Source organism: Strix aluco, unplaced genomic scaffold, assembly GCF_031877795.1.
Source record: "Strix aluco isolate bStrAlu1 unplaced genomic scaffold, bStrAlu1.hap1 HAP1_SCAFFOLD_51, whole genome shotgun sequence".
In the NCBI taxonomy this organism is placed as follows: domain Eukaryota; kingdom Metazoa; phylum Chordata; class Aves; order Strigiformes; family Strigidae; genus Strix; species Strix aluco.
In genome coordinates, this window is record NW_027436653.1 from 1929880 (window position 1) to 2069861 (window position 139982).

Sequence of the window (139982 nt, forward strand, 5' to 3'; positions counted from 1 at the left end):
GAGCTTGCAGAGCACTGGGGAAAGGCAGGCAGAGAATTCCTTGCTAGCACCTTCTCTGTGCCTGGGAAGCAGAAGTGTTCACATTGCTTCGCAGAATCGCTTTTGTGCAGAAAACAGTAACACTTCTTCAGAACGAAAGAAAGCACAGAGCCCCAGATTCTATGTTGTCCTGGAGAGCTTGCAGAGCACTGGGGAAAGGCAGGCAGAGAATTCCCTGCTAGCACCTTCTCTGTGCCTGGGAAGCAGAAGTGTTCACATTACTTCGCAGAATCGCTTTTGTGCAGAAAACACTAACACTTGTTCAGAACAAAAGAAAGCACAGAGCCCCAGATTTGCTGTTGTTCTGGAGAGCTTGCAGAGCACTGGGGAAAGGCAGGCAGAGAATTCCCTGCTAGCACCTTCTCTGTGCCTGGGAAGCAGAAGTGTTCACATTGCTTCGCAGAATCGCCTTTGTGCAGAAAACACTAACACTTGTTCAGAACAAAAGAAAGCACAGAGCCCCAGATTTGCTGTTGTTCTGGAGAGCTTGCAGAGCACTGGGGAAAGGCAGGCAGAGAATTCCCTGCTAGCACCTTCTCTGTGCCTGGGAAGCAGAAGTGTTCACATTACTTCGCAGAATCGCTTTTGTGCAGAAAACACTAACACTTGTTCAGAACAAAAGAAAGCACAGAGCCCCAGATTTGCTGTTGTTCTGGAGAGCTTGCAGAGCACTGGGGAAAGGCAGGCAGAGAATTCCCTGCTAGCACCTTCTCTGTGCCTGGGAAGCAGAAGTGTTCACATTGCTTCGCAGAATCGCCTTTGTGCAGAAAACACTAACACTTGTTCAGAACGAAAGAATGCACAGAGCCCCAGATTTGCTGTTGTTCTGGAGAGCTTGCAGAGCACTGGGGAAAGGCAGGCAGAGAATTCCCTGCTAGCACCTTCTCTGTGCCTGGGAAGCAGAAGTGTTCACATTGCTTCGCAGAATCGCCTTTCTGCAGAAAACACTAACACTTGTTCAGAACAAAAGAAAGCACAGAGCCCCAGATTTGCTGTTGTGCTGGAGAGCTTGCAGAGCACTGGGGAAAGGCAGGCAGAGAATTCCCTGCTAGCACCTTCTCTGTGCCTGGGAAGCAGAAGTGTTCACATTGCTTCGCAGAATCGCCTTTGTGCAGAAAGCACTAACACTTGTTCAGAACAAAAGAAAGCACAGAGCCCCAGATTTGCTGTTGTTCTGGAGAGCTTGCAGAGCACTGGGGAAAGGCAGGCAGAGAATTCCCTGCTAGCACCTTCTCTGTGCCTGGGAAGCAGAAGTGTTCACATTACTTCGCAGAATCGCTTTTGTGCAGAAAACACTAACACTTGTTCAGAACGAAAGAAAGCACAGAGCCCCAGATTTGCTGTTGTCCTGGAGAGCTTGCAGAGCACTGGGGAAAGGCAGGCAGAGAATTCCCTGTTAGCACCTTCTCTGTGCCTGGGAAGCAGAAGTGTTCACATTGCTTCGCAGAATCGCCTTTGTGCAGAAAACACTAACACTTGTTCAGAACAAAAGAAAGCACAGAGCCCCAGATTCTATGTTGTCCTGGAGAGCTTGCAGAGCACTGGGGAAAGGCAGGCAGAGAATTCCCTGCTAGCACCTTCTCTGTGCCTGGGAAGCAGAAGTGTTCACATTGCTTCGCAGAATCGCCTTTGTGCAGAAAACACTAACACTTGTTCAGAACAAAAGAAAGCACAGAGCCCCAGATTTGCTGTTGTTCTGGAGAGCTTGCAGAGCACTGGGGAAAGGCAGGCAGAGAATTCCCTGCTAGCACCTTCTCTGTGCCTGGGAAGCAGAAGTGTTCACATTGCTTCGCAGAATCGCCTTTGTGCAGAAAACACTAACACTTGTTCAGAACAAAAGAAAGCACAGAGCCCCAGATTTGATGTTGTTCTGGAGAGCTTGCAGAGCAGTGGGGAAAGGCAGGCAGAGAATTCCCTGCTAGCACCTTCTCTGTGCCTGGGAAGCAGAAGTGTTCACATTGCTTCGCAGAATCGCATTTGTGCAGAAAACACTAACACTTGTTCAGAACAAAAGAAAGCACAGAGCCCCAGATTTGCTGTTGTTCTGGAGAGCGTGCAGAGCACTGGGGAAAGGCAGGCAGAGAATTCCCTGCTAGCACCTTCTCTGTGCCTGGGAAGCAGGAGTGTTCACATTGCTTCGCAGAATCGCCTTTGTGCAGAAAACAGTAACACTTGTTCAGAACAAAAGAAAGCACAGAGCCCCAGATTTGCTGTTGTTCTGGAGAGCTTGCAGAGCACTGGGGAAAGGCAGGCAGAGAATTCCCTGCTAGCACCTTCTCTGTGCCTGGGAAGCAGAAGTGTTCACATTACTTCGCAGAATCGCTTTTGTGCAGAAAACAGTAACACTTGTACAGAACGAAAGGAAGCACAGAGCCCCAGATTTTATGTTGTCCTGGAGAGCTTGCAGAGCACTGGGGAAAGGCAGGCAGAGAATTTCCTGCTAGCGCCTTCTCTGTGCCTGTTCACATTGCTTCGCAGAATCGCTTTTGTGCAGAAAACAGTAACACTTGTTCAGAACGAAAGAAAGCACAGAGCCCCAGATTCTATGTTGTCCTGGAGAGCTTGCAGAGCACTGGGGAAAGGCAGGCAGAGAATTCCTTGCTAGCGCCTTCTCTGTGCCTGGGAAGCAGAAGTGTTCACATTGCTTCGCAGAATCGCTTTTGTGCTGAAAGCACTAACACTTGTTCAGAACAAAAGAAAGCACAGAGCCCCAGATTCTATGTTGTCCTGGAGAGCTTGCAGAGCACTGGGGAAAGGCAGGCAGAGAATTCCTTGCTAGCGCCTTCTCTGTGCCTGGGAAGCAGAAGTGTTCACATTGCTTCGCAGAATCGCTTTTGTACAGAAAACACTAACACTTGTTCAGAACGAAAGGAAGCACAGAGCCCCAGATTTTATGTTGTCCTGGAGAGCTTGCAGAGCACTGGGGAAAGGCAGGCAGAGAATTTCCTGCTAGCACCTTCTCTGTGCCTGTTCACATTGCTTCGCAGAATCGCTTTTGTGCAGAAAACAGTTGCACTTGTTCAGAACGAAAGAAAGCACAGAGCCCCAGATTCTATGCTGTCCTGGAGAGCTTGCAGAGCACTGGGGAAAGGCAGGCAGAGAATTCCCTGCTAGCACCTTCTCTGTGCCTGGGAAGCAGAAGTGTTCACATTGCTTCGCAGAATCGCCTTTGTGCAGAAAACACTAACACTTGTTCAGAACAAAAGAAAGCACAGAGCCCCAGATTTGCTGTTGTTCTGGAGAGCTTGCAGAGCACTGGGGAAAGGCAGGCAGAGAATTCCCTGCTAGCACCTTCTCTGTGCCTGGGAAGCAGAAGTGTTCACATTGCTTCGCAGAATCGCCTTTGTGCAGAAAACACTAACACTTGTTCAGAACAAAAGAAAGCACAGAGCCCCAGATTTGATGTTGTTCTGGAGAGCTTGCAGAGCAGTGGGGAAAGGCAGGCAGAGAATTCCCTGCTAGCACCTTCTCTGTGCCTGGGAAGCAGAAGTGTTCACATTGCTTCGCAGAATCGCTTTTCTGCAGAAAACACTAACACTTGTTCAGAACGAAAGGAAGCACAGAGCCCCAGATTTTATGTTGTCCTGGAGAGCTTGCAGAGCACTGGGGAAAGGCAGGCAGAGAATTTCCTGCTAGCGCCTTCTCTGTGCCTGTTCACATTGCTTCGCTGAATCGCTTTTGTGCAGAGAACAGTAACACTTGTTCAGAACGAAAGAAAGCACAGAGCCCCAGATTCTATGTTGTCCTGGAGAGCTTGCAGAGCACTGGGGAAAGGTAGGCAGAGAATTCCTTGCTAGCGCCTTCTCTGTGCCTGGGAAGCAGAAGTGTTCACATTGCTTCGCAGAATCGCTTTTGTGCAGAAAGCACTAACACTTGTTCAGAACAAAAGAAAGCACAGAGCCCCAGATTCTATGTTGTCCTGGAGAGCTTGCAGAGCACTGGGGAAAGGCAGGCAGAGAATTCCCTGATAGCACCTTCTCTGTGCCTGTTCACATTGCTTCGCAGAATCGCTTTTGTGCAGAAAACAGTAACACTTGTTCAGAACGAAAGAAAGCACAGAGCCCCAGATTCTATGTTGTCCTGGAGAGCTTGCAGAGCACTGGGGAAAGGCAGGCAGAGAATTCCTTGCTAGCACCTTCTCTGTGCCTGGGAAGCAGAAGTGTTCACATTGCTTGGCAGAATCGCTTTTGTGCAGAAAACAGTAACACTTGTTCAGAAGGAAAGAAAGCACAGAGCCCCAGATTTTATGTTGTCCTGGAGAGCTTGCAGAGCACTGGGGAAAGGCAGGCAGAGAATTCCCTGCTAGCACCTTCTCTGTGCCTGGGAAGCAGAAGTGTTCACATTGCTTCGCAGAATCGCCTTTGTGCAGAAAACACTAACACTTGTTCAGAACAAAAGAAAGCACAGAGCCCCAGATTTGCTGTTGTTCTGGAGAGCTTGCAGAGCACTGGGGAAAGGCAGGCAGAGAATTCCCTGCTAGCACCTTCTCTGTGCCTGGGAAGCAGAAGTGTTCACATTGCTTCGCAGAATTGCCTTTGTGCAGAAAACACTAACACTTGTTCAGAACAAAAGAAAGCACAGAGCCTCAGATTTTATGTTGTCCTGGAGAGCTTGCAGAGCACTGGGGAAAGGCAGGCAGAGAATTCCCTGCTAGCACCTTCTCTGTGCCTGGGAAGCAGAAGTGTTCACATTGCTTCGCAGAATCGCTTTTCTGCAGAAAACACTAACACTTGTTCAGAACAAAAGAAAGCACAGAGCCCCAGATTTGCTGTTGTTCTGGAGAGCTTGCAGAGCACTGGGGAAAGGCAGGCAGAGAATTCCCTGCTAGCACCTTCTCTGTGCCTGGGAAGCAGAAGTGTTCACATTGCTTCGCAGAATCGCTTTTCTGCAGAAAACACTAACACTTGTTCAGAACAAAAGAAAGCACAGAGCCCCAGATTTGCTGTTGTTCTGGAGAGCTTGCAGAGCACTGGGGAAAGGCAGGCAGAGAATTCCCTGCTAGCACCTTCTCTGTGCCTGGGAAGCAGAAGTGTTCACATTGCTTCGCAGAATTGCCTTTGTGCAGAAAACACTAACACTTGTTCAGAACAAAAGAAAGCACAGAGCCTCAGATTTTATGTTGTCCTGGAGAGCTTGCAGAGCACTGGGGAAAGGCAGGCAGAGAATTCCCTGCTAGCACCTTCTCTGTGCCTGGGAAGCAGAAGTGTTCACATTGCTTCGCAGAATCGCTTTTGTGCAGAAAACACTAACACTTGTTCAGAACAAAAGAAAGCACAGAGCCCCAGATTTGCTGTTGTTCTGGAGAGCTTGCAGAGCACTGGGGAAAGGCAGGCAGAGAATTCCCTGCTAGCACCTTCTCTGTGCCTGGGAAGCAGAAGTGTTCACATTGCTTCGCAGAATCGCCTTTGTGCAGAAAACACTAACACTTGTTCAGAACAAAAGAAAGCACAGAGCCCCAGATTCTATGTTGTCCTGGAGAGCTTGCAGAGCACTGGGGAAAGGCAGGCAGAGAATTCCCTGCTAGCACCTTCTCTGTGCCTGGGAAGCAGAAGTGTTCACATTGCTTCGCAGAATCGCTATTGTGCAGAAAACAGTAACACTTGTTCAGAAGGAAAGAAAGCACAGAGCCCCAGATTCTATGTTGTCCTGGAGAGCTTGCAGAGCACTGGGGAAAGGCAGGCAGAGAATTCCTTGCTAGCACCTTCTCTGTGCCTGGGAAGCAGAAGTGTTCACATTGCTTCGCAGAATCGCCTTTGTGCAGAAAACACTAACACTTGTTCAGAACAAAAGAAAGCACAGAGCCCCAGATTTGCTGTTGTTCTGGAGAGCTTGCAGAGCACTGGGGAAAGGCAGGCAGAGAATTCCCTGCTAGCACCTTCTCTGTGCCTGGGAAGCAGAAGTGTTCACATTACTTCGCAGAATCGCTTTTGTGCAGAAAACACTAACACTTGTTCAGAACAAAAGAAAGCACAGAGCCCCAGATTTGCTGTTGTTCTGGAGAGCTTGCAGAGCACTGGGGAAAGGCAGGCAGAGAATTCCCTGCTAGCACCTTCTCTGTGCCTGGGAAGCAGAAGTGTTCACATTGCTTCGCAGAATCGCCTTTGTGCAGAAAACACTAACACTTGTTCAGAACAAAAGAAAGCACAGAGCCCCAGATTTGCTGTTGTTCTGGAGAGCTTGCAGAGCACTGGGGAAAGGCAGGCAGAGAATTCCCTGCTAGCACCTTCTCTGTGCCTGGGAAGCAGAAGTGTTCACATTGCTTCGCAGAATTGCCTTTGTGCAGAAAACACTAACACTTGTTCAGAACAAAAGAAAGCACAGAGCCTCAGATTTTATGTTGTCCTGGAGAGCTTGCAGAGCACTGGGGAAAGGCAGGCAGAGAATTCCCTGCTAGCACCTTCTCTGTGCCTGGGAAGCAGAAGTGTTCACATTGCTTCGCAGAATCGCTTTTCTGCAGAAAACACTAACACTTGTTCAGAACAAAAGAAAGCACAGAGCCCCAGATTTGCTGTTGTTCTGGAGAGCTTGCAGAGCACTGGGGAAAGGCAGGCAGAGAATTCCCTGCTAGCACCTTCTCTGTGCCTGGGAAGCAGAAGTGTTCACATTAGTTCGCAGAATCGCCTTTGTGCAGAAAACACTAACACTTGTTCAGAACAAAAGAAAGCACAGAGCCCCAGATTCTATGTTGTCCTGGAGAGCTTGCAGAGCACTGGGGAAAGGCAGGCAGAGAATTCCCTGCTAGCACCTTCTCTGTGCCTGGGAAGCAGAAGTGTTCACATTACTTCGCAGAATCGCCTTTGTGCAGAAAACACTAACACTTGTTCAGAACGAAAGAAAGCACAGAGCCCCAGATTTGCTGTTGTTCTGGAGAGCTTGCAGAGCACTGGGGAAAGGCAGGCAGAGAATTCCCTGCTAGCACCTTCTCTGTGCCTGGGAAGCAGAAGTGTTCACATTGCTTCGCAGAATCGCCTTTGTGCAGAAAACACTAACACTTGTTCAGAACAAAAGAAAGCACAGAGCCCCAGATTTGCTGTTGTTCTGGAGAGCTTGCAGAGCACTGGGGAAAGGCAGGCAGAGAATTCCCTGCTAGCACCTTCTCTGTGCCTGGGAAGCAGAAGTGTTCACATTGCTTCGCAGAATTGCCTTTGTGCAGAAAACACTAACACTTGTTCAGAACAAAAGAAAGCACAGAGCCTCAGATTTTATGTTGTCCTGGAGAGCTTGCAGAGCACTGGGGAAAGGCAGGCAGAGAATTCCCTGCTAGCACCTTCTCTGTGCCTGGGAAGCAGAAGTGTTCACATTGCTTCGCAGAATCGCTTTTCTGCAGAAAACACTAACACTTGTTCAGAACAAAAGAAAGCACAGAGCCCCAGATTTGCTGTTGTTCTGGAGAGCTTGCAGAGCACTGGGGAAAGGCAGGCAGAGAATTCCCTGCTAGCACCTTCTCTGTGCCTGGGAAGCAGAAGTGTTCACATTGCTTCGCAGAATCGCTTTTCTGCAGAAAACACTAACACTTGTTCAGAACAAAAGAAAGCACAGAGCCCCAGATTTGCTGTTGTTCTGGAGAGCTTGCAGAGCACTGGGGAAAGGCAGGCAGAGAATTCCCTGCTAGCACCTTCTCTGTGCCTGGGAAGCAGAAGTGTTCACATTGCTTCGCAGAATTGCCTTTGTGCAGAAAACACTAACACTTGTTCAGAACAAAAGAAAGCACAGAGCCTCAGATTTTATGTTGTCCTGGAGAGCTTGCAGAGCACTGGGGAAAGGCAGGCAGAGAATTCCCTGCTAGCACCTTCTCTGTGCCTGGGAAGCAGAAGTGTTCACATTGCTTCGCAGAATCGCTTTTGTGCAGAAAACACTAACACTTGTTCAGAACAAAAGAAAGCACAGAGCCCCAGATTTGCTGTTGTTCTGGAGAGCTTGCAGAGCACTGGGGAAAGGCAGGCAGAGAATTCCCTGCTAGCACCTTCTCTGTGCCTGGGAAGCAGAAGTGTTCACATTGCTTCGCAGAATCGCCTTTGTGCAGAAAACACTAACACTTGTTCAGAACAAAAGAAAGCACAGAGCCCCAGATTCTATGTTGTCCTGGAGAGCTTGCAGAGCACTGGGGAAAGGCAGGCAGAGAATTCCCTGCTAGCACCTTCTCTGTGCCTGGGAAGCAGAAGTGTTCACATTGCTTCGCAGAATCGCTATTGTGCAGAAAACAGTAACACTTGTTCAGAAGGAAAGAAAGCACAGAGCCCCAGATTCTATGTTGTCCTGGAGAGCTTGCAGAGCACTGGGGAAAGGCAGGCAGAGAATTCCTTGCTAGCACCTTCTCTGTGCCTGGGAAGCAGAAGTGTTCACATTGCTTCGCAGAATCGCCTTTGTGCAGAAAACACTAACACTTGTTCAGAACAAAAGAAAGCACAGAGCCCCAGATTTGCTGTTGTTCTGGAGAGCTTGCAGAGCACTGGGGAAAGGCAGGCAGAGAATTCCCTGCTAGCACCTTCTCTGTGCCTGGGAAGCAGAAGTGTTCACATTACTTCGCAGAATCGCTTTTGTGCAGAAAACACTAACACTTGTTCAGAACAAAAGAAAGCACAGAGCCCCAGATTTGCTGTTGTTCTGGAGAGCTTGCAGAGCACTGGGGAAAGGCAGGCAGAGAATTCCCTGCTAGCACCTTCTCTGTGCCTGGGAAGCAGAAGTGTTCACATTGCTTCGCAGAATCGCCTTTGTGCAGAAAACACTAACACTTGTTCAGAACAAAAGAAAGCACAGAGCCCCAGATTTGCTGTTGTTCTGGAGAGCTTGCAGAGCACTGGGGAAAGGCAGGCAGAGAATTCCCTGCTAGCACCTTCTCTGTGCCTGGGAAGCAGAAGTGTTCACATTGCTTCGCAGAATTGCCTTTGTGCAGAAAACACTAACACTTGTTCAGAACAAAAGAAAGCACAGAGCCTCAGATTTTATGTTGTCCTGGAGAGCTTGCAGAGCACTGGGGAAAGGCAGGCAGAGAATTCCCTGCTAGCACCTTCTCTGTGCCTGGGAAGCAGAAGTGTTCACATTGCTTCGCAGAATCGCTTTTCTGCAGAAAACACTAACACTTGTTCAGAACAAAAGAAAGCACAGAGCCCCAGATTTGCTGTTGTTCTGGAGAGCTTGCAGAGCACTGGGGAAAGGCAGGCAGAGAATTCCCTGCTAGCACCTTCTCTGTGCCTGGGAAGCAGAAGTGTTCACATTAGTTCGCAGAATCGCCTTTGTGCAGAAAACACTAACACTTGTTCAGAACAAAAGAAAGCACAGAGCCCCAGATTCTATGTTGTCCTGGAGAGCTTGCAGAGCACTGGGGAAAGGCAGGCAGAGAATTCCCTGCTAGCACCTTCTCTGTGCCTGGGAAGCAGAAGTGTTCACATTACTTCGCAGAATCGCCTTTGTGCAGAAAACACTAACACTTGTTCAGAACGAAAGAAAGCACAGAGCCCCAGATTTGCTGTTGTTCTGGAGAGCTTGCAGAGCACTGGGGAAAGGCAGGCAGAGAATTCCCTGCTAGCACCTTCTCTGTGCCTGGGAAGCAGAAGTGTTCACATTGCTTCGCAGAATCGCCTTTGTGCAGAAAACACTAACACTTGTTCAGAACAAAAGAAAGCACAGAGCCCCAGATTTGCTGTTGTTCTGGAGAGCTTGCAGAGCACTGGGGAAAGGCAGGCAGAGAATTCCCTGCTAGCACTTTCTCTGTGCCTGGGAAGCAGAAGTGTTCACATTGCTTCGCAGAATCGCCTTTGTGCAGAAAACACTAACACTTGTTCAGAACAAAAGAAAGCACAGAGCCCCAGATTTTATGTTGTTCTGGAGAGCTTGCAGAGCACTGGGGAAAGGCAGGCAGAGAATTCCCTGCTAGCACCTTCTCTGTGCCTGGGAAGCAGAAGTGTTCACATTACTTCGCAGAATCGCTTTTGTGCAGAAAACACTAACACTTGTTCAGAACAAAAGAAAGCACAGAGCCCCAGATTTGCTGTTGTCCTGGAGAGCTTGCAGAGCACTGGGGAAAGGCAGGCAGAGAATTCCCTGCTAGCACCTTCTCTGTGCCTGGGAAGCAGAAGTGTTTACGTTGCTTCACAGAATTGCTTTTGTGCAGAAAACACTAACACTTGTTCAGAACGAAAGAAAGCACAGAGCCCCAGATTTGCTGTTGTCCTGGAGAGCTTGCAGAGCACTGGGGAAAGGCAGGCAGAGAATTCCCTGCTAGCACCTTCTCTGTGCCTGGGAAGCAGAAGTGTTCACATTGCTTCGCAGAATCGCCTTTGTGCAGAAAACACTAACACTTGTTCAGAACAAAAGAAAGCACAGAGCCCCAGATTCTATGTTGTCCTGGAGAGCTTGCAGAGCACTGGGGAAAGGCAGGCAGGGAATTCCCTGCTAGCACCTTCTCTGTGCCTGGAAGCAGAAGTGTTCACATTGCTTCGCAGAAGCGCTTTTCTGCAGAAAACACTAACACTTGTTCAGAACGAAAGGAAGCACAGAGCCCCAGATTTGCTGTTGTTCTGGAGAGCTTGCAGAGCACTGGGGAAAGGCAGGCAGAGAATTCCCTGCTAGCACCTTCTCTGTGCCTGTTCACATTGCTTCGCAGAATCGCTTTTGTGCAGAAAACAGTAACACTTGTTCAGAAGGAAAGAAAGCACAGAGCCCCAGATTCTATGTTGTCCTGGAGAGCTTGCAGAGCACTGGGGAAAGGCAGGCAGAGAATTCCTTGCTAGCGCCTTCTCTGTGCCTGGGAAGCAGAAGTGTTCACATTGCTTCGCAGAATCGCTTTTGTGCAGAAAACAGTAACACTTGTTCAGAACGAAAGAAAGCACAGAGCCCCAGATTCTATGTTGTCCTGGAGAGCTTGCAGAGCACTGGGGAAAGGCAGGCAGAGAATTCCTTGCTAGCACCTTCTCTGTGCCTGGGAAGCAGAAGTGTTCACATTGCTTCGCAGAATCGCTTTTGTGCAGAAAACAGTAACACTTGTTCAGAAGGAAAGAAAGCACAGAGCCCCAGATTTGATGTTGTCCTGGAGAGCTTGCAGAGCACTGGGGAAAGGCAGGCAGAGAATTCCCTGCTAGCACCTTCTCTGTGCCTGTTCACATTGCTTCGCTGTATCGCTTTTGTGCAGAAAACAGTAACACTTGTTCAGAACGAAAGAAAGCACAGAGCCCCAGATTCTATGTTGTCCTGGAGAGCTTGCAGAGCACTGGGGAAAGGCAGGCAGAGAATTCCCTGCTAGCACCTTCTCTGTGCCTGGGAAGCAGAAGTGTTCACATTGCTTCGCAGAATCGCTTTTGTGCAGAAAACAGTAACACTTCTTCAGAACGAAAGAAAGCACAGAGCCCCAGATTCTATGTTGTCCTGGAGAGCTTGCAGAGCACTGGGGAAAGGCAGGCAGAGAATTCCTTGCTAGCACCTTCTCTGTGCCTGGGAAGCAGAAGTGTTCATATTGCTTCGCAGAATCGCTTTTGTGCAGAAAACACTAACACTTGTTCAGAACAAAAGAAAGCACAGAGCCCCAGATTTGCTGTTGTTCTGGAGAGCTTGCAGAGCACTGGGGAAAGGCAGGCAGAGAATTCCCTGCTAGCACCTTCTCTGTGCCTGGGAAGCAGAAGTGTTCACATTGCTTCGCAGAATCGCCTTTGTGCAGAAAACACTAACACTTGTTCAGAACAAAAGAAAGCACAGAGCCCCAGATTTGCTGTTGTTCTGGAGAGCTTGCAGAGCACTGGGGAAAGGCAGGCAGAGAATTCCCTGCTAGCACCTTCTCTGTGCCTGGGAAGCAGAAGTGTTCACATTACTTCGCAGAATCGCTTTTGTGCAGAAAACACTAACACTTGTTCAGAACAAAAGAAAGCACAGAGCCCCAGATTTGCTGTTGTTCTGGAGAGCTTGCAGAGCACTGGGGAAAGGCAGGCAGAGAATTCCCTGCTAGCACCTTCTCTGTGCCTGGGAAGCAGAAGTGTTCACATTGCTTCGCAGAATCGCCTTTGTGCAGAAAACACTAACACTTGTTCAGAACGAAAGAATGCACAGAGCCCCAGATTTGCTGTTGTTCTGGAGAGCTTGCAGAGCACTGGGGAAAGGCAGGCAGAGAATTCCCTGCTAGCACCTTCTCTGTGCCTGGGAAGCAGAAGTGTTCACATTGCTTCGCAGAATCGCCTTTCTGCAGAAAACACTAACACTTGTTCAGAACAAAAGAAAGCACAGAGCCCCAGATTTGCTGTTGTGCTGGAGAGCTTGCAGAGCACTGGGGAAAGGCAGGCAGAGAATTCCCTGCTAGCACCTTCTCTGTGCCTGGGAAGCAGAAGTGTTCACATTGCTTCGCAGAATCGCCTTTGTGCAGAAAGCACTAACACTTGTTCAGAACAAAAGAAAGCACAGAGCCCCAGATTTGCTGTTGTTCTGGAGAGCTTGCAGAGCACTGGGGAAAGGCAGGCAGAGAATTCCCTGCTAGCACCTTCTCTGTGCCTGGGAAGCAGAAGTGTTCACATTACTTCGCAGAATCGCTTTTGTGCAGAAAACACTAACACTTGTTCAGAACGAAAGAAAGCACAGAGCCCCAGATTTGCTGTTGTCCTGGAGAGCTTGCAGAGCACTGGGGAAAGGCAGGCAGAGAATTCCCTGTTAGCACCTTCTCTGTGCCTGGGAAGCAGAAGTGTTCACATTGCTTCGCAGAATCGCCTTTGTGCAGAAAACACTAACACTTGTTCAGAACAAAAGAAAGCACAGAGCCCCAGATTCTATGTTGTCCTGGAGAGCTTGCAGAGCACTGGGGAAAGGCAGGCAGAGAATTCCCTGCTAGCACCTTCTCTGTGCCTGGGAAGCAGAAGTGTTCACATTGCTTCGCAGAATCGCCTTTGTGCAGAAAACACTAACACTTGTTCAGAACAAAAGAAAGCACAGAGCCCCAGATTTGCTGTTGTTCTGGAGAGCTTGCAGAGCACTGGGGAAAGGCAGGCAGAGAATTCCCTGCTAGCACCTTCTCTGTGCCTGGGAAGCAGAAGTGTTCACATTGCTTCGCAGAATCGCCTTTGTGCAGAAAACACTAACACTTGTTCAGAACAAAAGAAAGCACAGAGCCCCAGATTTGATGTTGTTCTGGAGAGCTTGCAGAGCAGTGGGGAAAGGCAGGCAGAGAATTCCCTGCTAGCACCTTCTCTGTGCCTGGGAAGCAGAAGTGTTCACATTGCTTCGCAGAATCGCATTTGTGCAGAAAACACTAACACTTGTTCAGAACAAAAGAAAGCACAGAGCCCCAGATTTGCTGTTGTTCTGGAGAGCGTGCAGAGCACTGGGGAAAGGCAGGCAGAGAATTCCCTGCTAGCACCTTCTCTGTGCCTGGGAAGCAGGAGTGTTCACATTGCTTCGCAGAATCGCCTTTGTGCAGAAAACAGTAACACTTGTTCAGAACAAAAGAAAGCACAGAGCCCCAGATTTGCTGTTGTTCTGGAGAGCTTGCAGAGCACTGGGGAAAGGCAGGCAGAGAATTCCCTGCTAGCACCTTCTCTGTGCCTGGGAAGCAGAAGTGTTCACATTACTTCGCAGAATCGCTTTTGTGCTGAAAGCACTAACACTTGTTCAGAACGAAAGGAAGCACAGAGCCCCAGATTTTATGTTGTCCTGGAGAGCTTGCAGAGCACTGGGGAAAGGCAGGCAGAGAATTTCCTGCTAGCACCTTCTCTGTGCCTGTTCACATTGCTTCGCAGAATCGCTTTTGTGCAGAAAACAGTAGCACTTGTTCAGAACGAAAGAAAGCACAGAGCCCCAGATTCTATGCTGTCCTGGAGAGCTTGCAGAGCACTGGGGAAAGGCAGGCAGAGAATTCCCTGCTAGCACCTTCTCTGTGCCTGGGAAGCAGAAGTGTTCACATTGCTTCGCAGAATCGCCTTTGTGCAGAAAACACTAACACTTGTTCAGAACAAAAGAAAGCACAGAGCCCCAGATTTGCTGTTGTTCTGGAGAGCTTGCAGAGCACTGGGGAAAGGCAGGCAGAGAATTCCCTGCTAGCACCTTCTCTGTGCCTGGGAAGCAGAAGTGTTCACATTGCTTCGCAGAATCGCCTTTGTGCAGAAAACACTAACACTTGTTCAGAACAAAAGAAAGCACAGAGCCCCAGATTTGATGTTGTTCTGGAGAGCTTGCAGAGCAGTGGGGAAAGGCAGGCAGAGAATTCCCTGCTAGCACCTTCTCTGTGCCTGGGAAGCAGAAGTGTTCACATTGCTTCGCAGAATCGCTTTTCTGCAGAAAACACTAACACTTGTTCAGAACGAAAGGAAGCACAGAGCCCCAGATTTGCTGTTGTCCTGGAGAGCTTGCAGAGCACTGGGGAAAGGCAGGCAGAGAATTTCCTGCTAGCGCCTTCTCTGTGCCTGTTCACATTGCTTCGCAGAATCGCTTTTGTGCAGAGAACAGTAACACTTGTTCAGAACGAAAGAAAGCACAGAGCCCCAGATTCTATGTTGTCCTGGAGAGCTTGCAGAGCACTGGGGAAAGGTAGGCAGAGAATTCCTTGCTAGCGCCTTCTCTGTGCCTGGGAAGCAGAAGTGTTCACATTGCTTCGCAGAATCGCTTTTGTGCAGAAAGCACTAACACTTGTTCAGAACAAAAGAAAGCACAGAGCCCCAGATTCTATGTTGTCCTGGAGAGCTTGCAGAGCACTGGGGAAAGGCAGGCAGAGAATTCCCTGATAGCACCTTCTCTGTGCCTGTTCACATTGCTTCGCAGAATCGCTTTTGTGCAGAAAACAGTAACACTTGTTCAGAACGAAAGAAAGCACAGAGCCCCAGATTCTATGTTGTCCTGGAGAGCTTGCAGAGCACTGGGGAAAGGCAGGCAGAGAATTCCTTGCTAGCACCTTCTCTGTGCCTGGGAAGCAGAAGTGTTCACATTGCTTGGCAGAATCGCTTTTGTGCAGAAAACAGTAACACTTGTTCAGAAGGAAAGAAAGCACAGAGCCCCAGATTTTATGTTGTCCTGGAGAGCTTGCAGAGCACTGGGGAAAGGCAGGCAGAGAATTCCCTGCTAGCACCTTCTCTGTGCCTGTTCACATTGCTTCGCTGTATCACTTTTGTGCAGAAAACAGTAACGCTTGTTCAGAACGAAAGAAAGCACAGAGCCCCAGATTCTATGTTGTCCTGGAGAGCTTGCAGAGCACTGGGGAAAGGCAGGCAGAGAATTCCCTGCTAGCACCTTCTCTGTGCCTGGGAAGCAGAAGTGTTCACATTGCTTCGCAGAATTGCCTTTGTGCAGAAAACACTAACACTTGTTCAGAACAAAAGAAAGCACAGAGCCTCAGATTTTATGTTGTCCTGGAGAGCTTGCAGAGCACTGGGGAAAGGCAGGCAGAGAATTCCCTGCTAGCACCTTCTCTGTGCCTGGGAAGCAGAAGTGTTCACATTGCTTCGCAGAATCGCTTTTCTGCAGAAAACACTAACACTTGTTCAGAACAAAAGAAAGCACAGAGCCCCAGATTCTATGTTGTCCTGGAGAGCTTGCAGAGCACTGGGGAAAGGCAGGCAGAGAATTCCCTGCTAGCACCTTCTCTGTGCCTGGGAAGCAGAAGTGTTCACATTGCTTCGCAGAATCGCTATTGTGCAGAAAACAGTAACACTTGTTCAGAAGGAAAGAAAGCACAGAGCCCCAGATTCTATGTTGTCCTGGAGAGCTTGCAGAGCACTGGGGAAAGGCAGGCAGAGAATTCCTTGCTAGCAGCTTCTCTGTGCCTGGGAAGCAGAAGTGTTCACATTGCTTCGCAGAATCGCCTTTGTGCAGAAAACACTAACACTTGTTCAGAACAAAAGAAAGCACAGAGCCCCAGATTTGCTGTTGTTCTGGAGAGCTTGCAGAGCACTGGGGAAAGGCAGGCAGAGAATTCCCTGCTAGCACCTTCTCTGTGCCTGGGAAGCAGAAGTGTTCACATTGCTTCGCAGAATCGCCTTTGTGCAGAAAACACTAACACTTGTTCAGAACAAAAGAAAGCACAGAGCCCCAGATTTGCTGTTGTTCTGGAGAGCTTGCAGAGCACTGGGGAAAGGCAGGCAGAGAATTCCCTGCTAGCACCTTCTCTGTGCCTGGGAAGCAGAAGTGTTCACATTACTTCGCAGAATCGCCTTTGTGCAGAAAACACTAACACTTGTTCAGAACAAAAGAAAGCACAGAGCCCCAGATTTGCTGTTGTTCTGGAGAGCTTGCAGAGCACTGGGGAAAGGCAGGCAGAGAATTCCCTGTTAGCACCTTCTCTGTGCCTGGGAAGCAGAAGTGTTCACATTGCTTCGCAGAATTGCCTTTGTGCAGAAAACACTAACACTTGTTCAGAACAAAAGAAAGCACAGAGCCCCAGATTTGCTGTTGTTCTGGAGAGCTTGCAGAGCACTGGGGAAAGGCAGGCAGAGAATTCCCTGCTAGCACTTTCTCTGTGCCTGGGAAGCAGAAGTGTTCACATTGCTTCGCAGAATCGCCTTTGTGCAGAAAACACTAACACTTGTTCAGAACAAAAGAAAGCACAGAGCCCCAGATTCTATGTTGTCCTGGAGAGCTTGCAGAGCACTGGGGAAAGGCAGGCAGAGAATTCCCTGCTAGCACCTTCTCTGTGCCTGGGAAGCAGAAGTGTTCACATTGCTTCGCAGAATCGCCTTTGTGCAGAAAACACTAACACTTGTTCAGAACAAAAGAAAGCACAGAGCCCCAGATTTGCTGTTGTTCTGGAGAGCTTGCAGAGCACTGGGGAAAGGCAGGCAGAGAATTCCCTGCTAGCACTTTCTCTGTGCCTGGGAAGCAGAAGTGTTCACATTGCTTCGCAGAATCGCCTTTGTTCAGAAAACACTAACACTTGTTCAGAACAAAAGAAAGCACAGAGCCCCAGATTTGCTGTTGTTCTGGAGAGCTTGCAGAGCACTGGGGAAAGGCAGGCAGAGAATTCCCTGCTAGCACCTTCTCTGTGCCTGGGAAGCAGAAGTGTTCACATTGCTTCGCAGAATCGCCTTTGTGCAGAAAACACTAACACTTGTTCAGAACAAAAGAAAGCACAGAGCCCCAGATTTTATGTTGTTCTGGAGAGCTTGCAGAGCACTGGGGAAAGGCAGGCAGAGAATTCCCTGCTAGCACCTTCTCTGTGCCTGGGAAGCAGAAGTGTTCACATTACTTCGCAGAATCGCTTTTGTGCAGAAAACACTAACACTTGTTCAGAACAAAAGGAAGCACAGAGCCCCAGATTTGCTGTTGTCCTGGAGAGCTTGCAGAGCACTGGGGAAAGGCAGGCAGAGAATTCCCTGCTAGCACCTTCTCTGTGCCTGGGAAGCAGAAGTGTTTACGTTGCTTCGCAGAATCGCTTTTGTGCAGAAAACACTAACACTTGTTCAGAACGAAAGAAAGCACAGAGCCCCAGATTTGCTGTTGTCCTGGAGAGCTTGCAGAGCACTGGGGAAAGGCAGGCAGAGAATTCCCTGCTAGCACCTTCTCTGTGCCTGGGAAGCAGAAGTGTTCACATTGCTTCGCAGAATCGCCTTTGTGCAGAAAACACTAACACTTGTTCAGAACAAAAGAAAGCACAGAGCCCCAGATTCTATGTTGTCCTGGAGAGCTTGCAGAGCACTGGGGAAAGGCAGGCAGGGAATTCCCTGCTAGCACCTTCTCTGTGCCTGGAAGCAGAAGTGTTCACATTGCTTCGCAGAATCGCTTTTCTGCAGAAAACACTAACACTTGTTCAGAACGAAAGGAAGCACAGAGCCCCAGATTTGCTGTTGTTCTGGAGAGCTTGCAGAGCACTGGGGAAAGGCAGGCAGAGAATTCCCTGCTAGCACCTTCTCTGTGCCTGTTCACATTGCTTCGCAGAATCGCTTTTGTGCAGAAAACAGTAACACTTGTTCAGAAGGAAAGAAAGCACAGAGCCCCAGATTCTATGTTGTCCTGGAGAGCTTGCAGAGCACTGGGGAAAGGCAGGCAGAGAATTCCTTGCTAGCGCCTTCTCTGTGCCTGGGAAGCAGAAGTGTTCACATTGCTTCGCAGAATCGCTTTTGTGCAGAAAACAGTAACACTTGTTCAGAAGGAAAGAAAGCACAGAGCCCCAGATTCTATGTTGTCCTGGAGAGCTTGCAGAGCACTGGGGAAAGGCAGGCAGAGAATTCCTTGCTAGCACCTTCTCTGTGCCTGGGAAGCAGAAGTGTTCATATTGCTTCGCAGAATCGCTTTTGTGCAGAAAACACTAACACTTGTTCAGAACGAAAGAAAGCACAGAGCCCCAGATTTGCTGTTGTTCTGGAGAGCTTGCAGAGCACTGGGGAAAGGCAGGCAGAGAATTCCCTGCTAGCACCTTCTCTGTGCCTGGGAAGCAGAAGTGTTCACATTGCTTCGCAGAATCGCCTTTGTGCAGAAAACACTAACACTTGTTCAGAACAAAAGAAAGCACAGAGCCCCAGATTTGCTGTTGTTCTGGAGAGCTTGCAGAGCACTGGGGAAAGGCAGGCAGAGAATTCCCTGCTAGCACCTTCTCTGTGCCTGGGAAGCAGAAGTGTTCACATTACTTCGCAGAATCGCTTTTGTGCATAAAACTCTAACACTTGTTCAGAACAAAAGAAAGCACAGAGCCCCAGATTTGCTGTTGTTCTGGAGAGCTTGCAGAGCACTGGGGAAAGGCAGGCAGAGAATTCCCTGCTAGCACCTTCTCTGTGCCTGGGAAGCAGAAGTGTTCACATTGCTTCGCAGAATCGCCTTTCTGCAGAAAACACTAACACTTGTTCAGAACAAAAGAAAGCACAGAGCCTCAGATTTGCTGTTGTTCTGGAGAGCTTGCAGAGCACTGGGGAAAGGCAGGCAGAGAATTCCCTGCTAGCACCTTCTCTGTGCCTGGGAAGCAGAAGTGTTCACATTGCTTCGCAGAATCGCCTTTGTGCAGAAAACACTAACACTTGTTCAGAACAAAAGAAAGCACAGAGCCCCAGATTTGCTGTTGTTCTGGAGAGCTTGCAGAGCACTGGGGAAAGGCAGGCGGAGAATTCCCTGCTAGCACCTTCTCTGTGCCTGGGAAGCAGAAGTGTTCACATTACTTCGCAGAATCGCTTTTGTGCAGAAAACACTAACACTTGTTCAGAACGAAAGAAAGCACAGAGCCCCAGATTTGCTGTTGTCCTGGAGAGCTTGCAGAGCACTGGGGAAAGGCAGGCAGAGAATTCCCTGTTAGCACCTTCTCTGTGCCTGGGAAGCAGAAGTGTTCACATTGCTTCGCAGAATCGCCTTTGTGCAGAAAACACTAACACTTGTTCAGAACAAAAGAAAGCACAGAGCCCCAGATTCTATGTTGTCCTGGAGAGCTTGCAGAGCACTGGGGAAAGGCAGGCAGAGAATTCCCTGCTAGCACCTTCTCTGTGCCTGGGAAGCAGAAGTGTTCACATTGCTTCGCAGAATCGCCTTTGTGCAGAAAACACTAACACTTGTTCAGAACAAAAGAAAGCACAGAGCCCCAGATTTGCTGTTGTTCTGGAGAGCTTGCAGAGCACTGGGGAAAGGCAGGCAGAGAATTCCCTGCTAGCACCTTCTCTGTGCCTGGGAAGCAGAAGTGTTCACATTACTTCGCAGAATCGCTTTTGTGCAGAAAACAGTAACACTTGTTCAGAACGAAAGGAAGCACAGAGCCCCAGATTTTATGTTGTCCTGGAGAGCTTGCAGAGCACTGGGGAAAGGCAGGCAGAGAATTTCCTGCTAGCGCCTTCTCTGTGCCTGTTCACATTGCTTCGCAGAATCGCCTTTGTGCAGAAAACACTAACACTTGTTCAGAACAAAAGAAAGCACAGAGCCCCAGATTTGCTGTTGTTCTGGAGAGCTTGCAGAGCACTGGGGAAAGGCAGGCAGAGAATTCCCTGCTAGCACCTTCTCTGTGCCTGGGAAGCAGAAGTGTTCACATTACTTCGCAGAATCGCTTTTGTGCAGAAAACAGTAACACTTGTTCAGAACGAAAGGAAGCACAGAGCCCCAGATTTTATGTTGTCCTGGAGAGCTTGCAGAGCACTGGGGAAAGGCAGGCAGAGAATTTCCTGCTAGCGCCTTCTCTGTGCCTGTTCACATTGCTTCGCAGAATCGCCTTTGTGCAGAAAACACTAACACTTGTTCAGAACAAAAGAAAGCACAGAGCCCCAGATTCTATGTTGTCCTGGAGAGCTTGCAGAGCACTGGGGAAAGGCAGGCAGAGAATTCCCTGCTAGCACCTTCTCTGTGCCTGGGAAGCAGAAGTGTTCACATTGCTTCGCAGAATCGCCTTTGTGCAGAAAACACTAACACTTGTTCAGAACAAAAGAAAGCACAGAGCCCCAGATTTTATGTTGTTCTGGAGAGCTTGCAGAGCACTGGGGAAAGGCAGGCAGAGAATTCCCTGCTAGCACCTTCTCTGTGCCTGGGAAGCAGAAGTGTTCACATTACTTCGCAGAATCGCTTTTGTGCAGAAAACACTAACACTTGTTCAGAACAAAAGGAAGCACAGAGCCCCAGATTTGCTGTTGTCCTGGAGAGCTTGCAGAGCACTGGGGAAAGGCAGGCAGAGAATTCCCTGCTAGCACCTTCTCTGTGCCTGGGAAGCAGAAGTGTTTACGTTGCTTCGCAGAATCGCTTTTGTGCAGAAAACACTAACACTTGTTCAGAACGAAAGAAAGCACAGAGCCCCAGATTTGCTGTTGTCCTGGAGAGCTTGCAGAGCACTGGGGAAAGGCAGGCAGAGAATTCCCTGCTAGCACCTTCTCTGTGCCTGTTCACATTGCTTCGCAGAATCGCTTTTGTGCAGAAAACAGTAACACTTGTTCAGAAGGAAAGAAAGCACAGAGCCCCAGATTCTATGTTGTCCTGGAGAGCTTGCAGAGCACTGGGGAAAGGCAGGCAGAGAATTCCTTGCTAGCACCTTCTCTGTGCCTGGGAAGCAGAAGTGTTCACATTGCTTCGCAGAATCGCTTTTGTGCAGAAAACAGTAACACTTGTTCAGAAGGAAAGAAAGCACAGAGCCCCAGATTCTATGTTGTCCTGGAGAGCTTGCAGAGCACTGGGGAAAGGCAGGCAGAGAATTCCTTGCTAGCACCTTCTCTGTGCCTGGGAAGCAGAAGTGTTCATATTGCTTCGCAGAATCGCTTTTGTGCAGAAAACACTAACACTTGTTCAGAACGAAAGAAAGCACAGAGCCCCAGATTTGCTGTTGTTCTGGAGAGCTTGCAGAGCACTGGGGAAAGGCAGGCAGAGAATTCCCTGCTAGCACCTTCTCTGTGCCTGGGAAGCAGAAGTGTTCACATTGCTTCGCAGAATCGCCTTTGTGCAGAAAACACTAACACTTGTTCAGAACAAAAGAAAGCACAGAGCCCCAGATTTGCTGTTGTTCTGGAGAGCTTGCAGAGCACTGGGGAAAGGCAGGCAGAGAATTCCCTGCTAGCACCTTCTCTGTGCCTGGGAAGCAGAAGTGTTCACATTGCTTCGCAGAATCGCCTTTGTGCAGAAAACACTAACACTTGTTCAGAACAAAAGAAAGCACAGAGCCCCAGATTTGCTGTTGTTCTGGAGAGCTTGCAGAGCACTGGGGAAAGGCAGGCGGAGAATTCCCTGCTAGCACCTTCTCTGTGCCTGGGAAGCAGAAGTGTTCACATTACTTCGCAGAATCGCTTTTGTGCAGAAAACACTAACACTTGTTCAGAACGAAAGAAAGCACAGAGCCCCAGATTTGCTGTTGTCCTGGAGAGCTTGCAGAGCACTGGGGAAAGGCAGGCAGAGAATTCCCTGTTAGCACCTTCTCTGTGCCTGGGAAGCAGAAGTGTTCACATTGCTTCGCAGAATCGCCTTTGTGCAGAAAACACTAACACTTGTTCAGAACAAAAGAAAGCACAGAGCCCCAGATTCTATGTTGTCCTGGAGAGCTTGCAGAGCACTGGGGAAAGGCAGGCAGAGAATTCCCTGCTAGCACCTTCTCTGTGCCTGGGAAGCAGAAGTGTTCACATTGCTTCGCAGAATCGCCTTTGTGCAGAAAACACTAACACTTGTTCAGAACAAAAGAAAGCACAGAGCCCCAGATTTGCTGTTGTTCTGGAGAGCTTGCAGAGCACTGGGGAAAGGCAGGCAGAGAATTCCCTGCTAGCACCTTCTCTGTGCCTGGGAAGCAGAAGTGTTCACATTACTTCGCAGAATCGCTTTTGTGCAGAAAACAGTAACACTTGTTCAGAACGAAAGGAAGCACAGAGCCCCAGATTTTATGTTGTCCTGGAGAGCTTGCAGAGCACTGGGGAAAGGCAGGCAGAGAATTTCCTGCTAGCGCCTTCTCTGTGCCTGTTCACATTGCTTCGCAGAATCGCCTTTGTGCAGAAAACACTAACACTTGTTCAGAACAAAAGAAAGCACAGAGCCCCAGATTCTATGTTGTCCTGGAGAGCTTGCAGAGCACTGGGGAAAGGCAGGCAGAGAATTCCCTGCTAGCACCTTCTCTGTGCCTGGGAAGCAGAAGTGTTCACATTGCTTCGCAGAATCGCCTTTGTGCAGAAAACACTAACACTTGTTCAGAACAAAAGAAAGCACAGAGCCCCAGATTTGCTGTTGTTCTGGAGAGCTTGCAGAGCACTGGGGAAAGGCAGGCAGAGAATTCCCTGCTAGCACCTTCTCTGTGCCTGGGAAGCAGAAGTGTTCACATTACTTCGCAGAATCGCTTTTGTGCAGAAAACAGTAACACTTGTTCAGAACGAAAGGAAGCACAGAGCCCCAGATTTTATGTTGTCCTGGAGAGCTTGCAGAGCACTGGGGAAAGGCAGGCAGAGAATTTCCTGCTAGCGCCTTCTCTGTGCCTGTTCACATTGCTTCGCAGAATCGCCTTTGTGCAGAAAACACTAACACTTGTTCAGAACAAAAGAAAGCACAGAGCCCCAGATTCTATGTTGTCCTGGAGAGCTTGCAGAGCACTGGGGAAAGGCAGGCAGAGAATTCCCTGCTAGCACCTTCTCTGTGCCTGGGAAGCAGAAGTGTTCACATTGCTTCGCAGAATCGCTTTTGTGCAGAAAACACTAACACTTGTTCAGAACAAAAGAAAGCACAGAGCCCCAGATTTGCTGTTGTTCTGGAGAGCTTGCAGAGCACTGGGGAAAGGCAGGCAGAGAATTCCCTGCTAGCACTTTCTCTGTGCCTGGGAAGCAGAAGTGTTCACATTGCTTCGCAGAATCGCCTTTGTGCAGAAAACACTAACACTTGTTCAGAACAAAAGAAAGCACAGAGCCCCAGATTTGCTGTTGTTCTGGAGAGCTTGCAGAGCACTGGGGAAAGGCAGGCAGAGAATTCCCTGCTAGCACCTTCTCTGTGCCTGGGAAGCAGAAGTGTTCACATTGCTTCGCAGAATCGCCTTTGTGCAGAAAACACTAACACTTGTTCAGAACAAAAGAAAGCACAGAGCCCCAGATTTTATGTTGTTCTGGAGAGCTTGCAGAGCACTGGGGAAAGGCAGGCAGAGAATTCCCTGCTAGCACCTTCTCTGTGCCTGGGAAGCAGAAGTGTTCACATTACTTCGCAGAATCGCTTTTGTGCAGAAAACACTAACACTTGTTCAGAACAAAAGGAAGCACAGAGCCCCAGATTTGCTGTTGTCCTGGAGAGCTTGCAGAGCACTGGGGAAAGGCAGGCAGAGAATTCCCTGCTAGCACCTTCTCTGTGCCTGGGAAGCAGAAGTGTTTACGTTGCTTCGCAGAATCGCTTTTGTGCAGAAAACACTAACACTTGTTCAGAACGAAAGAAAGCACAGAGCCCCAGATTTGCTGTTGTCCTGGAGAGCTTGCAGAGCACTGGGGAAAGGCAGGCAGAGAATTCCCTGCTAGCACCTTCTCTGTGCCTGTTCACATTGCTTCGCAGAATCGCTTTTGTGCAGAAAACAGTAACACTTGTTCAGAAGGAAAGAAAGCACAGAGCCCCAGATTCTATGTTGTCCTGGAGAGCTTGCAGAGCACTGGGGAAAGGCAGGCAGAGAATTCCTTGCTAGCGCCTTCTCTGTGCCTGGGAAGCAGAAGTGTTCACATTGCTTCGCAGAATCGCTTTTGTGCAGAAAACAGTAACACTTGTTCAGAAGGAAAGAAAGCACAGAGCCCCAGATTCTATGTTGTCCTGGAGAGCTTGCAGAGCACTGGGGAAAGGCAGGCAGAGAATTCCTTGCTAGCACCTTCTCTGTGCCTGGGAAGCAGAAGTGTTCATATTGCTTCGCAGAATCGCTTTTGTGCAGAAAACACTAACACTTGTTCAGAACGAAAGAAAGCACAGAGCCCCAGATTTGCTGTTGTTCTGGAGAGCTTGCAGAGCACTGGGGAAAGGCAGGCAGAGAATTCCCTGCTAGCACCTTCTCTGTGCCTGGGAAGCAGAAGTGTTCACATTGCTTCGCAGAATCGCCTTTGTGCAGAAAACACTAACACTTGTTCAGAACAAAAGAAAGCACAGAGCCCCAGATTTGCTGTTGTTCTGGAGAGCTTGCAGAGCACTGGGGAAAGGCAGGCAGAGAATTCCCTGCTAGCACCTTCTCTGTGCCTGGGAAGCAGAAGTGTTCACATTACTTCGCAGAATCGCTTTTGTGCAGAAAACACTAACACTTGTTCAGAACAAAAGAAAGCACAGAGCCCCAGATTTGCTGTTGTTCTGGAGAGCTTGCAGAGCACTGGGGAAAGGCAGGCAGAGAATTCCCTGCTAGCACCTTCTCTGTGCCTGGGAAGCAGAAGTGTTCACATTGCTTCGCAGAATCGCCTTTCTGCAGAAAACACTAACACTTGTTCAGAACAAAAGAAAGCACAGAGCCTCAGATTTGCTGTTGTTCTGGAGAGCTTGCAGAGCACTGGGGAAAGGCAGGCAGAGAATTCCCTGCTAGCACCTTCTCTGTGCCTGGGAAGCAGAAGTGTTCACATTGCTTCGCAGAATCGCCTTTGTGCAGAAAACACTAACACTTGTTCAGAACAAAAGAAAGCACAGAGCCCCAGATTTGCTGTTGTTCTGGAGAGCTTGCAGAGCACTGGGGAAAGGCAGGCAGAGAATTCCCTGCTAGCACCTTCTCTGTGCCTGGGAAGCAGAAGTGTTCACATTACTTCGCAGAATCGCTTTTGTGCAGAAAACACTAACACTTGTTCAGAACGAAAGAAAGCACAGAGCCCCAGATTTGCTGTTGTCCTGGAGAGCTTGCAGAGCACTGGGGAAAGGCAGGCAGAGAATTCCCTGTTAGCACCTTCTCTGTGCCTGGGAAGCAGAAGTGTTCACATTGCTTCGCAGAATCGCCTTTGTGCAGAAAACACTAACACTTGTTCAGAACAAAAGAAAGCACAGAGCCCCAGATTCTATGTTGTCCTGGAGAGCTTGCAGAGCACTGGGGAAAGGCAGGCAGAGAATTCCCTGCTAGCACCTTCTCTGTGCCTGGGAAGCAGAAGTGTTCACATTGCTTCGCAGAATCGCCTTTGTGCAGAAAACACTAACACTTGTTCAGAACAAAAGAAAGCACAGAGCCCCAGATTTGCTGTTGTTCTGGAGAGCTTGCAGAGCACTGGGGAAAGGCAGGCAGAGAATTCCCTGCTAGCACCTTCTCTGTGCCTGGGAAGCAGAAGTGTTCACATTACTTCGCAGAATCGCTTTTGTGCAGAAAACAGTAACACTTGTTCAGAACGAAAGGAAGCACAGAGCCCCAGATTTTATGTTGTCCTGGAGAGCTTGCAGAGCACTGGGGAAAGGCAGGCAGAGAATTTCCTGCTAGCGCCTTCTCTGTGCCTTTTCACATTGCTTCGCAGAATCGCTTTTGTGCAGAAAACATTAACACTTGTTCAGAACAAAAGAAAGCACAGAGCCCCAGATTCTATGTTGTCCTGGAGAGCTTGCAGAGCACTGGGGAAAGGCAGGCAGAGAATTCCTTGCTAGCGCCTTCTCTGTGCCTGGGAAGCAGAAGTGTTCACATTGCTTCGCAGAATCGCTTTTGTGCAGAAAGCACTAACACTTGTTCAGAACAAAAGAAAGCACAGAGCCCCAGATTCTATGTTGTCCTGGAGAGCTTGCAGAGCACTGGGGAAAGGCAGGCAGAGAATTCCTTGCTAGCGCCTTCTCTGTGCCTGGGAAGCAGAAGTGTTCACATTGCTTCGCAGAATCGCTTTTGTACAGAAAACACTAACACTTGTTCAGAACGAAAGGAAGCACAGAGCCCCAGATTTTATGTTGTCCTGGAGAGCTTGCAGAGCACTGGGGAAAGGCAGGCAGAGAATTTCCTGCTAGCACCTTCTCTGTGCCTGTTCACATTGCTTCGCAGAATCGCTTTTGTGCAGAAAACAGTAACACTTGTTCAGAACGAAAGAAAGCACAGAGCCCCAGATTCTATGTTGTTCTGGAGAGCTTGCAGAGCACTGGGGAAAGGCAGGCAGAGAATTCCTTGCTAGCACCTTCTCTGTGCCTGGGAAGCAGAAGTGTTCACATTGCTTCGCAGAATCGCCTTTGTGCAGAAAACACTAACACTTGTTCAGAACAAAAGAAAGCACAGAGCCCCAGATTCTATGTTGTCCTGGAGAGCTTGCAGAGCACTGGGGAAAGGCAGGCAGAGAATTCCCTGCTAGCACCTTCTCTGTGCCTGGGAAGCAGAAGTGTTCACATTGCTTCGCAGAATCGCCTTTGTGCAGAAAACACTAACACTTGTTCAGAACAAAAGAAAGCACAGAGCCCCAGATTCTATGTTGTCCTGGAGAGCTTGCAGAGCACTGGGGAAAGGCAGGCAGAGAATTCCCTGCTAGCACCTTCTCTGTGCCTGGGAAGCAGAAGTGTTCACATTGCTTCGCAGAATCGCCTTTGTGCAGAAAACACTAACACTTGTTCAGAACAAAAGAAAGCACAGAGCCCCAGATTTGCTGTTGTTCTGGAGAGCTTGCAGAGCACTGGGGAAAGGCAGGCAGAGAATTCCCTGCTAGCACCTTCTCTGTGCCTGGGAAGCAGAAGTGTTCACATTGCTTCGCAGAATCGCCTTTGTGCAGAAAACACTAACACTTGTTCAGAACAAAAGAAAGCACAGAGCCCCAGATTTGATGTTGTTCTGGAGAGCTTGCAGAGCACTGGGGAAAGGCAGGCAGAGAATTCCCTGCTAGCACCTTCTCTGTGCCTGGGAAGCAGAAGTGTTCACATTGCTTCGCAGAATCGCCTTTGTGCAGAAAACACTAACACTTGTTCAGAACGAAAGAAAGCACAGAGCCCCAGATTCTATGTTGTCCTGGAGAGCTTGCAGAGCACTGGGGAAAGGCAGGCAGAGAATTCCTTGCTAGCACCTTCTCTGTGCCTGGGAAGCAGAAGTGTTCACATTGCTTGGCAGAATCGCTTTTGTGCAGAAAACAGTAACACTTGTTCAGAAGGAAAGAAAGCACAGAGCCCCAGATTTGATGTTGTCCTGGAGAGCTTGCAGAGCACTGGGGAAAGGCAGGCAGAGAATTCCCTGCTAGCACCTTCTCTGTGCCTGTTCACATTGCTTCGCTGTATCGCTTTTGTGCAGAAAACAGTAACACTTGTTCAGAACGAAAGAAAGCACAGAGCCCCAGATTCTATGTTGTCCTGGAGAGCTTGCAGAGCACTGGGGAAAGGCAGGCAGAGAATTCCCTGCTAGCACCTTCTCTGTGCCTGGGAAGCAGAAGTGTTCACATTGCTTCGCAGAATCGCTATTGTGCAGAAAACAGTAACACTTGTTCAGAAGGAAAGAAAGCACAGAGCCCCAGATTCTATGTTGTCCTGGAGAGCTTGCAGAGCACTGGGGAAAGGCAGGCAGAGAATTCCCTGCTAGCACCTTCTCTGTGCCTGGGAAGCAGAAGTGTTCACATTGCTTCGCAGAATCGCCTTTGTGCAGAAAACACTAACACTTGTTCAGAACAAAAGAAAGCACAGAGCCCCAGATTTGCTGTTGTTCTGGAGAGCTTGCAGAGCACTGGGGAAAGGCAGGCAGAGAATTCCCTGCTAGCACCTTCTCTGTGCCTGGGAAGCAGAAGTGTTCACATTGCTTCGCAGAATCGCCTTTGTGCAGAAAACACTAACACTTGTTCAGAACAAAAGAAAGCACAGAGCCCCAGATTTGCTGTTGTTCTGGAGAGCTTGCAGAGCACTGGGGAAAGGCAGGCAGAGAATTCCCTGCTAGCACCTTCTCTGTGCCTGGGAAGCAGAAGTGTTCACATTGCTTCGCAGAATTGCCTTTGTGCAGAAAACACTAACACTTGTTCAGAACAAAAGAAAGCACAGAGCCTCAGATTTTATGTTGTCCTGGAGAGCTTGCAGAGCACTGGGGAAAGGCAGGCAGAGAATTCCCTGCTAGCACCTTCTCTGTGCCTGGGAAGCAGAAGTGTTCACATTGCTTCGCAGAATCGCTTTTCTGCAGAAAACACTAACACTTGTTCAGAACAAAAGAAAGCACAGAGCCCCAGATTTGCTGTTGTTCTGGAGAGCTTGCAGAGCACTGGGGAAAGGCAGGCAGAGAATTCCCTGCTAGCACCTTCTCTGTGCCTGGGAAGCAGAAGTGTTCACATTGCTTTGCAGAATCGCATTTGTGCAGAAAACACTAACACTTGTTCAGAACAAAAGAAAGCACAGAGCCCCAGATTTGCTGTTGTTCTGGAGAGCTTGCAGAGCACTGGGGAAAGGCAGGCAGAGAATTCCCTGCTAGCACCTTCTCTGTGCCTGGGAAGCAGAAGTGTTCACATTGCTTCGCAGAATCGCATTTGTGCAGAAAACACTAACACTTGTTCAGAACAAAAGAAAGCACAGAGCCCCAGATTTGCTGTTGTTCTGGAGAGCTTGCAGAGCACTGGGGAAAGGCAGGCAGAGAATTCCCTGCTAGCACCTTCTCTGTGCCTGGGAAGCAGGAGTGTTCACATTGCTTCGCAGAATCGCCTTTGTGCAGAAAACACTAACACTTGTTCAGAACAAAAGAAAGCACAGAGCCCCAGATTTGCTGTTGTTCTGGAGAGCTTGCAGAGCACTGGGGAAAGGCAGGCAGAGAATTCCCTGCTAGCACCTTCTCTGTGCCTGGGAAGCAGAAGTGTTCACATTACTTCGCAGAATCGCTTTTGTGCAGAAAACACTAACACTTGTTCAGAACGAAAGGAAGCACAGAGCCCCAGATTTTATGTTGTCCTGGAGAGCTTGCAGAGCACTGGGGAAAGGCAGGCAGAGAATTTCCTGCTAGCACCTTCTCTGTGCCTGTTCACATTGCTTCGCAGAATCGCTTTTGTGCAGAAAACAGTAACACTTGTTCAGAACGAAAGAAAGCACAGAGCCCCAGATTCTATGTTGTCCTGGAGAGCTTGCAGTGCACTGGGGAAAGGCAGGCAGAGAATTCCTTGCTAGCGCCTTCTCTGTGCCTGGGAAGCAGAAGTGTTCACATTGCTTGGCAGAATCGCTTTTGTCCAGAAAACAGTAACACTTGTTCAGAACGAAAGAAAGCACAGAGCCCCAGATTCTATGTTGTCCTGGAGAGCTTGCAGAGCACTGGGGAAAGGCAGGCAGAGAATTCCCTGCTAGCACCTTCTCTGTGCCTGTTCACATTGCTTCGCTGTATCGCTTTTGTGCAGAAAACAGTAACACTTGTTCAGAACGAAAGAAAGCACAGAGCCCCAGATTCTATGTTGTCCTGGAGAGCTTGCAGAGCACTGGGGAAAGGCAGGCAGAGAATTCCCTGCTAGCACCTTCTCTGTGCCTGGGAAGCAGAAGTGTTCACATTGCTTCGCAGAATCGCTATTGTGCAGAAAACAGTAACACTTGTTCAGAAGGAAAGAAAGCACAGAGCCCCAGATTTGCTGTTGTTCTGGAGAGCTTGCAGAGCACTGGGGAAAGGCAGGCAGAGAATTCCTTGCTAGCACCTTCTCTGTGCCTGGGAAGCAGAAGTGTTCATATTGCTTCGCAGAATCGCTTTTGTGCAGAAAACACTAACACTTGTTCAGAACGAAAGAAAGCACAGAGCCCCAGATTTGCTGTTGTTCTGGAGAGCTTGCAGAGCACTGGGGAAAGGCAGGCAGAGAATTCCCTGCTAGCACCTTCTCTGTGCCTGGGAAGCAGAAGTGTTCACATTGCTTCGCAGAATCGCCTTTGTGCAGAAAACACTAACACTTGTTCAGAACAAAAGAAAGCACAGAGCCCCAGATTTGCTGTTGTTCTGGAGAGCTTGCAGAGCACTGGGGAAAGGCAGGCAGAGAATTCCCTGCTAGCACCTTCTCTGTGCCTGGGAAGCAGAAGTGTTCACATTACTTCGCAGAATCGCTTTTGTGCAGAAAACACTAACACTTGTTCAGAACAAAAGAAAGCACAGAGCCCCAGATTTGCTGTTGTTCTGGAGAGCTTGCAGAGCACTGGGGAAAGGCAGGCAGAGAATTCCCTGCTAGCACCTTCTCTGTGCCTGGGAAGCAGAAGTGTTCACATTGCTTCGCAGAATCGCCTTTGTGCAGAAAACACTAACACTTGTTCAGAACAAAAGAAAGCACAGAGCCCCAGATTTGCTGTTGTTCTGGAGAGCTTGCAGAGCACTGGGGAAAGGCAGGCAGAGAATTCCCTGCTAGCACCTTCTCTGTGCCTGGGAAGCAGAAGTGTTCACATTACTTCGCAGAATCGCTTTTGTGCAGAAAACACTAACACTTGTTCAGAACGAAAGGAAGCACAGAGCCCCAGATTTTATGTTGTCCTGGAGAGCTTGCAGAGCACTGGGGAAAGGCAGGCAGAGAATTTCCTGCTAGCACCTTCTCTGTGCCTGGGAAGCAGAAGTGTTCACATTGCTTCGCAGAATCGCCTTTGTGCAGAAAACACTAACACTTGTTCAGAACAAAAGAAAGCACAGAGCCCCAGATTCTATGTTGTCCTGGAGAGCTTGCAGAGCACTGGGGAAAGGCAGGCAGAGAATTCCCTGCTAGCACCTTCTCTGTGCCTGGGAAGCAGAAGTGTTCACATTGCTTCGCAGAATCGCTTTTCTGCAGAAAACACTAACACTTGTTCAGAACAAAAGAAAGCACAGAGCCCCAGATTTGCTGTTGTTCTGGAGAGCTTGCAGAGCACTGGGGAAAGGCAGGCAGAGAATTCCCTGCTAGCACCTTCTCTGTGCCTGGGAAGCAGAAGTGTTCACATTGCTTCGCAGAATCGCCTTTGTGCAGAAAACACTAACACTTGTTCAGAACAAAAGAAAGCACAGAGCCCCAGATTCTATGTTGTCCTGGAGAGCTTGCAGAGCACTGGGGAAAGGCAGGCAGAGAATTCCCTGCTAGCACCTTCTCTGTGCCTGGGAAGCAGAAGTGTTCACATTACTTCGCAGAATCGCTTTTGTGCAGAAAACACTAACACTTGTTCAGAACGAAAGAAAGCACAGAGCCCCAGATTCTATGTTGTCCTGGAGAGCTTGCAGAGCACTGGGGAAAGGCAGGCAGAGAATTCCCTGCTAGCACCTTCTCTGTGCCTGTTCACATTGCTTCGCAGAATCGCTTTTGTGCAGAAAACAGTAACACTTGTTCAGAACGAAAGAAAGCACAGAGCCCCAGATTCTATGTTGTCCTGGAGAGCTTGCAGAGCACTGGGGAAAGGCAGGCAGAGAATTCCCTGCTAGCACCTTCTCTGTGCCTGGGAAGCAGAAGTGTTCACATTGCTTCGCAGAATCGCTATTGTGCAGAAAACAGTAAGACTTGTTCAGAAGGAAAGAAAGCACAGAGCCCCAGATTCTATGTTGTCCTGGAGAGCTTGCAGAGCACTGGGGAAAGGCAGGCAGAGAATTCCTTGCTAGCACCTTCTCTGTGCCTGGGAAGCAGAAGTGTTCATATTGCTTCGCAGAATCGCTTTTGTGCAGAAAACACTAACACTTGTTCAGAACGAAAGAAAGCACAGAGCCCCAGATTTGCTGTTGTTCTGGAGAGCTTGCAGAGCACTGGGGAAAGGCAGGCAGAGAATTCCCTGCTAGCACCTTCTCTGTGCCTGGGAAGCAGAAGTGTTCACATTGCTTCGCAGAATCGCCTTTGTGCAGAAAACACTAACACTTGTTCAGAACAAAAGAAAGCACAGAGCCCCAGATTTGCTGTTGTTCTGGAGAGCTTGCAGAGCACTGGGGAAAGGCAGGCAGAGAATTCCCTGCTAGCACCTTCTCTGTGCCTGGGAAGCAGAAGTGTTCACATTGCTTCGCAGAATCGCTATTGTGCAGAAAACACTAACACTTGTTCAGAACAAAAGAAAGCACAGAGCCCCAGATTCTATGTTGTCCTGGAGAGCTTGCAGAGCACTGGGGAAAGGCAGGCAGAGAATTCCTTGCTAGCACCTTCTCTGTGCCTGGGAAGCAGAAGTGTTCACATTGCTTCGCAGAATCGCCTTTGTGCAGAAAACACTAACACTTGTTCAGAACAAAAGAAAGCACAGAGCCCCAGATTTGCTGTTGTTCTGGAGAGCTTGCAGAGCAGTGGGGAAAGGCAGGCAGAGAATTCCCTGCTAGCACCTTCTCTGTGCCTGGGAAGCAGAAGTGTTCACATTGCTTCGCAGAATTGCCTTTGTGCAGAAAACACTAACACTTGTTCAGAACAAAAGAAAGCACAGAGCCTCAGATTTTATGTTGTCCTGGAGAGCTTGCACAGCACTGGGGAAAGGCAGGCAGAGAATTCCCTGCTAGCACCTTCTCTGTGCCTGGGAAGCAGAAGTGTTCACATTGCTTCGCAGAATCGCTTTTCTGCAGAAAACACTAACACTTGTTCAGAACAAAAGAAAGCACAGAGCCCCAGATTTGCTGTTGTTCTGGAGAGCTTGCAGAGCACTGGGGAAAGGCAGGCAGAGAATTCCCTGCTAGCACCTTCTCTGTGCCTGGGAAGCAGAAGTGTTCACATTGCTTCGCAGAATCGCTATTGTGAAGAAAACAGTAACACTTGTTCAGAAGGAAAGAAAGCACAGAGCCCCAGATTCTATGTTGTCCTGGAGAGCTTGCAGAGCACTGGGGAAAGGCAGGCAGAGAATTCCTTGCTAGCACCTTCTCTGTGCCTGGGAAGCAGAAGTGTTCACATTGCTTCGCAGAATCGCCTTTGTGCAGAAAACACTAACACTTGTTCAGAACAAAAGAAAGCACAGAGCCCCAGATTTGCTGTTGTTCTGGAGAGCTTGCAGAGCACTGGGGAAAGGCAGGCAGAGAATTCCCTGCTAGCACCTTCTCTGTGCCTGGGAAGCAGAAGTGTTCACATTGCTTCGCAGAATTGCCTTTGTGCAGAAAACACTAACACTTGTTCAGAACAAAAGAAAGCACAGAGCCTCAGATTTTATGTTGTCCTGGAGAGCTTGCACAGCACTGGGGAAAGGCAGGCAGAGAATTCCCTGCTAGCACCTTCTCTGTGCCTGGGAAGCAGAAGTGTTCACATTGCTTCGCAGAATCGCTTTTCTGCAGAAAACACTAACACTTGTTCAGAACAAAAGAAAGCACAGAGCCCCAGATTTGCTGTTGTTCTGGAGAGCTTGCAGAGCACTGGGGAAAGGCAGGCAGAGAATTCCCTGCTAGCACCTTCTCTGTGCCTGGGAAGCAGAAGTGTTCACATTGCTTCGCAGAATCGCCTTTGTGCAGAAAACACTAACACTTGTTCAGAACGAAAGGAAGCACAGAGCCCCAGATTTTATGTTGTCCTGGAGAGCTTGCAGAGCACTGGGGAAAGGCAGGCAGAGAATTTCCTGCTAGCACCTTCTCTGTGCCTGTTCACATTGCTTCGCAGAATCGCTTTTGTGCAGAAAACAGTAACACTTGTTCAGAACGAAAGAAAGCACAGAGCCCCAGATTCTATGTTGTCCTGGAGAGCTTGCAGAGCACTGGGGAAAGGCAGGCAGAGAATTCCTTGCTAGCACCTTCTCTGTGCCTGGGAAGCAGAAGTGTTCACATTGCTTCGCAGAATCGCCTTTGTGCAGAAAACACTAACACTTGTTCAGAACAAAAGAAAGCACAGAGCCCCAGATTCTATGTTGTCCTGGAGAGCTTGCAGAGCACTGGGGAAAGGCAGGCAGAGAATTCCCTGCTAGCACCTTCTCTGTGCCTGGGAAGCAGAAGTGTTCACATTGCTTCGCAGAATCGCCTTTGTGCAGAAAACACTAACACTTGTTCAGAACAAAAGAAAGCACAGAGCCCCAGATTCTATGTTGTCCTGGAGAGCTTGCAGAGCACTGGGGAAAGGCAGGCAGAGAATTCCCTGCTAGCACCTTCTCTGTGCCTGGGAAGCAGAAGTGTTCACATTGCTTCGCAGAATCGCCTTTGTGCAGAAAACACTAACACTTGTTCAGAACAAAAGAAAGCACAGAGCCCCAGATTTGCTGTTGTTCTGGAGAGCTTGCAGAGCACTGGGGAAAGGCAGGCAGAGAATTCCCTGCTAGCACCTTCTCTGTGCCTGGGAAGCAGAAGTGTTCACATTGCTTCGCAGAATCGCCTTTGTGCAGAAAACACTAACACTTGTTCAGAACAAAAGAAAGCACAGAGCCCCAGATTTGATGTTGTTCTGGAGAGCTTGCAGAGCAGTGGGGAAAGGCAGGCAGAGAATTCCCTGCTAGCACCTTCTCTGTGCCTGGGAAGCAGAAGTGTTCACATTGCTTCGCAGAATCGCCTTTGTGCAGAAAACACTAACACTTGTTCAGAACAAAAGAAAGCACAGAGCCCCAGATTTGCTGTTGTTCTGGAGAGCTTGCAGAGCACTGGGGAAAGGCAGGCAGAGAATTCCCTGCTAGCACCTTCTCTGTGCCTGGGAAGCAGGAGTGTTCACATTGCTTCGCAGAATCGCCTTTGTGCAGAAAACACTAACACTTGTTCAGAACAAAAGAAAGCACAGAGCCCCAGATTTGCTGTTGTTCTGGAGAGCTTGCAGAGCACTGGGGAAAGGCAGGCAGAGAATTCCCTGCTAGCACCTTCTCTGTGCCTGGGAAGCAGAAGTGTTCACATTACTTCGCAGAATCGCTTTTGTGCAGAAAACAGTAACACTTGTTCAGAACGAAAGGAAGCACAGAGCCCCAGATTTTATGTTGTCCTGGAGAGCTTGCAGAGCACTGGGGAAAGGCAGGCAGAGATTTTCCTGCTAGCGCCTTCTCTGTGCCTGTTCACATTGCTTCGCAGAATCGCTTTTGTGCAGAGAACAGTAACACTTGTTCAGAACGAAAGAAAGCACAGAGCCCCAGATTCTATGTTGTCCTGGAGAGCTTGCAGAGCACTGGGGAAAGGCAGGCAGAGAATTCCTTGCTAGCGCCTTCTCTGTGCCTGGGAAGCAGAAGTGTTCACATTGCTTCGCAGAATCGCTTTTGTGCAGAAAGCACTAACACTTGTTCAGAACAAAAGAAAGCACAGAGCCCCAGATTCTATGTTGTCCTGGAGAGCTTGCAGAGCACTGGGGAAAGGCAGGCAGAGAATTTCCTGCTAGCACCTTCTCTGTGCCTGTTCACATTGCTTCGCAGAATCGCTTTTGTGCAGAAAACAGTAACACTTGTTCAGAACGAAAGAAAGCACAGAGCCCCAGATTCTATGTTGTCCTGGAGAGCTTGCAGAGCACTGGGGAAAGGCAGGCAGAGAATTCCTTGCTAGCACCTTCTCTGTGCCTGGGAAGCAGAAGTGTTCACATTGCTTGGCAGAATCGCTTTTGTGCAGAAAACAGTAACACTTGTTCAGAAGGAAAGAAAGCACAGAGCCCCAGATTTGATGTTGTCCTGGAGAGCTTGCAGAGCACTGGGGAAAGGCAGGCAGAGAATTCCCTGCTAGCACCTTCTCTGTGCCTGTTCACATTGCTTCGCTGTATCGCTTTTGTGCAGAAAACAGTAACACTTGTTCAGAACGAAAGAAAGCACAGAGCCCCAGATTCTATGTTGTCCTGGAGAGCTTGCAGAGCACTGGGGAAAGGCAGGCAGAGAATTCCCTGCTAGCACCTTCTCTGTGCCTGGGAAGCAGAAGTGTTCACATTGCTTCGCAGAATCGCTATTGTGCAGAAAACAGTAAGACTTGTTCAGAAGGAAAGAAAGCACAGAGCCCCAGATTCTATGTTGTCCTGGAGAGCTTGCAGAGCACTGGGGAAAGGCAGGCAGAGAATTCCTTGCTAGCACCTTCTCTGTGCCTGGGAAGCAGAAGTGTTCATATTGCTTCGCAGAACCGCTTTTGTGCAGAAAACACTAACACTTGTTCAGAACGAAAGAAAGCACAGAGCCCCAGATTTGCTGTTGTTCTGGAGAGCTTGCAGAGCACTGGGGAAATGCAGGCAGAGAATTCCCTGCTAGCACCTTCTCTGTGCCTGGGAAGCAGAAGTGTTCACATTGCTTCGCAGAATCGCCTTTGTGCAGAAAACACTAACACTTGTTCAGAACAAAAGAAAGCACAGAGCCCCAGATTTGCTGTTGTTCTGGAGAGCTTGCAGAGCACTGGGGAAAGGCAGGCAGAGAATTCCCTGCTAGCACCTTCTCTGTGCCTGGGAAGCAGAAGTGTTCACATTGCTTCGCAGAATCGCTATTGTGAAGAAAACAGTAACACTTGTTCAGAAGGAAAGAAAGCACAGAGCCCCAGATTCTATGTTGTCCTGGAGAGCTTGCAGAGCACTGGGGAAAGGCAGGCAGAGAATTCCTTGCTAGCACCTTCTCTGTGCCTGGGAAGCAGAAGTGTTCACATTGCTTCGCAGAATCGCCTTTGTGCAGAAAACACTAACACTTGTTCAGAACAAAAGAAAGCACAGAGCCCCAGATTTGCTGTTGTTCTGGAGAGCTTGCAGAGCACTGGGGAAAGGCAGGCAGAGAATTCCCTGCTAGCACCTTCTCTGTGCCTGGGAAGCAGAAGTGTTCACATTGCTTCGCAGAATTGCCTTTGTGCAGAAAACACTAACACTTGTTCAGAACAAAAGAAAGCACAGAGCCTCAGATTTTATGTTGTCCTGGAGAGCTTGCACAGCACTGGGGAAAGGCAGGCAGAGAATTCCCTGCTAGCACCTTCTCTGTGCCTGGGAAGCAGAAGTGTTCACATTGCTTCGCAGAATCGCTTTTCTGCAGAAAACACTAACACTTGTTCAGAACAAAAGAAAGCACAGAGCCCCAGATTTGCTGTTGTTCTGGAGAGCTTGCAGAGCACTGGGGAAAGGCAGGCAGAGAATTCCCTGCTAGCACCTTCTCTGTGCCTGGGAAGCAGAAGTGTTCACATTGCTTCGCAGAATCGCCTTTGTGCAGAAAACACTAACACTTGTTCAGAACGAAAGGAAGCACAGAGCCCCAGATTTTATGTTGTCCTGGAGAGCTTGCAGAGCACTGGGGAAAGGCAGGCAGAGAATTTCCTGCTAGCACCTTCTCTGTGCCTGTTCACATTGCTTCGCAGAATCGCTTTTGTGCAGAAAACAGTAACACTTGTTCAGAACGAAAGAAAGCACAGAGCCCCAGATTCTATGTTGTCCTGGAGAGCTTGCAGAGCACTGGGGAAAGGCAGGCAGAGAATTCCTTGCTAGCACCTTCTCTGTGCCTGGGAAGCAGAAGTGTTCACATTGCTTCGCAGAATCGCCTTTGTGCAGAAAACACTAACACTTGTTCAGAACAAAAGAAAGCACAGAGCCCCAGATTCTATGTTGTCCTGGAGAGCTTGCAGAGCACTGGGGAAAGGCAGGCAGAGAATTCCCTGCTAGCACCTTCTCTGTGCCTGGGAAGCAGAAGTGTTCACATTGCTTCGCAGAATCGCCTTTGTGCAGAAAACACTAACACTTGTTCAGAACAAAAGAAAGCACAGAGCCCCAGATTCTATGTTGTCCTGGAGAGCTTGCAGAGCACTGGGGAAAGGCAGGCAGAGAATTCCCTGCTAGCACCTTCTCTGTGCCTGGGAAGCAGAAGTGTTCACATTGCTTCGCAGAATCGCCTTTGTGCAGAAAACACTAACACTTGTTCAGAACAAAAGAAAGCACAGAGCCCCAGATTTGCTGTTGTTCTGGAGAGCTTGCAGAGCACTGGGGAAAGGCAGGCAGAGAATTCCCTGCTAGCACCTTCTCTGTGCCTGGGAAGCAGAAGTGTTCACATTGCTTCGCAGAATCGCCTTTGTGCAGAAAACACTAACACTTGTTCAGAACAAAAGAAAGCACAGAGCCCCAGATTTGATGTTGTTCTGGAGAGCTTGCAGAGCAGTGGGGAAAGGCAGGCAGAGAATTCCCTGCTAGCACCTTCTCTGTGCCTGGGAAGCAGAAGTGTTCACATTGCTTCGCAGAATCGCCTTTGTGCAGAAAACACTAACACTTGTTCAGAACAAAAGAAAGCACAGAGCCCCAGATTTGCTGTTGTTCTGGAGAGCTTGCAGAGCACTGGGGAAAGGCAGGCAGAGAATTCCCTGCTAGCACCTTCTCTGTGCCTGGGAAGCAGGAGTGTTCACATTGCTTCGCAGAATCGCCTTTGTGCAGAAAACACTAACACTTGTTCAGAACAAAAGAAAGCACAGAGCCCCAGATTTGCTGTTGTTCTGGAGAGCTTGCAGAGCACTGGGGAAAGGCAGGCAGAGAATTCCCTGCTAGCACCTTCTCTGTGCCTGGGAAGCAGAAGTGTTCACATTACTTCGCAGAATCGCTTTTGTGCAGAAAACAGTAACACTTGTTCAGAACGAAAGGAAGCACAGAGCCCCAGATTTTATGTTGTCCTGGAGAGCTTGCAGAGCACTGGGGAAAGGCAGGCAGAGAATTTCCTGCTAGCGCCTTCTCTGTGCCTGTTCACATTGCTTCGCAGAATCGCTTTTGTGCAGAGAACAGTAACACTTGTTCAGAACGAAAGAAAGCACAGAGCCCCAGATTCTATGTTGTCCTGGAGAGCTTGCAGAGCACTGGGGAAAGGCAGGCAGAGAATTCCTTGCTAGCGCCTTCTCTGTGCCTGGGAAGCAGAAGTGTTCACATTGCTTCGCAGAATCGCTTTTGTGCAGAAAGCACTAACACTTGTTCAGAACAAAAGAAAGCACAGAGCCCCAGATTCTATGTTGTCCTGGAGAGCTTGCAGAGCACTGGGGAAAGGCAGGCAGAGAATTTCCTGCTAGCACCTTCTCTGTGCCTGTTCACATTGCTTCGCAGAATCGCTTTTGTGCAGAAAACAGTAACACTTGTTCAGAACGAAAGAAAGCACAGAGCCCCAGATTCTATGTTGTCCTGGAGAGCTTGCAGAGCACTGGGGAAAGGCAGGCAGAGAATTCCTTGCTAGCACCTTCTCTGTGCCTGGGAAGCAGAAGTGTTCACATTGCTTGGCAGAATCGCTTTTGTGCAGAAAACAGTAACACTTGTTCAGAAGGAAAGAAAGCACAGAGCCCCAGATTTGATGTTGTCCTGGAGAGCTTGCAGAGCACTGGGGAAAGGCAGGCAGAGAATTCCCTGCTAGCACCTTCTCTGTGCCTGTTCACATTGCTTCGCTGTATCGCTTTTGTGCAGAAAACAGTAACACTTGTTCAGAACGAAAGAAAGCACAGAGCCCCAGATTCTATGTTGTCCTGGAGAGCTTGCAGAGCACTGGGGAAAGGCAGGCAGAGAATTCCCTGCTAGCACCTTCTCTGTGCCTGGGAAGCAGAAGTGTTCACATTGCTTCGCAGAATCGCTATTGTGCAGAAAACAGTAAGACTTGTTCAGAAGGAAAGAAAGCACAGAGCCCCAGATTCTATGTTGTCCTGGAGAGCTTGCAGAGCACTGGGGAAAGGCAGGCAGAGAATTCCTTGCTAGCACCTTCTCTGTGCCTGGGAAGCAGAAGTGTTCATATTGCTTCGCAGAACCGCTTTTGTGCAGAAAACACTAACACTTGTTCAGAACGAAAGAAAGCACAGAGCCCCAGATTTGCTGTTGTTCTGGAGAGCTTGCAGAGCACTGGGGAAAGGCAGGCAGAGAATTCCCTGCTAGCACCTTCTCTGTGCCTGGGAAGCAGAAGTGTTCACATTGCTTCGCAGAATCGCCTTTGTGCAGAAAACACTAACACTTGTTCAGAACAAAAGAAAGCACAGAGCCCCAGATTTGCTGTTGTTCTGGAGAGCTTGCAGAGCACTGGGGAAAGGCAGGCAGAGAATTCCCTGCTAGCACCTTCTCTGTGCCTGGGAAGCAGAAGTGTTCACATTGCTTCGCAGAATCGCCTTTGTGCAGAAAACACTAACACTTGTTCAGAACAAAAGAAAGCACAGAGCCCCAGATTTGCTGTTGTTCTGGAGAGCTTGCAGAGCACTGGGGAAAGGCAGGCAGAGAATTCCCTGCTAGCACCTTCTCTGTGCCTGGGAAGCAGAAGTGTTCACATTGCTTCGCAGAATTGCCTTTGTGCAGAAAACACTAACACTTGTTCAGAACAAAAGAAAGCACAGAGCCTCAGATTTTATGTTGTCCTGGAGAGCTTGCAGAGCACTGGGGAAAGGCAGGCAGAGAATTCCCTGCTAGCACCTTCTCTGTGCCTGGGAAGCAGAAGTGTTCACATTGCTTCGCAGAATCGCTTTTCTGCAGAAAACACTAACACTTGTTCAGAACAAAAGAAAGCACAGAGCCCCAGATTTGCTGTTGTTCTGGAGAGCTTGCAGAGCACTGGGGAAAGGCAGGCAGAGAATTCCCTGCTAGCACCTTCTCTGTGCCTGGGAAGCAGAAGTGTTCACATTGCTTCGCAGAATCGCATTTGTGCAGAAAACACTAACACTTGTTCAGAACAAAAGAAAGCACAGAGCCCCAGATTTGCTGTTGTTCTGGAGAGCTTGCAGAGCACTGGGGAAAGGCAGGCAGAGAATTCCCTGCTAGCACCTTCTCTGTGCCTGGGAAGCAGAAGTGTTCACATTGCTTCGCAGAATCGCATTTGTGCAGAAAACACTAACACTTGTTCAGAACAAAAGAAAGCACAGAGCCCCAGATTTGCTGTTGTTCTGGAGAGCTTGCAGAGCACTGGGGAGAGGCAGGCAGAGAATTCCCTGCTAGCACCTTCTCTGTGCCTGGGAAGCAGGAGTGTTCACATTGCTTCGCAGAATCGCCTTTGTGCAGAAAACACTAACACTTGTTCAGAACAAAAGAAAGCACAGAGCCCCAGATTTGCTGTTGTTCTGGAGAGCTTGCAGAGCACTGGGGAAAGGCAGGCAGAGAATTCCCTGCTAGCACCTTCTCTGTGCCTGGGAAGCAGAAGTGTTCACATTACTTCGCAGAATCGCTTTTGTGCAGAAAACACTAACACTTGTTCAGAACGAAAGGAAGCACAGAGCCCCAGATTTTATGTTGTCCTGGAGAGCTTGCAGAGCACTGGGGAAAGGCAGGCAGAGAATTTCCTGCTAGCACCTTCTCTGTGCCTGTTCACATTGCTTCGCAGAATCGCTTTTGTGCAGAAAACAGTAACACTTGTTCAGAACGAAAGAAAGCACAGAGCCCCAGATTCTATGTTGTCCTGGAGAGCTTGCAGAGCACTGGGGAAAGGCAGGCAGAGAATTCCTTGCTAGCGCCTTCTCTGTGCCTGGGAAGCAGAAGTGTTCACATTGCTTGGCAGAATCGCTTTTGTCCAGAAAACAGTAACACTTGTTCAGAACGAAAGAAAGCACAGAGCCCCAGATTCTATGTTGTCCTCGAGAGCTTGCAGAGCACTGGGGAAAGGCAGGCAGAGAATTCCCTGCTAGCACCTTCTCTGTGCCTGTTCACATTGCTTCGCTGTATCGCTTTTGTGCAGAAAACAGTAACACTTGTTCAGAACGAAAGAAAGCACAGAGCCCCAGATTCTATGTTGTCCTGGAGAGCTTGCAGAGCACTGGGGAAAGGCAGGCAGAGAATTCCCTGCTAGCACCTTCTCTGTGCCTGGGAAGCAGAAGTGTTCACATTGCTTCGCAGAATCGCTATTGTGCAGAAAACAGTAACACTTGTTCAGAAGGAAAGAAAGCACAGAGCCCCAGATTTGCTGTTGTTCTGGAGAGCTTGCAGAGCACTGGGGAAAGGCAGGCAGAGAATTCCTTGCTAGCACCTTCTCTGTGCCTGGGAAGCAGAAGTGTTCATATTGCTTCGCAGAATCGCTTTTGTGCAGAAAACACTAACACTTGTTCAGAACGAAAGAAAGCACAGAGCCCCAGATTTGCTGTTGTTCTGGAGAGCTTGCAGAGCACTGGGGAAAGGCAGGCAGAGAATTCCCTGCTAGCACCTTCTCTGTGCCTGGGAAGCAGAAGTGTTCACATTGCTTCGCAGAATCGCCTTTGTGCAGAAAACACTAACACTTGTTCAGAACAAAAGAAAGCACAGAGCCCCAGATTTGCTGTTGTTCTGGAGAGCTTGCAGAGCACTGGGGAAAGGCAGGCAGAGAATTCCCTGCTAGCACCTTCTCTGTGCCTGGGAAGCAGAAGTGTTCACATTACTTCGCAGAATCGCTTTTGTGCAGAAAACACTAACACTTGTTCAGAACAAAAGAAAGCACAGAGCCCCAGATTTGCTGTTGTTCTGGAGAGCTTGCAGAGCACTGGGGAAAGGCAGGCAGAGAATTCCCTGCTAGCACCTTCTCTGTGCCTGGGAAGCAGAAGTGTTCACATTGCTTCGCAGAATCGCCTTTGTGCAGAAAACACTAACACTTGTTCAGAACAAAAGAAAGCACAGAGCCCCAGATTTGCTGTTGTTCTGGAGAGCTTGCAGAGCACTGGGGAAAGGCAGGCAGAGAATTCCCTGCTAGCACCTTCTCTGTGCCTGGGAAGCAGAAGTGTTCACATTACTTCGCAGAATCGCTTTTGTGCAGAAAACACTAACACTTGTTCAGAACAAAAGAAAGCACAGAGCCCCAGATTTGCTGTTGTTCTGGAGAGCTTGCAGAGCACTGGGGAAAGGCAGGCAGAGAATTCCCTGCTAGCACCTTCTCTGTGCCTGGGAAGCAGAAGTGTTCACATTGCTTCGCAGAATCGCCTTTGTGCAGTAAACACTAACACTTGTTCAGAACAAAAGAAAGCACAGAGCCTCAGATTTTATGTTGTCCTGGAGAGCTTGCAGAGCACTGGGGAAAGGCAGGCAGAGAATTCCCTGCTAGCACCTTCTCTGTGCCTGGGAAGCAGAAGTGTTCACATTGCTTCGCAGAATCGCTTTTCTGCAGAAAACACTAACACTTGTTCAGAACAAAAGAAAGCACAGAGCCCCAGATTTGCTGTTGTTCTGGAGAGCTTGCAGAGCACTGGGGAAAGGCAGGCAGAGAATTCCCTGCTAGCACCTTCTCTGTGCCTGGGAAGCAGAAGTGTTCACATTGCTTCGCAGAATCGCCTTTGTGCAGAAAACACTAACACTTGTTCAGAACAAAAGAAAGCACAGAGCCCCAGATTCTATGTTGTCCTGGAGAGCTTGCAGAGCACTGGGGAAAGGCAGGCAGGGAATTCCCTGCTAGCACCTTCTCTGTGCCTGGGAAGCAGAAGTGTTCACATTGCTTCGCAGAATCGCTATTGTGCAGAAAACAGTAAGACTTGTTCAGAAGGAAAGAAAGCACAGAGCCCCAGATTCTATGTTGTCCTGGAGAGCTTGCAGAGCACTGGGGAAAGGCAGGCAGAGAATTCCTTGCTAGCACCTTCTCTGTGCCTGGGAAGCAGAAGTGTTCATATTGCTTCGCAGAATCGCTTTTGTGCAGAAAACACTAACACTTGTTCAGAACGAAAGAAAGCACAGAGCCCCAGATTTGCTGTTGTTCTGGAGAGCTTGCAGAGCACTGGGGAAAGGCAGGCAGAGAATTCCCTGCTAGCACCTTCTCTGTGCCTGGGAAGCAGAAGTGTTCACATTACTTCGCAGAATCGCTTTTGTGCAGAAAACAGTAACACTTGTTCAGAACGAAAGGAAGCACAGAGCCCCAGATTTTATGTTGTCCTGGAGAGCTTGCAGAGCACTGGGGAAAGGCAGGCAGAGAATTTCCTGCTAGCGCCTTCTCTGTGCCTGTTCACATTGCTTCGCAGAATCGCTTTTGTGCAGAGAACAGTAACACTTGTTCAGAACGAAAGAAAGCACAGAGCCCCAGATTCTATGTTGTCCTGGAGAGCTTGCAGAGCACTGGGGAAAGGTAGGCAGAGAATTCCTTGCTAGCGCCTTCTCTGTGCCTGGGAAGCAGAAGTGTTCACATTGCTTCGCAGAATCGCTTTTGTGCAGAAAGCACTAACACTTGTTCAGAACAAAAGAAAGCACAGAGCCCCAGATTCTATGTTGTCCTGGAGAGCTTGCAGAGCACTGGGGAAAGGCAGGCAGAGAATTTCCTGCTAGCACCTTCTCTGTGCCTGTTCACATTGCTTCGCAGAATCGCTTTTGTGCAGAAAACAGTAACACTTGTTCAGAACGAAAGAAAGCACAGAGCCCCAGATTCTATGTTGTCCTGGAGAGCTTGCAGAGCACTGGGGAAAGGCAGGCAGAGAATTCCTTGCTAGCACCTTCTCTGTGCCTGGGAAGCAGAAGTGTTCACATTGCTTGGCAGAATCGCTTTTGTGCAGAAAACAGTAACACTTGTTCAGAAGGAAAGAAAGCACAGAGCCCCAGATTTGATGTTGTCCTGGAGAGCTTGCAGAGCACTGGGGAAAGGCAGGCAGAGAATTCCCTGCTAGCACCTTCTCTGTGCCTGTTCACATTGCTTCGCTGTATCGCTTTTGTGCAGAAAACAGTAACACTTGTTCAGAACGAAAGAAAGCACAGAGCCCCAGATTCTATGTTGTCCTGGAGAGCTTGCAGAGCACTGGGGAAAGGCAGGCAGAGAATTCCCTGCTAGCACCTTCTCTGTGCCTGGGAAGCAGAAGTGTTCACATTGCTTCGCAGAATCGCTATTGTGCAGAAAACAGTAAGACTTGTTCAGAAGGAAAGAAAGCACAGAGCCCCAGATTCTATGTTGTCCTGGAGAGCTTGCAGAGCACTGGGGAAAGGCAGGCAGAGAATTCCCTGCTAGCACCTTCTCTGTGCCTGGGAAGCAGAAGTGTTCACATTGCTTCGCAGAATCGCCTTTGTGCAGAAAACACTAACACTTGTTCAGAACAAAAGAAAGCACAGAGCCCCAGATTTGCTGTTGTTCTGGAGAGCTTGCAGAGCACTGGGGAAAGGCAGGCAGAGAATTCCCTGCTAGCACCTTCTCTGTGCCTGGGAAGCAGAAGTGTTCACATTACTTCGCAGAATCGCTTTTGTGCAGAAAACACTAACACTTGTTCAGAACAAAAGAAAGCACAGAGCCCCAGATTTGCTGTTGTTCTGGAGAGCTTGCAGAGCACTGGGGAAAGGCAGGCAGAGAATTCCCTGCTAGCACCTTCTCTGTGCCTGGGAAGCAGAAGTGTTCACATTGCTTCGCAGAATCGCCTTTGTGCAGAAAACACTAACACTTGTTCAGAACAAAAGAAAGCACAGAGCCCCAGATTTGCTGTTGTCCTGGAGAGCTTGCAGAGCACTGGGGAAAGGCAGGCAGAGAATTCCCTGCTAGCACCTTCTCTGTGCCTGGGAAGCAGAAGTGTTCACATTGCTTCGCAGAATCGCCTTTGTGCAGAAAACACTAACACTTGTTCAGAACAAAAGAAAGCACAGAGCCCCAGATTTGCTGTTGTTCTGGAGAGCTTGCAGAGCACTGGGGAAAGGCAGGCAGAGAATTCCCTGCTAGCACCTTCTCTGTGCCTGGGAAGCAGAAGTGTTCACATTACTTCGCAGAATCGCTTTTGTGCAGAAAACACTAACACTTGTTCAGAACAAAAGAAAGCACAGAGCCCCAGATTTGCTGTTGTTCTGGAGAGCTTGCAGAGCACTGGGGAAAGGCAGGCAGAGAATTCCCTGCTAGCACCTTCTCTGTGCCTGGGAAGCAGAAGTGTTCACATTGCTTCGCAGAATCGCCTTTGTGCAGAAAACACTAACACTTGTTCAGAACAAAAGAAAGCACAGAGCCCCAGATTTGCTGTTGTTCTGGAGAGCTTGCAGAGCACTGGGGAAAGGCAGGCAGAGAATTCCCTGCTAGCACCTTCTCTGTGCCTGGGAAGCAGAAGTGTTCACATTACTTCGCAGAATCGCTTTTGTGCAGAAAACACTAACACTTGTTCAGAACAAAAGAAAGCACAGAGCCCCAGATTTGCTGTTGTTCTGGAGAGCTTGCAGAGCACTGGGGAAAGGCAGGCAGAGAATTCCCTGCTAGCACCTTCTCTGTGCCTGGGAAGCAGAAGTGTTCACATTGCTTCGCAGAATCGCCTTTGTGCAGTAAACACTAACACTTGTTCAGAACAAAAGAAAGCACAGAGCCTCAGATTTTATGTTGTCCTGGAGAGCTTGCAGAGCACTGGGGAAAGGCAGGCAGAGAATTCCCTGCTAGCACCTTCTCTGTGCCTGGGAAGCAGAAGTGTTCACATTGCTTCGCAGAATCGCTTTTCTGCAGAAAACACTAACACTTGTTCAGAACGAAAGAAAGCACAGAGCCCCAGATTCTATGTTGTCCTGGAGAGCTTGCAGAGCACTGGGGAAAGGCAGGCAGAGAATTCCCTGCTAGCACCTTCTCTGTGCCTGTTCACATTGCTTCGCTGTATCGCTTTTGTGCAGAAAACAGTAACACTTGTTCAGAACGAAAGAAAGCACAGAGCCCCAGATTCTATGTTGTCCTGGAGAGCTTGCAGAGCACTGGGGAAAGGCAGGCAGAGAATTCCCTGCTAGCACCTTCTCTGTGCCTGGGAAGCAGAAGTGTTCACATTGCTTCGCAGAATCGCTATTGTGCAGAAAACAGTAAGACTTGTTCAGAAGGAAAGAAAGCACAGAGCCCCAGATTCTATGTTGTCCTGGAGAGCTTGCAGAGCACTGGGGAAAGGCAGGCAGAGAATTCCTTGCTAGCACCTTCTCTGTGCCTGGGAAGCAGAAGTGTTCATATTGCTTCGCAGAATCGCTTTTGTGCAGAAAACACTAACACTTGTTCAGAACGAAAGAAAGCACAGAGCCCCAGATTTGCTGTTGTTCTGGAGAGCTTGCAGAGCACTGGGGAAAGGCAGGCAGAGAATTCCCTGCTAGCACCTTCTCTGTGCCTGGGAAGCAGAAGTGTTCACATTACTTCGCAGAATCGCTTTTGTGCAGAAAACAGTAACACTTGTTCAGAACGAAAGGAAGCACAGAGCCCCAGATTTTATGTTGTCCTGGAGAGCTTGCAGAGCACTGGGGAAAGGCAGGCAGAGAATTTCCTGCTAGCGCCTTCTCTGTGCCTGTTCACATTGCTTCGCAGAATCGCTTTTGTGCAGAGAACAGTAACACTTGTTCAGAACGAAAGAAAGCACAGAGCCCCAGATTCTATGTTGTCCTGGAGAGCTTGCAGAGCACTGGGGAAAGGTAGGCAGAGAATTCCTTGCTAGCGCCTTCTCTGTGCCTGGGAAGCAGAAGTGTTCACATTGCTTCGCAGAATCGCTTTTGTGCAGAAAGCACTAACACTTGTTCAGAACAAAAGAAAGCACAGAGCCCCAGATTCTATGTTGTCCTGGAGAGCTTGCAGAGCACTGGGGAAAGGCAGGCAGAGAATTTCCTGCTAGCACCTTCTCTGTGCCTGTTCACATTGCTTCGCAGAATCGCTTTTGTGCAGAAAACAGTAACACTTGTTCAGAACGAAAGAAAGCACAGAGCCCCAGATTCTATGTTGTCCTGGAGAGCTTGCAGAGCACTGGGGAAAGGCAGGCAGAGAATTCCTTGCTAGCACCTTCTCTGTGCCTGGGAAGCAGAAGTGTTCACATTGCTTGGCAGAATCGCTTTTGTGCAGAAAACAGTAACACTTGTTCAGAAGGAAAGAAAGCACAGAGCCCCAGATTTGATGTTGTCCTGGAGAGCTTGCAGAGCACTGGGGAAAGGCAGGCAGAGAATTCCCTGCTAGCACCTTCTCTGTGCCTGTTCACATTGCTTCGCTGTATCGCTTTTGTGCAGAAAACAGTAACACTTGTTCAGAACGAAAGAAAGCACAGAGCCCCAGATTCTATGTTGTCCTGGAGAGCTTGCAGAGCACTGGGGAAAGGCAGGCAGAGAATTCCCTGCTAGCACCTTCTCTGTGCCTGGGAAGCAGAAGTGTTCACATTGCTTCGCAGAATCGCTATTGTGCAGAAAACAGTAAGACTTGTTCAGAAGGAAAGAAAGCACAGAGCCCCAGATTCTATGTTGTCCTGGAGAGCTTGCAGAGCACTGGGGAAAGGCAGGCAGAGAATTCCTTGCTAGCACCTTCTCTGTGCCTGGGAAGCAGAAGTGTTCATATTGCTTCGCAGAACCGCTTTTGTGCAGAAAACACTAACACTTGTTCAGAACGAAAGAAAGCACAGAGCCCCAGATTTGCTGTTGTTCTGGAGAGCTTGCAGAGCACTGGGGAAAGGCAGGCAGAGAATTCCCTGCTATCACCTTCTCTGTGCCTGGGAAGCAGAAGTGTTCACATTGCTTCGCAGAATCGCCTTTGTGCAGAAAACACTAACACTTGTTCAGAACAAAAGAAAGCACAGAGCCCCAGATTTGCTGTTGTTCTGGAGAGCTTGCAGAGCACTGGGGAAAGGCAGGCAGAGAATTCCCTGCTAGCACCTTCTCTGTGCCTGGGAAGCAGAAGTGTTCACATTGCTTCGCAGAATCGCATTTGTGCAGAAAACACTAACACTTGTTCAGAACAAAAGAAAGCACAGAGCCCCAGATTTGCTGTTGTTCTGGAGAGCTTGCAGAGCACTGGGGAAAGGCAGGCAGAGAATTCCCTGCTAGCACCTTCTCTGTGCCTGGGAAGCAGAAGTGTTCACATTGCTTCGCAGAATCGCATTTGTGCAGAAAACACTAACACTTGTTCAGAACAAAAGAAAGCACAGAGCCCCAGATTTGCTGTTGTTCTGGAGAGCTTGCAGAGCACTGGGGAAAGGCAGGCAGAGAATTCCCTGCTAGCACCTTCTCTGTGCCTGGGAAGCAGGAGTGTTCACATTGCTTCGCAGAATCGCCTTTGTGCAGAAAACACTAACACTTGTTCAGAACAAAAGAAAGCACAGAGCCCCAGATTTGCTGTTGTTCTGGAGAGCTTGCAGAGCACTGGGGAAAGGCAGGCAGAGAATTCCCTGCTAGCACCTTCTCTGTGCCTGGGAAGCAGAAGTGTTCACATTACTTCGCAGAATCGCTTTTGTGCAGAAAACACTAACACTTGTTCAGAACGAAAGGAAGCACAGAGCCCCAGATTTTATGTTGTCCTGGAGAGCTTGCAGAGCACTGGGGAAAGGCAGGCAGAGAATTTCCTGCTAGCACCTTCTCTGTGCCTGTTCACATTGCTTCGCAGAATCGCTTTTGTGCAGAAAACAGTAACACTTGTTCAGAACGAAAGAAAGCACAGAGCCCCAGATTCTATGTTGTCCTGGAGAGCTTGCAGAGCACTGGGGAAAGGCAGGCAGAGAATTCCTTGCTAGCGCCTTCTCTGTGCCTGGGAAGCAGAAGTGTTCACATTGCTTGGCAGAATCGCATTTGTGCAGAAAACACTAACACTTGTTCAGAACAAAAGAAAGCACAGAGCCCCAGATTTGCTGTTGTTCTGGAGAGCTTGCAGAGCACTGGGGAAAGGCAGGCAGAGAATTCCCTGCTAGCACCTTCTCTGTGCCTGGGAAGCAGAAGTGTTCACATTGCTTCGCAGAATCGCATTTGTGCAGAAAACACTAACACTTGTTCAGAACAAAAGAAAGCACAGAGCCCCAGATTTGCTGTTGTTCTGGAGAGCTTGCAGAGCACTGGGGAAAGGCAGGCAGAGAATTCCCTGCTAGCACCTTCTCTGTGCCTGGGAAGCAGGAGTGTTCACATTGCTTCGCAGAATCGCCTTTGTGCAGAAAACACTAACACTTGTTCAGAAGGAAAGAAAGCACAGAGCCCCAGATTTGCTGTTGTTCTGGAGAGCTTGCAGAGCACTGGGGAAAGGCAGGCAGAGAATTCCCTGCTAGCACCTTCTCTGTGCCTGGGAAGCAGAAGTGTTCACATTACTTCGCAGAATCGCTTTTGTGCAGAAAACACTAACACTTGTTCAGAACGAAAGGAAGCACAGAGCCCCAGATTTTATGTTGTCCTGGAGAGCTTGCAGAGCACTGGGGAAAGGCAGGCAGAGAATTTCCTGCTAGCACCTTCTCTGTGCCTGTTCACATTGCTTCGCAGAATCGCTTTTGTGCAGAAAACAGTAACACTTGTTCAGAACGAAAGAAAGCACAGAGGCCCAGATTCTATGTTGTCCTGGAGAGCTTGCAGAGCACTGGGGAAAGGCAGGCAGAGAATTCCTTGCTAGCGCCTTCTCTGTGCCTGGGAAGCAGAAGTGTTCACATTGCTTGGCAGAATCGCTTTTGTCCAGAAAACAGTAACACTTGTTCAGAACGAAAGAAAGCACAGAGCCCCAGATTCTATGTTGTCCTGGAGAGCTTGCAGAGCACTGGGGAAAGGCAGGCAGAGAATTCCCTGCTAGCACCTTCTCTGTGCCTGTTCACATTGCTTCGCTGTATCGCTTTTGTGCAGAAAACAGTAACACTTGTTCAGAACGAAAGAAAGCACAGAGCCCCAGATTCTATGTTGTCCTGGAGAGCTTGCAGAGCACTGGGGAAAGGCAGGCAGAGAATTCCCTGCTAGCACCTTCTCTGTGCCTGGGAAGCAGAAGTGTTCACATTGCTTCGCAGAATCGCTATTGTGCAGAAAACAGTAACACTTGTTCAGAAGGAAAGAAAGCACAGAGCCCCAGATTTGCTGTTGTTCTGGAGAGCTTGCAGAGCACTGGGGAAAGGCAGGCAGAGAATTCCTTGCTAGCACCTTCTCTGTGCCTGGGAAGCAGAAGTGTTCATATTGCTTCGCAGAATCGCTTTTGTGCAGAAAACACTAACACTTGTTCAGAACGAAAGAAAGCACAGAGCCCCAGATTTGCTGTTGTTCTGGAGAGCTTGCAGAGCACTGGGGAAAGGCAGGCAGAGAATTCCCTGCTAGCACCTTCTCTGTGCCTGGGAAGCAGAAGTGTTCACATTGCTTCGCAGAATCGCCTTTGTGCAGAAAACACTAACACTTGTTCAGAACAAAAGAAAGCACAGAGCCCCAGATTTGCTGTTGTTCTGGAGAGCTTGCAGAGCACTGGGGAAAGGCAGGCAGAGAATTCCCTGCTAGCACCTTCTCTGTGCCTGGGAAGCAGAAGTGTTCACATTACTTCGCAGAATCGCTTTTGTGCAGAAAACACTAACACTTGTTCAGAACAAAAGAAAGCACAGAGCCCCAGATTTGCTGTTGTTCTGGAGAGCTTGCAGAGCACTGGGGAAAGGCAGGCAGAGAATTCCCTGCTAGCACCTTCTCTGTGCCTGGGAAGCAGAAGTGTTCACATTGCTTCGCAGAATCGCCTTTGTGCAGAAAACACTAACACTTGTTCAGAACAAAAGAAAGCACAGAGCCCCAGATTTGCTGTTGTTCTGGAGAGCTTGCAGAGCACTGGGGAAAGGCAGGCAGAGAATTCCCTGCTAGCACCTTCTCTGTGCCTGGGAAGCAGAAGTGTTCACATTAGTTCGCAGAATCGCCTTTGTGCAGAAAACACTAACACTTGTTCAGAACAAAAGAAAGCACAGAGCCCCAGATTTGCTGTTGTTCTGGAGAGCTTGCAGAGCACTGGGGAAAGGCAGGCAGAGAATTCCCTGCTAGCACCTTCTCTGTGCCTGGGAAGCAGAAGTGTTCACATTGCTTCGCAGAATCGCCTTTGTGCAGAAAACACTAACACTTGTTCAGAACAAAAGAAAGCACAGAGCCTCAGATTTTATGTTGTCCTGGAGAGCTTGCAGAGCACTGGGGAAAGGCAGGCAGAGAATTCCCTGCTAGCACCTTCTCTGTGCCTGGGAAGCAGAAGTGTTCACATTGCTTCGCAGAATCGCTTTTCTGCAGAAAACACTAACACTTGTTCAGAACAAAAGAAAGCACAGAGCCCCAGATTTGCTGTTGTTCTGGAGAGCTTGCAGAGCACTGGGGAAAGGCAGGCAGAGAATTCCCTGCTAGCACCTTCTCTGTGCCTGGGAAGCAGAAGTGTTCACATTGCTTCGCAGAATCGCCTTTGTGCAGAAAACACTAACACTTGTTCAGAACAAAAGAAAGCACAGAGCCCCAGATTCTATGTTGTCCTGGAGAGCTTGCAGAGCACTGGGGAAAGGCAGGCAGAGAATTCCCTGCTAGCACCTTCTCTGTGCCTGGGAAGCGGAAGTGTTCACATTACTTCGCAGAATCGCTTTTGTGCAGAAAACAGTAACACTTGTTCAGAACGAAAGAAAGCACAGAGCCCCAGATTCTATGTTGTCCTGGAGAGCTTGCAGAGCACTGGGGAAAGGCAGGCAGAGAATTCCCTGCTAGCACCTTCTCTGTGCCTGTTCACATTGCTTCGCTGTATCGCTTTTGTGCAGAAAACAGTAACACTTGTTCAGAACGAAAGAAAGCACAGAGCCCCAGATTCTATGTTGTCCTGGAGAGCTTGCAGAGCACTGGGGAAAGGCAGGCAGAGAATTCCCTGCTAGCACCTTCTCTGTGCCTGGGAAGCAGAAGTGTTCACATTGCTTCGCAGAATCGCTATTGTGCAGAAAACAGTAAGACTTGTTCAGAAGGAAAGAAAGCACAGAGCCCCAGATTCTATGTTGTCCTGGAGAGCTTGCAGAGCACTGGGGAAAGGCAGGCAGAGAATTCCTTGCTAGCACCTTCTCTGTGCCTGGGAAGCAGAAGTGTTCATATTGCTTCGCAGAATCGCTTTTGTGCAGAAAACACTAACACTTCTTCAGAACGAAAGAAAGCACAGAGCCCCAGATTTGCTGTTGTTCTGGAGAGCTTGCAGAGCACTGGGGAAAGGCAGGCAGAGAATTCCCTGCTATCACCTTCTCTGTGCCTGGGAAGCAGAAGTGTTCACATTGCTTCGCAGAATCGCCTTTGTGCAGAAAACACTAACACTTGTTCAGAACAAAAGAAAGCACAGAGCCCCAGATTTGCTGTTGTTCTGGAGAGCTTGCAGAGCACTGGGGAAAGGCAGGCAGAGAATTCCCTGCTAGCACCTTCTCTGTGCCTGGGAAGCAGAAGTGTTCACATTGCTTCGCAGAATCGCTATTGTGCAGAAAACACTAACACTTGTTCAGAAGGAAAGAAAGCACACAGCCCCAGATTCTATGTTGTCCTGGAGAGCTTGCAGAGCACTGGGGAAAGGCAGGCAGAGAATTCCTTGCTAGCACCTTCTCTGTGCCTGGGAAGCAGAAGTGTTCACATTGCTTCGCAGAATCGCCTTTGTGCAGAAAACACTAACACTTGTTCAGAACAAAAGAAAGCACAGAGCCCCAGATTTGCTGTTGTTCTGGAGAGCTTGCAGAGCACTGGGGAAAGGCAGGCAGAGAATTCCCTGCTAGCACCTTCTCTGTGCCTGGGAAGCAGAAGTGTTCACATTGCTTCGCAGAATTGCCTTTGTGCAGAAAACACTAACACTTGTTCAGAACAAAAGAAAGCACAGAGCCTCAGATTTTATGTTGTCCTGGAGAGCTTGCACAGCACTGGGGAAAGGCAGGCAGAGAATTCCCTGCTAGCACCTTCTCTGTGCCTGGGAAGCAGAAGTGTTCACATTGCTTCGCAGAATCGCTTTTCTGCAGAAAACACTAACACTTGTTCAGAACAAAAGAAAGCACAGAGCCCCAGATTTGCTGTTGTTCTGGAGAGCTTGCAGAGCACTGGGGAAAGGCAGGCAGAGAATTCCCTGCTAGCACCTTCTCTGTGCCTGGGAAGCAGAAGTGTTCACATTGCTTCGCAGAATCGCTATTGTGAATAAAACAGTAACACTTGTTCAGAAGGAAAGAAAGCACAGAGCCCCAGATTCTATGTTGTCCTGGAGAGCTTGCAGAGCACTGGGGAAAGGCAGGCAGAGAATTCCTTGCTAGCACCTTCTCTGTGCCTGGGAAGCAGAAGTGTTCACATTGCTTCGCAGAATCGCCTTTGTGCAGAAAACACTAACACTTGTTCAGAACAAAAGAAAGCACAGAGCCCCAGATTTGCTGTTGTTCTGGAGAGCTTGCAGAGCACTGGGGAAAGGCAGGCAGAGAATTCCCTGCTAGCACCTTCTCTGTGCCTGGGAAGCAGAAGTGTTCACATTGCTTCGCAGAATTGCCTTTGTGCAGAAAACACTAACACTTGTTCAGAACAAAAGAAAGCACAGAGCCTCAGATTTTATGTTGTCCTGGAGAGCTTGCACAGCACTGGGGAAAGGCAGGCAGAGAATTCCCTGCTAGCACCTTCTCTGTGCCTGGGAAGCAGAAGTGTTCACATTGCTTCGCAGAATCGCTTTTCTGCAGAAAACACTAACACTTGTTCAGAACAAAAGAAAGCACAGAGCCCCAGATTTGCTGTTGTTCTGGAGAGCTTGCAGAGCACTGGGGAAAGGCAGGCAGAGAATTCCCTGCTAGCACCTTCTCTGTGCCTGGGAAGCAGAAGTGTTCACATTGCTTCGCAGAATCGCCTTTGTGCAGAAAACACTAACACTTGTTCAGAACGAAAGAAAGCACAGAGCCCCAGATTTGCTGTTGTCCTGGAGAGCTTGCAGAGCACTGGGGAAAGGCAGGCAGAGAATTCCCTGCTAGCACCTTCTCTGTGCCTGGGAAGCAGAAGTGTTCACATTACTTCGCAGAATCGCTTTTGTGCAGAAAACAGTAACACTTGTTCAGAACGAAAGGAAGCACAGAGCCCCAGATTTTATGTTGTCCTGGAGAGCTTGCAGAGCACTGGGGAAAGGCAGGCAGAGAATTTCCTGCTAGCGCCTTCTCTGTGCCTGTTCACATTGCTTCGCAGAATCGCTTTTGTGCAGAGAACAGTAACACTTGTTCAGAACGAAAGAAAGCACAGAGCCCCAGATTCTATGTTGTCCTGGAGAGCTTGCAGAGCACTGGGGAAAGGTAGGCAGAGAATTCCTTGCTAGCGCCTTCTCTGTGCCTGGGAAGCAGAAGTGTTCACATTGCTTCGCAGAATCGCTTTTGTGCAGAAAGCACTAACACTTGTTCAGAACAAAAGAAAGCACAGAGCCCCAGATTCTATGTTGTCCTGGAGAGCTTGCAGAGCACTGGGGAAAGGCAGGCAGAGAATTTCCTGCTAGCACCTTCTCTGTGCCTGTTCACATTGCTTCGCAGAATCGCTTTTGTGCAGAAAACAGTAACACTTGTTCAGAACGAAAGAAAGCACAGAGCCCCAGATTCTATGTTGTCCTGGAGAGCTTGCAGAGCACTGGGGAAAGGCAGGCAGAGAATTCCTTGCTAGCACCTTCTCTGTGCCTGGGAAGCAGAAGTGTTCACATTGCTTGGCAGAATCGCTTTTGTGCAGAAAACAGTAACACTTGTTCAGAAGGAAAGAAAGCACAGAGCCCCAGATTTGATGTTGTCCTGGAGAGCTTGCAGAGCACTGGGGAAAGGCAGGCAGAGAATTCCCTGCTAGCACCTTCTCTGTGCCTGTTCACATTGCTTCGCTGTATCGCTTTTGTGCAGAAAACAGTAACACTTGTTCAGAACGAAAGAAAGCACAGAGCCCCAGATTCTATGTTGTCCTGGAGAGCTTGCAGAGCACTGGGGAAAGGCAGGCAGAGAATTCCCTGCTAGCACCTTCTCTGTGCCTGGGAAGCAGAAGTGTTCACATTGCTTCGCAGAATCGCTATTGTGCAGAAAACAGTAACACTTGTTCAGAAGGAAAGAAAGCACAGAGCCCCAGATTCTATGTTGTCCTGGAGAGCTTGCAGAGCACTGGGGAAAGGCAGGCAGAGAATTCCTTGCTAGCACCTTCTCTGTGCCTGGGAAGCAGAAGTGTTCATATTGCTTCGCAGAACCGCTTTTGTGCAGAAAACACTAACACTTGTTCAGAACGAAAGAAAGCACAGAGCCCCAGATTTGCTGTTGTTCTGGAGAGCTTGCAGAGCACTGGGGAAAGGCAGGCAGAGAATTCCCTGCTAGCACCTTCTCTGTGCCTGGGAAGCAGAAGTGTTCACATTGCTTCGCAGAATCGCCTTTGTGCAGAAAACACTAACACTTGTTCAGAACAAAAGAAAGCACAGAGCCCCAGATTTGCTGTTGTTCTGGAGAGCTTGCAGAGCACTGGGGAAAGGCAGGCAGAGAATTCCCTGCTAGCACCTTCTCTGTGCCTGGGAAGCAGAAGTGTTCACATTGCTTCGCAGAATCGCCTTTGTGCAGAAAACACTAACACTTGTTCAGAACAAAAGAAAGCACAGAGCCCCAGATTTGCTGTTGTTCTGGAGAGCTTGCAGAGCACTGGGGAAAGGCAGGCAGAGAATTCCCTGCTAGCACCTTCTCTGTGCCTGGGAAGCAGAAGTGTTCACATTGCTTCGCAGAATTGCCTTTGTGCAGAAAACACTAACACTTGTTCAGAACAAAAGAAAGCACAGAGCCTCAGATTTTATGTTGTCCTGGAGAGCTTGCAGAGCACTGGGGAAAGGCAGGCAGAGAATTCCCTGCTAGCACCTTCTCTGTGCCTGGGAAGCAGAAGTGTTCACATTGCTTCGCAGAATCGCTTTTCTGCAGAAAACACTAACACTTGTTCAGAACAAAAGAAAGCACAGAGCCCCAGATTTGCTGTTGTTCTGGAGAGCTTGCAGAGCACTGGGGAAAGGCAGGCAGAGAATTCCCTGCTAGCACCTTCTCTGTGCCTGGGAAGCAGAAGTGTTCACATTGCTTCGCAGAATCGCATTTGTGCAGAAAACACTAACACTTGTTCAGAACAAAAGAAAGCACAGAGCCCCAGATTTGCTGTTGTTCTGGAGAGCTTGCAGAGCACTGGGGAAAGGCAGGCAGAGAATTCCCTGCTAGCACCTTCTCTGTGCCTGGGAAGCAGAAGTGTTCACATTGCTTCGCAGAATCGCCTTTGTGCAGAAAACACTAACACTTGTTCAGAACAAAAGAAAGCACAGAGCCCCAGATTTGCTGTTGTTCTGGAGAGCTTGCAGAGCACTGGGGAAAGGCAGGCAGAGAATTCCCTGCTAGCACCTTCTCTGTGCCTGGGAAGCAGGAGTGTTCACATTACTTCGCAGAATCGCCTTTGTGCAGAAAACACTAACACTTGTTCAGAACAAAAGAAAGCACAGAGCCCCAGATTTGCTGTTGTTCTGGAGAGCTTGCAGAGCACTGGGGAAAGGCAGGCAGAGAATTCCCTGCTAGCACCTTCTCTGTGCCTGGGAAGCAGAAGTGTTCACATTGCTTCGCAGAATCGCCTTTGTGCAGAAAACACTAACACTTGTTCAGAACAAAAGAAAGCACAGAGCCCCAGATTTGCTGTTGTTCTGGAGAGCTTGCAGAGCACTGGGGAAAGGCAGGCAGAGAATTCCCTGCTAGCACCTTCTCTGTGCCTGGGAAGCAGAAGTGTTCACATTACTTCGCAGAATCGCTTTTGTGCAGAAAACACTAACACTTGTTCAGAACAAAAGAAAGCACAGAGCCCCAGATTTGCTGTTGTTCTGGAGAGCTTGCAGAGCACTGGGGAAAGGCAGGCAGAGAATTCCCTGCTAGCACCTTCTCTGTGCCTGGGAAGCAGAAGTGTTCACATTGCTTCGCAGAATCGCCTTTGTGCAGAAAACACTAACACTTGTTCAGAACAAAAGAAAGCACAGAGCCTCAGATTTTATGTTGTCCTGGAGAGCTTGCAGAGCACTGGGGAAAGGCAGGCAGAGAATTCCCTGCTAGCACCTTCTCTGTGCCTGGGAAGCAGAAGTGTTCACATTGCTTCGCAGAATCGCTTTTCTGCAGAAAACACTAACACTTGTTCAGAACAAAAGAAAGCACAGAGCCCCAGATTTGCTGTTGTTCTGGAGAGCTTGCAGAGCACTGGGGAAAGGCAGGCAGAGAATTCCCTGCTAGCACCTTCTCTGTGCCTGGGAAGCAGAAGTGTTCACATTGCTTCGCAGAATCGCCTTTGTGCAGAAAACACTAACACTTGTTCAGAACAAAAGAAAGCACAGAGCCCCAGATTCTATGTTGTCCTGGAGAGCTTGCAGAGCACTGGGGAAAGGCAGGCAGAGAATTCCCTGCTAGCACCTTCTCTGTGCCTGGGAAGCAGAAGTGTTCACATTACTTCGCAGAATCGCTTTTGTGCAGAAAACAGTAACACTTGTTCAGAACGAAAGAAAGCACAGAGACCCAGATTCTATGTTGTCCTGGAGAGCTTGCAGAGCACTGGGGAAAGGCAGGCAGAGAATTCCCTGCTAGCACCTTCTCTGTGCCTGTTCACATTGCTTCGCAGAATCGCTTTTGTGCAGAAAACAGTAACACTTGTTCAGAACGAAAGAAAGCACAGAGCCCCAGATTCTATGTTGTCCTGGAGAGCTTGCAGAGCACTGGGGAAAGGCAGGCAGAGAATTCCCTGCTAGCACCTTCTCTGTGCCTGGGAAGCAGAAGTGTTCACATTGCTTCGCAGAATCGCTATTGTGCAGAAAACAGTAAGACTTGTTCAGAAGGAAAGAAAGCACAGAGCCCCAGATTCTATGTTGTCCTGGAGAGCTTGCAGAGCACTGGGGAAAGGCAGGCAGAGAATTCCTTGCTAGCACCTTCTCTGTGCCTGGGAAGCAGAAGTGTTCATATTGCTTCGCAGAATCGCTTTTGTGCAGAAAACACTAACACTTGTTCAGAACGAAAGAAAGCACAGAGCCCCAGATTTGCTGTTGTTCTGGAGAGCTTGCAGAGCACTGGGGAAAGGCAGGCAGAGAATTCCCTGCTAGCACCTTCTCTGTGCCTGGGAAGCAGAAGTGTTCACATTGCTTCGCAGAATCGCCTTTGTGCAGAAAACACTAACACTTGTTCAGAACAAAAGAAAGCACAGAGCCCCAGATTTGCTGTTGTTCTGGAGAGCTTGCAGAGCACTGGGGAAAGGCAGGCAGAGAATTCCCTGCTAGCACCTTCTCTGTGCCTGGGAAGCAGAAGTGTTCACATTGCTTCGCAGAATCGCTATTGTGCAGAAAACACTAACACTTGTTCAGAAGGAAAGAAAGCACAGAGCCCCAGATTCTATGTTGTTCTGGAGAGCTTGCAGAGCACTGGGGAAAGGCAGGCAGAGAATTCCCTGCTAGCACCTTCTCTGTGCCTGGGAAGCAGAAGTGTTCACATTGCTTCGCAGAATTGCCTTTGTGCAGAAAACACTAACACTTGTTCAGAACAAAAGAAAGCACAGAGCCTCAGATTTTATGTTGTCCTGGAGAGCTTGCACAGCACTGGGGAAAGGCAGGCAGAGAATTCCCTGCTAGCACCTTCTCTGTGCCTGGGAAGCAGAAGTGTTCACATTGCTTCGCAGAATCGCTTTTCTGCAGAAAACACTAACACTTGTTCAGAACAAAAGAAAGCACAGAGCCCCAGATTTGCTGTTGTTCTGGAGAGCTTGCAGAGCACTGGGGAAAGGCAGGCAGAGAATTCCCTGCTAGCACCTTCTCTGTGCCTGGGAAGCAGAAGTGTTCACATTGCTTCGCAGAATCGCTATTGTGCAGAAAACAGTAACACTTGTTCAGAAGGAAAGAAAGCACAGAGCCCCAGATTCTATGTTGTCCTGGAGAGCTTGCAGAGCACTGGGGAAAGGCAGGCAGAGAATTCCTTGCTAGCACCTTCTCTGTGCCTGGGAAGCAGAAGTGTTCACATTGCTTCGCAGAATCGCCTTTGTGCAGAAAACACTAACACTTGTTCAGAACAAAAGAAAGCACAGAGCCCCAGATTTGCTGTTGTTCTGGAGAGCTTGCAGAGCACTGGGGAAAGGCAGGCAGAGAATTCCCTGCTAGCACCTTCTCTGTGCCTGGGAAGCAGAAGTGTTCACATTGCTTCGCAGAATTGCCTTTGTGCAGAAAACACTAACACTTGTTCAGAACAAAAGAAAGCACAGAGCCTCAGATTTTATGTTGTCCTGGAGAGCTTGCACAGCACTGGGGAAAGGCAGGCAGAGAATTCCCTGCTAGCACCTTCTCTGTGCCTGGGAAGCAGAAGTGTTCACATTGCTTCGCAGAATCGCCTTTGTGCAGAAAACACTAACACTTGTTCAGAACAAAAGAAAGCACAGAGCCCCAGATTCTATGTTGTCCTGGAGAGCTTGCAGAGCACTGGGGAAAGGCAGGCAGAGAATTCCCTGCTAGCACCTTCTCTGTGCCTGGGAAGCAGAAGTGTTCACATTGCTTCGCAGAATCGCTTTTGTGCAGAAAGCACTAACACTTGTTCAGAACAAAAGAAAGCACAGAGCCCCAGATTCTATGTTGTCCTGGAGAGCTTGCAGAGCACTGGGGAAAGGCAGGCAGAGAATTCCCTGCTAGCACCTTCTCTGTGCCTGGGAAGCAGAAGTGTTCACATTGCTTCGCAGAATCGCTTTTGTGCAGAAAACACTAACACTTGTTCAGAACAAAAGAAAGCACAGAGCCCCAGATTTGCTGTTGTTCTGGAGAGCTTGCAGAGCACTGGGGAAAGGCAGGCAGAGAATTCCCTGCTAGCACCTTCTCTGTGCCTGGGAAGCAGAAGTGTTCACATTGCTTCGCAGAATCGCTTTTGTGCAGAAAACAGTAACACTTGTTCAGAAGGAAAGAAAGCACAGAGCCCCAGATTTTATGTTGTCCTGGAGAGCTTGCAGAGCACTGGGGAAAGGCAGGCAGAGAATTTCCTGCTAGCACCTTCTCTGTGCCTGTTCACATTGCTTCGCAGAATCGCTTTTGTGCAGAAAACAGTAACACTTGTTCAGAACGAAAGAAAGCACAGAGCCCCAGATTCTATGTTGTCCTGGAAAGCTTGCAGAGCACTGGGGAAAGGCAGGCAGAGAATTCCTTGCTAGCACCTTCTCTGTTCCTGGGAAGCAGAAGTGTTCACATTGCTTGGCAGAATCGCTTTTGTGCAGAAAACAGTAACACTTGTTCAGAACGAATGAAAGCACAGAGCCCCAGATTCTATGTTGTCCTGGAGAGCTTGCAGAGCACTGGGGAAAGGCAGGCAGAGAATTCCCTGCTAGCACCTTCTCTGTGCCTGTTCACATTGCTTCGCTGTATCGCTTTTGTGCAGAAAACAGTAACAGTTGTTCAGAACGAAAGAAAGCACAGAGCCCCAGATTCTATGTTGTCCTGGATAGCTTGCAGAGCACTGGGGAAAGGCAGGCAGAGAATTCCCTGCTAGCACCTTCTCTGTGCCTGGGAAGCAGAAGTGTTCACATTGCTTCGCAGAATCGCTATTGTGCAGAAAACAGTAAGACTTGTTCAGAAGGAAAGAAAGCACAGAGCCCCAGATTCTATGTTGTCCTGGAGAGCTTGCAGAGCACTGGGGAAAGGCAGGCAGAGAATTCCTTGCTAGCACCTTCTCTGTGCCTGGGAAGCAGAAGTGTTCACATTGCTTCGCAGAATCGCTTTTGTGCAGAAAACACTAACACTTGTTCAGAACGAAAGAAAGCACAGAGCCCCAGATTTGCTGTTGTTCTGGAGAGCTTGCAGAGCACTGGGGAAAGGCAGGCAGAGAATTCCCTGCTAGCACCTTCTCTGTGCCTGGGAAGCAGGAGTGTTCACATTGCTTCGCAGAATCGCCTTTGTGCAGAAAACACTAACACTTGTTCAGAACAAAAGAAAGCACAGTGCCCCAGATTCTATGTTGTCCTGGAGAGCTTGCAGAGCACTGGGGAAAGGCAGGCAGAGAATTCCCTGCTAGCACCTTCTCTGTGCCTGGGAAGCAGAAGTGTTCACATTGCTTCGCAGAATCGCTTTTGTGCAGAAAGGACTAACACTTGTTCAGAACAAAAGAAAGCACAGAGCCCCAGATTCTATGTTGTCATGGAGAGCTTGCAGAGCACTGGGGAAAGGCAGGCAGAGAATTCCCTGCTAGCACCTTCTCTGTGCCTGGGAAGCAGAAGTGTTCACATTGCTTCGCAGAATCGCTTTTGTGCAGAAAACACTAACACTTGTTCAGAACAAAAGAAAGCACAGAGCCCCAGATTTGCTGTTGTCCTGGAGAGCTTGCAGAGCACTGGGGAAAGGCAGGCAGAGAATTCCCTGCTAGCACCTTCTCTGTGCCTGGGAAGCAGAAGTGTTCACATTGCTTCGCAGAATCGCCTTTGTGCAGAAAACACTAACACTTGTTCAGAACAAAAGAAAGCACAGAGCCCCAGATTTGATGTTGTTCTGGAGAGCTTGCAGAGCAGTGGGGAAAGGCAGGCAGAGAATTCCCTGCTAGCACCTTCTCTGTGCCTGGGAAGCAGAAGTGTTCACATTGCTTCGCAGAATCGCATTTGTGCAGAAAACACTAACACTTGTTCAGAACAAAAGAAAGCACAGAGCCCCAGATTTGCTGTTGTTCTGGAGAGCTTGCAGAGCACTGGGGAAAGGCAGGCAGAGAATTTCCTGCTAGCACCTTCTCTGTGCCTGTTCACATTGCTTCGCAGAATCGCTTTTGTGCAGAAAACAGTAACACTTGTTCAGAACGAAAGAAAGCACAGAGCCCCAGATTCTATGTTGTCCTGGAGAGCTTGCAGAGCACTGGGGAAAGGCAGGCAGAGAATTCCTTGCTAGCACCTTCTCTGTTCCTGGGAAGCAGAAGTGTTCACATTGCTTGGCAGAATCGCTTTTGTGCAGAAAACAGTAACACTTGTTCAGAACGAATGAAAGCACAGAGCCCCAGATTCTATGTTGTCCTGGAGAGCTTGCAGAGCACTGGGGAAAGGCAGGCAGAGAATTCCCTGCTAGCACCTTCTCTGTGCCTGTTCACATTGCTTCGCTGTATCGCTTTTGTGCAGAAAACACTAACACTTGTTCAGAACAAAAGAAAGCACAGAGCCCCAGATTCTATGTTGTCCTGGAGAGCTTGCAGAGCACTGGGGAAAGGCAGGCAGAGAATTCCCTGCTAGCACCTTCTCTGTGCCTGGGAAGCAGAAGTGTTCACATTGCTTCGCAGAATCGCTATTGTGCAGAAAACAGTAAGACTTGTTCAGAAGGAAAGAAAGCACAGAGCCCCAGATTCTATGTTGTCCTGGAGAGCTTGCAGAGCACTGGGGAAAGGCAGGCAGAGAATTCCTTGCTAGCACCTTCTCTGTGCCTGGGAAGCAGAAGTGTTCATATTGCTTCGCAGAATCGCTTTTGTGCAGAAAACACTAACACTTGTTCAGAACGAAAGAAAGCACAGAGCCCCAGATTTGCTGTTGTTCTGGAGAGCTTGCAGAGCACTGGGGAAAGGCAGGCAGAGAATTCCCTGCTAGCACCTTCTCTGTGCCTGGGAAGCAGGAGTGTTCACATTGCTTCGCAGAATCGCCTTTGTGCAGAAAACACTAACACTTGTTCAGAACAAAAGAAAGCACAGTGCCCCAGATTCTATGTTGTCCTGGAGAGCTTGCAGAGCACTGGGGAAAGGCAGGCAGAGAATTCCCTGCTAGCACCTTCTCTGTGCCTGGGAAGCAGAAGTGTTCACATTGCTTGGCAGAATCGCTTTTGTGCAGAAAGGACTAACACTTGTTCAGAACAAAAGAAAGCACAGAGCCCCAGATTCTATGTTGTCATGGAGAGCTTGCAGAGCACTGGGGAAAGGCAGGCAGAGAATTCCCTGCTAGCACCTTCTCTGTGCCTGGGAAGCAGAAGTGTTCACATTGCTTCGCAGAATCGCTTTTGTGCAGAAAACACTAACACTTGTTCAGAACAAAAGAAAGCACAGAGCCCCAGATTTGCTGTTGTCCTGGAGAGCTTGCAGAGCACTGGGGAAAGGCAGGCAGAGAATTCCCTGCTAGCACCTTCTCTGTGCCTGGGAAGCAGGAGTGTTCACATTGCTTCGCAGAATCGCCTTTGTGCAGAAAACACTAACACTTGTTCAGAACAAAAGAAAGCACAGAGCCCCAGATTTGCTGTTGTTCTGGAGAGCTTGCAGAGCACTGGGGAAAGGCAGGCAGAGAATTCCCTGCTAGCACCTTCTCTGTGCCTGGGAAGCAGAAGTGTTCACATTGCTTTGCAGAATCGCATTTGTGCAGAAAACACTAACACTTGTTCAGAACAAAAGAAAGCACAGAGCCCCAGATTTGCTGTTGTTCTGGAGAGCTTGCAGAGCACTGGGGAAAGGCAGGCAGAGAATTCCCTGCTAGCACCTTCTCTGTGCCTGGGAAGCAGGAGTGTTCACATTGCTTCGCAGAATCGCCTTTGTGCAGAAAACACTAACACTTGTTCAGAACGAAAGGAAGCACAGAGCCCCAGATTTTATGTTGTCCTGGAGAGCTTGCAGAGCACTGGGGAAAGGCAGGCAGAGAATTTCCTGCTAGCACCTTCTCTGTGCCTGTTCACATTGCTTCGCAGAATCGCTTTTGTGCAGAAAACAGTAACACTTGTTCAGAACGAAAGAAAGCACAGAGCCCCAGATTCTATGTTGTCCTGGAGAGCTTGCAGAGCACTGGGGAAAGGCAGGCAGAGAATTCCTTGCTAGCACCTTCTCTGTGCCTGGGAAGCAGAAGTGTTCACATTGCTTGGCAGAATCGCTTTTGTGCAGAAAACAGTAACACTTGTTCAGAACGAAAGAAAGCACAGAGCCCCAGATTCTATGTTGTCCTGGAGAGCTTGCAGAGCACTGGGGAAAGGCAGGCAGAGAATTCCCTGCTAGCACCTTCTCTGTGCCTGTTCACATTGCTTCGCTGTATCGCTTTTGTGCAGAAAACAGTAACACTTGTTCAGAACGAAAGAAAGCACAGAGCCCCAGATTCTATGTTGTCCTGGAGAGCTTGCAGAGCACTGGGGAAAGGCAGGCAGAGAATTCCCTGCTAGCACCTTCTCTGTGCCTGGGAAGCAGAAGTGTTCACATTGCTTCGCAGAATCGCTATTGTGCAGAAAACAGTAAGACTTGTTCAGAAGGAAAGAAAGCACAGAGCCCCAGATTCTATGTTGTCCTGGAGAGCTTGCAGAGCACTGGGGAAAGGCAGGCAGAGAATTCCTTGCTAGCACCTTCTCTGTGCCTGGGAAGCAGACGTGTTCATATTGCTTCGCAGAATCGCTTTTGTGCAGAAAACACTAACACTTGTTCAGAACGAAAGAAAGCACAGAGCCCCAGATTTGCTGTTGTTCTGGAGAGCTTGCAGAGCACTGGGGAAAGGCAGGCAGAGAATTCCCTGCTAGCACCTTCTCTGTGCCTGGGAAGCAGAAGTGTTCACATTGCTTCGCAGAATCGCCTTTGTGCAGAAAACACTAACACTTGTTCAGAACAAAAGAAAGCACAGAGCCCCAGATTTGCTGTTGTTCTGGAGAGCTTGCAGAGCACTGGGGAAAGGCAGGCAGAGAATTCCCTGCTAGCACCTTCTCTGTGCCTGGGAAGCAGAAGTGTTCACATTACTTCGCAGAATCGCTTTTGTGCAGAAAACACTAACACTTGTTCAGAACAAAAGAAAGCACAGAGCCCCAGATTTGCTGTTGTTCTGGAGAGCTTGCAGAGCACTGGGGAAAGGCAGGCAGAGAATTCCCTGCTAGCACCTTCTCTGTGCCTGGGAAGCAGAAGTGTTCACATTGCTTCGCAGAATCGCCTTTGTGCAGAAAACACTAACACTTGTTCAGAACAAAAGAAAGCACAGAGCCCCAGATTTGCTGTTGTTCTGGAGAGCTTGCAGAGCACTGGGGAAAGGCAGGCAGAGAATTCCCTGCTAGCACCTTCTCTGTGCCTGGGAAGCAGAAGTGTTCACATTGCTTCGCAGAATTGCCTTTGTGCAGAAAACACTAACACTTGTTCAGAACAAAAGAAAGCACAGAGCCTCAGATTTTATGTTGTCCTGGAGAGCTTGCAGAGCACTGGGGAAAGGCAGGCAGAGAATTCCCTGCTAGCACCTTCTCTGTGCCTGGGAAGCAGAAGTGTTTACGTTGCTTCGCAGAATCGCTTTTCTGCAGAAAACACTAACACTTGTTCAGAACAAAAGAAAGCACAGAGCCCCAGATTTGCTGTTGTTCTGGAGAGCTTGCAGAGCACTGGGGAAAGGCAGGCGGAGAATTCCCTGCTAGCACCTTCTCTGTGCCTGGGAAGCAGAAGTGTTCACATTACTTCGCAGAATCGCTTTTGTGCAGAAAACAGTAACACTTGTTCAGAACGAAAGAAAGCACAGAGCCCCAGATTCTATGTTGTCCTGGAGAGCTTGCAGAGCACTGGGGAAAGGCAGGCAGAGAATTCCCTGCTAGCACCTTCTCTGTGCCTGTTCACATTGCTTCGCTGTATCGCTTTTGTGCAGAAAACAGTAACACTTGTTCAGAACGAAAGAAAGCACAGAGCCCCAGATTCTATGTTGTCCTGGAGAGCTTGCAGAGCACTGGGGAAAGGCAGGCAGAGAATTCCCTGCTAGCACCTTCTCTGTGCCTGGGAAGCAGAAGTGTTCACATTGCTTCGCAGAATCGCCTTTGTGCAGAAAACACTAACACTTGTTCAGAAGGAAAGAAAGCACAGAGCCCCAGATTCTATGTTGTCCTGGAGAGCTTGCAGAGCACTGGGGAAAGGCAGGCAGAGAATTCCTTGCTAGCACCTTCTCTGTGCCTGGGAAGCAGAAGTGTTCATATAGTTTCGCAGAATCGCTTTTGTGCAGAAAACACTAACACTTGTTCAGAACGAAAGAAAGCACAGAGCCCCAGATTTGCTGTTGTTCTGGAGAGCTTGCAGAGCACTGGGGAAAGGCAGGCAGAGAATTCCCTGCTAGCACCTTCTCTGTGCCTGGGAAGCAGAAGTGTTCACATTGCTTCGCAGAATCGCTTTTCTGCAGAAAACACTAACACTTGTTCAGAACAAAAGAAAGCACAGAGCCCCAGATTTGCTGTTGTTCTGGAGAGCTTGCAGAGCACTGGGGAAAGGCAGGCAGAGAATTCCCTGCTAGCACCTTCTCTGTGCCTGGGAAGCAGAAGTGTTCACATTACTTCGCAGAATCGCTTTTGTGCAGAAAACACTAACACTTGTTCAGAACAAAAGAAAGCACAGAGCCCCAGATTTGCTGTTGTTCTGGAGAGCTTGCAGAGCACTGGGGAAAGGCAGGCAGAGAATTCCCTGCTAGCACCTTCTCTGTGCCTGGGAAGCAGAAGTGTTCACATTGCTTCGCAGAATCGCTTTTCTGCAGAAAACACTAACACTTGTTCAGAACAAAAGAAAGCACAGAGCCCCAGATTTGCTGTTGTTCTGGAGAGCTTGCAGAGCACTGGGGAAAGGCAGGCAGAGAATTCCCTGCTAGCACCTTCTCTGTGCCTGGGAAGCAGAAGTGTTCACATTGCTTCGCAGAATCGCTTTTCTGCAGAAAACACTAACACTTGTTCAGAACGAAAGAAAGCACAGAGCCCCAGATTCTATGTTGTCCTGGAGAGCTTGCAGAGCACTGGGGAAAGGCAGGCAGAGAATTCCCTGCTAGCACCTTCTCTGTGCCTGGGAAGCAGAAGTGTTCACATTGCTTCGCAGAATCGCCTTTGTGCAGAAAACACTAACACTTGTTCAGAAGGAAAGAAAGCACAGAGCCCCAGATTCTATGTTGTCCTGGAGAGCTTGCAGAGCACTGGGGAAAGGCAGGCAGAGAATTCCTTGCTAGCACCTTCTCTGTGCCTGGGAAGCAGAAGTGTTCATATTGCTTCGCAGAATCGCTTTTGTGCAGAAAATACTAACACTTGTTCAGAACGAAAGAAAGCACAGAGCCCCAGATTTGCTGTTGTTCTGGAGAGCTTGCAGAGCACTGGGGAAAGGCAGGCAGAGAATTCCCTGCTAGCACCTTCTCTGTGCCTGGGAAGCAGAAGTGTTCACATTGCTTCGCAGAATCGCTTTTGTGCAGAAAACACTAACACTTGTTCAGAACAAAAGAAAGCACAGAGCCCCAGATTTGCTGTTGTTCTGGAGAGCTTGCAGAGCACTGGGGAAAGGCAGGCAGAGAATTCCCTGCTAGCACCTTCTCTGTGCCTGGGAAGCAGAAGTGTTCACATTGCTTCGCAGAATCGCTTTTGTGCAGAAAACACTAACACTTGTTCAGAACAAAAGAAAGCACAGAGCCCCAGATTTGCTGTTGTTCTGGAGAGCTTGCAGAGCACTGGGGAAAGGCAGGCAGAGAATTCCCTGCTAGCACCTTCTCTGTGCCTGGGAAGCAGAAGTGTTCACATTGCTTCGCAGAATCGCTTTTCTGCAGAAAACACTAACACTTGTTCAGAACGAAAGAAAGCACAGAGCCCCAGATTCTATGTTGTCCTGGAGAGCTTGCAGAGCACTGGGGAAAGGCAGGCAGAGAATTCCCTGCTAGCACCTTCTCTGTGCCTGTTCACATTGCTTCGCTGTATCGCTTTTGTGCAGAAAACAGTAACACTTGTTCAGAACGAAAGAAAGCACAGAGCCCCAGATTCTATGTTGTCCTGGAGAGCTTGCAGAGCACTGGGGAAAGGCAGGCAGAGAATTCCCTGCTAGCACCTTCTCTGTGCCTGGGAAGCAGAAGTGTTCACATTGCTTCGCAGAATCGCCTTTGTGCAGAAAACACTAACACTTGTTCAGAAGGAAAGAAAGCACAGAGCCCCAGATTCTATGTTGTCCTGGAGAGCTTGCAGAGCACTGGGGAAAGGCAGGCAGAGAATTCCTTGCTAGCACCTTCTCTGTGCCTGGGAAGCAGAAGTGTTCATATTGTTTCGCAGTATCGCTTTTGTGCAGAAAACACTAACACTTGTTCAGAACGAAAGAAAGCACAGAGCCCCAGATTCTATGTTGCCCTGGAGAGCTTGCAGAGCACTGGGGAAAGGCAGGCAGAGAATTCCCTGCTAGCACCTTCTCTGTGCCTGGGAAGCAGAAGTGTTCACATTGCTTCGCAGAATCGCTTTTCTGCAGAAAACACTAACACTTGTTCAGAACAAAAGAAAGCACAGAGCCCCAGATTTGCTGTTGTTCTGGAGAGCTTGCAGAGCACTGGGGAAAGGCAGGCAGAGAATTCCCTGCTAGCACCTTCTCTGTGCCTGGGAAGCAGAAGTGTTCACATTGCTTCGCAGAATCGCTTTTCTGCAGAAAACACTAACACTTGTTCAGAACGAAAGAAAGCACAGAGCCCCAGATTCTATGTTGTCCTGGAGAGCTTGCAGAGCACTGGGGAAAGGCAGGCAGAGAATTCCCTGCTAGCACCTTCTCTGTGCCTGTTCACATTGCTTCGCTGTATCGCTTTTGTGCAGAAAACAGTAACACTTGTTCAGAACGAAAGAAAGCACAGAGCCCCAGATTCTATGTTGTCCTGGAGAGCTTGCAGAGCACTGGGGAAAGGCAGGCAGAGAATTCCCTGCTAGCACCTTCTCTGTGCCTGGGAAGCAGAAGTGTTCACATTGCTTCGCAGAATCGCCTTTGTGCAGAAAACACTAACACTTGTTCAGAAGGAAAGAAAGCACAGAGCCCCAGATTCTATGTTGTCCTGGAGAGCTTGCAGAGCACTGGGGAAAGGCAGGCAGAGAATTCCTTGCTAGCACCTTCTCTGTGCCTGGGAAGCAGAAGTGTTCATATTGCTTCGCAGAATCGCTTTTGTGCAGAAAACACTAACACTTGTTCAGAACGAAAGAAAGCACAGAGCCCCAGATTTGCTGTTGTTCTGGAGAGCTTGCAGAGCACTGGGGAAAGGCAGGCAGAGAATTCCCTGCTAGCACCTTCTCTGTGCCTGGGAAGCAGAAGTGTTCACATTGCTTCGCAGAATCGCTTTTGTGCAGAAAACACTAACACTTGTTCAGAACAAAAGAAAGCACAGAGCCCCAGATTTGCTGTTGTTCTGGAGAGCTTGCAGAGCACTGGGGAAAGGCAGGCAGAGAATTCCCTGCTAGCACCTTCTCTGTGCCTGGGAAGCAGAAGTGTTCACATTGCTTCGCAGAATCGCTTTTCTGCAGAAAACACTAACACTTGTTCAGAACAAAAGAAAGCACAGAGCCCCAGATTTGCTGTTGTTCTGGAGAGCTTGCAGAGCACTGGGGAAAGGCAGGCAGAGAATTCCCTGCTAGCACCTTCTCTGTGCCTGGGAAGCAGAAGTGTTCACATTGCTTCGCAGAATCGCTTTTCTGCAGAAAACACTAACACTTGTTCAGAACGAAAGAAAGCACAGAGCCCCAGATTCTATGTTGTCCTGGAGAGCTTGCAGAGCACTGGGGAAAGGCAGGCAGAGAATTCCCTGCTAGCACCTTCTCTGTGCCTGTTCACATTGCTTCGCTGTATCGCTTTTGTGCAGAAAACAGTAACACTTGTTCAGAACGAAAGAAAGCACAGAGCCCCAGATTCTATGTTGTCCTGGAGAGCTTGCAGAGCACTGGGGAAAGGCAGGCAGAGAATTCCCTGCTAGCACCTTCTCTGTGCCTGGGAAGCAGAAGTGTTCACATTGCTTCGCAGAATCGCCTTTGTGCAGAAAACACTAACACTTGTTCAGAAGGAAAGAAAGCACAGAGCCCCAGATTCTATGTTGTCCTGGAGAGCTTGCAGAGCACTGGGGAAAGGCAGGCAGAGAATTCCTTGCTAGCACCTTCTCTGTGCCTGGGAAGCAGAAGTGTTCATATTGTTTCGCAGTATCGCTTTTGTGCAGAAAACACTAACACTTGTTCAGAACGAAAGAAAGCACAGAGCCCCAGATTCTATGTTGCCCTGGAGAGCTTGCAGAGCACTGGGGAAAGGCAGGCAGAGAATTCCCTGCTAGCACCTTCTCTGTGCCTGGGAAGCAGAAGTGTTCACATTGCTTCGCAGAATCGCCTTTGTGCAGAAAACACTAACACTTGTTCAGAACAAAAGAAAGCACAGAGCCCCAGATTTTATGCTGTTCTGGAGAGCTTGCAGAGCACTGGGGAAAGGCAGGCAGAGAATTCCCTGCTAGCACCTTCTCTGTGCCTGGGAAGCAGAAGTGTTCACATTACTTCGCAGAATCGCTTTTGTGCAGAAAACACTAACACTTGTTCAGAACAAAAGAAAGCACAGAGCCCCAGATTTGCTGTTGTTCTGGAGAGCTTGCAGAGCACTGGGGAAAGGCAGGCAGAGAATTCCCTGCTAGCACCTTCTCTGTGCCTGGGAAGCAGAAGTGTTCACATTGCTTCGCAGAATCGCCTTTGTGCAGAAAACACTAACACTTGTTCAGAACAAAAGAAAGCACAGAGCCCCAGATTTGCTGTTGTTCTGGAGAGCTTGCAGAGCACTGGGGAAAGGCAGGCAGAGAATTCCCTGCTAGCACCTTCTCTGTGCCTGGGAAGCAGAAGTGTTCACATTACTTCGCAGAATCGCTTTTGTGCAGAAAACACTAACACTTGTTCAGAACAAAAGAAAGCACAGAGCCCCAGATTTGCTGTTGTTCTGGAGAGCTTGCAGAGCACTGGGGAAAGGCAGGCAGAGAATTCCCTGCTAGCACCTTCTCTGTGCCTGGGAAGCAGAAGTGTTCACATTGCTTCGCAGAATCGCTTTTCTGCAGAAAACACTAACACTTGTTCAGAACGAAAGAAAGCACAGAGCCCCAGATTCTATGTTGTCCTGGAGAGCTTGCAGAGCACTGGGGAAAGGCAGGCAGAGAATTCCCTGCTAGCACCTTCTCTGTGCCTGGGAAGCAGAAGTGTTCACATTGCTTCGCAGAATCGCCTTTGTGCAGAAAACACTAACACTTGTTCAGAACAAAAGAAAGCACAGAGCCCCAGATTTGCTGTTGTTCTGGAGAGCTTGCAGAGCACTGGGGAAAGGCAGGCAGAGAATTCCCTGCTAGCACCTTCTCTGTGCCTGGGAAGCAGAAGTGTTCACATTACTTCGCAGAATCGCTTTTGTGCAGAAAACAGTAACACTTGTTCAGAACGAAAGAAAGCACAGAGCCCCAGATTCTATGTTGTCCTGGAGAGCTTGCAGAGCACTGGGGAAAGGCAGGCAGAGAATTCCCTGCTAGCACCTTCTCTGTGCCTGGGAAGCAGAAGTGTTCACATTGCTTCGCAGAATCGCCTTTGTGCAGAAAACACTAACACTTGTTCAGAACAAAAGAAAGCACAGAGCCCCAGATTTGCTGTTGTTCTGGAGAGCTTGCAGAGCACTGGGGAAAGGCAGGCAGAGAATTCCCTGCTAGCACCTTCTCTGTGCCTGGGAAGCAGAAGTGTTCACATTACTTCGCAGAATCGCTTTTGTGCAGAAAACACTAACACTTGTTCAGAACAAAAGAAAGCACAGAGCCCCAGATTTGCTGTTGTTCTGGAGAGCTTGCAGAGCACTGGGGAAAGGCAGGCAGAGAATTCCCTGCTAGCACCTTCTCTGTGCCTGGGAAGCAGAAGTGTTCACATTGCTTCGCAGAATCGCCTTTGTGCAGAAAACACTAACACTTGTTCAGAACAAAAGAAAGCACAGAGCCCCAGATTTGCTGTTGTTCTGGAGAGCTTGCAGAGCACTGGGGAAAGGCAGGCAGAGAATTCCCTGCTAGCACCTTCTCTGTGCCTGGGAAGCAGAAGTGTTCACATTGCTTCGCAGAATTGCCTTTGTGCAGAAAACACTAACACTTGTTCAGAACAAAAGAAAGCACAGAGCCTCAGATTTTATGTTGTCCTGGAGAGCTTGCAGAGCACTGGGGAAAGGCAGGCAGAGAATTCCCTGCTAGCACCTTCTCTGTGCCTGGGAAGCAGAAGTGTTTACGTTGCTTCGCAGAATCGCTTTTCTGCAGAAAACACTAACACTTGTTCAGAACAAAAGAAAGCACAGAGCCCCAGATTTGCTGTTGTTCTGGAGAGCTTGCAGAGCACTGGGGAAAGGCAGGCGGAGAATTCCCTGCTAGCACCTTCTCTGTGCCTGGGAAGCAGAAGTGTTCACATTACTTCGCAGAATCGCTTTTGTGCAGAAAACAGTAACACTTGTTCAGAACGAAAGAAAGCACAGAGCCCCAGATTCTATGTTGTCCTGGAGAGCTTGCAGAGCACTGGGGAAAGGCAGGCAGAGAATTCCCTGCTAGCACCTTCTCTGTGCCTGGGAAGCAGAAGTGTTCACATTGCTTCGCAGAATCGCTTTTGTGCAGAAAACACTAACACTTGTTCAGAACAAAAGAAAGCACAGAGCCCCAGATTTGCTGTTGTTCTGGAGAGCTTGCAGAGCACTGGGGAAAGGCAGGCAGAGAATTCCCTGCTAGCACCTTCTCTGTGCCTGGGAAGCAGAAGTGTTCACATTGCTTCGCAGAATCGCTTTTCTGCAGAAAACACTAACACTTGTTCAGAACAAAAGAAAGCACAGAGCCCCAGATTTGCTGTTGTTCTGGAGAGCTTGCAGAGCACTGGGGAAAGGCAGGCAGAGAATTCCCTGCTAGCACCTTCTCTGTGCCTGGGAAGCAGAAGTGTTCACATTGCTTCGCAGAATCGCTTTTCTGCAGAAAACACTAACACTTGTTCAGAACGAAAGAAAGCACAGAGCCCCAGATTCTATGTTGTCCTGGAGAGCTTGCAGAGCACTGGGGAAAGGCAGGCAGAGAATTCCCTGCTAGCACCTTCTCTGTGCCTGTTCACATTGCTTCGCTGTATCGCTTTTGTGCAGAAAACAGTAACACTTGTTCAGAACGAAAGAAAGCACAGAGCCCCAGATTCTATGTTGTCCTGGAGAGCTTGCAGAGCACTGGGGAAAGGCAGGCAGAGAATTCCCTGCTAGCACCTTCTCTGTGCCTGGGAAGCAGAAGTGTTCACATTGCTTCGCAGAATCGCCTTTGTGCAGAAAACACTAACACTTGTTCAGAAGGAAAGAAAGCACAGAGCCCCAGATTCTATGTTGTCCTGGAGAGCTTGCAGAGCACTGGGGAAAGGCAGGCAGAGAATTCCTTGCTAGCACCTTCTCTGTGCCTGGGAAGCAGAAGTGTTCATATTGTTTCGCAGTATCGCTTTTGTGCAGAAAACACTAACACTTGTTCAGAACGAAAGAAAGCACAGAGCCCCAGATTCTATGTTGCCCTGGAGAGCTTGCAGAGCACTGGGGAAAGGCAGGCAGAGAATTCCCTGCTAGCACCTTCTCTGTGCCTGGGAAGCAGAAGTGTTCACATTGCTTCGCAGAATCGCCTTTGTGCAGAAAACACTAACACTTGTTCAGAACAAAAGAAAGCACAGAGCCCCAGATTTTATGCTGTTCTGGAGAGCTTGCAGAGCACTGGGGAAAGGCAGGCAGAGAATTCCCTGCTAGCACCTTCTCTGTGCCTGGGAAGCAGAAGTGTTCACATTACTTCGCAGAATCGCTTTTGTGCAGAAAACACTAACACTTGTTCAGAACAAAAGAAAGCACAGAGCCCCAGATTTGCTGTTGTTCTGGAGAGCTTGCAGAGCACTGGGGAAAGGCAGGCAGAGAATTCCCTGCTAGCACCTTCTCTGTGCCTGGGAAGCAGAAGTGTTCACATTGCTTCGCAGAATCGCCTTTGTGCAGAAAACACTAACACTTGTTCAGAACAAAAGAAAGCACAGAGCCCCAGATTTGCTGTTGTTCTGGAGAGCTTGCAGAGCACTGGGGAAAGGCAGGCAGAGAATTCCCTGCTAGCACCTTCTCTGTGCCTGGGAAGCAGAAGTGTTCACATTACTTCGCAGAATCGCTTTTGTGCAGAAAACACTAACACTTGTTCAGAACAAAAGAAAGCACAGAGCCCCAGATTTGCTGTTGTTCTGGAGAGCTTGCAGAGCACTGGGGAAAGGCAGGCAGAGAATTCCCTGCTAGCACCTTCTCTGTGCCTGGGAAGCAGAAGTGTTCACATTGCTTCGCAGAATCGCTTTTCTGCAGAAAACACTAACACTTGTTCAGAACGAAAGAAAGCACAGAGCCCCAGATTCTATGTTGTCCTGGAGAGCTTGCAGAGCACTGGGGAAAGGCAGGCAGAGAATTCCCTGCTAGCACCTTCTCTGTGCCTGTTCACATTGCTTCGCTGTATCGCTTTTGTGCAGAAAACAGTAACACTTGTTCAGAACGAAAGAAAGCACAGAGCCCCAGATTCTATGTTGTCCTGGAGAGCTTGCAGAGCACTGGGGAAAGGCAGGCAGAGAATTCCCTGCTAGCACCTTCTCTGTGCCTGGGAAGCAGAAGTGTTCACATTGCTTCGCAGAATCGCCTTTGTGCAGAAAACACTAACACTTGTTCAGAACAAAAGAAAGCACAGAGCCCCAGATTTGCTGTTGTTCTGGAGAGCTTGCAGAGCACTGGGGAAAGGCAGGCAGAGAATTCCCTGCTAGCACCTTCTCTGTGCCTGGGAAGCAGAAGTGTTCACATTACTTCGCAGAATCGCTTTTGTGCAGAAAACACTAACACTTGTTCAGAACAAAAGAAAGCACAGAGCCCCAGATTTGCTGTTGTTCTGGAGAGCTTGCAGAGCACTGGGGAAAGGCAGGCAGAGAATTCCCTGCTAGCACCTTCTCTGTGCCTGGGAAGCAGAAGTGTTCACATTGCTTCGCAGAATCGCCTTTGTGCAGAAAACACTAACACTTGTTCAGAACAAAAGAAAGCACAGAGCCCCAGATTTGCTGTTGTTCTGGAGAGCTTGCAGAGCACTGGGGAAAGGCAGGCAGAGAATTCCCTGCTAGCACCTTCTCTGTGCCTGGGAAGCAGAAGTGTTCACATTGCTTCGCAGAATTGCCTTTGTGCAGAAAACACTAACACTTGTTCAGAACAAAAGAAAGCACAGAGCCTCAGATTTTATGTTGTCCTGGAGAGCTTGCAGAGCACTGGGGAAAGGCAGGCAGAGAATTCCCTGCTAGCACCTTCTCTGTGCCTGGGAAGCAGAAGTGTTTACGTTGCTTCGCAGAATCGCTTTTCTGCAGAAAACACTAACACTTGTTCAGAACAAAAGAAAGCACAGAGCCCCAGATTTGCTGTTGTTCTGGAGAGCTTGCAGAGCACTGGGGAAAGGCAGGCGGAGAATTCCCTGCTAGCACCTTCTCTGTGCCTGGGAAGCAGAAGTGTTCACATTACTTCGCAGAATCGCTTTTGTGCAGAAAACAGTAACACTTGTTCAGAACGAAAGAAAGCACAGAGCCCCAGATTCTATGTTGTCCTGGAGAGCTTGCAGAGCACTGGGGAAAGGCAGGCAGAGAATTCCCTGCTAGCACCTTCTCTGTGCCTTTTCACATTGCTTCGCTGTATCGCTTTTGTGCAGAAAACAGTAACACTTGTTCAGAACGAAAGAAAGCACAGAGCCCCAGATTCTATGTTGTCCTGGAGAGCTTGCAGAGCACTGGGGAAAGGCAGGCAGAGAATTCCCTGCTAGCACCTTCTCTGTGCCTGGGAAGCAGAAGTGTTCACATTGCTTCGCAGAATCGCCTTTGTGCAGAAAACACTAACACTTGTTCAGAAGGAAAGAAAGCACAGAGCCCCAGATTCTATGTTGTCCTGGAGAGCTTGCAGAGCACTGGGGAAAGGCAGGCAGAGAATTCCCTGCTAGCACCTTCTCTGTGCCTGGGAAGCAGAAGTGTTCACATTGCTTCGCAGAATCGCTTTTCTGCAGAAAACACTAACACTTGTTCAGAACAAAAGAAAGCACAGAGCCCCAGATTTGCTGTTGTTCTGGAGAGCTTGCAGAGCACTGGGGAAAGGCAGGCAGAGAATTCCCTGCTAGCACCTTCTCTGTGCCTGGGAAGCAGAAGTGTTCACATTACTTCGCAGAATCGCTTTTGTGCAGAAAACACTAACACTTGTTCAGAACAAAAGAAAGCACAGAGCCCCAGATTTGCTGTTGTTCTGGAGAGCTTGCAGAGCACTGGGGAAAGGCAGGCAGAGAATTCCCTGCTAGCACCTTCTCTGTGCCTGGGAAGCAGAAGTGTTCACATTGCTTCGCAGAATCGCTTTTCTGCAGAAAACACTAACACTTGTTCAGAACAAAAGAAAGCACAGAGCCCCAGATTTGCTGTTGTTCTGGAGAGCTTGCAGAGCACTGGGGAAAGGCAGGCAGAGAATTCCCTGCTAGCACCTTCTCTGTGCCTGGGAAGCAGAAGTGTTCACATTGCTTCGCAGAATCGCTTTTCTGCAGAAAACACTAACACTTGTTCAGAAGGAAAGAAAGCACAGAGCCCCAGATTCTATGTTGTCCTGGAGAGCTTGCAGAGCACTGGGGAAAGGCAGGCAGAGAATTCCCTGCTAGCACCTTCTCTGTGCCTGTTCACATTGCTTCGCTGTATCGCTTTTGTGCAGAAAACAGTAACACTTGTTCAGAACGAAAGAAAGCACAGAGCCCCAGATTCTATGTTGTCCTGGAGAGCTTGCAGAGCACTGGGGAAAGGCAGGCAGAGAATTCCCTGCTAGCACCTTCTCTGTGCCTGGGAAGCAGAAGTGTTCACATTGCTTCGCAGAATCGCCTTTGTGCAGAAAACACTAACACTTGTTCAGAAGGAAAGAAAGCACAGAGCCCCAGATTCTATGTTGTCCTGGAGAGCTTGCAGAGCACTGGGGAAAGGCAGGCAGAGAATTCCTTGCTAGCACCTTCTCTGTGCCTGGGAAGCAGAAGTGTTCATATTGCTTCGCAGAATCGCTTTTGTGCAGAAAACACTAACACTTGTTCAGAACGAAAGAAAGCACAGAGCCCCAGATTTGCTGTTGTTCTGGAGAGCTTGCAGAGCACTGGGGAAAGGCAGGCAGAGAATTCCCTGCTAGCACCTTCTCTGTGCCTGGGAAGCAGAAGTGTTCACATTGCTTCGCAGAATCGCTTTTGTGCAGAAAACACTAACACTTGTTCAGAACAAAAGAAAGCACAGAGCCCCAGATTTGCTGTTGTCCTGGAGAGCTTGCAGAGCACTGGGGAAAGGCAGGCAGAGAATTCCCTGCTAGCACCTTCTCTGTGCCTGGGAAGCAGAAGTGTTCACATTGCTTCGCAGAATCGCTTTTCTGCAGAAAACACTAACACTTGTTCAGAACAAAAGAAAGCACAGAGCCCCAGATTTGCTGTTGTTCTGGAGAGCTTGCAGAGCACTGGGGAAAGGCAGGCAGAGAATTCCCTGCTAGCACCTTCTCTGTGCCTGGGAAGCAGAAGTGTTCACATTGCTTCGCAGAATCGCTTTTCTGCAGAAAACACTAACACTTGTTCAGAACGAAAGAAAGCACAGAGCCCCAGATTCTATGTTGTCCTGGAGAGCTTGCAGAGCACTGGGGAAAGGCAGGCAGAGAATTCCCTGCTAGCACCTTCTCTGTGCCTGTTCACATTGCTTCGCTGTATCGCTTTTGTGCAGAAAACAGTAACACTTGTTCAGAACGAAAGAAAGCACAGAGCCCCAGATTCTATGTTGTCCTGGAGAGCTTGCAGAGCACTGGGGAAAGGCAGGCAGAGAATTCCCTGCTAGCACCTTCTCTGTGCCTGGGAAGCAGAAGTGTTCACATTGCTTCGCAGAATCGCCTTTGTGCAGAAAACACTAACACTTGTTCAGAAGGAAAGAAAGCACAGAGCCCCAGATTCTATGTTGTCCTGGAGAGCTTGCAGAGCACTGGGGAAAGGCAGGCAGAGAATTCCTTGCTAGCACCTTCTCTGTGCCTGGGAAGCAGAAGTGTTCATATTGTTTCGCAGTATCGCTTTTGTGCAGAAAACACTAACACTTGTTCAGAACAAAAGAAAGCACAGAGCCCCAGATTCTATGTTGCCCTGGAGAGCTTGCAGAGCACTGGGGAAAGGCAGGCAGAGAATTCCCTGCTAGCACCTTCTCTGTGCCTGGGAAGCAGAAGTGTTCACATTGCTTCGCAGAATCGCTTTTCTGCAGAAAACACTAACACTTGTTCAGAACAAAAGAAAGCACAGAGCCCCAGATTTGCTGTTGTTCTGGAGAGCTTGCAGAGCACTGGGGAAAGGCAGGCAGAGAATTCCCTGCTAGCACCTTCTCTGTGCCTGGGAAGCAGAAGTGTTCACATTGCTTCGCAGAATCGCTTTTCTGCAGAAAACACTAACACTTGTTCAGAACGAAAGAAAGCACAGAGCCCCAGATTCTATGTTGTCCTGGAGAGCTTGCAGAGCACTGGGGAAAGGCAGGCAGAGAATTCCCTGCTAGCACCTTCTCTGTGCCTGTTCACATTGCTTCGCTGTATCGCTTTTGTGCAGAAAACAGTAACACTTGTTCAGAACGAAAGAAAGCACAGAGCCCCAGATTCTATGTTGTCCTGGAGAGCTTGCAGAGCACTGGGGAAAGGCAGGCAGAGAATTCCCTGCTAGCACCTTCTCTGTGCCTGGGAAGCAGAAGTGTTCACATTGTTTCGCAGAATCGCCTTTGTGCAGAAAACACTAACACTTGTTCAGAAGGAAAGAAAGCACAGAGCCCCAGATTCTATGTTGTCCTGGAGAGCTTGCAGAGCACTGGGGAAAGGCAGGCAGAGAATTCCTTGCTAGCACCTTCTCTGTGCCTGGGAAGCAGAAGTGTTCATATTGCTTCGCAGAATCGCTTTTGTGCAGAAAACACTAACACTTGTTCAGAACGAAAGAAAGCACAGAGCCCCAGATTTGCTGTTGTTCTGGAGAGCTTGCAGAGCACTGGGGAAAGGCAGGCAGAGAATTCCCTGCTAGCACCTTCTCTGTGCCTGGGAAGCAGAAGTGTTCACATTGCTTCGCAGAATCGCTTTTGTGCAGAAAACACTAACACTTGTTCAGAACAAAAGTAAGCACAGAGCCCCAGATTTGCTGTTGTTCTGGAGAGCTTGCAGAGCACTGGGGAAAGGCAGGCAGAGAATTCCCTGCTAGCACCTTCTCTGTGCCTGGGAAGCAGAAGTGTTCACATTGCTTCGCAGAATCGCTTTTCTGCAGAAAACACTAACACTTGTTCAGAACAAAAGAAAGCACAGAGCCCCAGATTTGCTGTTGTTCCTGAGAGCTTGCAGAGCACTGGGGAAAGGCAGGCAGAGAATTCCCTGCTAGCACCTTCTCTGTGCCTGGGAAGCAGAAGTGTTCACATTGCTTCGCAGAATCGCTTTTGTGCAGAAAACACTAACACTTGTTCAGAAGGAAAGAAAGCACAGAGCCCCAGATTCTATGTTGTCCTGGAGAGCTTGCAGAGCACTGGGGAAAGGCAGGCAGAGAATTCCCTGCTAGCACCTTCTCTGTGCCTGTTCACATTGCTTCGCTGTATCGCTTTTGTGCAGAAAACAGTAACACTTGTTCAGAACGAAAGAAAGCACAGAGCCCCAGATTCTATGTTGTCCTGGAGAGCTTGCAGAGCACTGGGGAAAGGCAGGCAGAGAATTCCCTGCTAGCACCTTCTCTGTGCCTGGGAAGCAGAAGTGTTCACATTGCTTCGCAGAATCGCCTTTGTGCAGAAAACACTAACACTTGTTCAGAAGGAAAGAAAGCACAGAGCCCCAGATTCTATGTTGTCCTGGAGAGCTTGCAGAGCACTGGGGAAAGGCAGGCAGAGAATTCCCTGCTAGCACCTTCTCTGTGCCTGGGAAGCAGAAGTGTTCACATTACTTCGCAGAATCGCTTTTGTGCAGAAAACACTAACACTTGTTCAGAACAAAAGAAAGCACAGAGCCCCAGATTTGCTGTTGTTCTGGAGAGCTTGCAGAGCACTGGGGAAAGGCAGGCAGAGAATTCCCTGCTAGCACCTTCTCTGTGCCTGGGAAGCAGAAGTGTTCACATTGCTTCGCAGAATCGCCTTTGTGCAGAAAACACTAACACTTGTTCAGAACAAAAGAAAGCACAGAGCCCCAGATTTGCTGTTGTTCTGGAGAGCTTGCAGAGCACTGGGGAAAGGCAGGCAGAGAATTCCCTGCTAGCACCTTCTCTGTGCCTGGGAAGCAGAAGTGTTCACATTACTTCGCAGAATCGCTTTTGTGCAGAAAACACTAACACTTGTTCAGAACAAAAGAAAGCACAGAGCCCCAGATTTGCTGTTGTTCCTGAGAGCTTGCAGAGCACTGGGGAAAGGCAGGCAGAGAATTCCCTGCTAGCACCTTCTCTGTGCCTGGGAAGCAGAAGTGTTCACATTGCTTCGCAGAATCGCTTTTCTGCAGAAAACACTAACACTTGTTCAGAACGAAAGAAAGCACAGAGCCCCAGATTCTATGTTGTCCTGGAGAGCTTGCAGAGCACTGGGGAAAGGCAGGCAGAGAATTCCCTGCTAGCACCTTCTCTGTGCCTGTTCACATTGCTTCGCTGTATCGCTTTTGTGCAGAAAACAGTAACACTTGTTCAGAACGAAAGAAAGCACAGAGCCCCAGATTCTATGTTGTCCTGGAGAGCTTGCAGAGCACTGGGGAAAGGCAGGCAGAGAATTCCCTGCTAGCACCTTCTCTGTGCCTGGGAAGCAGAAGTGTTCACATTACTTCGCAGAATCGCTTTTCTGCAGAAAACACTAACACTTGTTCAGAACAAAAGAAAGCACAGAGCCCCAGATTTGCTGTTGTTCTGGAGAGCTTGCAGAGCACTGGGGAAAGGCAGGCAGAGAATTCCCTGCTAGCACCTTCTCTGTGCCTGGGAAGCAGAAGTGTTCACATTGCTTCGCAGAATCGCCTTTGTGCAGAAAACACTAACACTTGTTCAGAACAAAAGAAAGCACAGAGCCCCAGATTTGCTGTTGTTCTGGAGAGCTTGCAGAGCACTGGGGAAAGGCAGGCAGAGAATTCCCTGCTAGCACCTTCTCTGTGCCTGGGAAGCAGAAGTGTTCACATTGCTTCGCAGAATTGCCTTTGTGCAGAAAACACTAACACTTGTTCAGAACAAAAGAAAGCACAGAGCCTCAGATTTTATGTTGTCCTGGAGAGCTTGCACAGCACTGGGGAAAGGCAGGCAGAGAATTCCCTGCTAGCACCTTCTCTGTGCCTGGGAAGCAGAAGTGTTCACATTGCTTCGCAGAATCGCTTTTCTGCAGAAAACACTAACACTTGTTCAGAACAAAAGAAAGCACAGAGCCCCAGATTTGCTGTTGTTCTGGAGAGCTTGCAGAGCACTGGGGAAAGGCAGGCAGAGAATTCCCTGCTAGCACCTTCTCTGTGCCTGGGAAGCAGAAGTGTTCACATTGCTTCGCAGAATCGCTTTTGTGCAGAAAACACTAACACTTGTTCAGAAGGAAAGAAAGCACAGAGCCCCAGATTCTATGTTGTCCTGGAGAGCTTGCAGAGCACTGGGGAAAGGCAGGCAGAGAATTCCTTGCTAGCACCTTCTCTGTGCCTGGGAAGCAGAAGTGTTCACATTGCTTCGCAGAATCGCCTTTGTGCAGAAAACACTAACACTTGTTCAGAACAAAAGAAAGCACAGAGCCCCAGATTTGCTGTTGTTCTGGAGAGCTTGCAGAGCACTGGGGAAAGGCAGGCAGAGAATTCCCTGCTAGCACCTTCTCTGTGCCTGGGAAGCAGAAGTGTTCACATTGCTTCGCAGAATTGCCTTTGTGCAGAAAACACTAACACTTGTTCAGAACAAAAGAAAGCACAGAGCCTCAGATTTTATGTTGTCCTGGAGAGCTTGCAGAGCACTGGGGAAAGGCAGGCAGAGAATTCCCTGCTAGCACCTTCTCTGTGCCTGGGAAGCAGAAGTGTTCACATTGCTTCGCAGAATCGCTTTTCTGCAGAAAACACTAACACTTGTTCAGAACAAAAGAAAGCACAGAGCCCCAGATTTGCTGTTGTTCTGGAGAGCTTGCAGAGCACTGGGGAAAGGCAGGCAGAGAATTCCCTGCTAGCACCTTCTCTGTGCCTGGGAAGCAGAAGTGTTCACATTGCTTCGCAGAATCGCCTTTGTGCAGAAAACACTAACACTTGTTCAGAACGAAAGAAAGCACAGAGCCCCAGATTTGCTGTTGTCCTGGAGAGCTTGCAGAGCACTGGGGAAAGGCAGGCAGAGAATTTCCTGCTAGCACCTTCTCTGTGCCTGTTCACATTGCTTCGCAGAATCGCTTTTGTGCAGAAAACAGTAACACTTGTTCAGAACGAGAGAAAGCACAGAGCCCCAGATTCTATGTTGTCCTGGAGAGCTTGCAGAGCACTGGGGAAAGGCAGGCAGAGAATTCCTTGCTAGCACCTTCTCTGTGCCTGGGAAGCAGAAGTGTTCACATTGCTTCGCAGAATTGCCTTTGTGCAGAAAACACTAACACTTGTTCAGAACAAAAGAAAGCACAGAGCCCCAGATTTGCTGTTGTTCTGGAGAGCTTGCAGAGCACTGGGGAAAGGCAGGCAGAGAATTCCCTGCTAGCACCTTCTCTGTGCCTGGGAAGCAGAAGTGTTCACATTGCTTCGCAGAATTGCCTTTGTGCAGAAAACACTAACACTTGTTCAGAACAAAAGAAAGCACAGAGCCTCAGATTTTATGTTGTCCTGGAGAGCTTGCAGAGCACTGGGGAAAGGCAGGCAGAGAATTCCCTGCTAGCACCTTCTCTGTGCCTGGGAAGCAGAAGTGTTCACATTGCTTCGCAGAATCGCTTTTCTGCAGAAAACACTAACACTTGTTCAGAACAAAAGAAAGCACAGAGCCCCAGATTTGCTGTTGTTCTGGAGAGCTTGCAGAGCACTGGGGAAAGGCAGGCAGAGAATTCCCTGCTAGCACCTTCTCTGTGCCTGGGAAGCAGAAGTGTTCACATTGCTTCGCAGAATCGCCTTTGTGCAGAAAACACTAACACTTGTTCAGAACGAAAGAAAGCACAGAGCCCCAGATTTGCTGTTGTCCTGGAGAGCTTGCAGAGCACTGGGGAAAGGCAGGCAGAGAATTCCCTGCTAGCACCTTCTCTGTGCCTGGGAAGCAGAAGTGTTCACATTACTTCGCAGAATCGCTTTTGTGCAGAAAACACTAACACTTGTTCAGAACGAAAGGAAGCACAGAGCCCCAGATTTTATGTTGTCCTGGAGAGCTTGCAGAGCACTGGGGAAAGGCAGGCAGAGAATTTCCTGCTAGCACCTTCTCTGTGCCTGTTCACATTGCTTCGCAGAATCGCTTTTGTGCAGAAAACAGTAACACTTGTTCAGAACGAAAGAAAGCACAGAGCCCCAGATTCTATGTTGTCCTGGAGAGCTTGCAGAGCACTGGGGAAAGGCAGGCAGAGAATTCCTTGCTAGCACCTTCTCTGTTCCTGGGAAGCAGAAGTGTTCACATTGCTTGGCAGAATCGCTTTTGTGCAGAAAACAGTAACACTTGTTCAGAACGAATGAAAGCACAGAGCCCCAGATTCTATGTTGTCCTGGAGAGCTTGCAGAGCACTGGGGAAAGGCAGGCAGAGAATTCCCTGCTAGCACCTTCTCTGTGCCTGTTCACATTGCTTCGCTGTATCGCTTTTGTGCAGAAAACAGTAACACTTGTTCAGAACGAAAGAAAGCACAGAGCCCCAGATTCTATGTTGTCCTGGAGAGCTTGCAGAGCACTGGGGAAAGGCAGGCAGAGAATTCCTTGCTAGCACCTTCTCTGTGCCTGGGAAGCAGAAGTGTTCACATTGCTTCGCAGAATCGCCTTTGTGCAGAAAACACTAACACTTGTTCAGAACAAAAGAAAGCACAGAGCCCCAGATTTGCTGTTGTTCTGGAGAGCTTGCAGAGCACTGGGGAAAGGCAGGCAGAGAATTCCCTGCTAGCACCTTCTCTGTGCCTGGGAAGCAGAAGTGTTCACATTGCTTCGCAGAATCGCCTTTGTGCAGAAAACACTAACACTTGCTCAGAAGGAAAGAAAGCACAGAGCCCCAGATTCTATGTTGTCCTGGAGAGCTTGCAGAGCACTGGGGAAAGGCAGGCAGAGAATTCCTTGCTAGCACCTTCTCTGTGCCTGGGAAGCAGAAGTGTTCATATTGCTTCGCAGAATCGCTTTTGTGCAGAAAACACTAACACTTGTTCAGAACGAAAGAAAGCACAGAGCCCCAGATTTGCTGTTGTTCTGGAGAGCTTGCAGAGCACTGGGGAAAGGCAGGCAGAGAATTCCCTGCTAGCGCCTTCTCTGTGCCTGGGAAGCAGAAGTGTTCACATTGCTTCGCAGAATCGCTTTTGTGCAGAAAACACTAACACTTGTTCAGAACAAAAGAAAGCACAGAGCCCCAGATTTGCTGTTGTTCTGGAGAGCTTGCAGAGCACTGGGGAAAGGCAGGCAGAGAATTCCCTGCTAGCACCTTCTCTGTGCCTGGGAAGCAGAAGTGTTCACATTGCTTCGCAGAATCGCTTTTCTGCAGAAAACACTAACACTTGTTCAGAACAAAAGAAAGCACAGAGCCCCAGATTTGCTGTTGTTCTGGAGAGCTTGCAGAGCACTGGGGAAAGGCAGGCAGAGAATTCCCTGCTAGCACCTTCTCTGTGCCTGGGAAGCAGAAGTGTTCACATTGCTTCGCAGAATCGCTTTTCTGCAGAAAACACTAACACTTGTTCAGAACGAAAGAAAGCACAGAGCCCCAGATTCTATGTTGTCCTGGAGAGCTTGCAGAGCACTGGGGAAAGGCAGGCAGAGAATTCCCTGCTAGCACCTTCTCTGTGCCTGGGAAGCAGAAGTGTTCACATTGCTTCGCAGAATCGCCTTTGTGCAGAAAACACTAACACTTGTTCAGAAGGAAAGAAAGCACAGAGCCCCAGATTCTATGTTGTCCTGGAGAGCTTGCAGAGCACTGGGGAAAGGCAGGCAGAGAATTCCTTGCTAGCACCTTCTCTGTGCCTGGGAAGCAGAAGTGTTCATATTGTTTCGCAGTATCGCTTTTGTGCAGAAAACACTAACACTTGTTCAGAACGAAAGAAAGCACAGAGCCCCAGATTCTATGTTGCCCTGGAGAGCTTGCAGAGCACTGGGGAAAGGCAGGCAGAGAATTCCCTGCTAGCACCTTCTCTGTGCCTGGGAAGCAGAAGTGTTCACATTGCTTCGCAGAATCGCCTTTGTGCAGAAAACACTAACACTTGTTCAGAACAAAAGAAAGCACAGAGCCCCAGATTTTATGCTGTTCTGGAGAGCTTGCAGAGCACTGGGGAAAGGCAGGCAGAGAATTCCCTGCTAGCACCTTCTCTGTGCCTGGGAAGCAGAAGTGTTCACATTACTTCGCAGAATCGCTTTTGTGCAGAAAACACTAACACTTGTTCAGAACAAAAGAAAGCACAGAGCCCCAGATTTGCTGTTGTTCTGGAGAGCTTGCAGAGCACTGGGGAAAGGCAGGCAGAGAATTCCTTGCTAGCACCTTCTCTGTGCCTGGGAAGCAGAAGTGTTCACATTGCTTCGCAGAATCGCCTTTGTGCAGAAAACACTAACACTTGTTCAGAACAAAAGAAAGCACAGAGCCCCAGATTTGCTGTTGTTCTGGAGAGCTTGCAGAGCACTGGGGAAAGGCAGGCAGAGAATTCCCTGCTAGCACCTTCTCTGTGCCTGGGAAGCAGAAGTGTTCACATTACTTCGCAGAATCGCTTTTGTGCAGAAAACACTAACACTTGTTCAGAACAAAAGAAAGCACAGAGCCCCAGATTTGCTGTTGTTCTGGAGAGCTTGCAGAGCACTGGGGAAAGGCAGGCAGAGAATTCCCTGCTAGCACCTTCTCTGTGCCTGGGAAGCAGAAGTGTTCACATTGCTTCGCAGAATCGCTTTTCTGCAGAAAACACTAACACTTGTTCAGAACGAAAGAAAGCACAGAGCCCCAGATTCTATGTTGTCCTGGAGAGCTTGCAGAGCACTGGGGAAAGGCAGGCAGAGAATTCCCTGCTAGCACCTTCTCTGTGCCTGTTCACATTGCTTCGCTGTATCGCTTTTGTGCAGAAAACAGTAACACTTGTTCAGAACGAAAGAAAGCACAGAGCCCCAGATTCTATGTTGTCCTGGAGAGCTTGCAGAGCACTGGGGAAAGGCAGGCAGAGAATTCCCTGCTAGCACCTTCTCTGTGCCTGGGAAGCAGAAGTGTTCACATTGCTTGGCAGAATCGCCTTTGTGCAGAAAACACTAACACTTGTTCAGAAGGAAAGAAAGCACAGAGCCCCAGATTCTATGTTGTCCTGGAGAGCTTGCAGAGCACTGGGGAAAGGCAGGCAGAGAATTCCTTGCTAGCACCTTCTCTGTGCCTGGGAAGCAGAAGTGTTCATATTGCTTCGCAGAATCGCTTTTGTGCAGAAAACACTAACACTTGTTCAGAACGAAAGAAAGCACAGAGCCCCAGATTTGCTGTTGTTCTGGAGAGCTTGCAGAGCACTGGGGAAAGGCAGGCAGAGAATTCCCTGCTAGCACCTTCTCTGTGCCTGGGAAGCAGAAGTGTTCACATTGCTTCGCAGAATCGCTTTTCTGCAGAAAACACTAACACTTGTTCAGAACAAAAGAAAGCACAGAGCCCCAGATTTGCTGTTGTTCTGGAGAGCTTGCAGAGCACTGGGGAAAGGCAGGCAGAGAATTCCCTGCTAGCACCTTCTCTGTGCCTGGGAAGCAGAAGTGTTCACATTGCTTCGCAGAATCGCTATCGTGCAGAAAACACTAACACTTGTTCAGAAGGAAAGAAAGCACAGAGCCCCAGATTCTATGTTGTCCTGGAGAGCTTGCAGAGCACTGGGGAAAGGCAGGCAGAGAATTCCTTGCTAGCACCTTCTCTGTGCCTGGGAAGCAGGAGTGTTCACATTGCTTCGCAGAATCGCCTTTGTGCAGAAAACACTAACACTTGTTCAGAACAAAAGAAAGCACAGAGCCCCAGATTTGCTGTTGTTCTGGAGAGCTTGCAGAGCACTGGGGAAAGGCAGGCAGAGAATTCCCTGCTAGCACCTTCTCTGTGCCTGGGAAGCAGAAGTGTTCACATTGCTTCGCAGAATTGCCTTTGTGCAGAAAACACTAACACTTGTTCAGAACAAAAGAAAGCACAGAGCCTCAGATTTTATGTTGTCCTGGAGAGCTTGCACAGCACTGGGGAAAGGCAGGCAGAGAATTCCCTGCTAGCACCTTCTCTGTGCCTGGGAAGCAGAAGTGTTCACATTGCTTCGCAGAATCGCTTTTCTGCAGAAAACACTAACACTTGTTCAGAACAAAAGAAAGCACAGAGCCCCAGATTTGCTGTTGTTCTGGAGAGCTTGCAGAGCACTGGGGAAAGGCAGGCAGAGAATTCCCTGCTAGCACCTTCTCTGTGCCTGGGAAGCAGAAGTGTTCACATTGCTTCGCAGAATCGCTTTTGTGCAGAAAACACTAACACTTGTTCAGAAGGAAAGAAAGCACAGAGCCCCAGATTCTATGTTGTCCTGGAGAGCTTGCAGAGCACTGGGGAAAGGCAGGCAGAGAATTCCTTGCTAGCACCTTCTCTGTGCCTGGGAAGCAGAAGTGTTCACATTGCTTCGCAGAATCGCCTTTGTGCAGAAAACACTAACACTTGTTCAGAACAAAAGAAAGCACAGAGCCCCAGATTTGCTGTTGTTCTGGAGAGCTTGCAGAGCACTGGGGAAAGGCAGGCAGAGAATTCCCTGCTAGCACCTTCTCTGTGCCTGGGAAGCAGAAGTGTTCACATTACTTCGCAGAATTGCCTTTGTGCAGAAAACACTAACACTTGTTCAGAACAAAAGAAAGCACAGAGCCTCAGATTTTATGTTGTCCTGGAGAGCTTGCAGAGCACTGGGGAAAGGCAGGCAGAGAATTCCCTGCTAGCACCTTCTCTGTGCCTGGGAAGCAGAAGTGTTCACATTGCTTCGCAGAATCGCTTTTCTGCAGAAAACACTAACACTTGTTCAGAACAAAAGAAAGCACAGAGCCCCAGATTTGCTGTTGTTCTGGAGAGCTTGCAGAGCACTGGGGAAAGGCAGGCAGAGAATTCCCTGCTAGCACCTTCTCTGTGCCTGGGAAGCAGAAGTGTTCACATTGCTTCACAGAATCGCCTTTGTGCAGAAAACACTAACACTTGTTCAGAACGAAAGAAAGCACAGAGCCCCAGATTTGCTGTTGTCCTGGAGAGCTTGCAGAGCACTGGGGAAAGGCAGGCAGAGAATTCCCTGCTAGCACCTTCTCTGTGCCTGGGAAGCAGAAGTGTTCACATTACTTCGCAGAATCGCTTTTGTGCAGAAAACACTAACACTTGTTCAGAACGAAAGGAAGCACAGAGCCCCAGATTTTATGTTGTCCTGGAGAGCTTGCAGAGCACTGGGGAAAGGCAGGCAGAGAATTTCCTGCTAGCACCTTCTCTGTGCCTGTTCACATTGCTTCGCAGAATCGCTTTTGTGCAGAAAACAGTAACACTTGTTCAGAACGAAAGAAAGCACAGAGCCCCAGATTCTATGTTGTCCTGGAGAGCTTGCAGAGCACTGGGGAAAGGCAGGCAGAGAATTCCTTGCTAGCACCTTCTCTGTGCCTGGGAAGCAGAAGTGTTCACATTGCTTCGCAGAATCGCCTTTGTGCAGAAAACACTAACACTTGTTCAGAACAAAAGAAAGCACAGAGCCCCAGATTTGCTGTTGTTCTGGAGAGCTTGCAGAGCACTGGGGAAAGGCAGGCAGAGAATTCCCTGCTAGCACCTTCTCTGTGCCTGGGAAGCAGAAGTGTTCACATTGCTTCGCAGAATTGCCTTTGTGCAGAAAACACTAACACTTGTTCAGAACAAAAGAAAGCACAGAGCCTCAGATTTTATGTTGTCCTGGAGAGCTTGCAGAGCACTGGGGAAAGGCAGGCAGAGAATTCCCTGCTAGCACCTTCTCTGTTCCTGGGAAGCAGAAGTGTTCACATTGCTTCGCAGAATCGCTTTTCTGCAGAAAACACTAACACTTGTTCAGAACAAAAGAAAGCACAGAGCCCCAGATTTGCTGTTGTTCTGGAGAGCTTGCAGAGCACTGGGGAAAGGCAGGCAGAGAATTCCCTGCTAGCACCTTCTCTGTGCCTGGGAAGCAGAAGTGTTCACATTGCTTCGCAGAATCGCCTTTGTGCAGAAAACACTAACACTTGTTCAGAACGAAAGAAAGCACAGAGCCCCAGATTTGCTGTTGTCCTGGAGAGCTTGCAGAGCACTGGGGAAAGGCAGGCAGAGAATTCCCTGCTAGCACCTTCTCTGTGCCTGGGAAGCAGAAGTGTTCACATTACTTCGCAGAATCGCTTTTGTGCAGAAAACACTAACACTTGTTCAGAACAAAAGGAAGCACAGAGCCCCAGATTTTATGTTGTCCTGGAGAGCTTGCAGAGCACTGGGGAAAGGCAGGCAGAGAATTTCCTGCTAGCACCTTCTCTGTGCCTGTTCACATTGCTTCGCAGAATCGCTTTTGTGCAGAAAACAGTAACACTTGTTCAGAACGAAAGAAAGCACAGAGCCCCAGATTCTATGTTGTCCTGGAGAGCTTGCAGAGCACTGGGGAAAGGCAGGCAGAGAATTCCTTGCTAGCACCTTCTCTGTTCCTGGGAAGCAGAAGTGTTCACATTGCTTGGCAGAATCGCTTTTGTGCAGAAAACAGTAACACTTGTTCAGAACGAATGAAAGCACAGAGCCCCAGATTCTATGTTGTCCTGGAGAGCTTGCAGAGCACTGGGGAAAGGCAGGCAGAGAATTCCCTGCTAGCACCTTCTCTGTGCCTGTTCACATTGCTTCGCTGTATCGCTTTTGTGCAGAAAACAGTAACACTTGTTCAGAACGAAAGAAAGCACAGAGCCCCAGATTCTATGTTGTCCTGGAGAGCTTGCAGAGCACTGGGGAAAGGCAGGCAGAGAATTCCTTGCTAGCACCTTCTCTGTGCCTGGGAAGCAGAAGTGTTCACATTGCTTCGCAGAATCGCCTTTGTGCAGAAAACACTAACACTTGTTCAGAACAAAAGAAAGCACAGAGCCCCAGATTTGCTGTTGTTCTGGAGAGCTTGCAGAGCACTGGGGAAAGGCAGGCAGAGAATTCCCTGCTAGCACCTTCTCTGTGCCTGGGAAGCAGAAGTGTTCACATTGCTTCGCAGAATTGCCTTTGTGCAGAAAACACTAACACTTGTTCAGAACAAAAGAAAGCACAGAGCCTCAGATTTTATGTTGTCCTGGAGAGCTTGCAGAGCACTGGGGAAAGGCAGGCAGAGAATTCCCTGCTAGCACCTTCTCTGTGCCTGGGAAGCAGAAGTGTTTACGTTGCTTCGCAGAATCGCTTTTCTGCAGAAAACACTAACACTTGTTCAGAACAAAAGAAAGCACAGAGCCCCAGATTTGCTGTTGTTCTGGAGAGCTTGCAGAGCACTGGGGAAAGGCAGGCAGAGAATTCCCTGCTAGCACCTTCTCTGTGCCTGTTCACATTGCTTCGCTGTATCGCTTTTGTGCAGAAAACAGTAACACTTGTTCAGAACGAAAGAAAGCACAGAGCCCCAGATTCTATGTTGTCCTGGAGAGCTTGCAGAGCACTGGGGAAAGGCAGGCAGAGAATTCCTTGCTAGCACCTTCTCTGTGCCTGGGAAGCAGAAGTGTTCACATTGCTTCGCAGAATCGCCTTTGTGCAGAAAACACTAACACTTGTTCAGAACAAAAGAAAGCACAGAGCCCCAGATTTGCTGTTGTTCTGGAGAGCTTGCAGAGCACTGGGGAAAGGCAGGCAGAGAATTCCCTGCTAGCACCTTCTCTGTGCCTGGGAAGCAGAAGTGTTCACATTGCTTCGCAGAATCGCCTTTGTGCAGAAAACACTAACACTTGTTCAGAACGAAAGAAAGCACAGAGCCCCAGATTTGCTGTTGTCCTGGAGAGCTTGCAGAGCACTGGGGAAAGGCAGGCAGAGAATTCCCTGCTAGCACCTTCTCTGTGCCTGGGAAGCAGAAGTGTTCACATTACTTCGCAGAATCGCTTTTGTGCAGAAAACACTAACACATGTTCAGAACGAAAGGAAGCACAGAGCCCCAGATTTTATGTTGTCCTGGAGAGCTTGCAGAGCACTGGGGAAAGGCAGGCAGAGAATTTCCTGCTAGCACCTTCTCTGTGCCTTTTCACATTGCTTCGCAGAATCGCTTTTGTGCAGAAAACAATAACACTTGTTCAGAACGAAAGAAAGCACAGAGCCCCAGATTCTATGTTGTCCTGGAGAGCTTGCAGAGCACTGGGGAAAGGCAGGCAGAGAATTCCTTGCTAGCACCTTCTCTGTTCCTGGGAAGCAGAAGTGTTCACATTGCTTGGCAGAATCGCTTTTGTGCAGAAAACACTAACACTTGTTCAGAACGGAAGAAAGCACAGAGCCCCAGATTCTATGTTGTCCTGGAGAGCTTGCAGAGCACTGGGGAAAGGCAGGCAGAGAATTCCCTGCTAGCACCTTCTCTGTGCCTGTTCACATTGCTTCGCTGTATCGCTTTTGTGCAGAAAACAGTAACACTTGTTCAGAACGAAAGAAAGCACAGAGCCCCAGATTCTATGTTGTCCTGGAGAGCTTGCAGAGCACTGGGGAAAGGCAGGCAGAGAATTCCCTGCTAGCACCTTCTCTGTGCCTGGGAAGCAGAAGTGTTCACATTGCTTCGCAGAATCGCTATTGTGCAGAAAACAGTAAGACTTGTTCAGAAGGAAAGAAAGCACAGAGCCCCAGATTCTATGTTGTCCTGGAGAGCTTGCAGAGCACTGGGGAAAGGCAGGCAGAGAATTCCTTGCTAGCACCTTCTCTGTGCCTGGGAAGCAGAAGTGTTCATATTGCTTCGCAGAATCGCTTTTGTGCAGAAAACACTAACACTTGTTCAGAACGAAAGAAAGCACAGAGCCCCAGATTTGCTGTTGTTCTGGAGAGCTTGCAGAGCACTGGGGAAAGGCAGGCAGAGAATTCCCTGCTAGCACCTTCTCTGTGCCTGGGAAGCAGAAGTGTTCACATTGCTTCGCAGAATCGCTTTTGTGCAGAAAGGACTAACACTTGTTCAGAACAAAAGAAAGCACAGAGCCCCAGATTCTATGTTGTCATGGAGAGCTTGCAGAGCACTGGGGAAAGGCAGGCAGAGAATTCCCTGCTAGCACCTTCTCTGTGCCTGGGAAGCAGAAGTGTTCACATTGCTTCGCAGAATCGCTTTTGTGCAGAAAACACTAACACTTGTTCAGAACAAAAGAAAGCACAGAGCCCCAGATTTGCTGTTGTCCTGGAGAGCTTGCAGAGCACTGGGGAAAGGCAGGCAGAGAATTCCCTGCTAGCACCTTCTCTGTGCCTGGGAAGCAGAAGTGTTCACATTGCTTCGCAGAATCGCCTTTGTGCAGAAAACACTAACACTTGTTCAGAACAAAAGAAAGCACAGAGCCCCAGATTTGATGTTGTTCTGGAGAGCTTGCAGAGCAGTGGGGAAAGGCAGGCAGAGAATTCCCTGCTAGCACCTTCTCTGTGCCTGGGAAGCAGAAGTGTTCACATTGCTTCGCAGAATCGCATTTGTGCAGAAAACACTAACACTTGTTCAGAACAAAAGAAAGCACAGAGCCCCAGATTTGCTGTTGTTCTGGAGAGCTTGCAGAGCACTGGGGAAAGGCAGGCAGAGAATTCCCTGCTAGCACCTTCTCTGTGCCTGGGAAGCAGGAGTGTTCACATTGCTTCGCAGAATCGCCTTTGTGCAGAAAACACTAACACTTGTTCAGAACAAAAGAAAGCACAGAGCCCCAGATTTGCTGTTGTTCTGGAGAGCTTGCAGAGCACTGGGGAAAGGCAGGCAGAGAATTCCCTGCTAGCACCTTCTCTGTGCCTGGGAAGCAGAAGTGTTCACATTACTTCGCAGAATCGCTTTTGTGCAGAAAACACTAACACTTGTTCAGAACGAAAGGAAGCACAGAGCCCCAGATTTTATGTTGTCCTGGAGAGCTTGCAGAGCACTGGGGAAAGGCAGGCAGAGAATTTCCTGCTAGCACCTTCTCTGTGCCTGTTCACATTGCTTCGCAGAATCGCTTTTGTGCAGAAAACAGTAACACTTGTTCAGAACGAAAGAAAGCACAGAGCCCCAGATTCTATGTTGTCCTGGAGAGCTTGCAGAGCACTGGGGAAAGGCAGGCAGAGAATTCCTTGCTAGCGCCTTCTCTGTGCCTGGGAAGCAGAAGTGTTCACATTGCTTGGCAGAATCGCTTTTGTGCAGAAAACAGTAACACTTGTTCAGAACGAAAGAAAGCACAGAGCCCCAGATTCTATGTTGTCCTGGAGAGCTTGCAGAGCACTGGGGAAAGGCAGGCAGAGAATTCCCTGCTAGCACCTTCTCTGTGCCTGTTCACATTGCTTCGCTGTATCGCTTTTGTGCAGAAAACACTAACACTTGTTCAGAACGAAAGAAAGCACAGAGCCCCAGATTCTATGTTGTCCTGGAGAGCTTGCAGAGCACTGGGGAAAGGCAGGCAGAGAATTCCCTGCTAGCACCTTCTCTGTGCCTGGGAAGCAGAAGTGTTCATATTGCTTCGCAGAATCGCCTTTGTGCAGAAAACACTAACACTTGTTCAGAACAAAAGAAAGCACAGAGCCCCAGATTTGCTGTTGTTCTGGAGAGCTTGCAGAGCACTGGGGAAAGGCAGGCAGAGAATTCCCTGCTAGCACCTTCTCTGTGCCTGGGAAGCAGAAGTGTTCACATTACTTCGCAGAATCGCTTTTGTGCAGAAAACACTAACACTTGTTCAGAACAAAAGAAAGCACAGAGCCCCAGATTTGCTGTTGTTCTGGAGAGCTTGCAGAGCACTGGGGAAAGGCAGGCAGAGAATTCCCTGCTAGCACCTTCTCTGTGCCTGGGAAGCAGAAGTGTTCACATTGCTTCGCAGAATCGCCTTTGTGCAGAAAACACTAACACTTGTTCAGAACAAAAGAAAGCACAGAGCCCCAGATTTGATGTTGTTCTGGAGAGCTTGCAGAGCAGTGGGGAAAGGCAGGCAGAGAATTCCCTGCTAGCACCTTCTCTGTGCCTGGGAAGCAGAAGTGTTCACATTGCTTCGCAGAATCGCTATTGTGCAGAAAACAGTAACACTTGTTCAGAAGGAAAGAAAGCACAGAGCCTCAGATTTTATGTTGTCCTGGAGAGCTTGCAGAGCACTGGGGAAAGGCAGGCAGAGAATTCCCTGCTAGCACCTTCTCTGTGCCTGGGAAGCAGAAGTGTTTACGTTGCTTCGCAGAATCGCTTTTCTGCAGAAAACACTAACACTTGTTCAGAACAAAAGAAAGCACAGAGCCCCAGATTTGCTGTTGTTCTGGAGAGCTTGCAGAGCACTGGGGAAAGGCAGGCGGAGAATTCCCTGCTAGCACCTTCTCTGTGCCTGGGAAGCAGAAGTGTTCACATTACTTCGCAGAATCGCTTTTGTGCAGAAAACAGTAACACTTGTTCAGAACGAAAGAAAGCACAGAGCCCCAGATTCTATGTTGTCCTGGAGAGCTTGCAGAGCACTGGGGAAAGGCAGGCAGAGAATTCCCTGCTAGCACCTTCTCTGTGCCTGTTCACATTGCTTCGCTGTATCGCTTTTGTGCAGAAAACAGTAACACTTGTTCAGAACGAAAGAAAGCACAGAGCCCCAGATTCTATGTTGTCCTGGAGAGCTTGCAGAGCACTGGGGAAAGGCAGGCAGAGAATTCCCTGCTAGCACCTTCTCTGTGCCTGGGAAGCAGAAGTGTTCACATTGCTTCGCAGAATCGCCTTTGTGCAGAAAACACTAACACTTGTTCAGAACAAAAGAAAGCACAGAGCCCCAGATTTGCTGTTGTCCTGGAGAGCTTGCAGAGCACTGGGGAAAGGCAGGCAGAGAATTCCTTGCTAGCACCTTCTCTGTGCCTGGGAAGCAGAAGTGTTCATATTGCTTCGCAGAATCGCTTTTGTGCAGAAAACACTAACACTTGTTCAGAACGAAAGAAAGCACAGAGCCCCAGATTTGATGTTGTTCTGGAGAGCTTGCAGAGCAGTGGGGAAAGGCAGGCAGAGAATTCCCTGCTAGCACCTTCTCTGTGCCTGGGAAGCAGAAGTGTTCACATTGCTTCGCAGAATCGCATTTGTGCAGAAAACACTAACACTTGTTCAGAACAAAAGAAAGCACAGAGCCCCAGATTTTATGCTGTTCTGGAGAGCTTGCAGAGCACTGGGGAAAGGCAGGCAGAGAATTCCCTGCTAGCACCTTCTCTGTGCCTGGGAAGCAGAAGTGTTCACATTACTTCGCAGAATCGCTTTTGTGCAGAAAACACTAACACTTGTTCAGAACAAAAGAAAGCACAGAGCCCCAGATTTGCTGTTGTTCTGGAGAGCTTGCAGAGCACTGGGGAAAGGCAGGCAGAGAATTCCCTGCTAGCACCTTCTCTGTGCCTGGGAAGCAGAAGTGTTCACATTGCTTCGCAGAATCGCCTTTGTGCAGAAAACACTAACACTTGTTCAGAACAAAAGAAAGCACAGAGACCCAGATTTGCTGTTGTTCTGGAGAGCTTGCAGAGCACTGGGGAAAGGCAGGCAGAGAATTCCCTGCTAGCACCTTCTCTGTGCCTGGGAAGCAGAAGTGTTCACATTACTTCGCAGAATCGCTTTTGTGCAGAAAACACTAACACTTGTTCAGAACAAAAGAAAGCACAGAGCCCCAGATTTGCTGTTGTTCTGGAGAGCTTGCAGAGCACTGGGGAAAGGCAGGCAGAGAATTCCCTGCTAGCACCTTCTCTGTGCCTGGGAAGCAGAAGTGTTCACATTGCTTCGCAGAATTGCCTTTGTGCAGAAAACACTAACACTTGTTCAGAACAAAAGAAAGCACAGAGCCTCAGATTTTATGTTGTCCTGGAGAGCTTGCACAGCACTGGGGAAAGGCAGGCAGAGAATTCCCTGCTAGCACCTTCTCTGTGCCTGGGAAGCAGAAGTGTTCACATTGCTTCGCAGAATCGCTTTTCTGCAGAAAACACTAACACTTGTTCAGAACAAAAGAAAGCACAGAGCCCCAGATTTGCTGTTGTTCTGGAGAGCTTGCAGAGCACTGGGGAAAGGCAGGCAGAGAATTCCCTGCTAGCACCTTCTCTGTGCCTGGGAAGCAGAAGTGTTCACATTGCTTCGCAGAATCGCCTTTGTGCAGAAAACACTAACACTTGTTCAGAACAAAAGAAAGCACAGAGCCCCAGATTTGCTGTTGTTCTGGAGAGCTTGCAGAGCACTGGGGAAAGGCAGGCGGAGAATTCCCTGCTAGCACCTTCTCTGTGCCTGGGAAGCAGAAGTGTTCACATTACTTCGCAGAATCGCTTTTGTGCAGAAAACACTAACACTTGTTCAGAACGAAAGAAAGCACAGAGCCCCAGATTTGCTGTTGTCCTGGAGAGCTTGCAGAGCACTGGGGAAAGGCAGGCAGAGAATTCCCTGTTAGCACCTTCTCTGTGCCTGGGAAGCAGAAGTGTTCACATTGCTTCGCAGAATCGCCTTTGTGCAGAAAACACTAACACTTGTTCAGAACAAAACAAAGCACAGAGCCCCAGATTCTATGTTGTCCTGGAGAGCTTGCAGAGCACTGGGGAAAGGCAGGCAGAGAATTCCCTGCTAGCACCTTCTCTGTGCCTGGGAAGCAGAAGTGTTCACATTGCTTCGCAGAATCGCTTTTGTGCAGAAAGCACTAACACTTGTTCAGAACAAAAGAAAGCACAGAGCCCCAGATTCTATGTTGTCCTGGAGAGCTTGCAGAGCACTGGGGAAAGGCAGGCAGAGAATTCCCTGCTAGCACCTTCTCTGTGCCTGGGAAGCAGAAGTGTTCACATTGCTTCGCAGAATCGCTTTTGTGCAGAAAACACTAACACTTGTTCAGAACAAAAGAAAGCACAGAGCCCCAGATTTGATGTTGTTCTGGAGAGCTTGCAGAGCAGTGGGGAAAGGCAGGCAGAGAATTCCCTGCTAGCACCTTCTCTGTGCCTGGGAAGCAGAAGTGTTCACATTGCTTCGCAGAATCGCATTTGTGCAGAAAACACTAACACTTGTTCAGAACAAAAGAAAGCACAGAGCCCCAGATTTGCTGTTGTTCTGGAGAGCTTGCAGAGCACTGGGGAAAGGCAGGCAGAGAATTCCCTGCTAGCACCTTCTCTGTGCCTGGGAAGCAGGAGTGTTCACATTGCTTCGCAGAATCGCCTTTGTGCAGAAAACACTAACACTTGTTCAGAACAAAAGAAAGCACAGAGCCCCAGATTTGCTGTTGTTCTGGAGAGCTTGCAGAGCACTGGGGAAAGGCAGGCGGAGAATTCCCTGCTAGCACCTTCTCTGTGCCTGGGAAGCAGAAGTGTTCACATTACTTCGCAGAATCGCTTTTGTGCAGAAAACACTAACACTTGTTCAGAACGAAAGGAAGCACAGAGCCCCAGATTTTATGTTGTCCTGGAGAGCTTGCAGAGCACTGGGGAAAGGCAGGCAGAGAATTTCCTGCTAGCACCTTCTCTGTGCCTGTTCACATTGCTTCGCAGAATCGCTTTTGTGCAGAAAACAGTAACACTTGTTCAGAACGAAAGAAAGCACAGAGCCCCAGATTCTATGTTGTCCTGGAGAGCTTGCAGAGCACTGGGGAAAGGCAGGCAGAGAATTCCTTGCTAGCGCCTTCTCTGTGCCTGGGAAGCAGAAGTGTTCACATTGCTTGGCAGAATCGCTTTTGTGCAGAAAACAGTAACACTTGTTCAGAACGAAAGAAAGCACAGAGCCCCAGATTCTATGTTGTCCTGGAGAGCTTGCAGAGCACTGGGGAAAGGCAGGCAGAGAATTCCCTGCTAGCACCTTCTCTGTGCCTGTTCACATTGCTTCGCTGTATCGCTTTTGTGCAGAAAACAGTAACACTTGTTCAGAACGAAAGAAAGCACAGAGCCCCAGATTTGCTGTTGTTCTGGAGAGCTTGCAGAGCACTGGGGAAAGGCAGGCAGAGAATTCCCTGCTAGCACCTTCTCTGTGCCTGGGAAGCAGAAGTGTTCACATTGCTTCGCAGAATCGCTTTTGTGCAGAAAACAGTAACACTTGTTCAGAAGGAAAGAAAGCACAGAGCCCCAGATTCTATGTTGTCCTGGAGAGCTTGCAGAGCACTGGGGAAAGGCAGGCAGAGAATTCCTTGCTAGCACCTTCTCTGTGCCTGGGAAGCAGAAGTGTTCATATTGCTTCACAGAATCGCTTTTGTGCAGAAAACACTAACACTTGTTCAGAACGAAAGAAAGCACAGAGCCCCAGATTTGCTGTTGTTCTGGAGAGCTTGCAGAGCACTGGGGAAAGGCAGGCAGAGAATTCCCTGCTAGCACCTTCTCTGTGCCTGGGAAGCAGAAGTGTTCACATTGCTTCGCAGAATCGCCTTTGTGCAGAAAACACTAACACTTGTTCAGAACAAAAGAAAGCACAGAGCCCCAGATTTGCTGTTGTTCTGGAGAGCTTGCAGAGCACTGGGGAAAGGCAGGCAGAGAATTCCCTGCTAGCACCTTCTCTGTGCCTGGGAAGCAGAAGTGTTCACATTACTTCGCAGAATCGCTTTTGTGCAGAAAACACTAACACTTGTTCAGAACAAAAGAAAGCACAGAGCCCCAGATTTGCTGTTGTTCTGGAGAGCTTGCAGAGCACTGGGGAAAGGCAGGCAGAGAATTCCCTGCTAGCACCTTCTCTGTGCCTGGGAAGCAGAAGTGTTCACATTGCTTCGCAGAATCGCCTTTGTGCAGAAAACACTAACACTTGTTCAGAACAAAAGAAAGCACAGAGCCCCAGATTTGATGTTGTTCTGGAGAGCTTGCAGAGCAGTGGGGAAAGGCAGGCAGAGAATTCCCTGCTAGCACCTTCTCTGTGCCTGGGAAGCAGAAGTGTTCACATTGCTTCGCAGAATCGCATTTGTGCAGAAAACACTAACACTTGTTCAGAACAAAAGAAAGCACAGAGCCCCAGATTTGCTGTTGTTCTGGAGAGCTTGCAGAGCACTGGGGAAAGGCAGGCAGAGAATTCCCTGCTAGCACCTTCTCTGTGCCTGGGAAGCAGAAGTGTTCACATTGCTTCGCAGAATTGCCTTTGTGCAGAAAACACTAACACTTGTTCAGAACAAAAGAAAGCACAGAGCCTCAGATTTTATGTTGTCCTGGAGAGCTTGCAGAGCACTGGGGAAAGGCAGGCAGAGAATTCCCTGCTAGCACCTTCTCTGTGCCTGGGAAGCAGAAGTGTTTACGTTGCTTCGCAGAATCGCTTTTCTGCAGAAAACACTAACACTTGTTCAGAACAAAAGAAAGCACAGAGCCCCAGATTTGCTGTTGTTCTGGAGAGCTTGCAGAGCACTGGGGAAAGGCAGGCAGAGAATTCCCTGCTAGCACCTTCTCTGTGCCTGGGAAGCAGAAGAGTTCACATTACTTCGCAGAATCGCTTTTGTGCAGAAAACAGTAACACTTGTTCAGAACGAAAGAAAGCACAGAGCCCCAGATTCTATGTTGTCCTGGAGAGCTTGCAGAGCACTGGGGAAAGGCAGGCAGAGAATTCCCTGCTAGCACCTTCTCTGTGCCTGTTCACATTGCTTCGCTGTATCGCTTTTGTGCAGAAAACAGTAACACTTGTTCAGAACGAAAGAAAGCACAGAGCCCCAGATTCTATGTTGTCCTGGAGAGCTTGCAGAGCACTGGGGAAAGGCAGGCAGAGAATTCCCTGCTAGCACCTTCTCTGTGCCTGGGAAGCAGAAGTGTTCACATTGCTTCGCAGAATCGCTATTGTGCAGAAAACACTAACACTTGTTCAGAAGGAAAGAAAGCACAGAGCCCCAGATTCTATGTTGTCCTGGAGAGCTTGCAGAGCACTGGGGAAAGGCAGGCAGAGAATTCCTTGCTAGCACCTTCTCTGTGCCTGGGAAGCAGAAGTGTTCATATTGCTTCGCAGAATCGCTTTTGTGCAGAAAACACTAACACTTGTTCAGAACGAAAGAAAGCACGGAGCCCCAGATTTGCTGTTGTCCTGGAGAGCTTGCAGAGCACTGGGGAAAGGCAGGCAGAGAATTCCCTGCTAGCACCTTCTCTGTGCCTGGGAAGCAGAAGTGTTCACATTGCTTCGCAGAATCGCCTTTGTGCAGAAAACACTAACACTTGTTCAGAACAAAAGAAAGCACAGAGCCCCAGATTTGCTGTTGTTCTGGAGAGCTTGCAGAGCACTGGGGAAAGGCAGGCAGAGAATTCCCTGCTAGCACCTTCTCTGTGCCTGGGAAGCAGAAGTGTTCACATTGCTTCGCAGAATCGCCTTTGTGCAGAAAACACTAACACTTGTTCAGAACAAAAGAAAGCACAGAGCCCCAGATTTGATGTTGTTCTGGAGAGCTTGCAGAGCAGTGGGGAAAGGCAGGCAGAGAATTCCCTGCTAGCACCTTCTCTGTGCCTGGGAAGCAGAAGTGTTTACGTTGCTTCGCAGAATCGCTTTTCTGCAGAAAACACTAACACTTGTTCAGAACAAAAGAAAGCACAGAGCCCCAGATTTGCTGTTGTTCTGGAGAGCTTGCAGAGCACTGGGGAAAGGCAGGCGGAGAATTCCCTGCTAGCACCTTCTCTGTGCCTGGGAAGCAGAAGTGTTCACATTACTTCGCAGAATCGCTTTTGTGCAGAAAACAGTAACACTTGTTCAGAACGAAAGAAAGCACAGAGCCCCAGATTTGCTGTTGTTCTGGAGAGCTTGCAGAGCACTGGGGAAAGGCAGGCAGAGAATTCCCTGCTAGCACCTTCTCTGTGCCTGGGAAGCAGAAGTGTTCACATTGCTTCGCAGAATCGCCTTTGTGCAGAAAACACTAACACTTGTTCAGAACAAAAGAAAGCACAGAGCCCCAGATTTTATGCTGTTCTGGAGAGCTTGCAGAGCACTGGGGAAAGGCAGGCAGAGAATTCCCTGCTAGCACCTTCTCTGTGCCTGGGAAGCAGAAGTGTTCACATTGCTTCGCAGAATCGCTTTTGTGCAGAAAACACTAACACTTGTTCAGAACGAAAGAAAGCACAGAGCCCCAGATTTGCTGTTGTCCTGGAGAGCTTGCAGAGCACTGGGGAAAGGCAGGCAGAGAATTCCCTGCTAGCACCTTCTCTGTGCCTGGGAAGCAGAAGTGTTCACATTGCTTCGCAGAATCGCTTTTGTGCAGAAAGCACTAACACTTGTTCAGAACAAAAGAAAGCACAGAGCCCCAGATTCTATGTTGTCCTGGAGAGCTTGCAGAGCACTGGGGAAAGGCAGGCAGAGAATTCCCTGCTAGCACCTTCTCTGTGCCTGGGAAGCAGAAGTGTTCACATTGCTTCGCAGAATCGCTTTTGTGCAGAAAACACTAACACTTGTTCAGAACAAAAGAAAGCACAGAGCCCCAGATTTTATGTTGTTCTGGAGAGCTTGCAGAGCACTGGGGAAAGGCAGGCAGAGAATTCCCTGCTAGCACCTTCTCTGTGCCTGGGAAGCAGAAGTGTTCACATTGCTTCGCAGAATCGCCTTTGTGCAGAAAACACTAACACTTGTTCAGAACAAAAGAAAGCACAGAGCCCCAGATTTGACGTTGTTCTGGAGAGCTTGCAGAGCAGTGGGGAAAGGCAGGCAGAGAATTCCCTGCTAGCACCTTCTCTGTGCCTGGGAAGCAGAAGTGTTCACATTGCTTCGCAGAATCGCATTTGTGCAGAAAACACTAACACTTGTTCAGAACAAAAGAAAGCACAGAGCCTCAGATTTTATGTTGTCCTGGAGAGCTTGCAGAGCACTGGGGAAAGGCAGGCAGAGAATTCCCTGCTAGCACCTTCTCTGTGCCTGGGAAGCAGAAGTGTTTACGTTGCTTCGCAGAATCCCTTTTCTGCAGAAAACACTAACACTTGTTCAGAACAAAAGAAAGCACAGAGCCCCAGATTTGCTGTTGTTCTGGAGAGCTTGCAGAGCACTGGGGAAAGGCAGGCAGAGAATTCCCTGCTAGCACCTTCTCTGTGCCTGGGAAGCAGAAGTGTTCACATTGCTTCGCAGAATCGCCTTTGTGCAGAAAACACTAACACTTGTTCAGAACAAAAGAAAGCACAGAGCCCCAGATTTGCTGTTGTTCTGGAGAGCTTGCAGAGCACTGGGGAAAGGCAGGCGGAGAATTCCCTGCTAGCACCTTCTCTGTGCCTGGGAAGCAGAAGTGTTCACATTACTTCGCAGAATCGCTTTTGTGCAGAAAACAGTAACACTTGTTCAGAACGAAAGAAAGCACAGAGCCCCAGATTCTATGTTGTCCTGGAGAGCTTGCAGAGCACTGGGGAAAGGCAGGCAGAGAATTCCTTGCTAGCACCTTCTCTGTGCCTGTTCACATTGCTTCGCTGTATCGCTTTTGTGCAGAAAACAGTAACACTTGTTCAGAACGAAAGAAAGCACAGAGCCCCAGATTTGATGTTGTTCTGGAGAGCTTGCAGAGCACTGGGGAAAGGCAGGCAGAGAATTCCCTGCTAGCACCTTCTCTGTGCATGGGAAGCAGAAGTGTTCACATTGCTTCGCAGAATCGCCTTTGTGCAGAAAACACTAACACTTGTTCAGAAGGAAAGAAAGCACAGAGCCCCAGATTCTATGTTGTCCTGGAGAGCTTGCAGAGCACTGGGGAAAGGCAGGCAGAGAATTCCTTGCTAGCACCTTCTCTGTGCCTGGGAAGCAGAAGTGTTCATATTGCTTCGCAGAATCGCTTTTGTGCAGAAAACACTAACACTTGTTCAGAACGAAAGAAAGCACAGAGCCCCAGATTTGCTGTTGTTCTGGAGAGCTTGCAGAGCACTGGGGAAAGGCAGGCAGAGAATTCCCTGCTAGCACCTTCTCTGTGCCTGGGAAGCAGAAGTGTTCACATTGCTTCGCAGAATCGCCTTTGTGCAGAAAACACTAACACCTGTTCAGAACAAAAGAAAGCACAGAGCCCCAGATTTGCTGTTGTTCTGGAGAGCTTGCAGAGCACTGGGGAAAGGCAGGCAGAGAATTCCCTGCTAGCACCTTCTCTGTGCCTGGGAAGCAGAAGTGTTCACATTACTTCGCAGAATCGCTTTTGTGCAGAAAACACTAACACTTGTTCAGAACAAAAGAAAGCACAGAGCCCCAGATTTGCTGTTGTTCTGGAGAGCTTGCAGAGCACTGGGGAAAGGCAGGCAGAGAATTCCCTGCTAGCACCTTCTCTGTGCCTGGGAAGCAGAAGTGTTCACATTGCTTCGCAGAATCGCCTTTGTGCAGAAAACACTAACACTTGTTCAGAACAAAAGAAAGCACAGAGCCTCAGATTTTATGTTGTCCTGGAGAGCTTGCACAGCACTGGGGAAAGGCAGGCAGAGAATTCCCTGCTAGCACCTTCTCTGTGCCTGGGAAGCAGAAGTGTTCACATTGCTTCGCAGAATCGCTTTTCTGCAGAAAACACTAACACTTGTTCAGAACAAAAGAAAGCACAGAGCCCCAGATTTGCTGTTGTTCTGGAGAGCTTGCAGAGCACTGGGGAAAGGCAGGCAGAGAATTCCCTGCTAGCACCTTCTCTGTGCCTGGGAAGCAGAAGTGTTCACATTACTTCGCAGAATCGCTTTTGTGCAGAAAACACTAACACTTGTTCAGAACGAAAGAAAGCACAGAGCCCCAGATTTGCTGTTGTCCTGGAGAGCTTGCAGAGCACTGGGGAAAGGCAGGCAGAGAATTCCCTGCTAGCACCTTCTCTGTGCCTGGGAAGCAGAAGTGTTCACATTGCTTCGCAGAATCGCCTTTGTGCAGAAAACACTAACACTTGTTCAGAACAAAACAAAGCACAGAGCCCCAGATTCTATGTTGTCCTGGAGAGCTTGCAGAGCACTGGGGAAAGGCAGGCAGAGAATTCCCTGCTAGCACCTTCTCTGTGCCTGGGAAGCAGAAGTGTTCACATTGCTTCGCAGAATCGCTTTTGTGCAGAAAGCACTAACACTTGTTCAGAACAAAAGAAAGCACAGAGCCCCAGATTCTATGTTGTCCTGGAGAGCTTGCAGAGCACTGGGGAAAGGCAGGCAGAGAATTTCCTGCTAGCACCTTCTCTGTGCCTGTTCACATTGCTTCGCAGAATCGCTTTTGTGCAGAAAACAGTAACACTTGTTCAGAACGAAAGAAAGCACAGAGCCCCAGATTTGCTGTTGTTCTGGAGAGCTTGCAGAGCACTGGGGAAAGGCAGGCAGAGAATTCCTTGCTAGCGCCTTCTCTGTGCCTGGGAAGCAGAAGTGTTCACATTGCTTCGCTGTATCGCTTTTGTGCAGAAAACAGTAACACTTGTTCAGAACGAAAGAAAGCACAGAGCCCCAGATTCTATGTTGTCCTGGAGAGCTTGCAGAGCACTGGGGAAAGGCAGGCAGAGAATTCCCTGCTAGCACCTTCTCTGTGCCTGTTCACATTGCTTCGCTGTAGCGCTTTTGTGCAGAAAACAGTAACACTTGTTCAGAACGAAAGAAAGCACAGAGCCCCAGATTCTATGTTGTCCTGGAGAGCTTGCAGAGCACTGGGGAAAGGCAGGCAGAGAATTCCCTGCTAGCACCTTCTCTGTGCCTGGGAAGCAGAAGTGTTCACATTGCTTCGCAGAATCGCCTTTGTGCAGAAAACAGTAACACTTGTTCAGAAGGAAAGAAAGCACAGAGCCCCAGATTCTATGTTGTCCTGGAGAGCTTGCAGAGCACTGGGGAAAGGCAGGCAGAGAATTCCTTGCTAGCACCTTCTCTGTGCCTGGGAAGCAGAAGTGTTCACATTGCTTCGCAGAATCGCTTTTGTGCAGAAAACACTAACACTTGTTCAGAACAAAAGAAAGCACAGAGCCCCAGATTTGCTGTTGTTCTGGAGAGCTTGCAGAGCACTGGGGAAAGGCAGGCAGAGAATTCCCTGCTAGCACCTTCTCTGTGCCTGGGAAGCAGAAGTGTTCACATTACTTCGCAGAATCGCTTTTGTGCAGAAAACACTAACACTTGTTCAGAACAAAAGAAAGCACAGAGCCCCAGATTTGCTGTTGTTCTGGAGAGCTTGCAGAGCACTGGGGAAAGGCAGGCAGAGAATTCCCTGCTAGCACCTTCTCTGTGCCTGGGAAGCAGAAGTGTTCACATTGCTTCGCAGAATCGCCTTTGTGCAGAAAACACTAACACTTGTTCAGAACAAAAGAAAGCACAGAGCCCCAGATTTGATGTTGTTCTGGAGAGCTTGCAGAGCAGTGGGGAAAGGCAGGCAGAGAATTCCCTGCTAGCACCTTCTCTGTGCCTGGGAAGCAGAAGTGTTCACATTGCTTCGCAGAATCGCATTTGTGCAGAAAACACTAACACTTGTTCAGAACAAAAGAAAGCACAGAGCCCCAGATTTGCTGTTGTTCTGGAGAGCTTGCAGAGCACTGGGGAAAGGCAGGCAGAGAATTCCCTGCTAGCACCTTCTCTGTGCCTGGGAAGCAGAAGTGTTCACATTACTTCGCAGAATCGCTTTTGTGCAGAAAACAGTAACACTTGTACAGAACGAAAGGAAGCACAGAGCCCCAGATTTTATGTTGTCCTGGAGAGCTTGCAGAGCACTGGGGAAAGGCAGGCAGAGAATTCCCTGCTAGCACCTTCTCTGTGCCTGGGAAGCAGAAGTGTTCACATTACTTCGCAGAATCGCTTTTGTGCAGAAAACACTAACACTTGTTCAGAACGAAAGAAAGCACAGAGCCCCAGATTTGCTGTTGTCCTGAGAGCTTGCAGAGCACTGGGGAAAGGCAGGCAGAGAATTCCCTGTTAGCACCTTCTCTGTGCCTGGGAAGCAGAAGTGTTCACATTGCTTCGCAGAATCGCCTTTGTGCAGAAAACACTAACACTTGTTCAGAACAAAAGAAAGCACAGAGCCCCAGATTCTATGTTGTCCTGGAGAGCTTGCAGAGCACTGGGGAAAGGCAGGCAGAGAATTCCCTGCTAGCACCTTCTCTGTGCCTGGGAAGCAGAAGTGTTCACATTGCTTCGCAGAATCGCTTTTGTGCAGAAAACACTAACACTTGTTCAGAACAAAAGAAAGCACAGAGCCCCAGATTTTATGTTGTTCTGGAGAGCTTGCAGAGCACTGGGGAAAGGCAGGCAGAGAATTCCCTGCTAGCACCTTCTCTGTGCCTGGGAAGCAGAAGTGTTCACATTGCTTCGCAGAATCGCCTTTGTGCAGAAAACACTAACACTTGTTCAGAACAAAAGAAAGCACAGAGCCCCAGATTTGATGTTGTTCTGGAGAGCTTGCAGAGCAGTGGGGAAAGGCAGGCAGAGAATTCCCTGCTAGCACCTTCTCTGTGCCTGGGAAGCAGAAGTGTTCACATTGCTTCGCAGAATCGCATTTGTGCAGAAAACACTAACACTTGTTCAGAACAAAAGAAAGCACAGAGCCTCAGATTTTATGTTGTCCTGGAGAGCTTGCAGAGCACTGGGGAAAGGCAGGCAGAGAATCCCCTGCTAGCACCTTCTCTGTGCATGGGAAGCAGAAGTGTTTACGTTGCTTCGCAGAATCGCTTTTCTGCAGAAAACACTAACACTTGTTCAGAACAAAAGAAAGCACAGAGCCCCAGATTTGCTGTTGTTCTGGAGAGCTTGCAGAGCACTGGGGAAAGGCAGGCAGAGAATTCCCTGCTAGCACCTTCTCTGTGCCTGGGAAGCAGAAGTGTTCACATTGCTTCGCAGAATCGCCTTTGTGCAGAAAACACTAACACTTGTTCAGAACAAAAGAAAGCACAGAGCCCCAGATTTGCTGTTGTTCTGGAGAGCTTGCAGAGCACTGGGGAAAGGCAGGCGGAGAATTCCCTGCTAGCACCTTCTCTGTGCCTGGGAAGCAGAAGTGTTCACATTACTTCGCAGAATCGCTTTTGTGCAGAAAACAGTAACACTTGTTCAGAACGAAAGAAAGCACAGAGCCCCAGATTCTATGTTGTCCTGGAGAGCTTGCAGAGCACTGGGGAAAGGCAGGCAGAGAATTCCCTGCTAGCACCTTCTCTGTGCCTGTTCACATTGCTTCGCTGTATCGCTTTTGTGCAGAAAACAGTAACACTTGTTCAGAACGAAAGAAAGCACAGAGCCCCAGATTCTATGTTGTCCTGGAGAGCTTGCAGAGCACTGGGGAAAGGCAGGCAGAGAATTCCCTGCTAGCACCTTCTCTGTGCCTGGGAAGCAGAAGTGTTCACATTGCTTCGCAGAATCGCCTTTGTGCAGAAAACACTAACACTTGTTCAGAACAAAAGAAAGCACAGAGCCCCAGATTTGCTGTTGTTCTGGAGAGCTTGCAGAGCACTGGGGAAAGGCAGGCAGAGAATTCCCTGCTAGCACCTTCTCTGTGCCTGGGAAGCAGAAGTGTTCACATTACTTCGCAGAATCGCTTTTGTGCAGAAAACACTAACACTTGTTCAGAACAAAAGAAAGCACAGAGCCCCAGATTTGCTGTTGTTCTGGAGAGCTTGCAGAGCACTGGGGAAAGGCAGGCAGAGAATTCCCTGCTAGCACCTTCTCTGTGCCTGGGAAGCAGAAGTGTTCACATTGCTTCGCAGAATCGCCTTTGTGCAGAAAACACTAACACTTGTTCAGAACAAAAGAAAGCACAGAGCCCCAGATTTGATGTTGTTCTGGAGAGCTTGCAGAGCAGTGGGGAAAGGCAGGCAGAGAATTCCCTGCTAGCACCTTCTCTGTGCCTGGGAAGCAGAAGTGTTTACGTTGCTTCGCAGAATCGCTTTTCTGCAGAAAACACTAACACTTGTTCAGAACAAAAGAAAGCACAGAGCCCCAGATTTGCTGTTGTTCTGGAGAGCTTGCAGAGCACTGGGGAAAGGCAGGCGGAGAATTCCCTGCTAGCACCTTCTCTGTGCCTGGGAAGCAGAAGTGTTCACATTACTTCGCAGAATCGCTTTTGTGCAGAAAACAGTAACACTTGTTCAGAACGAAAGAAAGCACAGAGCCCCAGATTTGCTGTTGTTCTGGAGAGCTTGCAGAGCACTGGGGAAAGGCAGGCAGAGAATTCCCTGCTAGCACCTTCTCTGTGCCTGTTCACATTGCTTCGCTGTAGCGCTTTTGTGCAGAAAACAGTAACACTTGTTCAGAACGAAAGAAAGCACAGAGCCCCAGATTCTATGTTGTCCTGGAGAGCTTGCAGAGCACTGGGGAAAGGCAGGCAGAGAATTCCCTGCTAGCACCTTCTCTGTGCCTGGGAAGCAGAAGTGTTCACATTGCTTCGCAGAATCGCCTTTGTGCAGAAAACACTAACACTTGTTCAGAAGGAAAGAAAGCACAGAGCCCCAGATTCTATGTTGTCCTGGAGAGCTTGCAGAGCACTGGGGAAAGGCAGGCAGAGAATTCCTTGCTAGCACCTTCTCTGTGCCTGGGAAGCAGAAGTGTTCATATTGCTTCGCAGAATCGCTTTTGTGCAGAAAACACTAACACTTGTTCAGAACGAAAGAAAGCACAGAGCCCCAGATTTGCTGTTGTCCTGGAGAGCTTGCAGAGCACTGGGGAAAGGCAGGCAGAGAATTCCCTGCTAGCACCTTCTCTGTGCCTGGGAAGCAGAAGTGTTCACATTGCTTCGCAGAATCGCCTTTGTGCAGAAAACACTAACACTTGTTCAGAACAAAAGAAAGCACAGAGACCCAGATTCTATGTTGTCCTGGAGAGCTTGCAGAGCACTGGGGAAAGGCAGGCAGAGAATTCCCTGCTAGCACCTTCTCTGTGCCTGGGAAGCAGAAGTGTTCACATTGCTTCGCAGAATCGCTTTTGTGCAGAAAGCACTAACACTTGTTCAGAACAAAAGAAAGCACAGAGCCCCAGATTCTATGTTGTCCTGGAGAGCTTGCAGAGCACTGGGGAAAGGCAGGCAGAGAATTTCCTGCTAGCACCTTCTCTGTGCCTGTTCACATTGCTTCGCAGAATCGCTTTTGTGCAGAAAACAGTAACACTTGTTCAGAACGAAAGAAAGCACAGAGCCCCAGATTCTATGTTGTCCTGGAGAGCTTGCAGAGCACTGGGGAAAGGCAGGCAGAGAATTCCTTGCTAGCGCCTTCTCTGTGCCTGGGAAGCAGAAGTGTTCACATTGCTTGGCAGAATCGCTTTTGTGCAGAAAACAGTAACACTTGTTCAGAACGAAAGAAAGCACAGAGCCCCAGATTCTATGTTGTCCTGGAGAGCTTGCAGAGCACTGGGGAAAGGCAGGCAGAGAATTCCCTGCTAGCACCTTCTCTGTGCCTGTTCACATTGCTTCGCTGTAGCGCTTTTGTGCAGAAAACAGTAACACTTGTTCAGAACGAAAGAAAGCACAGAGCCCCAGATTCTATGTTGTCCTGGAGAGCTTGCAGAGCACTGGGGAAAGGCAGGCAGAGAATTCCCTGCTAGCACCTTCTCTGTGCCTGGGAAGCAGAAGTGTTCACATTGCTTCGCAGAATCGCCTTTGTGCAGAAAACAGTAACACTTGTTCAGAAGGAAAGAAAGCACAGAGCCCCAGATTCTATGTTGTCCTGGAGAGCTTGCAGAGCACTGGGGAAAGGCAGGCAGAGAATTCCTTGCTAGCACCTTCTCTGTGCCTGGGAAGCAGAAGTGTTCACATTGCTTCGCAGAATCGCTTTTGTGCAGAAAACACTAACACTTGTTCAGAACGAAAGAAAGCACAGAGCCCCAGATTTGCTGTTGTTCTGGAGAGCTTGCAGAGCACTGGGGAAAGGCAGGCAGAGAATTCCCTGCTAGCACCTTCTCTGTGCCTGGGAAGCAGAAGTGTTCACATTGCTTCGCAGAATCGCCTTTGTGCAGAAAACACTAACACTTGTTCAGAACAAAAGAAAGCACAGAGCCCCAGATTTGCTGTTGTTCTGGAGAGCTTGCAGAGCACTGGGGAAAGGCAGGCAGAGAATTCCCTGCTAGCACCTTCTCTGTGCCTGGGAAGCAGAAGTGTTCACATTACTTCGCAGAATCGCTTTTGTGCAGAAAACACTAACACTTGTTCAGAACAAAAGAAAGCACAGAGCCCCAGATTTGCTGTTGTCCTGGAGAGCTTGCAGAGCACTGGGGAAAGGCAGGCAGAGAATTCCCTGCTAGCACCTTCTCTGTGCCTGGGAAGCAGAAGTGTTCACATTGCTTCGCAGAATCGCCTTTGTGCAGAAAACACTAACACTTGTTCAGAACAAAAGAAAGCACAGAGCCCCAGATTTGATGTTGTTCTGGAGAGCTTGCAGAGCAGTGGGGAAAGGCAGGCAGAGAATTCCCTGCTAGCACCTTCTCTGTGCCTGGGAAGCAGAAGTGTTTACGTTGCTTCGCAGAATCGCTTTTCTGCAGAAAACACTAACACTTGTTCAGAACAAAAGAAAGCACAGAGCCCCAGATTTGCTGTTGTTCTGGAGAGCTTGCAGAGCACTGGGGAAAGGCAGGCAGAGAATTCCCTGCTAGCACCTTCTCTGTGCCTGGGAAGCAGAAGTGTTCACATTGCTTCGCAGAATCGCTTTTGTGCAGAAAACACTAACACTTGTTCAGAACGAAAGAAAGCACAGAGCCCCAGATTTGCTGTTGTTCTGGAGAGCTTGCAGAGCACTGGGGAAAGGCAGGCAGAGAATTTCCTGCTAGCACCTTCTCTGTGCCTGTTCACATTGCTTCGCTGTATCGCTTTTGTGCAGAAAACAGTAACACTTGTTCAGAACGAAAGAAAGCACAGAGCCCCAGATTCTATGTTGTCCTGGAGAGCTTGCAGAGCACTGGGGAAAGGCAGGCAGAGAATTCCCTGCTAGCACCTTCTCTGTGCCTGGGAAGCAGAAGTGTTCACATTGCTTCGCAGAATCGCCTTTGTGCAGAAAACACTAACACTTGTTCAGAAGGAAAGAAAGCACAGAGCCCCAGATTCTATGTTGTCATGGAGAGCTTGCAGAGCACTGGGGAAAGGCAGGCAGAGAATTCCTTGCTAGCACCTTCTCTGTGCCTGGGAAGCAGAAGTGTTCACATTGCTTCGCAGAATCGCCTTTGTGCAGAAAACACTAACACTTGTTCAGAACGAAAGAAAGCACAGAGCCCCAGATTTGCTGTTGTCCTGGAGAGCTTGCAGAGCACTGGGGAAAGGCAGGCAGAGAATTCCCTGCTAGCACCTTCTCTGTGCCTGGGAAGCAGAAGTGTTCACATTGCTTCGCAGAATCGCTTTTGTGCAGAAAACACTAACACTTGTTCAGAACAAAAGAAAGCACAGAGACCCAGATTTGCTGTTGTTCTGGAGAGCTTGCAGAGCACTGGGGAAAGGCAGGCAGAGAATTCCCTGCTAGCACCTTCTCTGTGCCTGGGAAGCAGAAGTGTTCACATTACTTCGCAGAATCGCTTTTGTGCAGAAAACACTAACACTTGTTCAGAACAAAAGAAAGCACAGAGCCCCAGATTTGCTGTTGTTCTGGAGAGCTTGCAGAGCACTGGGGAAAGGCAGGCAGAGAATTCCCTGCTAGCACCTTCTCTGTGCCTGGGAAGCAGAAGTGTTCACATTGCTTCGCAGAATTGCCTTTGTGCAGAAAACACTAACACTTGTTCAGAACAAAAGAAAGCACAGAGCCTCAGATTTTATGTTGTCCTGGAGAGCTTGCACAGCACTGGGGAAAGGCAGGCAGAGAATTCCCTGCTAGCACCTTCTCTGTGCCTGGGAAGCAGAAGTGTTCACATTGCTTCGCAGAATCGCTTTTGTGCAGAAAACACTAACACTTGTTCAGAACAAAAGAAAGCACAGAGCCCCAGATTTGCTGTTGTTCTGGAGAGCTTGCAGAGCACTGGGGAAAGGCAGGCAGAGAATTCCCTGCTAGCACCTTCTCTGTGCCTGGGAAGCAGAAGTGTTCACATTGCTTCGCAGAATCGCCTTTGTGCAGAAAACACTAACACTTGTTCAGAACAAAAGAAAGCACAGAGCCCCAGATTTGCTGTTGTTCTGGAGAGCTTGCAGAGCACTGGGGAAAGGCAGGCGGAGAATTCCCTGCTAGCACCTTCTCTGTGCCTGGGAAGCAGAAGTGTTCACATTACTTCGCAGAATCGCTTTTGTGCAGAAAACACTAACACTTGTTCAGAAGGAAAGAAAGCACAGAGCCCCAGATTTGCTGTTGTCCTGGAGAGCTTGCAGAGCACTGGGGAAAGGCAGGCAGAGAATTCCCTGTTAGCACCTTCTCTGTGCCTGGGAAGCAGAAGTGTTCACATTGCTTCGCAGAATCGCCTTTGTGCAGAAAACACTAACACTTGTTCAGAACAAAACAAAGCACAGAGCCCCAGATTCTATGTTGTCCTGGAGAGCTTGCAGAGCACTGGGGAAAGGCAGGCAGAGAATTCCCTGCTAGCACCTTCTCTGTGCCTGGGAAGCAGAAGTGTTCACATTGCTTCGCAGAATCGCTTTTGTGCAGAAAGCACTAACACTTGTTCAGAACAAAAGAAAGCACAGAGCCCCAGATTCTATGTTGTCCTGGAGAGCTTGCAGAGCACTGGGGAAAGGCAGGCAGAGAATTCCCTGCTAGCACCTTCTCTGTGCCTGGGAAGCAGAAGTGTTCACATTGCTTCGCAGAATCGCTTTTGTGCAGAAAACACTAACACTTGTTCAGAACAAAAGAAAGCACAGAGCCCCAGATTTTATGTTGTTCTGGAGAGCTTGCAGAGCACTGGGGAAAGGCAGGCAGAGAATTCCCTGCTAGCACCTTCTCTGTGCCTGGGAAGCAGAAGTGTTCACATTACTTCGCAGAATCGCCTTTGTGCAGAAAACACTAACACTTGTTCAGAACAAAAGAAAGCACAGAGCCCCAGATTTGATGTTGTTCTGGAGAGCTTGCAGAGCAGTGGGGAAAGGCAGGCAGAGAATTCCCTGCTAGCACCTTCTCTGTGCCTGGGAAGCAGAAGTGTTCACATTGCTTCGCAGAATCGCATTTGTGCAGAAAACACTAACACTTGTTCAGAACAAAAGAAAGCACAGAGCCTCAGATTTTATGTTGTCCTGGAGAGCTTGCAGAGCACTGGGGAAAGGCAGGCAGAGAATTCCCTGCTAGCACCTTCTCTGTGCCTGGGAAGCAGAAGTGTTTACGTTGCTTCGCAGAATCGCTTTTCTGCAGAAAACACTAACACTTGTTCAGAACAAAAGAAAGCACAGAGCCCCAGATTTGCTGTTGTTCTGGAGAGCTTGCAGAGCACTGGGGAAAGGCAGGCAGAGAATTCCCTGCTAGCACCTTCTCTGTGCCTGGGAAGCAGAAGTGTTCACATTGCTTCGCAGAATCGCCTTTGTGCAGAAAACACTAACACTTGTTCAGAACAAAAGAAAGCACAGAGCCCCAGATTTGCTGTTGTTCTGGAGAGCTTGCAGAGCACTGGGGAAAGGCAGGCGGAGAATTCCCTGCTAGCACCTTCTCTGTGCCTGGGAAGCAGAAGTGTTCACATTACTTCGCAGAATCGCTTTTGTGCAGAAAACAGTAACACTTGTTCAGAACGAAAGAAAGCACAGAGCCCCAGATTCTATGTTGTCCTGGAGAGCTTGCAGAGCACTGGGGAAAGGCAGGCAGAGAATTCCCTGCTAGCACCTTCTCTGTGCCTGTTCACATTGCTTCGCTGTATCGCTTTTGTGCAGAAAACAGTAACACTTGTTCAGAACGAAAGAAAGCACAGAGCCCCAGATTCTATGTTGTCCTGGAGAGCTTGCAGAGCACTGGGGAAAGGCAGGCAGAGAATTCCCTGATAGCACCTTCTCTGTGCCTGGGAAGCAGAAGTGTTCACATTGCTTCGCAGAATCGCCTTTGTGCAGAAAACACTAACACTTGTTCAGAAGGAAAGAAAGCACAGAGCCCCAGATTCTATGTTGTCCTGGAGAGCTTGCAGAGCACTGGGGAAAGGCAGGCAGAGAATTCCTTGCTAGCACCTTCTCTGTGCCTGGGAAGCAGAAGTGTTCATATTGCTTCGCAGAATCGCTTTTGTGCAGAAAACACTAACACTTGTTCAGAACGAAAGAAAGCACAGAGCCCCAGATTTGCTGTTGTCCTGGAGAGCTTGCAGAGCACTGGGGAAAGGCAGGCAGAGAATTCCCTGCTAGCACCTTCTCTGTGCCTGGGAAGCAGAAGTGTTCACATTGCTTCGCAGAATCGCCTTTGTGCAGAAAACACTAACACTTGTTCAGAACAAAAGAAAGCACAGAGACCCAGATTCTATGTTGTCCTGGAGAGCTTGCAGAGCACTGGGGAAAGGCAGGCAGAGAATTCCCTGCTAGCACCTTCTCTGTGCCTGGGAAGCAGAAGTGTTCACATTGCTTCGCAGAATCGCCTTTGTGCAGAAAACACTAACACTTGTTCAGAACAAAAGAAAGCACAGAGACCCAGATTTGCTGTTGTTCTGGAGAGCTTGCAGAGCACTGGGGAAAGGCAGGCAGAGAATTCCCTGCTAGCACCTTCTCTGTGCCTGGGAAGCAGAAGTGTTCACATTGCTTCGCAGAATCGCCTTTGTGCAGAAAACACTAACACTTGTTCAGAACAAAAGAAAGCACAGAGCCCCAGATTCTATGTTGTCCTGGAGAGCTTGCAGAGCACTGGGGAAAGGCAGGCAGAGAATTCCCTGCTAGCACCTTCTCTGTGCCTGGGAAGCAGAAGTGTTCACATTGCTTCGCAGAATCGCTTTTGTGCAGAAAGCACTAACACTTGTTCAGAACAAAAGAAAGCACAGAGCCCCAGATTCTATGTTGTCATGGAGAGCTTGCAGAGCACTGGGGAAAGGCAGGCAGAGAATTCCCTGCTAGCACCTTCTCTGTGCCTGGGAAGCAGAAGTGTTCACATTGCTTCGCAGAATCGCTTTTGTGCAGAAAACACTAACACTTGTTCAAAAGGAAAGAAAGCACAGAGCCCCAGATTTTATGTTGTTCTGGAGAGCTTGCAGAGCAGTGGGGAAAGGCAGGCAGAGAATTCCCTGCTAGCACCTTCTCTGTGCCTGGGAAGCAGAAGTGTTCACATTGCTTCGCAGAATCGCATTTGTGCAGAAAACACTAACACTTGTTCAGAACAAAAGAAAGCACAGAGCCTCAGATTTTATGTTGTCCTGCAGAGCTTGCAGAGCACTGGGGAAAGGCAGGCAGAGAATTCCCTGCTAGCACCTTCTCTGTGCCTGGGAAGCAGAAGTGTTTACGTTGCTTCGCAGAATCGCTTTTCTGCAGAAAACACTAACACTTGTTCAGAACAAAAGAAAGCACAGAGCCCCAGATTTGCTGTTGTTCTGGAGAGCTTGCAGAGCACTGGGGAAAGGCAGGCAGAGAATTCCCTGCTAGCACCTTCTCTGTGCCTGGGAAGCAGAAGTGTTCACATTGCTTCGCAGAATCGCCTTTGTGCAGAAAACACTAACACTTGTTCAGAACAAAAGAAAGCACAGAGCCCCAGATTTGCTGTTGTTCTGGAGAGCTTGCAGAGCACTGGGGAAAGGCAGGCGGAGAATTCCCTGCTAGCACCTTCTCTGTGCCTGGGAAGCAGAAGTGTGCACATTACTTCGCAGAATCGCTTTTGTGCAGAAAACAGTAACACTTGTTCAGAACGAAAGAAAGCACAGAGCCCCAGATTCTATGTTGTCCTGGAGAGCTTGCAGAGCACTGGGGAAAGGCAGGCAGAGAATTCCCTGCTAGCACCTTCTCTGTGCCTGTTCACATTGCTTCGCTGTATCGCTTTTGTGCAGAAAACAGTAACACTTGTTCAGAACGAAAGAAAGCACAGAGCCCCAGATTCTATGTTGTCCTGGAGAGCTTGCAGAGCACTGGGGAAAGGCAGGCAGAGAATTCCCTGCTAGCACCTTCTCTGTGCCTGGGAAGCAGAAGTGTTCACATTACTTCGCAGAATCGCTTTTGTGCAGAAAACACTAACACTTGTTCAGAACAAAAGAAAGCACAGAGCCCCAGATTTGCTGTTGTTCTGGAGAGCTTGCAGAGCACTGGGGAAAGGCAGGCAGAGAATTCCCTGCTAGCACCTTCTCTGTGCCTGGGAAGCAGAAGTGTTCACATTGCTTCGCAGAATCGCCTTTGTGCAGAAAACACTAACACTTGTTCAGAACAAAAGAAAGCACAGAGCCCCAGATTTGATGTTGTTCTGGAGAGCTTGCAGAGCAGTGGGGAAAGGCAGGCAGAGAATTCCCTGCTAGCACCTTCTCTGTGCCTGGGAAGCAGAAGTGTTTACGTTGCTTCGCAGAATCGCTTTTCTGCAGAAAACACTAACACTTGTTCAGAACAAAAGAAAGCACAGAGCCCCAGATTTGATGTTGTCCTGGAGAGCTTGCAGAGCACTGGGGAAAGGCAGGCAGAGAATTCCCTGCTAGCACCTTCTCTGTGCCTGGGAAGCAGAAGTGTTCACATTGCTTCGCAGAATCGCCTTTGTGCAGAAAACACTAACACTTGTTCAGAAGGAAAGAAAGCACAGAGCCCCAGATTCTATGTTGTCCTGGAGAGCTTGCAGAGCACTGGGGAAAGGCAGGCAGAGAATTCCTTGCTAGCACCTTCTCTGTGCCTGGGAAGCAGAAGTGTTCATATTGCTTCGCAGAATCGCTTTTGTGCAGAAAACACTAACACTTGTTCAGAACGAAAGAAAGCACAGAGCCCCAGATTTGCTGTTGTCCTGGAGAGCTTGCAGAGCACTGGGGAAAGGCAGGCAGAGAATTCCCTGCTAGCACCTTCTCTGTGCCTGGGAAGCAGAAGTGTTCACATTGCTTCGCAGAATCGCCTTTGTGCAGAAAACACTAACACTTGTTCAGAACAAAAGAAAGCACAGAGACCCAGATTCTATGTTGTCCTGGAGAGCTTGCAGAGCACTGGGGAAAGGCAGGCAGAGAATTCCCTGCTAGCACCTTCTCTGTGCCTGGGAAGCAGAAGTGTTCACATTGCTTCGCAGAATCGCTTTTGTGCAGAAAGCACTAACACTTGTTCAGAACAAAAGAAAGCACAGAGCCCCAGATTCTATGTTGTCCTGGAGAGCTTGCAGAGCACTGGGGAAAGGCAGGCAGAGAATTTCCTGCTAGCACCTTCTCTGTGCCTGTTCACATTGCTTCGCAGAATCGCTTTTGTGCAGAAAACAGTAACACTTGTTCAGAACGAAAGAAAGCACAGAGCCCCAGATTCTATGTTGTCCTGGAGAGCTTGCAGAGCACTGGGGAAAGGCAGGCAGAGAATTCCTTGCTAGCGCCTTCTCTGTGCCTGGGAAGCAGAAGTGTTCACATTGCTTGGCAGAATCGCTTTTGTGCAGAAAACAGTAACACTTGTTCAGAACGAAAGAAAGCACAGAGCCCCAGATTCTATGTTGTCCTGGAGAGCTTGCAGAGCACTGGGGAAAGGCAGGCAGAGAATTCCCTGCTAGCACCTTCTCTGTGCCTGTTCACATTGCTTCGCTGTAGCGCTTTTGTGCAGAAAACAGTAACACTTGTTCAGAACGAAAGAAAGCACAGAGCCCCAGATTCTATGTTGTCCTGGAGAGCTTGCAGAGCACTGGGGAAAGGCAGGCAGAGAATTCCCTGCTAGCACCTTCTCTGTGCCTGGGAAGCAGAAGTGTTCACATTGCTTCGCAGAATCGCCTTTGTGCAGAAAACAGTAACACTTGTTCAGAAGGAAAGAAAGCACAGAGCCCCAGATTCTATGTTGTCCTGGAGAGCTTGCAGAGCACTGGGGAAAGGCAGGCAGAGAATTCCTTGCTAGCACCTTCTCTGTGCCTGGGAAGCAGAAGTGTTCACATTGCTTCGCAGAATCGCTTTTGTGCAGAAAACACTAACACTTGTTCAGAACGAAAGAAAGCACAGAGCCCCAGATTTGCTGTTGTTCTGGAGAGCTTGCAGAGCACTGGGGAAAGGCAGGCAGAGAATTCCCTGCTAGCACCTTCTCTGTGCCTGGGAAGCAGAAGTGTTCACATTGCTTCGCAGAATCGCCTTTGTGCAGAAAACACTAACACTTGTTCAGAACAAAAGAAAGCACAGAGCCCCAGATTTGCTGTTGTTCTGGAGAGCTTGCAGAGCACTGGGGAAAGGCAGGCAGAGAATTCCCTGCTAGCACCTTCTCTGTGCCTGGGAAGCAGAAGTGTTCACATTACTTCGCAGAATCGCTTTTGTGCAGAAAACACTAACACTTGTTCAGAACAAAAGAAAGCACAGAGCCCCAGATTTGCTGTTGTCCTGGAGAGCTTGCAGAGCACTGGGGAAAGGCAGGCAGAGAATTCCCTGCTAGCACCTTCTCTGTGCCTGGGAAGCAGAAGTGTTCACATTGCTTCGCAGAATCGCCTTTGTGCAGAAAACACTAACACTTGTTCAGAACAAAAGAAAGCACAGAGCCCCAGATTTGATGTTGTTCTGGAGAGCTTGCAGAGCAGTGGGGAAAGGCAGGCAGAGAATTCCCTGCTAGCACCTTCTCTGTGCCTGGGAAGCAGAAGTGTTTACGTTGCTTCGCAGAATCGCTTTTCTGCAGAAAACACTAACACTTGTTCAGAACAAAAGAAAGCACAGAGCCCCAGATTTGCTGTTGTTCTGGAGAGCTTGCAGAGCACTGGGGAAAGGCAGGCAGAGAATTCCCTGCTAGCACCTTCTCTGTGCCTGGGAAGCAGAAGTGTTCACATTGCTTCGCAGAATCGCTTTTGTGCAGAAAACACTAACACTTGTTCAGAACGAAAGAAAGCACAGAGCCCCAGATTTGCTGTTGTTCTGGAGAGCTTGCAGAGCACTGGGGAAAGGCAGGCAGAGAATTTCCTGCTAGCACCTTCTCTGTGCCTGTTCACATTGCTTCGCTGTATCGCTTTTGTGCAGAAAACAGTAACACTTGTTCAGAACGAAAGAAAGCACAGAGCCCCAGATTCTATGTTGTCCTGGAGAGCTTGCAGAGCACTGGGGAAAGGCAGGCAGAGAATTCCCTGCTAGCACCTTCTCTGTGCCTGGGAAGCAGAAGTGTTCACATTGCTTCGCAGAATCGCCTTTGTGCAGAAAACACTAACACTTGTTCAGAAGGAAAGAAAGCACAGAGCCCCAGATTCTATGTTGTCATGGAGAGCTTGCAGAGCACTGGGGAAAGGCAGGCAGAGAATTCCTTGCTAGCACCTTCTCTGTGCCTGGGAAGCAGAAGTGTTCACATTGCTTCGCAGAATCGCCTTTGTGCAGAAAACACTAACACTTGTTCAGAACGAAAGAAAGCACAGAGCCCCAGATTTGCTGTTGTCCTGGAGAGCTTGCAGAGCACTGGGGAAAGGCAGGCAGAGAATTCCCTGCTAGCACCTTCTCTGTGCCTGGGAAGCAGAAGTGTTCACATTGCTTCGCAGAATCGCTTTTGTGCAGAAAACACTAACACTTGTTCAGAACAAAAGAAAGCACAGAGACCCAGATTTGCTGTTGTTCTGGAGAGCTTGCAGAGCACTGGGGAAAGGCAGGCAGAGAATTCCCTGCTAGCACCTTCTCTGTGCCTGGGAAGCAGAAGTGTTCACATTACTTCGCAGAATCGCTTTTGTGCAGAAAACACTAACACTTGTTCAGAACAAAAGAAAGCACAGAGCCCCAGATTTGCTGTTGTTCTGGAGAGCTTGCAGAGCACTGGGGAAAGGCAGGCAGAGAATTCCCTGCTAGCACCTTCTCTGTGCCTGGGAAGCAGAAGTGTTCACATTGCTTCGCAGAATTGCCTTTGTGCAGAAAACACTAACACTTGTTCAGAACAAAAGAAAGCACAGAGCCTCAGATTTTATGTTGTCCTGGAGAGCTTGCACAGCACTGGGGAAAGGCAGGCAGAGAATTCCCTGCTAGCACCTTCTCTGTGCCTGGGAAGCAGAAGTGTTCACATTGCTTCGCAGAATCGCTTTTGTGCAGAAAACACTAACACTTGTTCAGAACAAAAGAAAGCACAGAGCCCCAGATTTGCTGTTGTTCTGGAGAGCTTGCAGAGCACTGGGGAAAGGCAGGCAGAGAATTCCCTGCTAGCACCTTCTCTGTGCCTGGGAAGCAGAAGTGTTCACATTGCTTCGCAGAATCGCCTTTGTGCAGAAAACACTAACACTTGTTCAGAACAAAAGAAAGCACAGAGCCCCAGATTTGCTGTTGTTCTGGAGAGCTTGCAGAGCACTGGGGAAAGGCAGGCGGAGAATTCCCTGCTAGCACCTTCTCTGTGCCTGGGAAGCAGAAGTGTTCACATTACTTCGCAGAATCGCTTTTGTGCAGAAAACACTAACACTTGTTCAGAAGGAAAGAAAGCACAGAGCCCCAGATTTGCTGTTGTCCTGGAGAGCTTGCAGAGCACTGGGGAAAGGCAGGCAGAGAATTCCCTGTTAGCACCTTCTCTGTGCCTGGGAAGCAGAAGTGTTCACATTGCTTCGCAGAATCGCCTTTGTGCAGAAAACACTAACACTTGTTCAGAACAAAACAAAGCACAGAGCCCCAGATTCTATGTTGTCCTGGAGAGCTTGCAGAGCACTGGGGAAAGGCAGGCAGAGAATTCCCTGCTAGCACCTTCTCTGTGCCTGGGAAGCAGAAGTGTTCACATTGCTTCGCAGAATCGCTTTTGTGCAGAAAGCACTAACACTTGTTCAGAACAAAAGAAAGCACAGAGCCCCAGATTCTATGTTGTCATGGAGAGCTTGCAGAGCACTGGGGAAAGGCAGGCAGAGAATTCCCTGCTAGCACCTTCTCTGTGCCTGGGAAGCAGAAGTGTTCACATTGCTTCGCAGAATCGCTTTTGTGCAGAAAACACTAACACTTGTTCAGAACAAAAGAAAGCACAGAGCCCCAGATTTTATGTTGTTCTGGAGAGCTTGCAGAGCACTGGGGAAAGGCAGGCAGAGAATTCCCTGCTAGCACCTTCTCTGTGCCTGGGAAGCAGAAGTGTTCACATTGCTTCGCAGAATCGCCTTTGTGCAGAAAACACTAACACTTGTTCAGAACAAAAGAAAGCACAGAGCCCCAGATTTGATGTTGTTCTGGAGAGCTTGCAGAGCAGTGGGGAAAGGCAGGCAGAGAATTCCCTGCTAGCACCTTCTCTGTGCCTGGGAAGCAGAAGTGTTCACATTGCTTCGCAGAATCGCATTTGTGCAGAAAACACTAACACTTGTTCAGAACAAAAGAAAGCACAGAGCCTCAGATTTTATGTTGTCCTGGAGAGCTTGCAGAGCACTGGGGAAAGGCAGGCAGAGAATTCCCTGCTAGCACCTTCTCTGTGCCTGGGAAGCAGAAGTGTTTACGTTGCTTCGCAGAATCGCTTTTCTGCAGAAAACACTAACACTTGTTCAGAACAAAAGAAAGCACAGAGCCCCAGATTTGCTGTTGTTCTGGAGAGCTTGCAGAGCACTGGGGAAAGGCAGGCAGAGAATTCCCTGCTAGCACCTTCTCTGTGCCTGGGAAGCAGAAGTGTTCACATTGCTTCGCAGAATCGCCTTTGTGCAGAAAACACTAACACTTGTTCAGAACAAAAGAAAGCACAGAGCCCCAGATTTGCTGTTGTTCTGGAGAGCTTGCAGAGCACTGGGGAAAGGCAGGCGGAGAATTCCCTGCTAGCACCTTCTCTGTGCCTGGGAAGCAGAAGTGTTCACATTACTTCGCAGAATCGCTTTTGTGCAGAAAACAGTAACACTTGTTCAGAACGAAAGAAAGCACAGAGCCCCAGATTCTATGTTGTCCTGGAGAGCTTGCAGAGCACTGGGGAAAGGCAGGCAGAGAATTCCCTGCTAGCACCTTCTCTGTGCCTGTTCACATTGCTTCGCTGTATCGCTTTTGTGCAGAAAACAGTAACACTTGTTCAGAACGAAAGAAAGCACAGAGCCCCAGATTCTATGTTGTCCTGGAGAGCTTGCAGAGCACTGGGGAAAGGCAGGCAGAGAATTCCCTGATAGCACCTTCTCTGTGCCTGGGAAGCAGAAGTGTTCACATTGCTTCGCAGAATCGCCTTTGTGCAGAAAACACTAACACTTGTTCAGAAGGAAAGAAAGCACAGAGCCCCAGATTCTATGTTGTCCTGGAGAGCTTGCAGAGCACTGGGGAAAGGCAGGCAGAGAATTCCTTGCTAGCACCTTCTCTGTGCCTGGGAAGCAGAAGTGTTCATATTGCTTCGCAGAATCGCTTTTGTGCAGAAAACACTAACACTTGTTCAGAACGAAAGAAAGCACAGAGCCCCAGATTTGCTGTTGTTCTGGAGAGATTGCAGAGCACTGGGGAAAGGCAGGCAGAGAATTCCCTGCTAGCACCTTCTCTGTGCCTGGGAAGCAGAAGTGTTCACATTGCTTCGCAGAATCGCCTTTGTGCAGAAAACACTAACACTTGTTCAGAACAAAAGAAAGCACAGAGCCCCAGATTTGCTGTTGTTCTGGAGAGCTTGCAGAGCACTGGGGAAAGGCAGGCAGAGAATTCCCTGCTAGCACCTTCTCTGTGCCTGGGAAGCAGAAGTGTTCACATTACTTCGCAGAATCGCTTTTGTGCAGAAAACACTAACACTTGTTCAGAACAAAAGAAAGCACAGAGCCCCAGATTCTATGTTGTCCTGGAGAGCTTGCAGAGCACTGGGGAAAGGCAGGCAGAGAATTCCCTGCTAGCACCTTCTCTGTGCCTGGGAAGCAGAAGTGTTCACATTGCTTCGCAGAATCGCCTTTGTGCAGAAAACACTAACACTTGTTCAGAACAAAAGAAAGCACAGAGACCCAGATTTGCTGTTGTTCTGGAGAGCTTGCAGAGCACTGGGGAAAGGCAGGCAGAGAATTCCCTGCTAGCACCTTCTCTGTGCCTGGGAAGCAGAAGTGTTCACATTGCTTCGCAGAATCGCCTTTGTGCAGAAAACACTAACACTTGTTCAGAACAAAAGAAAGCACAGAGCCCCAGATTCTATGTTGTCCTGGAGAGCTTGCAGAGCACTGGGGAAAGGCAGGCAGAGAATTCCCTGCTAGCACCTTCTCTGTGCCTGGGAAGCAGAAGTGTTCACATTGCTTCGCAGAATCGCTTTTGTGCAGAAAGCACTAACACTTGTTCAGAACAAAAGAAAGCACAGAGCCCCAGATTCTATGTTGTCATGGAGAGCTTGCAGAGCACTGGGGAAAGGCAGGCAGAGAATTCCCTGCTAGCACCTTCTCTGTGCCTGGGAAGCAGAAGTGTTCACATTGCTTCGCAGAATCGCTTTTGTGCAGAAAACACTAACACTTGTTCAAAAGGAAAGAAAGCACAGAGCCCCAGATTTTATGTTGTTCTGGAGAGCTTGCAGAGCAGTGGGGAAAGGCAGGCAGAGAATTCCCTGCTAGCACCTTCTCTGTGCCTGGGAAGCAGAAGTGTTCACATTGCTTCGCAGAATCGCTATTGTGCAGAAAACACTAACACTTGTTCAGAACAAAAGAAAGCACAGAGCCTCAGATTTTATGTTGTCCTGCAGAGCTTGCAGAGCACTGGGGAAAGGCAGGCAGAGAATTCCCTGCTAGCACCTTCTCTGTGCCTGGGAAGCAGAAGTGTTTACGTTGCTTCGCAGAATCGCTTTTCTGCAGAAAACACTAACACTTGTTCAGAACAAAAGAAAGCACAGAGCCCCAGATTTGCTGTTGTTCTGGAGAGCTTGCAGAGCACTGGGGAAAGGCAGGCAGAGAATTCCCTGCTAGCACCTTCTCTGTGCCTGGGAAGCAGAAGTGTTCACATTGCTTCGCAGAATCGCCTTTGTGCAGAAAACACTAACACTTGTTCAGAACAAAAGAAAGCACAGAGCCCCAGATTTGCTGTTGTTCTGGAGAGCTTGCAGAGCACTGGGGAAAGGCAGGCGGAGAATTCCCTGCTAGCACCTTCTCTGTGCCTGGGAAGCAGAAGTGTGCACATTACTTCGCAGAATCGCTTTTGTGCAGAAAACAGTAACACTTGTTCAGAACGAAAGAAAGCACAGAGCCCCAGATTCTATGTTGTCCTGGAGAGCTTGCAGAGCACTGGGGAAAGGCAGGCAGAGAATTCCCTGCTAGCACCTTCTCTGTGCCTGTTCACATTGCTTCGCTGTATCGCTTTTGTGCAGAAAACAGTAACACTTGTTCAGAACGAAAGAAAGCACAGAGCCCCAGATTCTATGTTGTCCTGGAGAGCTTGCAGAGCACTGGGGAAAGGCAGGCAGAGAATTCCCTGATAGCACCTTCTCTGTGCCTGGGAAGCAGAAGTGTTCACATTGCTTCGCAGAATCGCCTTTGTGCAGAAAACACTAACACTTGTTCAGAAGGAAAGAAAGCACAGAGCCCCAGATTCTATGTTGTCCTGGAGAGCTTGCAGAGCACTGGGGAAAGGCAGGCAGAGAATTCCTTGCTAGCACCTTCTCTGTGCCTGGGAAGCAGAAGTGTTCACATTACTTCGCAGAATCGCTTTTGTGCAGAAAACAGTAACACTTGTTCAGAACGAAAGAAAGCACAGAGCCCCAGATTCTATGTTGTCCTGGAGAGCTTGCAGAGCACTGGGGAAAGGCAGGCAGAGAATTCCCTGCTAGCACCTTCTCTGTGCCTGTTCACATTGCTTCGCTGTATCGCTTTTGTGCAGAAAACAGTAACACTTGTTCAGAACGAAAGAAAGCACAGAGCCCCAGATTCTATGTTGTCCTGGAGAGCTTGCAGAGCACTGGGGAAAGGCAGGCAGAGAATTCCCTGATAGCACCTTCTCTGTGCCTGGGAAGCAGAAGTGTTCACATTGCTTCGCAGAATCGCCTTTGTGCAGAAAACACTAACACTTGTTCAGAAGGAAAGAAAGCACAGAGCCCCAGATTCTATGTTGTCCTGGAGAGCTTGCAGAGCACTGGGGAAAGGCAGGCAGAGAATTCCTTGCTAGCACCTTCTCTGTGCCTGGGAAGCAGAAGTGTTCATATTGCTTCGCAGAATCGCTTTTGTGCAGAAAACACTAACACTTGTTCAGAACGAAAGAAAGCACAGAGCCCCAGATTTGCTGTTGTTCTGGAGAGCTTGCAGAGCACTGGGGAAAGGCAGGCAGAGAATTCCCTGCTAGCACCTTCTCTGTGCCTGGGAAGCAGAAGTGTTCACATTGCTTCGCAGAATCGCCTTTGTGCAGAAAACACTAACACTTGTTCAGAACAAAAGAAAGCACAGAGCCCCAGATTTGCTGTTGTTCTGGAGAGCTTGCAGAGCACTGGGGAAAGGCAGGCAGAGAATTCCCTGCTAGCACCTTCTCTGTGCCTGGGAAGCAGAAGTGTTCACATTACTTCGCAGAATCGCTTTTGTGCAGAAAACACTAACACTTGTTCAGAACAAAAGAAAGCACAGAGCCCCAGATTCTATGTTGTCCTGGAGAGCTTGCAGAGCACTGGGGAAAGGCAGGCAGAGAATTCCCTGCTAGCACCTTCTCTGTGCCTGGGAAGCAGAAGTGTTCACATTGCTTCGCAGAATCGCCTTTGTGCAGAAAACACTAACACTTGTTCAGAACAAAAGAAAGCACAGAGACCCAGATTTGCTGTTGTTCTGGAGAGCTTGCAGAGCACTGGGGAAAGGCAGGCAGAGAATTCCCTGCTAGCACCTTCTCTGTGCCTGGGAAGCAGAAGTGTTCACATTGCTTCGCAGAATCGCCTTTGTGCAGAAAACACTAACACTTGTTCAGAACAAAAGAAAGCACAGAGCCCCAGATTCTATGTTGTCCTGGAGAGCTTGCAGAGCACTGGGGAAAGGCAGGCAGAGAATTCCCTGCTAGCACCTTCTCTGTGCCTGGGAAGCAGAAGTGTTCACATTGCTTCGCAGAATCGCTTTTGTGCAGAAAGCACTAACACTTGTTCAGAACAAAAGAAAGCACAGAGCCCCAGATTCTATGTTGTCATGGAGAGCTTGCAGAGCACTGGGGAAAGGCAGGCAGAGAATTCCCTGCTAGCACCTTCTCTGTGCCTGGGAAGCAGAAGTGTTCACATTGCTTCGCAGAATCGCTTTTGTGCAGAAAACACTAACACTTGTTCAAAAGGAAAGAAAGCACAGAGCCCCAGATTTTATGTTGTTCTGGAGAGCTTGCAGAGCAGTGGGGAAAGGCAGGCAGAGAATTCCCTGCTAGCACCTTCTCTGTGCCTGGGAAGCAGAAGTGTTCACATTGCTTCGCAGAATCGCATTTGTGCAGAAAACACTAACACTTGTTCAGAACAAAAGAAAGCACAGAGCCTCAGATTTTATGTTGTCCTGCAGAGCTTGCAGAGCACTGGGGAAAGGCAGGCAGAGAATTCCCTGCTAGCACCTTCTCTGTGCCTGGGAAGCAGAAGTGTTTACGTTGCTTCGCAGAATCGCTTTTCTGCAGAAAACACTAACACTTGTTCAGAACAAAAGAAAGCACAGAGCCCCAGATTTGCTGTTGTTCTGGAGAGCTTGCAGAGCACTGGGGAAAGGCAGGCAGAGAATTCCCTGCTAGCACCTTCTCTGTGCCTGGGAAGCAGAAGTGTTCACATTGCTTCGCAGAATCGCCTTTGTGCAGAAAACACTAACACTTGTTCAGAACAAAAGAAAGCACAGAGCCCCAGATTTGCTGTTGTTCTGGAGAGCTTGCAGAGCACTGGGGAAAGGCAGGCGGAGAATTCCCTGCTAGCACCTTCTCTGTGCCTGGGAAGCAGAAGTGTGCACATTACTTCGCAGAATCGCTTTTGTGCAGAAAACAGTAACACTTGTTCAGAACGAAAGAAAGCACAGAGCCCCAGATTCTATGTTGTCCTGGAGAGCTTGCAGAGCACTGGGGAAAGGCAGGCAGAGAATTCCCTGCTAGCACCTTCTCTGTGCCTGTTCACATTGCTTCGCTGTATCGCTTTTGTGCAGAAAACAGTAACACTTGTTCAGAACGAAAGAAAGCACAGAGCCCCAGATTCTATGTTGTCCTGGAGAGCTTGCAGAGCACTGGGGAAAGGCAGGCAGAGAATTCCCTGATAGCACCTTCTCTGTGCCTGGGAAGCAGAAGTGTTCACATTGCTTCGCAGAATCGCCTTTGTGCAGAAAACACTAACACTTGTTCAGAAGGAAAGAAAGCACAGAGCCCCAGATTCTATGTTGTCCTGGAGAGCTTGCAGAGCACTGGGGAAAGGCAGGCAGAGAATTCCTTGCTAGCACCTTCTCTGTGCCTGGGAAGCAGAAGTGTTCATATTGCTTCGCAGAATCGCTTTTGTGCAGAAAACACTAACACTTGTTCAGAACGAAAGAAAGCACAGAGCCCCAGATTTGCTGTTGTTCTGGAGAGCTTGCAGAGCACTGGGGAAAGGCAGGCAGAGAATTCCCTGCTAGCACCTTCTCTGTGCCTGGGAAGCAGAAGTGTTCACATTGCTTCGCAGAATCGCCTTTGTGCAGAAAACACTAACACTTGTTCAGAACAAAAGAAAGCACAGAGCCCCAGATTTGCTGTTGTTCTGGAGAGCTTGCAGAGCACTGGGGAAAGGCAGGCAGAGAATTCCCTGCTAGCACCTTCTCTGTGCCTGGGAAGCAGAAGTGTTCACATTACTTCGCAGAATCGCTTTTGTGCAGAAAACACTAACACTTGTTCAGAACAAAAGAAAGCACAGAGCCCCAGATTCTATGTTGTCCTGGAGAGCTTGCAGAGCACTGGGGAAAGGCAGGCAGAGAATTCCCTGCTAGCACCTTCTCTGTGCCTGGGAAGCAGAAGTGTTCACATTGCTTCGCAGAATCGCCTTTGTGCAGAAAACACTAACACTTGTTCAGAACAAAAGAAAGCACAGAGACCCAGATTTGCTGTTGTTCTGGAGAGCTTGCAGAGCACTGGGGAAAGGCAGGCAGAGAATTCCCTGCTAGCACCTTCTCTGTGCCTGGGAAGCAGAAGTGTTCACATTGCTTCGCAGAATCGCCTTTGTGCAGAAAACACTAACACTTGTTCAGAACAAAAGAAAGCACAGAGCCCCAGATTCTATGTTGTCCTGGAGAGCTTGCAGAGCACTGGGGAAAGGCAGGCAGAGAATTCCCTGCTAGCACCTTCTCTGTGCCTGGGAAGCAGAAGTGTTCACATTGCTTCGCAGAATCGCTTTTGTGCAGAAAGCACTAACACTTGTTCAGAACAAAAGAAAGCACAGAGCCCCAGATTCTATGTTGTCATGGAGAGCTTGCAGAGCACTGGGGAAAGGCAGGCAGAGAATTCCCTGCTAGCACCTTCTCTGTGCCTGGGAAGCAGAAGTGTTCACATTGCTTCGCAGAATCGCTTTTGTGCAGAAAACACTAACACTTGTTCAAAAGGAAAGAAAGCACAGAGCCCCAGATTTTATGTTGTTCTGGAGAGCTTGCAGAGCAGTGGGGAAAGGCAGGCAGAGAATTCCCTGCTAGCACCTTCTCTGTGCCTGGGAAGCAGAAGTGTTCACATTGCTTCGCAGAATCGCATTTGTGCAGAAAACACTAACACTTGTTCAGAACAAAAGAAAGCACAGAGCCTCAGATTTTATGTTGTCCTGCAGAGCTTGCAGAGCACTGGGGAAAGGCAGGCAGAGAATTCCCTGCTAGCACCTTCTCTGTGCCTGGGAAGCAGAAGTGTTTACGTTGCTTCGCAGAATCGCTTTTCTGCAGAAAACACTAACACTTGTTCAGAACAAAAGAAAGCACAGAGCCCCAGATTTGCTGTTGTTCTGGAGAGCTTGCAGAGCACTGGGGAAAGGCAGGCAGAGAATTCCCTGCTAGCACCTTCTCTGTGCCTGGGAAGCAGAAGTGTTCACATTGCTTCGCAGAATCGCCTTTGTGCAGAAAACACTAACACTTGTTCAGAACAAAAGAAAGCACAGAGCCCCAGATTTGCTGTTGTTCTGGAGAGCTTGCAGAGCACTGGGGAAAGGCAGGCGGAGAATTCCCTGCTAGCACCTTCTCTGTGCCTGGGAAGCAGAAGTGTGCACATTACTTCGCAGAATCGCTTTTGTGCAGAAAACAGTAACACTTGTTCAGAACGAAAGAAAGCACAGAGCCCCAGATTCTATGTTGTCCTGGAGAGCTTGCAGAGCACTGGGGAAAGGCAGGCAGAGAATTCCCTGCTAGCACCTTCTCTGTGCCTGGGAAGCAGAAGTGTTCACATTGCTTCGCAGAATCGCCTTTGTGCAGAAAACACTAACACTTGTTCAGAACAAAAGAAAGCACAGAGCCCCAGATTTGCTGTTGTTCTGGAGAGCTTGCAGAGCACTGGGGAAAGGCAGGCAGAGAATTCCCTGCTAGCACCTTCTCTGTGCCTGGGAAGCAGAAGTGTTCACATTGCTTCGCAGAATCGCTTTTGTGCAGAAAACACTAACACTTGTTCAGAACAAAAGAAAGCACAGAGCCCCAGATTCTATGTTGTCCTGGAGAGCTTGCAGAGCACTGGGGAAAGGCAGGCAGAGAATTCCCTGCTAGCACCTTCTCTGTGCCTGGGAAGCAGAAGTGTTCACATTGCTTCGCAGAATCGCCTTTGTGCAGAAAACACTAACACTTGTTCAGAACAAAAGAAAGCACAGAGACCCAGATTTGCTGTTGTTCTGGAGAGCTTGCAGAGCACTGGGGAAAGGCAGGCAGAGAATTCCCTGCTAGCACCTTCTCTGTGCCTGGGAAGCAGAAGTGTTCACATTACTTCGCAGAATAGCTTTTCTGCAGAAAACACTAACACTTGTTCAGAACAAAAGAAAGCACAGAGCCCCAGATTTGCTGTTGTTCTGGAGAGCTTGCAGAGCACTGGGGAAAGGCAGGCAGAGAATTCCCTGCTAGCACCTTCTCTGTGCCTGGGAAGCAGAAGTGTTCACATTACTTCGCAGAATCGCTTTTGTGCAGAAAACACTAACACTTGTTCAGAACGAAAGAAAGCACAGAGCCCCAGATTTGCTGTTGTCCTGGAGAGCTTGCAGAGCACTGGGGAAAGGCAGGCAGAGAATTCCCTGTTAGCACCTTCTCTGTGCCTGGGAAGCAGAAGTGTTCACATTGCTTCGCAGAATCGCCTTTGTGCAGAAAACACTAACACTTGTTCAGAACAAAACAAAGCACAGAGCCCCAGATTCTATGTTGTCCTGGAGAGCTTGCAGAGCACTGGGGAAAGGCAGGCAGAGAATTCCCTGCTAGCACCTTCTCTGTGCCTGGGAAGCAGAAGTGTTCACATTGCTTCGCAGAATCGCTTTTGTGCAGAAAGCACTAACACTTGTTCAGAACAAAAGAAAGCACAGAGCCCCAGATTCTATGTTGTCATGGAGAGCTTGCAGAGCACTGGGGAAAGGCAGGCAGAGAATTCCCTGCTAGCACCTTCTCTGTGCCTGGGAAGCAGAAGTGTTCACATTGCTTCGCAGAATCGCTTTTGTGCAGAAAACACTAACACTTGTTCAGAACAAAAGAAAGCACAGAGCCCCAGATTTGATGTTGTTCTGGAGAGCTTGCAGAGCACTGGGGAAAGGCAGGCAGAGAATTCCCTGCTAGCACCTTCTCTGTGCCTGGGAAGCAGAAGTGTTCACATTGCTTCGCAGAATCGCCTTTGTGCAGAAAACACTAACACTTGTTCAGAACAAAAGAAAGCACAGAGCCCCAGATTTGATGTTGTTCTGGAGAGCTTGCAGAGCAGTGGGGAAAGGCAGGCAGAGAATTCCCTGCTAGCACCTTCTCTGTGCCTGGGAAGCAGAATTGTTCACATTGCTTCGCAGAATCGCCTTTGTGCAGAAAACACTAACACTTGTTCAGAACAAAAGAAAGCACAGAGCCCCAGATTTGCTGTTGTTCTGGAGAGCTTGCAGAGCACTGGGGAAAGGCAGGCAGAGAATTCCCTGCTAGCACCTTCTCTGTGCCTGGGAAGCAGGAGTGTTCACATTGCTTCGCAGAATCGCCTTTGTGCAGAAAACACTAACACTTGTTCAGACAAAAGAAAGCACAGAGCCCCAGATTTGCTGTTGTTCTGGAGAGCTTGCAGAGCACTGGGGAAAGGCAGGCAGAGAATTTCCTGCTAGCACCTTCTCTGTGCCTGTTCACATTGCTTCGCAGAATCGCTTTTGTGCAGAAAACAGTAACACTTGTTCAGAACGAAAGAAAGCACAGAGCCCCAGATTCTATGTTGTCCTGGAGAGCTTGCAGAGCACTGGGGAAAGGCAGGCAGAGAATTCCTTGCTAGCACCTTCTCTGTTCCTGGGAAGCAGAAGTGTTCACATTGCTTGGCAGAATCGCTTTTGTGCAGAAAACAGTAACACTTGTTCAGAACGAAAGAAAGCACAGAGCCCCAGATTCTATGTTGTCCTGGAGAGCTTGCAGAGCACTGGGGAAAGGCAGGCAGAGAATTCCCTGCTAGCACCTTCTCTGTGCCTGGGAAGCAGAAGTGTTCACATTGCTTCGCAGAATCGCTATTGTGCAGAAAACAGTAACACTTGTTCAGAAGGAAAGAAAGCACAGAGCCCCAGATTCTATGTTGTCCTGGAGAGCTTGCAGAGCACTGGGGAAAGGCAGGCAGAGAATTCCTTGCTAGCACCTTCTCTGTGCCTGGGAAGCAGAAGTGTTCATATTGCTTCGCAGAATCGCTTTTGTGCAGAAAACACTAACACTTGTTCAGAACGAAAGAAAGCACAGAGCCCCAGATTTGCTGTTGTTCTGGAGAGCTTGCAGAGCACTGGGGAAAGGCAGGCAGAGAATTCCCTGCTAGCACCTTCTCTGTGCCTGTTCACATTGCTTCGCTGTATCGCTTTTGTGCAGAAAACAGTAACACTTGTTCAGAACGAAAGAAAGCACAGAGCCCCAGATTCTATGTTGTCCTGGAGAGCTTGCAGAGCACTGGGGAAAGGCAGGCAGAGAATTCCCTGCTAGCACCTTCTCTGTGCCTGTTCACATTGCTTCGCTGTATCGCTTTTGTGCAGAAAGCAGTAACACTTGTTCAGAACGAAAGAAAGCACAGAGCCCCAGATTCTATGTTGTCCTGGAGAGCTTGCAGAGCACTGGGGAAAGGCAGGCAGAGAATTCCCTGCTAGCACCTTCTCTGTGCCTGGGAAGCAGAAGTGTTCACATTGCTTCGCAGAATCGCCTTTGTGCAGAAAACACTAACACTTGTTCAGAAGGAAAGAAAGCACAGAGCCCCAGATTCTATGTTGTCCTGGAGAGCTTGCAGAGCACTGGGGAAAGGCAGGCAGAGAATTCCTTGCTAGCACCTTCTCTGTGCCTGGGAAGCAGAAGTGTTCATATTGCTTCGCAGAATCGCTTTTGTGCAGAAAACACTAACACTTGTTCAGAACGAAAGAAAGCACAGAGCCCCAGATTTGCTGTTGTTCTGGAGAGCTTGCAGAGCACTGGGGAAAGGCAGGCAGAGAATTCCCTGCTAGCACCTTCTCTGTGCCTGGGAAGCAGAAGTGTTCACATTGCTTCGCAGAATCGCCTTTGTGCAGAAAACACTAACACTTGTTCAGAACAAAAGAAAGCACAGAGCCCCAGATTTGTTGTTGTTCTGGAGAGCTTGCAGAGCACTGGGGAAAGGCAGGCAGAGAATTCCCTGCTAGCACCTTCTCTGTGCCTGGGAAGCAGAAGTGTTCACATTGCTTCGCAGAATCGCCTTTGTGCAGAAAACACTAACACTTGTTCAGAACAAAAGAAAGCACAGAGCCCCAGATTTGCTGTTGTTCTGGAGAGCTTGCAGAGCACTGGGGAAAGGCAGGCAGAGAATTCCCTGCTAGCACCTTCTCTGTGCCTGGGAAGCAGAAGTGTTCACATTGCTTCGCAGAATCGCTTTTGTGCAGAAAACACTAACACTTGTTCAGAACAAAAGAAAGCACAGAGCCCCAGATTCTATGTTGTCCTGGAGAGCTTGCAGAGCACTGGGGAAAGGCAGGCAGAGAATTCCCTGCTAGCACCTTCTCTGTGCCTGGGAAGCAGAAGTGTTCACATTGCTTCGCAGAATCGCCTTTGTGCAGAAAACACTAACACTTGTTCAGAACAAAAGAAAGCACAGAGACCCAGATTTGCTGTTGTTCTGGAGAGCTTGCAGAGCACTGGGGAAAGGCAGGCAGAGAATTCCCTGCTAGCACCTTCTCTGTGCCTGGGAAGCAGAAGTGTTCACATTACTTCGCAGAATCGCTTTTGTGCAGAAAACACTAACACTTGTTCAGAACAAAAGAAAGCACAGAGCCCCAGATTCTATGTTGTCCTGGAGAGCTTGCAGAGCACTGGGGAAAGGCAGGCAGAGAATTCCCTGCTAGCACCTTCTCTGTGCCTGGGAAGCAGAAGTGTTCACATTGCTTCGCAGAATCGCTTTTGTGCAGAAAACACTAACACTTGTTCAGAACAAAAGAAAGCACAGAGCCCCAGATTTGATGTTGTTCTGGAGAGCTTGCAGAGCACTGGGGAAAGGCAGGCAGAGAATTCCCTGCTAGCACCTTCTCTGTGCCTGGGAAGCAGAAGTGTTCACATTGCTTCGCAGAATCGCCTTTGTGCAGAAAACACTAACACTTGTTCAGAACAAAAGAAAGCACAGAGCCCCAGATTTGATGTTGTTCTGGAGAGCTTGCAGAGCAGTGGGGAAAGGCAGGCAGAGAATTCCCTGCTAGCACCTTCTCTGTGCCTGGGAAGCAGAAGTGTTCACATTGCTTCGCAGAATCGCCTTTGTGCAGAAAACACTAACACTTGTTCAGAACAAAAGAAAGCACAGAGCCCCAGATTTGCTGTTGTTCTGGAGAGCTTGCAGAGCACTGGGGAAAGGCAGGCAGAGAATTCCCTGCTAGCACCTTCTCTGTGCCTGGGAAGCAGGAGTGTTCACATTGCTTCGCAGAATCGCCTTTGTGCAGAAAACACTAACACTTGTTCAGAACAAAAGAAAGCACAGAGCCCCAGATTTGCTGTTGTTCTGGAGAGCTTGCAGAGCACTGGGGAAAGGCAGGCAGAGAATTTCCTGCTAGCACCTTCTCTGTGCCTGTTCACATTGCTTCGCAGAATCGCTTTTGTGCAGAAAACAGTAACACTTGTTCAGAACGAAAGAAAGCACAGAGCCCCAGATTCTATGTTGTCCTGGAGAGCTTGCAGAGCACTGGGGAAAGGCAGGCAGAGAATTCCTTGCTAGCACCTTCTCTGTTCCTGGGAAGCAGAAGTGTTCACATTGCTTGGCAGAATCGCTTTTGTGCAGAAAACAGTAACACTTGTTCAGAACGAAAGAAAGCACAGAGCCCCAGATTCTATGTTGTCCTGGAGAGCTTGCAGAGCACTGGGGAAAGGCAGGCAGAGAATTCCCTGCTAGCACCTTCTCTGTGCCTGGGAAGCAGAAGTGTTCACATTGCTTCGCAGAATCGCTATTGTGCAGAAAACAGTAACACTTGTTCAGAAGGAAAGAAAGCACAGAGCCCCAGATTCTATGTTGTCCTGGAGAGCTTGCAGAGCACTGGGGAAAGGCAGGCAGAGAATTCCTTGCTAGCACCTTCTCTGTGCCTGGGAAGCAGAAGTGTTCATATTGCTTCGCAGAATCGCTTTTGTGCAGAAACACTAACACTTGTTCAGAACGAAAGAAAGCACAGAGCCCCAGATTTGCTGTTGTTCTGGAGAGCTTGCAGAGCACTGGGGAAAGGCAGGCAGAGAATTCCCTGCTAGCACCTTCTCTGTGCCTGTTCACATTGCTTCGCTGTATGGCTTTTGTGCAGAAAACAGTAACACTTGTTCAGAACGAAAGAAAGCACAGAGCCCCAGATTCTATGTTGTCCTGGAGAGCTTGCAGAGCACTGGGGAAAGGCAGGCAGAGAATTCCCTGCTAGCACCTTCTCTGTGCCTGTTCACATTGCTTCGCTGTATCGCTTTTGTGCAGAAAACAGTAACACTTGTTCAGAACGAAAGAAAGCACAGAGCCCCAGATTCTATGTTGTCCTGGAGAGCTTGCAGAGCACTGGGGAAAGGCAGGCAGAGAATTCCCTGCTAGCACCTTCTCTGTGCCTGGGAAGCAGAAGTGTTCACATTGCTTCGCAGAATCGCCTTTGTGCAGAAAACACTAACACTTGTTCAGAACAAAAGAAAGCACAGAGACCCAGATTTGCTGTTGTTCTGGAGAGCTTGCAGAGCACTGGGGAAAGGCAGGCAGAGAATTCCCTGCTAGCACCTTCTCTGTGCCTGGGAAGCAGAAGTGTTCACATTACTTCGCAGAATCGCTTTTGTGCAGAAAACACTAACACTTGTTCAGAACAAAAGAAAGCACAGAGCCCCAGATTTGCTGTTGTTCTGGAGAGCTTGCAGAGCACTGGGGAAAGGCAGGCAGAGAATTCCCTGCTAGCACCTTCTCTGTGCCTGGGAAGCAGAAGTGTTCACATTGCTTCGCAGAATTGCCTTTGTGCAGAAAACACTAACACTTGTTCAGAACAAAATAAAGCACAGAGCCTCAGATTTTATGTTGTCCTGGAGAGCTTGCACAGCACTGGGGAAAGGCAGGCAGAGAATTCCCTGCTAGCACCTTCTCTGTGCCTGGGAAGCAGAAGTGTTCACATTGCTTCGCAGAATCGCTTTTCTGCAGAAAACACTAACACTTGTTCAGAACAAAAGAAAGCACAGAGCCCCAGATTTGCTGTTGTTCTGGAGAGCTTGCAGAGCACTGGGGAAAGGCAGGCAGAGAATTCCCTGCTAGCACCTTCTCTGTGCCTGGGAAGCAGAAGTGTTCACATTGCTTCGCAGAATCGCCTTTGTGCAGAAAACACTAACACTTGTTCAGAATAAAAGAAAGCACAGAGCCCCAGATTTGCTGTTGTTCTGGAGAGCTTGCAGAGCACTGGGGAAAGGCAGGCGGAGAATTCCCTGCTAGCACCTTCTCTGTGCCTGGGAAGCAGAAGTGTTCACATTACTTCGCAGAATCGCTTTTGTGCAGAAAACACTAACACTTGTTCAGAACGAAAGAAAGCACAGAGCCCCAGATTTGCTGTTGTCCTGGAGAGCTTGCAGAGCACTGGGGAAAGGCAGGCAGAGAATTCCCTGCTAGCACCTTCTCTGTGCCTGGGAAGCAGAAGTGTTCACATTGCTTCGCAGAATCGCTTTTGTGCAGAAAGCACTAACACTTGTTCAGAACAAAAGAAAGCACAGAGCCCCAGATTCTATGTTGTCATGGAGAGCTTGCAGAGCACTGGGGAAAGGCAGGCAGAGAATTCCCTGCTAGCACCTTCTCTGTGCCTGGGAAGCAGAAGTGTTCACATTGCTTCGCAGAATCGCTTTTGTGCAGAAAACACTAACACTTGTTCAGAACAAAAGAAAGCACAGAGCCCCAGATTTGATGTTGTTCTGGAGAGCTTGCAGAGCACTGGGGAAAGGCAGGCAGAGAATTCCCTGCTAGCACCTTCTCTGTGCCTGGGAAGCAGAAGTGTTCACATTGCTTCGCAGAATCGCCTTTGTGCAGAAAACACTAACACTTGTTCAGAACAAAAGAAAGCACAGAGCCCCAGATTCTATGTTGTCCTGGAGAGCTTGCAGAGCACTGGGGAAAGGCAGGCAGAGAATTCCCTGCTAGCACCTTCTCTGTGCCTGGGAAGCAGAAGTGTTCACATTGCTTCGCAGAATCGCTTTTGTGCAGAAAGCACTAACACTTGTTCAGAACAAAAGAAAGCACAGAGCCCCAGATTCTATGTTGTCATGGAGAGCTTGCAGAGCACTGGGGAAAGGCAGGCAGAGAATTCCCTGCTAGCACCTTCTCTGTGCCTGGGAAGCAGAAGTGTTCACATTGCTTCGCAGAATCGCTTTTGTGCAGAAAACACTAACACTTGTTCAGAAGGAAAGAAAGCACAGAGCCCCAGATTTTATGTTGTTCTGGAGAGCTTGCAGAGCACTGGGGAAAGGCAGGCAGAGAATTCCCTGCTAGCACCTTCTCTGTGCCTGGGAAGCAGAAGTGTTCACATTGCTTCGCAGAATCGCCTTTGTGCAGAAAACACTAACACTTGTTCAGAACAAAAGAAAGCACAGAGCCCCAGATTTGATGTTGTTCTGGAGAGCTTGCAGAGCACTGGGGAAAGGCAGGCAGAGAATTCCCTGCTAGCACCTTCTCTGTGCCTGGGAAGCAGAAGTGTTCACATTGCTTCGCAGAATCGCATTTGTGCAGAAAACACTAACACTTGTTCAGAACAAAAGAAAGCACAGAGCCTCAGATTTTATGTTGTCCTGGAGAGCTTGCAGAGCACTGGGGAAAGGCAGGCAGAGAATTCCCTGCTAGCACCTTCTCTGTGCCTGGGAAGCAGAAGTGTTTACGTTGCTTCGCAGAATCGCTTTTCTGCAGAAAACACTAACACTTGTTCAGAACAAAAGAAAGCACAGAGCCCCAGATTTGCTGTTGTTCTGTAGAGCTTGCAGAGCACTGGGGAAAGGCAGGCAGAGAATTCCCTGCTAGCACCTTCTCTGTGCCTGGGAAGCAGAAGTGTTCACATTGCTTCGCAGAATCGCCTTTGTGCAGAAAACACTAACACTTGTTCAGAACAAAAGAAAGCACAGAGCCCCAGATTTGCTGTTGTTCTGGAGAGCTTGCAGAGCACTGGGGAAAGGCAGGCGGAGAATTCCCTGCTAGCACCTTCTCTGTGCCTGGGAAGCAGAAGTGTTCACATTGCTTCGCAGAATCGCTTTTGTGCAGAAAACAGTAACACTTGTTCAGAACGAAAGAAAGCACAGAGCCCCAGATTCTATGTTGTCCTGGAGAGCTTGCAGAGCACTGGGGAAAGGCAGGCAGAGAATTCCCTGCTAGCACCTTCTCTGTGCCTGTTCACATTGCTTCGCTGTATCGCTTTTGTGCAGAAAACAGTAACACTTGTTCAGAACGAAAGAAAGCACAGAGCCCCAGATTCTATGTTGTCCTGGAGAGCTTGCAGAGCACTGGGGAAAGGCAGGCAGAGAATTCCCTGCTAGCACCTTCTCTGTGCCTGGGAAGCAGAAGTGTTCACATTGCTTCGCAGAATCGCCTTTGTGCAGAAAACACTAACACTTGTTCAGAAGGAAAGAAAGCACAGAGCCCCAGATTCTATGTTGTCCTGGAGAGCTTGCAGAGCACTGGGGAAAGGCAGGCAGAGAATTCCTTGCTAGCACCTTCTCTGTGCCTGGGAAGCAGAAGTGTTCATATTGCTTCGCAGAATCGCTTTTGTGCAGAAAACACTAACACTTGTTCAGAACGAAAGAAAGCACAGAGCCCCAGATTTGCTGTTGTTCTGGAGAGCTTGCAGAGCACTGGGGAAAGGCAGGCAGAGAATTCCCTGCTAGCACCTTCTCTGTGCCTGGGAAGCAGAAGTGTTCACATTGCTTCGCAGAATCGCCTTTGTGCAGAAAACACTAACACTTGTTCAGAACAAAAGAAAGCACAGAGCCCCAGATTTGCTGTTGTTCTGGAGAGCTTGCAGAGCACTGGGGAAAGGCAGGCAGAGAATTCCCTGCTAGCACCTTCTCTGTGCCTGGGAAGCAGAAGTGTTCACATTGCTTCGCAGAATCGCTTTTGTGCAGAAAACACTAACACTTGTTCAGAACAAAAGAAAGCACAGAGCCCCAGATTCTATGTTGTCCTGGAGAGCTTGCAGAGCACTGGGGAAAGGCAGGCAGAGAATTCCCTGCTAGCACCTTCTCTGTGCCTGGGAAGCAGAAGTGTTCACATTGCTTCGCAGAATCGCCTTTCTGCAGAAAACACTAACACTTGTTCAGAACAAAAGAAAGCACAGAGACCCAGATTTGCTGTTGTTCTGGAGAGCTTGCAGAGCACTGGGGAAAGGCAGGCAGAGAATTCCCTGCTAGCACCTTCTCTGTGCCTGGGAAGCAGAAGTGTTCACATTACTTCGCAGAATAGCTTTTGTGCAGAAAACACTAACACTTGTTCAGAACAAAAGAAAGCACAGAGCCCCAGATTTGCTGTTGTTCTGGAGAGCTTGCAGAGCACTGGGGAAAGGCAGGCAGAGAATTCCCTGCTAGCACCTTCTCTGTGCCTGGGAAGCAGAAGTGTTCACATTGCTTCGCAGAATCGCCTTTGTGCAGAAAACACTAACACTTGTTCAGAACAAAAGAAAGCACAGAGCCCCAGATTTGCTGTTGTTCTGGAGAGCTTGCAGAGCACTGGGGAAAGGCAGGCAGAGAATTCCCTGCTAGCACCTTCTCTGTGCCTGGGAAGCAGAAGTGTTCACATTACTTCGCAGAATCGCTTTTGTGCAGAAAACACTAACACTTGTTCAGAACAAAAGAAAGCACAGAGCCCCAGATTCTATGTTGTCCTGGAGAGCTTGCAGAGCACTGGGGAAAGGCAGGCAGAGAATTCCCTGCTAGCACCTTCTCTGTGCCTGGGAAGCAGAAGTGTTCACATTGCTTCGCAGAATCGCCTTTGTGCAGAAAACACTAACACTTGTTCAGAACAAAAGAAAGCACAGAGACCCAGATTTGCTGTTGTTCTGGAGAGCTTGCAGAGCACTGGGGAAAGGCAGGCAGAGAATTCCCTGCTAGCACCTTCTCTGTGCCTGGGAAGCAGAAGTGTTCACATTACTTCGCAGAATCGCTTTTGTGCAGAAAACACTAACACTTGTTCAGAACAAAAGAAAGCACAGAGCCCCAGATTTGCTGTTGTTCTGGAGAGCTTGCAGAGCACTGGGGAAAGGCAGGCAGAGAATTCCCTGCTAGCACCTTCTCTGTGCCTGGGAAGCAGAAGTGTTCACATTGCTTCGCAGAATCGCTTTTCTGCAGAAAACACTAACACTTGTTCAGAACAAAAGAAAGCACAGAGCCCCAGATTTGCTGTTGTTCTGGAGAGCTTGCAGAGCACTGGGGAAAGGCAGGCAGAGAATTCCCTGCTAGCACCTTCTCTGTGCCTGGGAAGCAGAAGTG